The sequence below is a fragment of the Haliotis cracherodii genome, unplaced genomic scaffold (genome assembly GCF_022045235.1).
Source record: "Haliotis cracherodii isolate W230 unplaced genomic scaffold, xgHalCrac1.p SCAF_16, whole genome shotgun sequence".
Classification (NCBI taxonomy): Eukaryota; Metazoa; Mollusca; class Gastropoda; order Lepetellida; family Haliotidae; genus Haliotis; species Haliotis cracherodii.
In genome coordinates, this window is record NW_027266271.1 from 22923812 (window position 1) to 23057217 (window position 133406).

Sequence of the window (133406 nt, forward strand, 5' to 3'; positions counted from 1 at the left end):
TACAGTGTTTACGGTGTTTACATTTTCTGTTGGTTTTATTCAGTTCCAATTTCACACAATTGAAGAATTGAGAGCTGGTTCCAAATTATAGTGCTTAATGCTACACGTCTATGAGCACTACTATCAATGGATTTTTACTTGTCAGCTCAATTAAATAACCATGGGCTAGCGTGAATTTCGAAGGCTGGCATGCACAAGTTACGACATCTCGACAGGTGTGAAATGACCTTCAGCATTGTATCCCTTTAGTACATAATGTTTATTGCTTATCAGATACAGTTGGAACTGCATACTTCCGGGAGATCACACCTGAATGTTTGTTGTTTAATGCCGCACTCTGCAATATTCCAGCTATATGACTGCGGTCTGTAAATAATCGAGTCTGGGCCAGACAATCCAGATCATGAGCATAGATCCACGCAATTGGGATATGATGACATGCATCAACCAAGTCAGCAGGCTGTCCACCCGATCCCGTTGGTCGCCTCTTACGGCAAGCATGGGTTTCTGTCACACATTCATTATGAATAATAACTATAGGTATACTACTCCTTTTGATAGGGAGATTTTTTTTATCTTTCCAAGAGACACAGAACAACATCTGATTTAGGGATTTCCCTATCGAAAGTTTAAGTTGTGTATATTAGCAAACGGTGAACTTAAGATTTTCATATATTCAAATGACCAAAAGATAATGTTTACATAGTTTGCCTTGGGGAGAGTGGGGCTCTTTGCAAATGTTTTCCATGTGTATGGCAATAATTATGACATTGCAATAAAAATTTGCAGGAAAGATAAGGTTTACAATGTCCAATTGGTATTTGCATTAATTCCTTTTGGTTAGAACATTAATGATATGTAAAGTTATATTCATCCATGGGACATGTGGAAAAATCATAACGACCAGTACCATAAATGTTTGGGAAATCAAAGGTTTTGTCCATAAAGTTGATGTTGGAACAAAAACGTTTCTCCATGATGAAAATTGGAATTACCGTTTGATACATATGAAACTATCCTTGCGGCATTTATTTCTGAGAGAAACAAAAGTGGAAGTATTGAATTTATCGGTTCACGTAATTCACAAACTTTGAACATGTTGAAGCTATTGAAGTGTATTACCTCATTCCTCTATACATGTGTCCTGATTACAGTTGATTTGTCATCTCGACAAGATACCCATGCTGATGGGTGACGCCAAAGGGATAAACATCCAAGACCTGCATCTAAAAAAATGCACAAAATGTTCATAATACTAGTCTCTGATCATTACTGAATCAATCAGTTTGTTTTTGGTCAATGAGTTCAGTTTTACTTTTATTTAATTCACAGAATGTTAGGTTGTTCTAATGATAGTAATAATCATGTTAAATTAGCATTGTTGCAAAATATCCATTAAAAATCATTGTTTGACAGTCCAATGTCTCCATGATGAAAATTGAAATTACCATTTGATACCAATGAAACTGTCCTAGCTGCATTTATTTCTGAGAGAAATTTATTCAAATGGAAGAATTAACACTTATCAGATGGTACACAAAGTACATGATCCAGACTACCAGTTGTCCCACCTTCATTTTTTGTGGAAGATTCGGTGGCTGAGTGGGTCAGATTGCTGACTGTGTCAGATGGGACTCAACCAATAGAAAAAGTACTAGAATTTTGTACTTGCAGTCCGAAACTTATATAACTGACTAATGATTTAATGAATAATTAATGAGGGAAACAAATGTGAAAGATTGTCTTTCAATTTAACATTGCCTTGTGTATGGAGGATTGGACTGACAATGTTTTAGTAATGAGTAGCTTAATGACAGCAAAGTTGTAAAAGATCAAAATTTGGTTTTCATTTGAAGCTTGGGTTTTTGATACATTAAGCTATAGGATGCGGGTTGAACATTCATTCTTGATAATATTGTAAGAAACATGATGATGATGCAACAACTTATGTCATTAGCCATGATGGCTTATACAAAATGGTTAAAACGATCCTTTGTCAGTGAATAATCAATGTCATTCAATTTCAATATGCAAAGTTCACCTCGTATACATAATTAACATTCTTACATGGCCATTAGGCCATTCTCCTAAATTCCTTATTAAAAAGAATGTGAAGTTTCTCTGTGATGAAAATTGGAATTACCGTTTGATAATGCATGAAACTACCCTAGCGGCATTTATTTCTGAGAGAAATGGAATATAAAAGATTTTATTTCCACCATTGTTTCCATTTACCGTGACAGTGAACAAGTTGCCATTTCAACAATGTATGAGCTGTGAACAGCTTTATAACAACCAAAGTAGTAACCATTTAATATCTAGTTATATTAATTATATAATGACACCCGTGAAGATCTGGGGTAGAATAGGTCTTCAGCAACCCATGCTTGCCGTAAAAGGTGACAATGCTTGTCTTAAGAGGCGACTAACAGGGTCGGTTGGTAAGGCTCGCTGACTTAGTTGATGCATGTCATCGTATCCCAATTGAGTAGATCGATGCTCATGATATCAATCAATGGTTTTTTCGGTCCAGATATGATTATTTACAGACTGCCATCATATGGGTGGAATAGTGCTGAGTGCGGGGTTAAACAACAAACAAAACAAAATTATACAATGAAAACCATGTCCGACATAAGTCAAGGCAACTGGTATTGATTCAAGCTGAAATATATATTGGAAAACTTAAGGATTCATCATGATCCTTGATTATGAACAACTTGCTTCTGGCTACAATGAGCTCTGTTCATCCTCAGAGAAAATGTTCATTGAGAATACTATCCGTGCAGTGTGAGGAAAGAGTCTCGTTCGAATTAAGTAGACTCTAAGCATAGTGTAGACTCAGCAGATTTCAAATGATGTATTCTGACAGCTTTTCTGTACACTTGTCAAAACTAATAAGTTTCTCCATGATGAAAATTGGAATTACCGTTTGATATTTATGAAACAATCCTAGCGGCAAAACTTTCTGAGAGAAACTTGGCTATTGAATTTTGGGTTGTATTTTTTTGAAAGAATTCACTTAAGCAGAAGAACGAACACATTATCAGTGATCATGTCCAACTACATTTCCCACAAATAAAACCTTCCCTTGATTCAATGTTGGGAGTAAAGTAACAGTGTGGCCAGCCACCGTGACTGTGTTTACACTCAGCAATATTCTGGCAGCTACATGACGGCAGTCTGTAAATAATAGTCTGGACCAGACAATCCAGTGATTGACGTAATGAGCATCGATCCATGCAATTGGGATATGATGACATGCATCAACCAAGTCAGCAAGCCTGACCATCCAATCCTGTTAGTCGCCTCTTACAACAAGCATTGTCACTTTTTACGACAATCATGGGTTGGTGAAGACCTATTCTAACGCGGATCTTCACGGGTCCTGTGACTGTACCGAACTTGGGGGATTGTGCGAGTTGACGAGTAGCTTTAAGTTTCCCTGCATTATAAAACACGTCGAGTTATAACTTATTCGCTGCGGTTTCTTACAGCCCTAAGGTTACTTTACCTTTAATTGTTTCTCTGTGATGAAAATGGAATTACCGTTTGATATTGCATGAAACTACCCTAGCGGCATTTATTTCTGAGAGAAACTAAGTCTGACGCATCAAAATGATGTCATCCTTTTCGTGGTAATAAACTGGTAGCAAATGTATGAAATGTGTATGATTGAAAGAGAAACGTTTTGCTTACATACTTGTGCTGCAAGGTTTAAATTATCATCTTTGTTGTCTGGTAAATACATCCTTCCCTGATCATGCTGACCGATAAATCAACTTTTGAAGAGATAAGTATGCATATTGAGAATATTCAGTTGACTGGGCAAGAACTTTTGTGAAAGTCTGGTAGCCTGAGTAATGGAACCGGTACAAAAAACACTAAGTTTGTAATCTTGCTGTCCCCATTTCTATGATCTTAAATGTTTACTAAGAAACATGGACACATTTAAGAAGTCTGTTATTCAGACGGTGGTTTTCATGATCATGTCAATCTCTTTTTGTATTTTCAGATATGAAGGAACAGAATGTGATTGAGACCCTAACTGCCAAGAAGCAGCAGCTGCTATTAGCCACACAACTGGTTAGGATGATCCTCAAGATCGACGACATCAGAGCACCAAATGAAATGTGATCATATCAGGACTGTGTAGGACTCCAATCTATTTATTTCACTTGACATCGCTTACCACTACTCGTGGAGACAGTCTCAGGCATTTATAGCCAAGTCTCTAAATTCCTGCCTGCCGAATTTGGAAATGCAACACCCTGAATGTTGAAATGCCAACACCAGCCAGTTGGTCATTAATATTGAGAATAATGTTATGCCTAGGGACCTGTCAAGTGACAGCTGCATCATCAGTGCTATTCCTTCTGTTTCATATTGTTTTGCAAACATTGTGTGATTTCTTTTTTGTACATACATGTCTTTTTGTACAACATTCACAGCAAATATACAGATTAAAAGAAAAACAGGAACTAGTGTGTTGGTGATCTTTACGACTTGTAACAAAAATATTAATTTACATGTTCATTTATACACAACTCTTGGTACCCTTTGTCTGCTTGATACCTGGGGGTCTTGTTAGCAGTGTTCTGGGTGACAAGAGACCATTGTGTGTTGGGGACAATTTATGGGGTTATCGCCACGGCTTTGCCATGATACATATTTATTCATACACTGTTTGGGGTAGCCTGTGTAATCCTCTGCGATTTGCTCTGCAGCGTGACATCTCTTAGGCTTGCCAGAAATCTATGATCGGGGTCAGAATTCAAGATACACCTGGCTGTTTCTAGGTTTGTTGGCACTGCCAGTGTTTAGGGGTTTCACTGAACTAATATCTTCAGACCTGCATCACTTCAGTATTACCTCCTACATCAAGGGCTGCCTCTGTGGTCTAGTTGTAGAGCGTCCGGCGCTCGGCAAGAAGGGACTAAAACAAGTTCTTGTTGGCTTGTAGTCAGTATTCTGTGTCTGAGTGGGGTGTTTGATACTGTTTGTTATACGTAGTTTCTCAATGGGCTAGAAGTATAAAAAGCGGCATTAGCCTGGACTAGTTGAAGCCCACACATCAGGCTGCAGGCACATTGCTATAGTAGGTGCAATAATATTGGATGCAAGTTAAACCTCACCTCTCACATCAAGGTGACCAATGTTTAGTCCGGAAGTGAAGTTATCATATTTAAGAACACAAAAAATGCGTATCTACAAACTAAAGAGTAAAATTCCAAATGGAGCCCAGAACAATGCTGAATTTCAGCCAATAGGTGAGGCAATCTTGACTTACCAAGGCTTTCTGGACTTCTGGATTTTAGTAACTGCAGCCATGACGCCCCATTCACTCGTCAGATAATTCATCCTTTATGTGGGTATCTGTTTATCCCCACTACTCTTGGTGAAACTTGTTCAGTTAACCGGTGTAATGTCTCTATTGCAGTGGTAGAAACTAACATTTTTGGTCCACTAGTCCTTATAATGATAATATATAGCAATACCCTTAAAAATGGCAAATTTCTACTAGTCCTTATGATACCTTAACTATTGGGCAGTTTGGCATGGACTATAGAACTAGTGCCAATTTCTAACCCTGCGTTGTGGTATGATAGCAGGCAGTTGTGATATACCGTATTCGACGTAATAAGCGGCCAGGGCGCTCTCAAAAATAGAAATAGGGGTCTCTTATTGTAATATTATTTTGGTGGAAAAAAAACAGTTGAAAGATACAATTCGTGGTTTATGCTGACGACCGGAACTGTTTATATACGACATATATTTTTCCAGAATTTAGTTGCCTATAGTTAAGGGTGCATATCACACGAGTGTGTATTATACACTAATAAATAAGTCTTGTGTACATTGATCAATCGGAAGGAGTGCTAATTGGGATTGTTCACTTGCCAATATATTAGCAAATATCGTCGTGGGCGCTCATTACGTCGAATACGGTAAGTGAAATACTGTCCAACAGGTGTTAAATCAACTCGCTCTCCTAGGCTGCCTTGTAAGCTCTAAGTGGGCGGGCTGTTGAGGTGGCAGATGTATGATGGTACTAGACAGTTGGACATACAATCCCATTCCTGATAGACAGGAAAGAGGCAGTGGATGTTGTCTGTGATAGTCTTTTCCCCCGCACACCCACCCACTGGTGCCAGCGAAATTTGTCATGGTGGTTATCATGACTTGCAGGACAACGACCCCTTCAGCGTTCTCACACTTAATGAAGCACTTGTAAAATTTCCAGACATTACAAGTCATTTTCAAACCTCTGCCATGCTTCTCCGGTCCGTAGATGTAGAACAATGGTGGAATGGTGCATTAATCCTTCTTTATGTTCTCGTGATTCGATATCCCCTGTAGCCAATGATTGGAAGATTCGATTTGTTTGCTTGCGTCATCGTACACCGACGTTGATAATCGTTGCTCATACTATCAACACTGGTTTGTCTAGTCCCGACTCGATTATTTATAGGACGCCGTGATGTAAGTGGACAAAAAGTGTTAGCTTTTTTATAATACTGTAATACGTAGCGACGTGTCGGTGTATAAAAAAATATAGGTACTTGTACCGTTTACAAGGAAGACTTGTCCGCCCAGACCTTCAATACAGTTTCACAATACCAGCTCATTCTGAGGTTACCTGTTCTTTTCCTGGGTGGTACGGTACAGTGCAGTGTTGGTTTCTTATATCGCTGTTCACTAATAGACGTTTGTGGTGAAATAATGTCCGTAAAGGTAGACCGCCTTCGTGGTCTGGATATAGCAACGACTGTCGGGAGAATGGAGGTCGGTGGTTCGATCGATTGACCGCGTCATGCCAAACGACATTAAAATAAAATATGGTACTTGTTACGGTGCGTGGCGCCCGCAATTAAAGGTTTACAAAAAGGACTGTTTGGATCGGAGTGATTATGATGTATGCTCACCGCCAATAGAAACGCGAACTGGAGACTTGTATAGAGAAGCATGTACGTTAAGAAGAAATGTTTCCAATGTGTACCACTTAATGACAAAACGGAAAATCAATCAAGTGTTACCACAGTTTCGTTTTTCTTATAACGCTGCAGGTGATTTCCAAACTTTAAACTCAAATCCGGCACAAGACGAATGGTGTTTCTCCAGTCATGGATCTATGACGTCGCATGTGATGCGTTCATAAGCGTCGGTTTACACATAACAGTGTGTTCGTTTGTGCATCGAACCAATCTAATATCTCTTGAATGTGCGTATTTCTTCATATATTAAACCCACGTGTATGGTATTCGCGTTTCTTTTGTCGGTGAGTATATATGCATGTCGTTATTAAGTGCACTAATTTTGAAGGCGACGTTAAAGCTTTTTTACATCACCTCAAAGCAACATTACGCATTACCATAGCCGACATAAAGAAGGTCACGTTAAAATTTGTCATGGTTGGTTGAACACAAACCTAATTATGGGCATTGCCGACAACATCGTTTCTAATGGTAACGCGTTCTGTTCAAATAAAGTATAGAGGTCTCAAATCAACGACACAAACCTTAAAATTCAAAACAATATATGAATTTCATAAGGGATGGTTGGTCCTAATACATTCACCACGGGTAAATAGAACCGCTTTGAACCGCATGTACATATATGGCTTCCAACACCTGTATATAGGCGGTTCCACCTTGATATTGCTGGTGTCCATTGTCCATCACGTCCATTGTAATACAAATGTAACTAAGGGCCGACGGCCTACACTTACGAAAATATACCGAATTGAATATTGCTAAAAGCGGCGTAAAACGATATTCACTGAACCCCATACAGGCGTTCATAATGTAAAACAGGCAATGCAATGCGTAAAGTTTATTATTATTTTTCAGTGGAGAGTATTGTATTCATTCATACGGAATGTATTCATTCACATAATTCAATAATGTATAGCTCCGTTTGCCGTATAGTTAGCCTGTTAGCTGCAGTCGACCACAGCCATAAACATGCTATTGCTGACAATATTAATTGTCTTGTATAAGTAGCTATGAGTCTGAACACGCTGTTTGTTTTCGCATTGTAAAATACATAGACTTGGCCACTGACGGACGCTAAATATGGGGTACGATGACTGCAGTCAACCAAGTCACCAAGTCTGTCCACCCGTTCCATTAAGTCGACTCTTGCGACCAGTATATGGGTTGCTAAAGGCCGTCATATTGGTGGAATATTGCTGAGTGCGGCGGTAAACAACATTGAAACAAAGAGTGAATGAGTGAGTTGGGTTTAACGCCACTTTTAACAGTATATCACGGGGTGTCAGCTGAATGTGGGAGGAAAGCCCGAAGTGATGCAGGTCTCAGACGTTTACCGCTTCGGTGAATCCCACGAGCAGGGATATGGTGCTGTCAAACCTAGAAACATAATCGGGGCGACCGGGATTCGAACCCACAATCACAGGTTTCTGGCGTGCCCAAGGGGCACAACTCTGCACAGCGAATCGCGGCGCCTTTAGACGACTGGGCCATCCGTGCCCACACAAATAAGGTGATGTGGGCCTATTATTGCAAGGTGTTTTGACGTAAACAAGTATTAATATTCATGTAACATGCACATGTAAAGTAAACATCGCTGTGAAACCCACGAACACGGGTATTATGATCACAAACCAAGCATCACCGTGAAACCCAGGTACGGTGTTGACACCAATCAGCGCGAACTCCGGGATTCGAACCTACTATCAGGGGATCTGATACACCTAAGGGACAGAACTCTGCATAGCTATAATTGCAGAGACTTAGGCCCGTTTCGTATGCACCTGATTGTATACCCATGCCAAAATACATAGTGTGTAAAATATGCACACATGTGTAATTATGCCATGCAATGAAATTGCAAATTTTCACCAAGGGTAAATTTAAATCAAGTCGAGAGGTTGTGGAAATGTAAAGTTACACGTGTGTAGCTTACACAATAAGTTATTCTCACCCCTGTAAAATATTTCAGAGTTGGTAAAAACTCTGGCATCGTGGACACATATCTGATATTTGTGTTTCTAAAATATACCGATGATCGGAAGGATCCGCCATTATCAATGTATACCAGGCCTGGCGAATTAGAATCTCTGCGTGTGTCTCTCTTTGTTCTATTTTAGGGATATGAGATCCGTCGATTGCACCTGGCACAGTTGATGGCCCCAGCCAAACCTAGCTCACATAGCAGGGAGACGCAGTCGTCCATTCATGCATGAGACATTCACTAAAAACTCACAAACATGGATACTGTAGTTTTGCCAATACCCATAAGGTTTCTTATATAGTTCTGTGTTCCGCTGTAGATGCTAACCTTTTCCTCTACATGCATGGCGACCCATGAAGATTCCGGGGTAGATTAGATCTTCAGCAACCCATGCTTGCTGTAAAAGGCGGCTATGCTTGTCGTAAAAGGCGACTAACGGGATCGGGTGGTCAGGCTCGCTGACTTGGTTGATGCATGTCATCGATCCCAATTGCGTGGATCGATGCTCATGATATTAATCACTGGATTGTCTGGTCCAGACTCGATTATTTACAGACCGCCGTCATATAGCTGGAATATTGCTGACTGCGGCGTTAAACAACAAACCAAACCAAAAATACATGCATGGCATTGGTTCTCGTACCCAGCTCGGTTCTTCAGGCTCGCTGACTTGGTTGATGCATGTCATCGTATCTCATTTGCGCGGATGATGCCCACGATATCAGTCACTGGATTGTCTGGTCCCGAGTTTTTACTGACCGTCGCCATATAGGTGGACTTTTGCTGGGTGCGGCGTTAAACAACAAATAAACAAACAAACAAATCTAATGACATCGATGTTGATTTTTTAATTCAGACAAGATGTCAAAATTAAATCCCTCTTGTCATTTGTTACTCGACTGCTCCCTTTTTATATGCATGTGCTACCCATAAGTCTAGAGTGACCGTGTGTAACAACTGTCCGATATTTGCGACCCTCAACGCTTATTGGTCAGTTGAATCTATAATACGTGTATATTACACTATACATGGTGTAGAGCAAACATTATTTCTTAAATAATCTCTACTTCATTGTTGAGCAAAATACGATATGACGACATCCATTTTCATGACGTCACACATTGATTATATGACGTCAACTGAACAATAGGTTACGTTCAGCGGTGTTTATCTGTAGGGATATTTCATACGTTTTTCATCATCTCCTCTCTTAAAATGTCAATGAGTAATATACAGAAGAGCCTATTCGATATCCTGACTTACGGATTATTTCGCTAAAGGCTCGGGACTTCCACCATTTACGCAAGTATTCCGTATCCTAGAAGCTGATTGGTTATTCTCTAAAATAGTGTTGGCTATAACAACAGTCATGCATGGACGAATATAGACACTGCGTTCAGTCGAAACGTAACAGTTAACACGCTCCCGTTTGTCAAACTCCAGGCATGTGATATATAATCTAATTCGAGTCCACAATTAATGTTTGGAGGACAAATCTTTCATAATGCCCATGGAAAACTGTTTCCGATGTAACAATTTCCTGTAATTTAGATATGGTTTACAAATGCAATAGTTAGCGGTTCATATTATTGTGACGATACTGTCAATCATCAAAGGGTGATTACCTTGCATAAAATCATCACAAATCAACATTAGCCCTTCGTAATCGTGCGTCAGCGACCATTTTAATATAGCCCACTCTTCGCTATCATATGCTAACAAGCCTTTTCACTCCTGTAATGACCCACTGTTTACTATCCAACGAGCGTTTCCACAACCCAGAATAACATTGCCCAATACATAATTCAACATCTGAACAAGTCGTTATAGTTGCAACCGGCGCAATGTATTGCAACCTATGTTTAAATTGTACTAAATTAGTTTTTTACTTAATGACCCTTTATCGATTTTGATATTTTCTCAACAGTTAAGATCATATTTCGTTTCGACACAAATGCTTCATCGAACGTGTGTCGCGGGTTGGCGGATCCGTCGCTGAAAGGGCTCTCACACTTCATTGATTCGGTCCATAGCAACGCATATAAACACCCCTTGGATATGGCAAGGACTTACATGACGGCTTGGACATCGGAGGGATAACATCGGGGTTTGTGAGTCTCGGATATGTATATGACAGTTTTGAAGGGTTAATTTACAGTGAACAAGCACTAGATCCACCATGCCGGAAGAAAACGTGAAAGTCGCCGTTCGCGTGAGGCCATTCATATCCTTATCAGTGCATACCGTACTATTCCTCCATAGCCGAACTGTCACTTCAAAGCCTATGTAGAGGTTAACGAGGTAGGCAAAAAATGCGCTCCGTCACTAATGAGCGTTTATTTGTTTGTATGATTCTGTTTGTGTTATTTTGTAAACTAGTGAATGTAAACTCTTTCATGTCGTGTACATGCTATTGGCTTTTTAAAAAATCATAATTTGTATTACCTGACGTCATAATTATTTTAAAGAACTACATATTGTTTGAATTGTTCGCATAGTTAACCAGGACTATAGAACTAATGTAGTATTTCCCTGGCACATTTAGAAACGTTCAGTTTGCATATTAGTATTAATTTCCGATTTTACACATATGTAATGTTGCCGTGTATACTAGTGGTATGTGTTATAAATTATCCAGCAGGTGTATTATGTATCTGTGAGCAGAATGTATTTCCACTGAAAGAGGAATATTGATTTTCTGAGACTGAACAATCAGGTACAAATTGTCATGGTGCTCGTGAAGACTTGCATTGCCAACAGCAGTGCTTATTTCATTTAGACCATGAGTGATGAGTGCCACTGTACAAAACAAAAAATACATCAGGGACTGACATTGATTTTCTTCTGGAGCACTTTTTTTTAAAATAATTTGTTTCAGAAAATCCTGGGAAAAAGTAATTTTAACAAAATATTTGTTTGTTGGACATGCTTGAGGTCTTTGTGAAAAGATAAAAAGAATTAATGTCCTCAAGAAGTGACCGAAAAAATATTCTCTCCTGACAAAAATCCCATTACATGGATGGTCCATTACCAACAGCATTTTTTAATATTTTTATTCTTTTTTTGCATTTATCAACATTTACAGAAAAAACCAAAATAACAGTGACCTCCAGATGATATAAAAATAACACCAATCTCCATATATATTGAACAGCACCAGAGTGGAGATGTTTATACAGACACTAACCAAACAGATGACATGACGACCAGAACTTAAAAAAAAAAAAGAATCTATGTTACGTTCTATTAAAGAGGAACATTTAGAGATCTTATAGTACTGTTATACTTCATTCAGGATTCAGGAAACTATAGAATGGTGGCATTGTTTTGTGAAACTTACTTGTAAAAATCAAAGTTTTATAAAGTATAACAATAATGTTGATTGGATCATTGTTGCTACTTGGACAACCCTGTTGTACTTGTCTTGTAATTTCAAGTTTGATTTATATTTATTGTAAAGCCATATTTCAAGACATTTCCAGGTAAAGTTTACCCTACTAACACCATAAATGCATGGCACTTACTTATATATGACATTGTATAAGTCAAATTCACCCAAATTCACAAACTGGTTAGGGTATATGGTAAATAAAGTCCTGATATATTCTAAATATCATCCCTGGTGCATGTTTTAAATGTCTTGTTTTGTTTTTAAAATATGTATTTTCATGAATGGTCAGTGAGATTGGGCAAAAGTTATACAACTTAGGTGCCCCTCTCTCTAATACATATATACTAGGGGTGTCACGATAATTGAGATATCGATATATTGCTATTGGTAAGCACTTAAAGTCAATAAATCGATTGTTAAATCAGTTTCCGATCAATAGTATCAATTTCAGTTAGGAATATCGATAGTTTCAATTGTATTTACCATATCAATAAAATACATGCAATGCTGCTTTTCTTTTTATCATGAGTGGTAATAATTTACACATGGTAATGTGTAAGTTTCTATTTCTTAAATCATTAGGTTAAGAAAAAACAAATCAGTCATATCTCAAACTTTACTTTTTATTTGTTGTTATGGTTATCACATTCAAAGGAAACTTCAGTTCCAAGGTTTAATTCAACCCTAAAATCCATCTAAAATGATACACTGAAAACTATCAATATGTATCGCAATAGTTGCTTACAATATCAATAGTTATCGCAATAGTGATTTCCAGACCAATAGTCACCCCTAATATATACACACATTTTTTTTTATATATATATATATATACATGACATTACAAAGTAACAAACGAATGTATTTACATGAAAAGCATAAATATTTTCTAAACATGTTTTGGAAGAAGACCCTATACATACATAAAATGCACATATGAATTATGAACACATTACACTTGTACAAACACATAAATACACATATACATAAACACACATACACATGCAAACCTACATACTTAATCACACATATATGCCTTCAATGAAGTATCCAGTGTGGGCTTGGCAATCAGAGAAAATAACTGAACTAAACTAAACTCAGCCACTATCAGCGGCATCACAGGTACAAAATTATTACAACAACATAATACATATACATATAAATATAGAATAAATACAAAAACATCTTGGCCGAGCATGCATGCATATTTATACAGATTCACTAGGGTAGCAATATATGTGCAATTCAAAAAGAGGGGGTGTTACTTGATAGGTTTAAACAATGACTTGATGTTTTTACAGAATTTGGACAGGTTTCTCAATGTTCCTAATCGTGAATTATCATTATACTTAATCACACATATATGCCTTCAATGAAGCATCCAGCGCAGGCTTGGCAATCAGAGAAAATAACCAATCTCATTAAAATCAGATCTTAGTTCTCGCTATTGCTAAATAAAGCTTAGCGGCAGCGAGAACTTAGATCTGATTTTAATGAGATTGAGAAAATAACCATTATTTTGATGGGACCAGATGTTAAATTGTTCAAAATGTGTGAAATATGCACTTGACAATAAAATGGATATCAAAGTGAATTATTTAAGTGTTACTTTCAAATTGTATTGTCCTTGTCCGCTATGAAGTGTCTTTTTGTAAAAACCACATGAGCAGTTTCATGAGGTGGAAATATTTTTTATAGTTCAGAGGCATTATCAGTCAAATGGATTGAATTTCCTGAACACAGTGTGATCTGATTGTCAGATCTAACGAAACTGCTGGGCCAGAAAAAGTTCACACTTGAAAATTCAAACTTCACACTCATTAGTGTATTTAATTTTTAGCCTGTGTATATAATGTGTATAATGTCTTTTGCCTGTCAGTTTTTTTGGTTTATGGGAATCATTTTCTGTTTAAGCAGGTTCTATAAAGACACAACATTCACAATGTCTTGCATGTACATATTTAACTTTATGAAATTAAGTACATTAGTATTCTTAAGCACTGTTATACTTTCAAGATTATTTGTAATGCTCAGTTGTCACAAAAGAATTAAGTAATGATATTATTTTACCCATTTTTCTGTGAAATATACCAACAGTGTGAACTGTAAGCAAAGTTACAAAATACAGTCTGATTCCTGTCTCACCAGCATCTGTAAAGGTAAAGGTTGAACTGACAGTAGTATTAGCCATGACAGCTGAAGTATGTACTATGTAGCTATGGATATTCATGTTAACCTTCTCATTTCCCTTTCATTTCTAATTCATACATGTACGTGAAAATATCTCCTTGAAGCAGGATAGCTTCCATCATGGTATTGTAATCTGTACAGTTAATTGTCTGGCTGGTACATTACCCTTAGTCTGTCTCAAAGTCCCTGAACCATATTATTTTTCAATCCGGGAAGCAAGTCTAGATTTCCCATAGGTTCAAAAACAACAAAATGTAGTATGTTGTAAACAACATCCCACCACCACCTGCCCCCACCGACATACCTACTGAGAGAGAATTTTGTTAATGGACCCCTTCTTTTAACAAATGCTAGATCTGCCCTTGCATTTCACTGAGGCTACTTTTCAGCTAAAAGTACTTGTTTCTATCAAAATTATATCTTTTCAGAGACTTAACCTCAGTCTACAGTACCATCACTCCAACTAACTTGGTCCTTTGAAATGAAAATAAATTTCATTATCATTATTTATAAAAGTATTTTATTTATCACATTCATATCGTTTGAAATCAGCTGTTATTTTTTTAACAACCTCAGTTGACCAACATGTTTTACATATTCCTTAGTTGACCAACATGTTTAACATATTCCTCACTTGACCAACATGTTTAACATATTCCTCTGTTGACCAACATGTTTTACATATTCCTCTGTTGACCAACATGTTTTACATATTCCTTAGTTGACCAACATGTTTAACATATTCCTCAGTTGACCAACATGTTTTACATATTCCTCTGTTGACCAACATGTTTTACATATTCCTTAGTTGACCAACATGTTTAACATATTCCTCAGTTGACCAACATGTTTTACATATTCCTTAGTTGACCAACATGTTTTACATATTCCTTAACTGACCAACATGTTTTACATATTCCTCAGTTGACCAACATGTTTTACATATTCCTTAGTTGACCAACATGTTTTACATATTCCTTAACTGACCAACATGTTTTACATATTCCTCAGTTGACCAACATGTTTTACATATTTTTGAGACCCATGAAGATTCCAGGGTAGAATAGGTCCTCAGCAACCCATGTTTGCCGTAAAAGGAGACTAACGGGATCAGGTGGTCAGGTTCCCTGACTTGGTTGATGCATGTCATCGATCCCAGTAGCGTGGATCAATGCTCATGATATTAATCACTGGATTGTCTGGTCCAGACTCGTTTATTTACAGACCGCCGTCATACAGCTTACATATTTTCGAAATGGTTTCCTTAACACTGTTCACAATAAACGTGAGCGTGAGCGCAATGCCACATGCATTGTTGCCATGAATGGCCCGGCAACAATCATCACAGATCCCAGCAATAACGAAGAAAAGAAATTCAACTTCGACTACAGCTACTGGTCACATGACGGCTCCAAGGAAGATGCGACTGGCTATTATGGCGCAGACCCCAGCCATCCTAATGGCAAGAAGTTTGCAGACCAGGTAGGACAAATGAGATATTTTGTTACATGTACTGGCCATATCAGAATCTCTTCACTTGCAAACAGACATGTTGGTGTGGCACCAGGAAACAGTTTGCCAGCAGAGTGGGAGTGTCTGTTATTGTTAATGGAGATTGTGGTGTTCGAGATAGAAAGGGCATCAGGGTTTTGTTAATAATAATAGGACATGTCGGAAGTTTGCTGAGCAGGTGAGATATATAAGACCTATTACAGGAAGAAAGCTGCTGATGGCCCTTAATTAGATGTGCAGTTGGTCAGATAAGAGATAGGGAGTTTGTTATTGTTGGAAAGCTCAAATCTCTCTCACTTTGAAAAAATGCATCTTGGTGAGATTAATTTGTTTAATTTTAGGAAGTCAAATAGCAAAGGCAAGTAGTTCTTGCTGCAGGATTATGTATTTTTAGCTATACATGGATACATTTTGAGTGAATTTGGTGCATTTGAAAGAATTAATAAAAATATATTTGAAAATGTTTTGGAAAAGTTTTGAATTTGCATATGCTAGTTATAAGAAGTGTTTCTGATTTCAAAATGTACCTTTTTGGAAAATCAAACAGCTCAAGGAGAGTATTTGATTTCAATAGCACTCAAGACATTTCTTCAACTAAAGTTAAAAAGACATTTACCAAAAAATTGATGAAAAATTTCAAATTGACTTTGGCGGAAGTACCTGTAATCATTCTGAAAGAGAACATCAGCATTTGTGTTGTCCTTTGTTTTTCAGAAACGAGTATTTGAGGACTTGGGTCTTGGCGTGTTGAAGAATGCATGGGAAGGTTATAATTCCACACTGTTTGCCTATGGACAGACTGGCTCAGGGAAGAGTTGGTCCATTGTTGGCTATGGCATCAATAAAGGTAAATAAAACTGACGAAATTTTTTCATGATCATAAGAAATATCTGGTAATCGCAAAGTCCATTGGACATGTCCATATATATCATAATCATGTTTTTATCAATCACTATCAAATACAGTAGAACATGGATATAACAAACACAAATAGAGCGAACAAACGGATACAACAAACTGCTTAAAAATCCCCGATTTATCTCCTATATATTGTCGTATAAAGTTTACGTACATTACAAACTCTCTTCACCGAACTAACGGATATAGCGAACTGATATTTGATCACCGACAAGCCCATCTACCACTAATTAGTGATGTGTATAGCGATATTAGAAATCTCACTCAGGCTGTTATCAATCAGACAATCACGGCGAATCAACACAATTGTGGCGAATCAACACAATTACTGGTGAAGATTCAACCTTGTTAAACTTGCATTATGTTAATCTTACCTGTCCATGTAATTGGACTAATCTATTCTGTAAAACAAACAAATTTCATTCAATAATGTTTACATTAATTTCGGTGATATTGGAATATATTATTCTGATAAAATAATAATATCAGATACAATTTCTTCCGACCATTGCATTATTCTGTTTTGAAGTTGTATCATTTGGTACTTTTAAACTGAATCATCGGTAGATGCGGGAGGAAACGTTTATAAAAGGGCATGTGTATTGTGTTTTGTTTTAGCCAAGATGGCGGACATTTCCGAGTGAAAATGTATATAACGAACAACGTATATAACAAACTGATTTCTCCGGTCCCTTGTAGTTTGTTATATCCATGTTCTACTGTAGTGATGATAGCAGATGTTTGCAATATGGTGAGTCTATCGGTGAGCACCCAGACATACACAAGCATGTGCAACACATGTCATTTGATGAATATAAGGCCCAACCGATATCATCTCTAGGTTTACAGATGCTTACCCTTTTCACTTGTACCTGGAGTCATCAGAGATTTTCAGTGATCCATTCATATAAGTTTTACATCTATTTTGCCTTTCATACCTAATACAACCACCTCCATGGTCCAGTGGTAGAGCGTCCGCCCGGAGAGCGGAAGGTCCAGGGTTCAATCCCCGGCCGTGTCATACCAAAAGACATAAAAAGGTGGTAACTGTTGTTACCCTGTCTGGCGCTCGGCATTAAGGGGCTAAAACAAGGATTGGTTGGCTCGGAGTCAGTATACTGTGTCTGAGTGGGGTATTCATGTTAAACTGCGGCGTGGTATCTCAGTGAGCTAGCACTATAAATCGGCATTAGTCGGGACTAGTACAAGCAGCCACACACACACACACACACACGTACATGCACATCGCTATATAAGTGCAATAATCTTGGATGCGAAGTTACACCCAATTTCACCTCACCTCACCTTCATACCTAATGGAAACTGTTTCATTTGATAATCGAATTCTCTGGCATTGATGTAACATATTAATGACCCACAATGAGTTAAGGGACCATAAGGGAAATATCACATTTTGACTTCATTATTTTTAAAACAACATAATCTGAAGAACACAAAAATACAATTTGCAAGCTTGAATTCATATTTATTACAGAGATACATCAAACTGTTGGACTCATTTTCCAACTTATAACTGTTTATGTAATTATTGCACTTTTTAGACCTGAAGTCTGATGAATTGAAAGAAGAATTACATTACAAACTAACAAAGGAAAAATAAGATATTTAGCATAGTCTGCAGACAGGGCGATCTTCAGTGAAGAATGTTGACGTCAAATGTCAAGACGTCACGGCACAATTGTATTCAAGCACCCTTAAGGTTCCTTTTCTCCTGGTGGGTAACATTTATGTACTTAATCAAGAGTCAGAAATGCTATTTGTTGCTGTTAGATTGAACTTTTGTAAAATTACAAACTTACAGATGTGAAAGAAAAACATATTTGAATCAAACACAGCAATTTTCCTTATTTTATTTTTTTCACTTTTGCTAAATTTAGGGTTGCAAAGAGGAAACAAACTGATCTAACTAAACATAAGGCAGTCATAGATGTTATTCTTAAACATAGAATCAAGTGCATTTCGAAGACAAGAAAATAATCAATTCCTTCCTGAACCTGCTGGTCATGAATCAAGGCAGGAAGCTTTGTGTTCACTGTGTAGGGGTTACCAATTGTTACACTGGATTCAGCAGTGCTGAGTGCTGAAGTACAAAGTGCAGGGCGGTACCAATTGTTACACTGGATTCAGCAGTGCTGAGTGCTGAAGTACAAAGTGCAGGGCGGCACCTATTGTTACACTGGATTCAGCAGTGCTCAGTGCTGAAGTACAAAGTGTAGGGCGGTACCTATTGTTACACTGGATTCAGCAGTGCTGAGTGCTGAAGTACAAAGTGTAGGATGGCACCTATTGTTACACTGGATTCAGCAGTGCTGAGTGCTGAAGTACAAAGTGTAGGATGGCACCTATTGTTACACTGGATTCAGCAGTGCTGAGTGCTGAAGTACAAAGTGTAGGTGGTACCTATTGTTACACTGGATTCAGCAGTGCTGAGTGCTGAAGTACAAAGTGCAGGGCGGTACCTATTGTTACACTGGATTCAGCAGTGTTAAGTGCTGTAGGGTGGTACCTATTGTTACACTGGATTCAGCAGTGCTGAGTGCTGAAGTACAAAGTGTAGGGTGGTACCTATTGTTACATTGGATTCAGCAGTGCTGAGTGCTGAAGTACAAAGTGTAGGTGGTACCTATTGTTACACTGGATTCAGCAGTGCTGAGTGCTGAAGTACAAAGTGCAGGGCGGTACCTATTGTTACACTGGATTCAGCAGTGTTAAGTGCTGTAGGGTGGTACCTATTGTTACACTGGATTCAGCAGTGCTGAGTGCTGAAGTACAAAGTGTAGGGTGGTACCTATTGTTACACTGGATTCAGCAGTGCTGAGTGCTGAAGTACAAAGTGCAGGGCTGCACCTATTGTTACACTGGATTCAGCAGTTCTGAGTGCTGAAGTACAAAGTGTAGGTTGGTACCTATTGTTACACTGGATTCAGCAGTGCTGAGTGCTGAAGTACAAAGTGTAGGATGGCACCTATTGTTGCACTGGATTCAGCAGTGCTGAGTGCTGAAGTACAAAGTGTAGGGTGGTACCTATTGTTGCACTGGATTCAGCAGTGCTGAGTGCTGAAGTACAAAGTGTAGGATGGCACCTATTGTTACACTGGATTCAGCAGTGCTGAGTGCTGAAGTACAAAGTGTAGGGTGGTACCTATTGTTACACTGGATTCAGCAGTGTTAAGTGCTGTAGGGTGGCACCAATTGTTACACTGGATTCAGCAGTGCTGAGTGCTGAAGTACAAAGTGTAGGGTGGTACCTATTGTTACACTGGATTCAGCAGTGTTGAGTGCTGAAGTACAAAGTGCAGGGTGGTACCTATTGTTACACTGGATTCAACAGTGCTGAGTGCTGAAGTACAAAGTGTAGGGTGGTACCTATTGTTACACTGGATTCAGCAGTGTTGAGTGCTGAAGTACAAAGTGTAGGGTGGTACCTATTGTTACACTAGATTCAGCAGTGCTGAGTGCTGAAGTACAAAGTGTAGGTGGTACCTATTGTTACACTGGATTCAGCAGTGCTGAGTGCTGAAGTACAAAGTGTAGGGTGGTACCTATTGTTACACTGGATTCAGCAGTGTTGAGTGCTGAAGTACAAAGTGCAGGGTGGTACCTATTGTTACACTGGATTCAGCAGTGCTGAGTGCTGAAGAACAAAGTGTAGGGTGGTACCTATTGTTACACTGGATTCAGCAGTGTTGAGTGCTGAAGTACAAAGTGCAGGGTGGTACCTATTGTTACACTGGATTCAGCAGTGCTGAGTGCTGAAGTACAATGTGCAGGGCGGTACCTATTGTTACACTGGATTCAGCAGTGTTAAGTGCTGTAGGGTGGTACCTATTGTTACACTGGATTCAGCAGTGCTGAGTGCTGAATTACAAAGTGCAGGGCGGTACCTATTGTTACACTAGATTCAGCAGTGCTGAGTGCTGAAGTACAAAGTGTAGGGCGGTACCTATTGTTACACTGGATTCAGCAGTGCTGAGTGCTGAAGTACAAAGTGCAGGGCGGCACCTATTGTTACACTGGATTCAGCAGTGCTGAGTGCTGAAGTACAAAGTGTAGGGTGGCACCAATTGTTACACTGGATTCAGCAGTGCTGAGTGCTGAAGTACAAAGTGTAGGATGGCACCTATTGTTACACTGGATTCAGCAGTGCTGAGTGCTGAAGTACAAAGTGCAGGGCGGTACCTATTGTTACACTGGATTCAGCAGTGTTAAGTGCTGTAGGGTGGTACCTATTGTTACACTGGATTCAGCAGTGCTGAGTGCTGAAGTACAAAGTGCAGGGTGGTACCTATTTTACACTGGATTCAGCAGTGCTGAGTGCTGAAGTACAAAGTGCAGGGCGGTACCTATTGTTACACTGGATTCAGCAGTGTTAAGTGCTGTAGTACAAAGTGCAGGGCGGTACCTATTGTTACACTGGATTCAGCAGTGTTAAGTGCTGTAGTACAAAGTGCAGGGTGGTACCTATTGTTACACTGGATTCAGCAGTGTTAAGTGCTGTAGTACAAAGTGCAGGGTGGTACCTATTGTTACACTGGATTCAGCAGTGCTGAGTGCTGAAGTACAAAGTGCATGGTGGTACCTATTGTTACACTGGATTCAGCAGTGTTAAGTGCTGTAGGGTGGTACCAATTGTTACACTGGATTCAGCAGTGCTGAGTGCTGAAGTACAAAGTGTAGGGGGTACCAATTGTTACACTGGATTCAGCAGTGTTAAGTGCTGTAGGGTGGTACCAATTGTTACACTGGATTCAGCAGTGCTGAGTGCTGAAGTACAAAATGCAGGGTGGCACCTATTGTTACACTGGATTCAGCAGTGCTGAGTGCTGAAGTACAATGTGCAGGTCGGTACCTATTGTTACACTGGATTCAGCAGTGTTAAGTGCTGTAGGGTGGCACCTATTGTTGCACTGGATTCAGCATTGCTGAGTGCTGAAGTACAAAGTGTAGGGTGGCACCTATTGTTACACTGGATTCAGCAGTGCTGTAGTACAGATCACTACCCATCTCTTGACTTCAGGCGTGGTGCCACTGTTCTGTGAGAGGATGTTCCAGGGTATTGATGAGAAGAAAGCTGCGGGAGAGAAAACTGAATATGAGGTGAGACATTACAGGAAAAATGTATAAATGCAGAAATAGTTATTTAAATACTCAAAGATATGGATGTAATTTACATAGAGATTCACGCCTTACTGAAAACCATTTTTCATTCATTTTGCATCGCACAAACAACAAGCCATGAACCATCTGATGACAACATTGAGAATATATAGCTGAAATGGGAATCCTAACCATAGGCCTTGTACTAGCACTGACAGGTAGCTTTCAAGTGATGATATCATTTATTAATGGTTTGGGGCAGTCAGGTAGCCTAGTGGTTAAAGCGTTCGCTCGTCACGCCGAAGACCCTGGTTCGATTCCCGACATGGGTACAATGTGTGAAGCCCATTTCTGGTGTCCCCCGCCGTGATATTGCTGGAATATTGCTAAAAGCGGCGTAAAACCATACTCACTCACTCACTCACTATTAATGGTTTGCTTCAGGTGAACTTCAGCATGTTAGAGATCTACAACGAGCAAGTGCGAGACTTGCTGGACTCAAGATCTAAGAAAACTGGATTGCGTGTCCGACAGCATCCCAAGAGCGGGTTCTATGGTTAGTATAGTATTGAATTTCAAGTCCAGATTGTTTTCACATGCATGGTCCACCATCAGCATTAATCATAGTCTCTTGGCTATTGTGTCAGTATTCTGATCCAGGTGGATCTATATCATCTCCTTCTTTCATAAATTCTAAGAGGTTTGTTTTCATGTTAAACTCTGACAACAAGTTTTTCTTAAAACAATTGTACAAATTCAAATTGAATAAACTTCTAATACTACAGTTGTACAGTAAGTACCATCCAAACTATCGAATATTGGCATCATGAAATAAGGGGTCCCCATTTCTCAACAAACACAGATGGTTTATATTTACATGCATGTATTTCTCCATGCTCCAGAATAATAGAGTGACAGATACCCAAGATGACATACAATGTATATATCTATATAGATAAACAATTCTAAGGTGAGTTTGTAATTTTACCAGAATCAAAATATAGCATGTTTCCCAAAATATAGTGACACAAGTTGTCTCAGAAAGCAAATGGACTTAAAAATATTCCGAGAGATAGACTAATAAATGATTCAATGTACGCTTCCTGTTCTTAGCTGATGGCCTGAGGGTTGTGCCAGTCAACAGCTATGCCGAGATCGAACAGAGGATGGAGGATGGTACGACCAACAGGACTGTTGCAGCCACCAACATGAACGCCACAAGCAGGTAGAGGATACTTCTCTCACTTAACTTATTCACAGTTTGTAAATAAGATGTCAAAGGCCTAGCATTTTACAGTTCCACCCGTGAAGATCCAGGGATATATCTTCAGCAACCCATGTATGCCATAAAAGGCGACTATGCTTGTTGTAAGAGGCGACCAACGGGATGGTCAGGTTTGCTGACTTGGTTGATGCATGTCATTGTATCCCAGTCGCATGGGTCGATGCTCTTGATGTCAATCACTGGTTTGTTCGGTCCAGATTTGATTATTTTCAGACTGCCACCATATAGGTGGAATATTGCTGAGTGCGGCGTTAAACAACAAACAAACAAACGTTATAGTTGAAATGAACACAAACAGATTTCAAACAAGGGACAAGTTCATTGACAATAACATCTAGAGTGACACTAAGTGTGAAACTGGTCAGTGTGTCCCCTGTGGTTTTACTTGCTTCACGTGGAGGAAGAGGTCAATAAACAGTTTTCCCTAGAATTATATTTTATGAGTCACTAGGAGAGCAACATTTTCAAAGTGTGAATGGGAAGGAGTCAGTTTTAACTGTACATGTACAGAGTTCTTAAGAACAACAGAACTTTGGACATGGGCGGACCCAGCATTTTTTTAAAGGTAGGGGTCCAAAATATTAAAATCAACTCTCAGAAAGTTTTGCTGCCTAGAACATATTACATTTGGTTTTAAAAGTGTGTGTATGTGTGTGGGCTGGACCCCCTGGACCCCCTCTGGATCTGCCTATGTTAGAAATAGCACTGGGACCCTGTTGGTACCAAGGAAGGCAACAGACAATGCCATGAGGGGAAATTGCCACTCTACATGACCATGAGAGTAGGTGATCAATCTACATGTTCAAAGGGGATGTCTTGAAGTGTAGATAGTCACACTGTATGTCCTTAAGAGTAGATGGTCACTCTGCAGGCCAGCCAAGTAGAGCGTCACCCTACATACCCACAGAGAAATTGGATAAAACTGTCAAAGAGGCATAGACATTTGGTAACCCACCTTATTTCATGTTATGTAGCTCCTTTGAAGCAAATTGAGTACAAAGATGTAAAAATTGTGTTAAATCACTCACTCACTCACTCACTCACTCACTCACTCTGACAAAACACTGACATCCATTCCAGTGATTGCATTAATGAATCTCATCACCAGTACCAGCAATTAGAAATGAATGTTTTAAAGAGTCCATGCAAAAAAAGAGACACAAGAGACACCACACCCAAGTCACACGAATCCATCTGAATGACCAAGCACTGTCAAGCTCATACACATGCAGTGTGGTGACATCAAATATTTACACCCACATTGTGGTATGTCTGGGTATGTCTCTTTAGTCATGCACAAGGATATGTTACCAATGTATCGCCCTTGTAGTTGCTATACATTATAAAACAGGACTTTGTTTTATCAGAATAAGCATCGAATGCTTTGAATTACGTAGCTTGAATTTGATCATGGCATGCATAGAACAAGCAGGGCAGAAGGAAGATAAAAGATACAATTCTGAACAATTGGTTTGATTTTGTGTTTAGAATTGCAATATGTTTCATGACTGTGTGTATTCTGGGTTATTTCAACTCCTGGCAATCCAAAAGTATTGTGACAATTACCAATACCGGTATTAGTGTAACCATGTGAGCAGTTTGTCCACTGATACACAGTAATGCTAATCAAGTGGTATGATGCTGACATGTATCATTACATTGTAACACTATTAGTTGTGGATACAAGCAGGCTACCAGTAATAACTAGTGTCCTTTTTCTATTTATGGATGTCAATTTCTGACATATAGATGTCAATTTCTGATATAGAGATGTCTTACAGTTTTTTTGACAATGAGTGAGTGAGTGAATGAGTGAGTATGGTCTTATGCCGCCTTTAGCAATATTCCAGCAATATCACAGTGTTGGACACCAGAAATGGGCTTTACACATTGTACCCATGTCAGGAATCGAACCCAATTTATGCTTTAACCACCATACCCCACTGCCCACTTAGACAATGAAGTGATATAAAGCCACTCATTTGTAATTTTACTGTTTAAGGGTCAATGATTGGAGCTGTACACACAAACTGACCAAAGGCAAGGTATACTTTCTGACCATTGAAAATACCATAACTATTAAAGAGAGAAAACACTTTTTCTGAAAGACATGACTCCTTGTTACTCTTGGAGAGTAAGCATGGTTTTTTTAACAGATCTAGCTTTTATTCTTTTCCACACAAAGAGGATTTATCTGTATGGTTTTATGAAAGTACAAGTTTGTATTCAGTTATGCAACTTCATATTAGAACTTCATAATAATTTTATCCATAAAATGGAACAGAGTAAAATATGACTACTACTAATATAAAGTACATTTGCTATGCGCTTAACTCCATACACTAGATGAATGCTCACAGCACTACATAGGATAGAGAAAACTCTGCTGATACAAGGCCATAGATACAAGACAACTAGATGTGGCAGGTGGTGTTGATTTGAAATTAATAAAAGAATCTGAACAGGAATGTCTTGAGACATGGCTGGAAGATTCCCATGTAAAAAGAACTGCAGTATTGTATGCCAATGACCTCTGCCCAAACCTTGTCAGTTTTGTCTTTGATATACAAAGGAAATGTTTCTCAACAGATCTAGATGCTTTATACATTCCTGCAGAATTGTCAGAGATCCATAACTGAGAGTTTTAAGGGTGTGTACTATAAAATATTTAAAGAAAATATAACCTGTGACAAATATCTTTATCTGCCTAAAAACGTTTATCACCCAGTCTTAAAATTTAGAACCACAAACCATACCTTACCAACTGAAACTGGACGCTGGTCTGATATCCCAAGAGTGGAACGTTTGTGTAATCTATGTAGTTCTCCCGCGATTGGTGATGAGTTTCATTACCAATTCAGACGTGAAGATCTTCCAGTGGTGGTCTATGTACATACCTAAAGATCTCTCGGAATGGCCTAATATGCATAAACTGAATTTTTTCTATCAAGCATTAGACTAAAAGATATGAAAAACTTGTACAAATTCATCAATACCATCTTTAGAAATGTTGAATTTGTTAAAAACGTGTTTGAGATTCTTGTAACTCTCATTTGGTCATATGTCATCTTAACTTTTAAACTCTGTATGTATTTTGCACAATACCCCTGTCATCTTGATATTATTATGATATATGAATTTATATTATACATTTTTCTCATGTATCACCGTTGGTGGGTCTTTCTGAGAATAAACTGAACTTGCACTTGATAGTCTGTGTGAGCAGTATCATCTTGTCATTGTAATTAATACATATTATCCTTAAAAAAACATATTAAGATATCTGTTTACATCGTTAGATATGTAACTTAAGAGGGACTTGCACTATATGCCATATGACTAACAGATCATTTACCACCAGATAGAAAAACAATTATTGGATTTAATGTAGCGTCTTTCCAGGTCAACACTGAACCATTACTACTTTGATCAGATGACAGGTCTTCTTGTGTGGCCTTGCTAAATGAGAATAGTAATTAGCGGATCTAAGAGAAATTAATTAGACGATGTGGCATTGTCTGTCAAGCGTACGTCAATTTACTATTGACATTTCTACAATAAAGCTTTCAGCTGGCCAATCTTTCCTTTGACTATACTCAGCGAGCCAAACCAGAATGATCAATAGATGTCTATTCTTATTTATGAGAATGAAGCTTCCATATCGATTAATCCGATCAGGTATTCGATGCTTCGGATTTTTACAGACCATCCTTGAAGATATTTTGGTTTGCTGTATACTCAAATTTTAGTTGGTAAGCATATTATTCAATAATTGTAAGACAATTGGGATTGTATGCTGAAATCTTTTGCTTCAAAGTCTGGACATCCTCTAGACTGTATGTGTAAGAATACTTTCCTTGACAAGAACCATCATTTTTAAAACATAAAACTAAATAAAAGTGACAAAACCTGTTCTATAATTATAAGAAATCTCTGCTGAAAGCATAGTCCAACTATATCAGAAGCATGTGTTTATGAATCTATATCAAATAGTGATGACATGAGGTGTTTGTGAAAAGGTGAATGTATCCTACCCACCGGTGATGCCCATCACAAACACATGTAAAGGCAAGTCAATCATTTACCTGAAAAACACAGGAACAAAGGAAAAGATGCTTCAAATTTGGAAATATCCTCATGTTACCATAAAACATTTTGAAAGCTTTACTGAGGCCCAGAATGTTGTAGCCTTGATCAAACAACTTTTGAGCAAGAGTAATAGGACGATCTTTGAAATCTTTGTAGAAACAGCTGTCGATTGTACCAAAAAAGCTGTGAAATGTAGAAACCAAAACCTGGAAATGCTGGAATATTGCTCGGCATCAAAGGAAAGTTGACTGTTGGAAAGTTGAAGTCATCCTTCTTGACATACAGTGTTGTGGAGAGTGTTTTGTCACTCTGAATCTTTATGCATAGATCCAAATATGAAACAGATGAGAACACTGCACCCTGGGGATCGTCTCAAAAGGATTTGGTTATGATGTACTAATAAGCAATGTTATCATTAACACATATTAGGGAACTGATACTTTATATAACACCCCCTGGAGGGCTGTAACAAATAGACAGACGTTTTGTAATGTGTCATTGATTTTTCGAGGGATATTGTGTTGCCCCATCTGTGTCTGGTAAAAATCTTTTCTTTACTGCCTTTATAATCAATGTCCTGGCTTCCAATTACAGGCATAATCAGCAAGGATGAGATTCCAGTCTGGATTAATGGCATGCTGAGTTTAGTGTTACTTTTTCTAAGTATAAAGAGGGGAAAATTATATGATAATGTTTTGAATACAGTGATAGGTCAGATATGCTTTCAAGAGAATACTAATTCAGATGTTCCTCTAAGAGAACACTAAATCAGATGTTCCTCTTAGACAGCACTTAATCAGATTTCCTCTGAGATAACTCTAATTCAGATGTTCCTCTGAGACAACACTAATTCAGATGTTCCTTTGAGAGAACACTTATTCAGATGTTCTTCTGAGACAGCACTTAATCAGATGTTCCTCTGAGAGAACTCTAATTCAGATGTTCCTCTGAGACAACACTAATTCAGATGTTCCTTTGAGAGAACACTTATTCAGATGTTCCTCTGAGACAACACTTATTCAGATGTTCATCTGAGAGAACTGTAATTCAGATGTACCTTTGAAAGAACACTTATTCAGATGTACCTTTGTGAGAACACTAATTCAGATGTTCCTCTGAGACAACACTAAATCAGATGTTCCTCTGATACAACACTAATTCAGATGTTCCTCTGGGAGAACACTAATTCAGATGTTCCTCTGAGAGAACACTAATTCAGATGTTCCTCTGAGAGAACACTTATTCAGATGTTCTTCTGAGACAACACTAATTCAGATGTTCCTCTGAGATAACACTAATTCAGATGTTCCTCTGAGACAACACTAATTCAGATGTTCCTCTGAGAGAACACTTATTCAGATGTTCCTCTGAGACAACACTAATTCAGATGTTCCTCTGAGAGAACACTAATTCAGATGTTCCTCTGAGACAACACTAATTCAGATGTTCCTCTGAGACAACACTAATTCAGATGTTCCTCTGAGATAACTCTTATTCAGATGCACCATAGCTGGAACTCTATTTCAATAGTATTGCAGTGTTTTTTTCATCTATTCCAATGGTACAACTGGTTCCAATAATCCCCCTACAGTTATATCTCATACACATGCCAAACGACCAGATCATGTAAGACACTAATAAATTATGATTTTGCATTTGACAACCCTATGTTTGTCAAAGACGGCTGTCAATTTCAGTGTATGGAACTTGCGTCATCTACCATTGATTTGTGCCTGTTGGTCGGCGCGATGTTTCTCAGACCAACCATGGGAACCACTTGTTATTGTTTGTTTTGCTTGGAAGGCATGTATGCTTGTATTGAGTAAGTACTCTTGCCACATCGCTGTACAAGCCGGAGTTCACCCAGTCTGCAGCGTTCACAGTGCAGGTGTATTTAAGGCAGCAGCAGTAGGTACAAACTGACCTGAAATAACACCTCTGAAATCAATGGTATGATTTATTAATTATGGCTTAGTTCTGGAAGAACGTTAAATACGCTGACAATTGACAATGGCTTCCAGGCGGTTCACGCTCTACTGGCTACTGGGTGGCATGATGTATTGATGCATGAAGTGAGGATTGTTATGGTCTTCTTAACCTTTGACCCGAAAGTGTGCAGGTATTGACCAATGGGTTGCTGTTAGGAGCACTGACTGTCCTCTTCCCACACCTACATAAAGATATTGTTGTTGATAATCTTGTTGGGCTGATAATTCTATATACTGATTGGTTGATGAAAATAAAAATAATCGATTTCTGATAGTTTTACTTAAGAGTTAACGTATGGAGGTAGAAATTCTGTGCATACTGTGTAGTAAGTGAGTGAGTTTGGTTTAATTCCAGGGATATCACGTCGTATCAGCTTTGGATCAAAAGCCTGAAGTAGTTTACCACTTTGTGAAGCCCACGAGCACAGGCTTGGTGCTGACAAACAAAAAATATAATCTGGGCAAATTGGGTTTGAAACCTACACTCATGGGTTCCTGGTGTGCCCAAGGGATATAACTCTTTACAGCAAATTGCAGAACATTAGACAACTGGGCCATCCATGCCCCCACATAGTGTAAATCTGTTACGCTAATAAGATTATACGCAAAGTCTACATACCCATTTTTACATTTATGCCTCCATAAATACACAAAATTGTAAACAACTATACAAAATCATGATCAGTGTCGGGGGCACGGGTGGCCCAGTCGTCTAAGGTGCCGCGATTCGCTGTGCAGAGTTGCGTCCCTTCGGCACACCAGAAACCTATGATTGTGGGTTTGAATCACGGTTCGCCCCGATTATGTTTCTAGGTTTGTCAGCACCATACCCGTGCTCGTGGGTTTCACCGAAGTGGTAAACGTCTGAAACCTGCATCACTTCGTGCTTACCTCCCACATTAAGCTTACACGCCGTGATATGACTGGAACACTGTTAAAAGCGGCGTTAAACCCAACTCAGCCACCATGATCAGTGTCCATTTTTCTGGGTGGGGGTGGGTATGGAAACATGCTCACAGTGAAATCTTCCTCTTTTGTTGTTTGTTGTTTTACGCGACACTCTACAATATTTCAACTACCTGCATATAATGTCAGCCTATGTCAACCCTGGACCAGACAAACCAGTGATTGATATACTAACAACATCCCACACAATAGGGGTGCGATGACCTGCAATCAACCAAGTCACCTAGCTGACCACCTGATACGTTAGTCACTTCTTGTGTATGACGATCATAGGTTGATTGGAATCCGTTCTGTCGTGGAATGTCCACGAATCAGCATCTTAATATAACACCCATGTTGGAATGAAGTAATTTCCAACTTGACTCTTAAACAAGAGCTCCAAGTTTATCTGATATCTCTTTCATTGTGGCCACCAATATTCAACCTTGAAGTGAATTGTTTAGATATCTTTTGATTTACTATAACTTCTGGCAAACTTTGGACACATTCTTTTGTAAAACAAGTCAAAACTAAATCGCGGGACCTAAACTGTGAAACTATTGTCGTTGCATCTGACACTTATTTCAATTCCCATGTTTGCCAAGAGCCCATACAGGGAAGGCAAACTGTAACTGGAGCTACTGTATCGTACTGTAATCACAAGGTTCATACCTTTTGAAAGGCCTTGATTTTTTTGTGTCAACATTGAAAAACTTTCATATTATCCATATTTCGATTCTGGAGCATAACTTGAAAACTGTGAAAGATGTTTCATCCAAACCTGGTTCGTGTATTGACCAGGGGATGAAGTGGCGCCTTTTGCTATTGCGGGCCGGGGGATTTGTCGTTTACTGATGACCCTTGTTTAATGTTGCACATATATCCCAAAAAGTGGGAGGTGCTTTATTTATGCTCATTTGTATACCGTATTCAATGTAATAAGCACCCAAGGCACTCTCAAAAATAGAAAAAGGGGGCTCTTATTAGAATATAGTTTTGGTAAGAAAAAAAGATAGAGTTGAAAGATTGTTAATGTTGTGGTTTATGCTGACAGCCCAATATGATACAACAACAAAATGTCTGTGCGTATTATACACGACAGATATATTTTCCAGAATTTATATGTCCATGATTAATGGTGCATTTAACACATGAGTGCGTATTATGCAAGAATAAATAAGTCATGTGTACACTGATCAATCGGAAGATGTGCTAATTGGGATTGTTCACTAGCCAATATATTAGCACTGTGGGCGCTTATTAGATCGGGCGCTTATTACGTCAAATACAGTATTTATTTATATACCATCATAAAGCCCTGTAAACAAAATCATAATCGACAGAACAACATCCTTCAGTGACGTGTTTACTTCTTCGGAACAGTACAGGCGTGGGGGTGGTGAATTATGGCTGTATAGACACTGGCTACATGGGGAGAGAATAAAGAAGTGTGACCCCCAGCGCATGTGTAATGCAGAACTTAGCATTCATGCCTAGTTGCCTTAACACTGTACATAAAGACTGTATACAGATTAGCTGATAGCGAACCAACTGTCTTGAAAGGTCATGCGTATTGTACAATAGCTGATACCATGCAACCATATAAATATTTGGATCAATCAAGGCCAGGTTGGTATTGTGGATGGCTTGCACACTACAGCATTACAGAGGGTCCTCGTTCTGAATGTTGACTGAAGGACAAGGTACACTGCTGGGTGAAAGCCTGGGCTTTGATGGAGTTAATACACTTCTTTCAGGATGGCTTGAACATGTTGACTGGTCCCTTTTTACTGTTAGGGTTCATGAGAATCTGTGACATAAACCGATTTATTCTTAGCCACGATAAACATTGAGTTATAGTGGCAGGGCATTTTATACACTGTTTAACTATGAAGTGTACATTATCGTAAGTGTAGTTTGATGTCATTTTATGTGTATAAGAAGTATGGGTTTTCTTTGCTCTTGAGAAATTTTTTGGTGATAGATTTTTGGATAATGGCTTTTTTGAGATGAAGATAAAATCTTTTTAATATATATGTAATGGAGAAACCCTAAGGGGCTCTTTGATTCTACATCGGGAATCAGCAGATTCTAGTGATTTTTCTGGCTCAAATCATGCTGATATACAATTTCTCTGTAACTTTGCATGATGATTTATAGCAGTGTCAGTTTTACTTCTTAAATTGCAAATTCAGAATGTCTTGGAATCTACTGCAACAACAATAGTGTGATGTCATCATAATGGTTTTAAGTCGAGTTCACAGTTTTCCATTACAAGCCCTTGCACTTGTTCTGGTATCTTCTGTTTGGGGTGATAAAACAGCATGAAGTCGGCAGGTGATGTTTTTTATGTGCTATTACACTTTAATGTATATAGATATGAAGCTCCATTCCCAGACTGGGTTGTAGACACTTTAAATGCATTATTCATGATTTGAAAAATCAATTCTATTCAAAGCATACATGTTCTGTAGTATTTGATAAGGCAGTTTGATAAGGCATTCTCGGCTGTCTCAACCTCTTTGTGTGTGGGGCTGTGTGGGTGTGGGTGTGGGTGTGTGGTGTGTGTGGGGCTGTGGTGATGTGGGTGGGTGTGGGTGGGTGTGCTGGGTGTGGGTGGGTGTGCTGGGTGTGGGTGGATGTGCTGGGTGTGGGTGGATGTGGGTATGGGTGGGTGTGGTGGGTGTGGTGGGTGTGGGTGGGTGTTCTGGGTGTGGGTGGGTGTGGGGCTGTGTGGATGTGGGTGGGTGTGGGTGGGTGTGGGGCTGTGTGGATGTGGGTGGGTGTGGGGCTGTGTGGATGTGGGTGGGTGTGGGGCTGTGTGGATGTGGGTGGGTGTGGGTGGGTGTGGGTGGATGTGGGGCTGTGTGGATGTGGGTGGGTGTGGGTGGGTGTGGGTGGGTGGGTGTGGGGCTGTGTGGATGTGGGTGGATGTGGCTGGGTGTGGGTGGGTGTGGGTGGATGTGGGGCTGTGTGGATGTGGGTGGGTGTGGGACTGTGTTGGTGTGGGTGGGTGTGCTGGGTGTGGGTGTAGGTGTGTGTGGGTGGGTGTGGGTGTGCTGGGTGTGGGTGGGTGTGCTGGGTGTGGGGCTGTGTTGGTGTGGGGCTGTGTGGGTGTGGGTGGGTGCGGGGCTGTGTGGGTGTGGGGCTGTGTGGGTGTGGGTGGGTGCGGGGCTGTGTGGGTGTGCTGGGTGTGGGGCTGTGTGGGTATGGGTGGGTGTGCTGGATGTGGGAGGGTGTGGGGCTGGGTGGGTGTGGGTGGGTGTGGTATTCAGTGTCTGAAATAACTGCCTGCCCACCTGCCCATGGCTGGTAACTTTTAGGTCGGGCTGCGTATGGTTTTCTCAATCTGCCCGACTGTTTGGCAGATAATTTTAAGCCAACTTACTTATTCATTTTTTTTATAACTCTTCGTAGATTCTCAAGTAATTGTTAGCATTATTTCAACTGAATGAAGACGCGATTTGTCTCTCTCGTTTTTCAATCTTTCAATATTTTTGGAACAATATTTTCTGGAACTGTCTCACAATGAAACATTTTAAGTCAATAAATTAACAGCTTAGCACCAATCTCAATAACAATTAAGGCATGGCATTTTGTGATGTATCATGTTGTTGAGGAATTGTCCAGTTCTAAATGAATTAACCATGGCAGAACAGCCCGGACATTTGCACTGAATGTCAATACTGTCTCACCTTTTACTGAGTCACCGGTGCACCAGGTCAACCTGGCCATCAGGTGGAGTTACTGAATGCAGCCCTTCACTTAATGTGTGATGACAGTTAGGTAATGTTAACTCGGCAGACAACAGCTAAAGGACACACGTGACGTGCATGTCTGTTAAGTGTTTGTTCCCAGTATCCAGGGGAGGGACGTGGTTGTGGAGGAAAACATTCACCATACAAGATACAAAGACATAGCAAACAGAATACCCAGTTATCATCTGCGTAAATGTTTTGTTTTGACTTCTGAACATATTCATGTGGAGTCATTATTCTCTAATATTTACATGGATAGACTGCTAACAGTTCAATAAATGTGTTTTTATTTTTGGACATTCCTAAACATTTATAGATCTCCATGAAACCTTCTTATAAACCTTCTTATAAATCCTTTTACTTCAACTCTGATTTTCATTGAGATCCTTACTGTCAAAACACATTTTCATAGAAATCCTTATCAATACTGACTGTGATAGATATCCTTATCATCAATACAGTCTGTCATTGTTATCCTTACCATCAATACAGTCTGTCATAGAGATCCTTATCATCAATACAGTCTGTCATAGTTATCCTTATCATCAATACAGTCTGTCATAGAGATCCTTATAATCATCAATACAGTCTGTCATAGAGATCCTTATCATCAATACAGTCTGTCATAGAGATCCTTATCATCAATACAGTCTGTCATAGAGATCCTTATCATCAATACAGTCTGTCATGAAGATCCTTATCATCAATACAGTCTGTCATAGGGGTCCTTATAATCATCAATACAGTCTGTCATAGAGATCCTTATCATCAATACAGTATATCATAGAGATCGTTATCATCAATACAGTATATCATAGAGATCCTTATCATCAATATACTCTGTCATGGAGATCCTTTTCATCAATACAGTATATCATAGAGATCCTTATCATCAATACAGTCTGTCATGGAGATCCTTATATTCTGTATATATTGCCACACATCCTTTGAATATTGTAGTAACCACAGGTTTGCATTTTGTAACCTGTAATTGCAGATATAATTATTTAAATATGCCTACCGACAATGACTGAAAAAAGTACTATTATATGAATATTAGCTTCCGCGGTGATACGGTCATCAAACCAGATGTTTCAGTCAGAGGGGGTTTATTGTGATTTAATAGCCTCTGGCTGACCAATCAGAATCGAGTAATTTCCAAGTTCAATGTTGTATATCGGAATGTTTCATCTGTGTTTCAGTCGGGCCCACACCATCGTTGGCATCACCCTGCTGCAGAAGTTCACCAACGCCGCTGGGGAGGACACCACCAAGTCTGCCGTCATCAACCTGGTCGATCTCGCTGGCAGGTCAGTCTGTGTTCCACATAGTTGGAGGCCATGTATCTCAAAGTGGATGGGTGTCATGCATGGGGTATTGTAATTTAAACAAAAAATGTATCTTGTTTTGGAAAAACTTAAACAGTTTGGTCATTTATTTAAAAAAAAAGATTGTTAGGCGACACTCCCAGAGCTTTCTTGTGTTTCAGGGACACAGAAGCATATTTCAGCCATTTCAGCCAATTAAATATATTTATATCTCACAGTATTCCAGGAACTAATGCCAAAGATTTTAGACCATTAAAAGTATATGTGCATGAGTGGACAAGATGGAACAGCGTGTGACCGGACAGTGACCGATGATGCAAGGGCTTGTGATAACACTGGCCCCTGGGTAATATATGGTACCTAGTGTAGATTTAGAGAAGTGGGCATCGGGTCAAGATGGGGATTATATTGGGACTTTTGGAGTTTAACAAGACCCATGAGATAGCTGGATTTCAAACAAGTATGAATATTTATAGTCAAATTTTACTGAATGTTGATTGGCAGGTTAAGTTTTATGGAATATCCTCGTCTCAAATTGGCCCCATTTTATCAAGCAACCGCAAACATGGCTAAGTATGCCTCTGTTCTCTGTATTAGCTATTACATTCTTGCAGGGAGATCAAAGACAGTGCTGACCCTTCCTATGTCAGGCTAAGCAATGTATTCAACAAACAGGAAATAGTAATTGCTTGCTGCCCAGATTGTTTCTTATGGGGACCATTAGTCCTGCACCATGACCGTTGAATGTATTTATTTGATGGAAAATAAATAATCTAGAAAGGCAACAAAAGTAAGTCTAGCCAGCTCAAGCTAGCTCAATTCTGAAATCAGCATTGGGAATTTTTTTATTTTTAGAGTCAAGAAGGATATTGTGTAATATAAGATTTCAGAGACTAAATGTTAGTCTAGAGGACCATCTGTCAACCAAATTAACGTCATCATTAGAATAGTGTAATTTGGTCTAATTATTTTTGAAAATGTTTAACGTAACACGTTTAATGTCCAAATAACATTTTAAAACCATGTGAACTGATTTTAGTATGTTAAGTTATTGCTGCCACCCAACTGAGGTCCTAAACTGTTACCACCTCTGTTACCGCCTGTACTGACAACTACACCCTCCATCTCATTGAGCAGGTCCCACTCTGATCCATGGCCCCCAAAATAACCATTCTGCAGTCAAATTTTGCAACACAATTTTGATAATTCTGCACATCATTCTGCAGACTTTTAAGCTTATTTTTCATGAATTTTGTATTTTTGCACCTGAATGACTTGTGACAGGCATTTTTATGATAAACTTAAAATTAGCTTATTGAAGTGAATCATCAGGTGAATATGCAAACCTGCACTTTCAATATGCAATAATACATGTTTACACGTTTAAAACCTGCTTGGAATTATATGTTAATATTCTGCAGTGTTTTTGACGAAAATTCTGCAGCAGATAAATGCAAATATTTCACGAAATGTGCAGAAAATGTGACTTTCTGTGAGATAGGTGCAATTCTGCATTGTATGGGTATTTCTGCAAAATATTCCGCGACCACTGATGGAGTGATATTTATGAATACTCCAGGATGTCAGAGGTAGTCCAGAACGTGCATTGTGGGTAAAACTGTCTCATTAATGTATGTTTTCAAATGCCTGTTCTTTAACATAAATTACGAAACTTTTTTAGGAATTTCAATTATTCAACCAGTTGGGTACAATGAATGAAGTTCACTTTGGTAATATGATAGGAATATGGCTAAAAGTGATGTAAAACCTCACATGCTATTAAATTAGCTGAGGTCAAATGCTATAGGTTCCACATACAGTTATGGATACTTAGCTTATATTACTTTAACAACAAATAAAAAAGATAACTATAAAGTGAGTTTGTTAGCAGGTGGAGATACATCCTTATTTCAAAATTATTAGAAAATAAAAAAATATTTAATGTTTCAGCTGGTTAGCTTCCCTTACTTGGCAATACCAGTACTTAGAGCAACAATATTGATTATTTTTAGACCATAGCCTATTAGACCTGTATTTTTGTAACACTCAAGATGCCACAAATGTTTTATTTAAACAAAGTTCTTCTGTTCTTCATGTTATGTTTTCTCTTCCAGCGAGAGGGCAGAGAGCACTGGCGCCACAGGTGACCGACTCAAAGAGGGTGCCGCCATCAACCAGTCTCTGTCATGTCTGGGAAACTGTATTGCTGCTCTTGCAGACAAGAGCTCTGGGAAAAATATAAGAGGTATGATTTGTCTCCAAAGTTGGAATGAGTGAGTGAGTGAGTTGGGTTTAACACCACTTTGTACAGTGTTCCAGTTATATCCCGGCGTGTCAGCTTAATGTGGGAGGAAAGCCCGAAGTGATGCAGGCCTCAGACGTTTACCACTTCGGTAAAACCCACAAGCACGGGTATGATGCTGCCAAACCTAGAAACATAATTGGGGCGAACTGGGATCATAGGTTTCTGGCATGCCCAAGGGACGCAACTTTGCACAGCGAATCTCAGCGCCTTAGACGACAGGGCCACCCGAGCCCCCAAGATGGAATGGAAACTTTAGTGTACAGAGTGACAATAGCACAAGATGTCGAACTGACCAATTTCATATTACATTTAAGTTACGGTTTAGAATATGTTTAACAACACACTGGGGACATTATTCTAACATTAACATAGGTGGATCCAGAGGAGTTGTCAGCGAGTCTGCCCCCCCCCCCCCCCAAATCCCCTATTGAAAACCAAATGTGGTATGTTGTCGGCAGTACAATTATTTAGAAAGGATTTTGATATTTTGGACCCCTCCCTTATTAAAACACTGGAACCACACTTGATTAACATGCCTGTGTAAAAACAGAAAATAGAAATTCTGTCAACCAACTAATTCAGTGATCGAGATGATGTTCAGAGTTATGTCCCCTAGTTGCAAGATCTGCTTGTTGCATTTTACCCTCATGCTGGCCAGGATTACACTGTGCATCACTTAGGTCCTTCTTTTAATGTTTAGTGGACACACCATGTTTAGACTGAATATTGTTCAAAGTGGATTAAAACCCTCACTCACTCTCACACTGCACCCTCAAGGGCAGATAACCCTTACTCACAGGAACATGCATGAGTGAGTGAGTCGTTATACCCTTTTACCCACTTTCAATAATATATGTTTATGTCATGGTGTGTCAACTTAAATGTAAATCAATCCTAAAGTGACTCAGGTTGTAGAGAGTTGGTAACAAATTTGAGAAACACACAAGCAAGGATATGGAGATGACAAACCAGTCTGCAGTCTGCAGCTACCCTATCTGGTGTGTGAGAGATGGGACTTTGAACTGTGAATTATAGTTTCTTTGACAATTCAGCACAATGTGAAGCTATTGCTAGATCAGGATAGAAATATCACAATGAAGATCAGATCTCAGTTCTCGCTACCGCAAAACAAAGATCTGAGGACATTACAGGTCACATCAGATTGACCTTTTGCGAACTTTGACCTACCAATGAAATTACTAACAAGAAGTCTGCAATCAGAAAGTAGCTTTCTTGAGCAATATTGCACTAGTTTCAAACTGGCAACTTCCATTCCAGACTATGCTTTGAAATACATTGATATAAGCCTGTAAATGTTGAATACTCTTGTGTTGACATTTTTATTGTTGCATGATTAGAAAACACATTCCGACTGTCACTTTCCTGATCTGGTATGCAAAGCTCTGATTGGTCGGATCAAAGGTCGTTTTGACGTGACCCATAATGCAATGTCCTCAGATCTTTGTTTTAGCGGTAGTGAGAACTGACAAATGATTTTAAGAGATTAGTGATATCACAACAGTTCTAAGTGTGACAATTCTGGATTGTAACCATACATCATGTTGCTGCTGCAGTTCCCTACAGAGACTCTGTGTTGACGAAGCTGCTGAAGAATGCCTTGGGAGGAAACAGCAAAACCATCATGGTACGTATCTCCAGAACTTGTTACCCTGTTACCCTTGTCTGTCATACAGACCCTGAAACAAATATATAGCCAATAAAGCCTTTGCAAGTCTGTAATATTTGTGCAAGTCTAGATTACTGCAGTGTCAGGTCTGAAAATGAAGAAGGTCTCTTGGCTCCTTTTGATTATATTTTATTACTATAATTTAACTTTTTTGTGTGTGTAAAATATATTCATTTCAGAGACTAGATGTTAGATACTCTGTTAGAGCATTCAACTGATGTTTTAACTCCTATTATACTTGATATATAAATATGTTTTTAGATATCAGTAATATGTGATTATGTAATATCATTTTTTCTTGAAGTAATTTTTTTTAGAAAAAGCAAGGACATTTAATAAATTAGTTTACTGAATTGTCTACCTTGAAAAAATGAACAGTGGTAAAAAAGATCTGAAAAGTATTATGATTTTCATTTCCCCAAATGCAAACCTAAATGTGCATATATGCACCAAATTGTGCATACAGTACTCTAAACTGCAACACTGATGAGACGAATGTTCTGCATTATGGCATGGCAACATGTTTAAATAACTCAAAATCATCTAAAACAATCTAAAATATTTTTTTTATTTTCTGCCCCCACACGCTTGCTGACAAAGATTTATGTACAAGAGTTCTGTAATCCAAGAAAAAACTTTTGTGGTTTAATCATTAATTGAACACTTCAGTAAAGTGTGTAATAAGAAACCAAATTATCAAATATTCTTGTACTGAAATTAAAATGGTATTAAAAGAATGGTTTATCCAGAGTAATAAGCCAAGTAGGCATTTAAATTTCTTTCTATAGTGACAGAAAGGTTTAAGGTTTCAAACCCGATATGAGGACAGATTATATGTTATGTTCATAGCTTGTGATTGTCTATATTCCTCCCTGTCTAGATTGCTGCTGTGAGCCCAGCTGACATCAACTTTGACGAGTCCCTTTCTACTCTCCGATATGGTAAGATGCTTTACTGAATGACTCGTTTTTTAAACGACGAAGTATAAGGACCACATTTTGTCCAAATGATGTACATCATATAAGAAATGGGTAAAGCTTTTAGAAGTCGTTGGGAAAGTCATCAGATGTGTTCACATGAATGAAAAATTGACTTTGTTTATGTCAGAACTCACATGTTTGTGTTGTAGAGGCAAGACTAAAACATGAGACTAAAATGCTGATTTGCATCCTATGAGGAATTGAATTGTTTGATAGGCATATCTTAGAAGTAGACGGATGACAAAGTAGACTATTCATGGATAACAACTTTATTACACTTGATATATACTATTATAAAGAAGTTGTTATCCTTAAATTTTCTACTTTGTCATCTGTCAACTTCTAAGATATGGGGGCGGTCGGGTAGCCTAGTGGTTAAAGCGTTCGCTCGTCACGCCGAAGACCCGGGTTCGATTCCCGACATGGGTACAATGTGTGAAGCCCATTTCTGGTGTCCCCCGCCGTGATATTGCTGGAATATTGCTAAAAGCGGCGTAAAACCATACTCACTCACTCACTCACTCACTCTAAGATATGCCTATCAACAATTCAATTCCTCATAGCATGCAAATCAGCCTTTTGGTCTCATGTTTTAGTCTTGCCTCTCAACCCTTTGAAGAAGTTCAAAATCAATATTTTAAAGTTTTCTGTGATTTAAACAATTGATATTTCCAGTTGGCCAAAGAGGGTCCTTAATTACCCCGTCTCGTCCTTTCCATGTAATTATTAACATGATAATTGTTCTGAGGAATTAATTGTTAAACACCAGTCATTCATACCAGAGTTGTACTTAATTTTGTTCATCCTTGAATGTACTAAAGCATTACGACTCTCCCTAAACATGCATGATAGATGTCATTAGTTTTAGCATCCCTCGAATAGCCTGTCTATGTTAACATGACCTGTGTGTAATTGCCAAAGTAAATTTGTATGAAAATCATGTAAATGGCTATATCTGTATTTAAAAAGCCAACATAAATTATGGTTCCTTGAAAACCATATTCAGTTTCCATCAATCCATTAATACATATATCGTAATTGGGAATATATCTCATATGTGCTGCAGGAAATTTTGATGAATGTATTTGAGTATGGCAAGATGTTAAAGTTTAACTCACTAGAAATGTGTTAACCCTTCTATATGACCCTGTCTGTAGACTAGTCAAGGGTAGTTACAGCATTTGTAAAAGAGAGTGGTCCAAAATAACGAAATCCTCTCACAGATAGTTTTACTGCCTACAGGGTGGGGGGGGGGTGCATTTTTTATCTAACTATATATCCTTCATTCAACTGGGAAATATTTCTTACAAGGTGCCACCTGTGACTTAAGGTTGTGCAATATGCTGTGCAGAGTCCCTTGACTGTGGCAGGATCCACTGGTCATGGGTTTGAATCCCAGATTTTCCCTAACTTTGATACTTGGTTATCACCATATGTATGCTCATGGGTTTCACCAAAGGGATAATGTTTACAACCAGCATCACTAAAGGCTTTCCTGCCTCATCACATGCATTTAAAAGTCACCAACCCCCCCCTTTTTAAATTACGCCGAAGTCCCAGGTATGATTCCCTACATGGGTACAATGTGTGAAGCCCATTTCTGGTGTCCCTAGCTGTGATATTGCAGGAATATTGCTAAAAGTGGCCAAAAACCATACTCATATACAGAAAAAATTATTACATGTACTTATGTATACATAAACAGCTTTGTCTCCATGTATTATTAGCTGACCGAGCCAAGCAGATCAAAACAACTGCATCAGTCAATGAAGACCCGACAGAGAAGCTGATCCGCGAACTGCAGGAGGAGAATGAGAAGCTAAAGGCTGCACTGGCTGGCAATCCCAATGCCTTTGCCAAACTTAGCAGCGGCGGTGATGATGATGACGATGATGATGATGGTCTGACAGAGGAAGGTAGGCATCTTTTCTACGATCATGAAGAAACTTGACAAAGTGGAAACACTGACATCAGTTGAATGTAGTACTGGCTATCTATCATACACTAGCTCTGCTCAAAGAGCAGAAGGCTGATGGTTTGATCCCATGGCCTCGTCATATCAAAAGATGTTTAAGGATGGTGCTTGTTGTTACCCTGCCTGGTGGTTGGCATTAAAGGGGATAAAAGAGGTACTGATCAGTTCAGAAGTAATATTCTGTGTCTGAGTTGTATATCCATGTTAAAAATGAGGCATGGTGTCTCAGTGAGGCATGACCCTCACAAAACCTGTAGACAATACGTACTCAATGCAACACAAGCCCGGCCCATTCAATTATCAGCCAATCAGGAATCAACAGTCCATGAGTAGGCATGGCCTATTTTTGGTGTGTGTGGTATATGAAACAATATTATTTGGTAAGCCAATCAAATGCCATGGAATCACTTGCAATGTAATTATATAATACTGTAATTTGTCTTTCAAATAACAGGCAAAGAAATAAGCAGATTGTATTGATATAGAAGTGTAAGAAAAAAATGTTATTTGATATTTTGGCAAATTATGCAATGTTTCCTTACTTTTTGCCCAGAGAGGAAGAAGGAGTATGAGAGTATAATGGAAGAGAATGCCCGTCAAATGGAAGAGATGAAGAAGAGTTTTGAGGAAAAACTAGCTTCTGCTAGAGAGCAATCTGGGGTAGGTGTGCAGAAGGTAGAACTTGCTAGAGTGACATCTGGAGTAGGTGCACAGAAGGTAGCTTTTGCTGCAGTGGATACAGGAATAGATAGGTGTACAGAAACTAGCACAAGATAGAGAGGAATCTGGTGTACAGTGTACAGAATGCATGACAGAGATCAGTTTGATACATGAGAACTTATACTTGATGGAGAGCAGTCTGGGGTAGGTGTACAGAAACTAGTACTAGCTCAAGAGCACTATGGGGAAGTGTACAGAAACTAGTACTAGTTCAAGAGCAGTATGGGGTAGGTGAACAGAAACTAGTACTAGTTTAAGAGCAGTCTGGGGTAGGTTTACAGAAAATAGTACTAGTTTAAGAGCACTCTGGGGTAGGTTTACAGAAAATAGTACTAGTTCAAGAGCAGTATGGGAGTAATATAATATATTCATTATTTCAGACGGGCCAAGGTAACATAGCTGAAATCATGGAGAAGAAGAAGACAACTCCCCATCTGTCCAACTTGAACCCTGACCCCCAACTGACAGGACACATTGTGGCATTCCTTGACGGCGCAAGGAAAACGATCGGGAAGAAGGACTGCGACTTGATCGTCATGGGTCCAAGGTGAAGACTTTACACAGCAAAATATTTGGATAGATGGATTAAAAATGATCAGTGAAGTACTGCAGTCGGCAGTATTGCAGCTAAACTAAGGCAATCAGCAGCTAATCACTCTGGACTAAGGCAGTAGTTGAAAATATGAGCAATCATCCACACACTGTTATGATTGTTGCTAGACAGCACTTCTGAGGAGCACAGGATACATGGGTCCTATTGAATCCCAGAATCCTCACAGGGATAACACATGATGTGTGTGCTTGGATGGCACCCTAGGGATTCACAAATTCATATACGGAGTTGTGTCTCTTTGTTGTCCAGGATACACAGTCATTGGTTTGAATCCAATATTCACTAAACCAATAATCATAGGTCTCTCAGCTTTGTAACTAATTTTGGGTGTTCTCCCATATTATGTAGATACGTTGTTTCAGCAGACATTTAATACTGCTTGGGGGCACAGGTGGCCCAGTCGTCAAAGGCACAGCAGTTCGCTGTGCTGAGTTGCTTCCCTTCGACATGCAATAAACCTATCCAAAATCCATCCTTCAAACAGAATTTTCATATGACATACATCACTTAGCAATTAGGTTCAAAGTTCTTCATATTAGTGGGCTAATTGTCTTGAACTATAAAGGAAGCTGTGCACATCTGACTAGCCATGATTTTGTGTTACTATTCTGACATATTGTGTTTGTTTGTTTCGTTGTTTGATGCCACACTCAGCACTATTCAAGTTATATGACAGTGATCTGTTAATAATCGAGTCTGGACAAGACTATCCAGTGATTGACATGAATCCACGCAGTTGTGATATAATGACATGCATCAACCAAGTCAGCGAGTCTGACCACCTGATCCCTGTTGCTGAAAACCTATTCTAGCCCAGATCTTCTCGGATCAGACATAGTGACACTGTTACTATTCTGAGAGTGTGACACTGTTACTATTCTGATATACTATACCTTGCGTGACAATGTTACTAGCCTGACAGAGAGCGACACTGTTACTATTCTAACATAAGGAGCTACAATGTTGTTGTTCTGACAGTGACAATATTACTGTTTCAACCTTGCATGACAATGTTACTAGCAGGACAGAGAGCGACACTGTTACTATTCTAATATTTATGTTACTGTGATGCAGAATTGGTGACCAGCATGCAGTCATCACTGAAGAAGGGGGAGTGTTCCACATAGAGCCGGCCAGCATAGACTTCAAGACTGTCAGGAATGGCAACATCATCAGCAACAAGCTGGCGCTCAAACACAATGACAGGTATGATATTAATGGTGTTATACTCTAGCTCCGACAACACTTGTTTCTTTGTAACCATCGTGAAATGACATTGAGAAGTGTCCGAAATACATTGACAAAGACATGGAGTGAGTGAGTGAGTGAGTAAGGTTTTACGCCGCTTTTAGCAATATTCCAGCAATATCACGGCGGGGGACACCAGAAATGGGCTTCACACATTGTACCCATGTCGGGAATCGAACCCGGGTCTTCGGCGTGACGAGCGAACGCTTTAACCACTAGGCTACCCGACCGCCCCGACAAAGACATGGAACCAGATGAATACGATACAGTACAGTTATGACTGAATTTCACAAAATGTTTATGAAATGAAAACACTAATGACTGATAATTACAAATATATTTGTGAAAGAATCAATGTTAATGTTTACACTAATAATGATGTGTCTATTTAGCTCTGCATGAAGTTGTATTTGAACAATTCTTATTGATTCTTTTGTTATTTGTAATACATTTCAAGAATAGGCAGACACTAATGTCTTAATTTCATTAATAGTATTGTGTTTGCACAGTGTTAGAGATTCATGTGCACTCGTTCTATCATAATATCATTCTTTGCTTCATGGAGTGTAAGTCACAAGACCAGAAGGGTTGAATCTGGAGTGAGACTCTTGTTTATAGGGGAATAAAGTGGTGCGCAATCTCTGAAATTATATAGTTTTGATAGAAACAAGCAACAACATTTATTTTGAAACAGCGCCCCAGTGAGATGGGAGATTCAGAACCTGTAGAAAATCTAGACTTGCTTCATTTAGGATATAGCATTACAGTAAGGGCTGGGTGAAAGGGAAAATAATATGGTTAAGGACTGTGAAACAGAGTAAAAGGGTACCTACACTCCATGATCTGAAGCCCATTTCAAGTCTAGGCCTAGGTGGTGTAATTACCTCTCACGTTTGATACTTTGTCGCATGTGTAATTTTGGTAATCATCAATTTATGTTTAGGCTAAAACATTTGAATGTACAGAGAAACAGAGAGTTTTGAACAAATTGAATCAAACTTGCTAGGACAGACATTTTCGCACTGATGTTGCTGCTACCCTGTCAGTGTAATGTTAGTTTTTCCTGTGCCTGTCCCCAGACTGAGGTTCGGCAGCACCATGTATTTTGTGTACATCAACCCCAAGGAAAGGGATGCAGCCAAGGACAAGTTCCCCGAGGTGACCTACGAGTCGGCCCAGGAGGAGGCGGCATCCAAATGGGGCTTCGACATGGACTCTTCCAACAAAACTAGAGGTGAGTGCCTGTAGATGAAGAATTAATACGTTAATCAGGGATGTAACGATAAACGATAAATAATACTTGATATTTGTCCATCATGAAAATAGCCTTCAAAAAGTTTGTAAATTTGAATCTTAATATGAATAATGAAAATAATTAGATGTTCCTGATAGTAATCGTTGGAAAGGCAGGCTTTCTGGATTGACAGGGCTGGGATTGACACAGTTAGACTGAGATTTAAACTTTATAAAGTCAGTGAGTGAATGAGTTGGGTTTAACGCCGCTTTTAACAGTATTCCAGTTATATCATGGCATGTCAGCTTAATGTTGGAAGAAAGCTCAAAGTGATGCAGGCCACTGACGTTTGCCACTTCGGTGAAACCCACAAGCATGGGTATGGTGCTGACAAACCTAGAAACATTATTGGGGCAAACCAGGATTCAAACCCACAATTTGGTGTGGCCAAGGGATGCAACTCTGCACCACACTGTAGAAATGAGATGTAGTATGTGATCATTTGTCTCCATCACCTGCAGATGAAGCCTTGTTGAAGGAAGACATGATAGAGCTGATGCCGAGTGTGGAGGAATGTAACTCCATCAGTGAAGAACTTGACAAGAAGATGAAGTTTGAACTCATGATTGTCTCCCCTGAAGCGAGGGGTCAACTCAAAGGTCGTACAGAGGTAGGTATCCACTTGCCATTTATACATATGTATAACAGAGACAAGATCAATGATAATAGGATGATGATTAATTAATCCCAAAATTATTATAGCGATGTTGAAGATGTGTTAAATCGGTACTTTGACTCTGTGTGAAGGTGATGATTAAAGTGGTGAATCTGGAGACCAAGCATGAGTGGATCTGGCCGCGGGAGAAGTTCCTCAACAGGAAGTTCCTCATGCAGGAGATGTACGAGAACTTCCAGGATGGAGAAGAGAACTGGGATGTTCCTCAGGTGAGTTGTGGTCTTTGTTAAATAGGGTGTTGTGGGAGGGTACTGAGGGTGGTGTTGTGGGAGGGTATTGAGGGTGGTGTTGTGGGTGGGTACTGAGGGTGGTGTTGTGGATGAGTACTGAGGGTTGTGTTGTGGGTGGATTCTGTGGATGGGTACTGAGGGTGGTGTTGTGGGTGGGTATTGAGGGTGGTATTGTGGGTTGGTACTGAGGGTGGTGTTGTGGGTGGATTCTGTGGATGGGTACTGAGGGTGGTGTTGTGGGTGGATTCTGTGGATGGGTACTGAGGGTGGTGTTGTGGGTGGGTACTGAGGGTGGTGTTGTGGGTGGATTCTGTGGATGGGTACTGAGGGTGGTATTGTGGGTTGGTACTGAGGGTGGTGTTGTGGGTGGATTCTGTGGATGGGTACTGAAGGTGGTGTTGTGGGTGGATTCTGTGGATGGGTACTGAGGGTGGTGTTGTGGGTGGGTACTGAGGGTGGTGTTGTGGGTAGGTACTGAGGGTGTTGTTGTGGGAGGGTACTGAGGATGGTGTTGTGGATGGGTACTGAGGGTGGTGTTGTGGGTGGGTACTGAGGGTGGTGTTGTGGGTAGGTACTGAGGGTGGCGTTGGTGGAAAAACATCAAAACTCATTGTCGGTGTGTATTATACATACTCCCCTCTACACAGCTGTAATTGTTTCACAAATTCCGTTTAATTTATTGCTTAGACCAGAGGTTTGTCATAAGGGGCAGTGGCCTGGTGAAATGAAAAATATTTTTTTCTGTCTTAATGAATTTCTGTACAGGAATTTTCATGTGAAATATGCGAGGTGGGTGTTGGAAAGTCCAAGACAGCTGTTACTAATGGTATACGGTTTCATATTAGGTCAGTAACAACCACCTTGGATTTTACTGATGGTATACAGACTCTCATGGGGTTAGTAGTTCTGCTCTGATTGGTCAATCTCACTTGGAGGTGTGATAATGAGGGTGGTATTGTTGGTGGGTACCCAGGTGGTGTGCTGCTGATGTGGATATTGTTGGTACTGAAGGTACTTGAGCTAGGTTTGAATGTTAGGGTATCATATGTTTTTGTGGCAGGCTGATCATTAGGTAGGGCATGTCCAATTCAAGCACTCATTTTGTGAGAAAAAATATCATTGAGATAATCTACCGTGGGTGTTTTTTTTATGTAATGAATATTTAGTTTATTTTGTTTCTCTTACAGGATCAAAAGGTATTTCTTGAAGCTGAGAGTATAACAGAAATCCTTTATTTGTCATTTCGTCATTTACTATTTGGTAGTGAATTAGTAATCTAACTATATATCTAACAAATTTCTTCTCCTCATATCTTCTAGTGTTTTATGTTTTTGTGAGTATTATTTTTACACAAGGACTTATTCAAATTCAGTGTTCAAATATTTTGAAATATATCTACCATCTATTTTTTGACAGGAGTAACCTTGATATGTTTATTTTATTCATATTTGTTTACTAAAGTGGGCTTTTTATGGAAAAAAACATTGTTCACATAATACCTTGCAATGTATGTGTCTTTTGCATGCAGTATATGGTGTACATTGATAAATATTTTGCTCTCTAACTTGCTTAATGTTATGTGGCAACCTAATATCATGTCTCACTATTGTTTTTTATTCTCTTCCTCAAAAAGAAATTGAGAAAAGAAATGTATTCTCACATATTTTGGGAAAAATCTCTACTTTTTTCAGATACCATGGATATTGTTAAATGTTTGCTTCTAGTCATGTGTCATCTTGCATACTGTCATGTTTTGTTTGTTTATTTGTGGAGGGTCATATTAATAACAAGTATGTGTCATTCAAATCTCTCAGAAAGATATTTATCCCAGACTCTAAAAACAACAACCAATGACGTCCCCCAATCTCACATTCACCCCATCCAATTACAATCACGACCCCATCCCCATCCCTGAATCCCTGAATCCCTAACCAGAATGACAATGCCCAATCAACTCCCCAATCCCCAGTCAACTCCCCAATCCAGAATCAACTCCCCAATCCCTATCAACTCCCCAATCTCTATCAACTCCACAATCCCAATCAACTCCCCAATCCAGAATCAACTCCCCAATCCCTATCAACTCCCACATCCCCTTCAACTATCAACTCCCCAACCTCTATCAACTCCCCAATCCCTACCAACTCCCCAATCCCAATCACCTCCCCAATCCCTATCAACTCCCCAATCCCAATCAACTCCCCAATCTCTATCAACTCCACAATCCCAATCAACTCCCCAATCCCTATCAACTCCCCAATCCCAATCAACTCCCCAATTCCTATCAACTCCCCAATCCCTATCAACTATCAACTCCCCATTCCCAATCAACTCCCCAATCCCTATCAACTATCAACTCCCCAATCTCTATCAACTCCCCAATCCCTACCAACTCCCCAATCCCAATTGACTCCCCAATCCCAATCAAATCCCCAATCCCTATCAACTATCAACTCCCCAATCTCTATCAACTCCCCAATCCCTATCAACTCCACAATCCCAATTGACTCCCCAATCCCTATCAACTCCCCAAACTCTATCAACTCCCCAAATCCCAATAAACTCCCAAATCCCTATCAACTCCCCAATGCCTATCAACTATCAACTCCCCAATCCCTATCAACTCCACAATCCATATCAACTCCACAATCCCTATCAACTATCAACTCCACAATCCCTATCAACTATCAACTCCCCAATCCCTATCAACTTTCAACGCCCCAATCCCTACCAACTCCCCAATCTCTATCAACTATCAACTCCCCAATCCCTATCAACTCCCCAATCTCTATCAACTCCCCAATCCCCACCAACTCCCCAATCCCTATCAACTTTCAACGCCCCAATCCCTATCAACTCCCCAATCTCTATCAACTATCAACTCCCCAATCCCTATCAACTCCCCAATCTCTATCAACTCCCCAATCCCTATCAACTATCAACTCCCCAATCCCCACCAACTCCCCAATCCCTATCAACTCCCCAACCCCAACGTCAAATAACTCCCCAATCACTATCAACTCCACAATCCCAATCAACTCCCCAATCCAGAATCAACTCCCCAATGCCTATCAACTCCCCAATCCCTATCAACCCCCCAGTATCTATCAACTCCCCAATCCCAACCATGATCCCAACGTCAAATTACTCCCCAATCACTATCAACTCCCCAATCCCAATCAACTCACCAATCCCAATCAACTCCACAATCCTTATCAACTCCCAAATCTCTACCAACTCACCAATCCCAACCATGATCCCAACGTCAAATCAACTCCACAATCCAGAATCAACTCTCAAATTCCGATCAACTAATTACAAAATACACAAGTGTCATTCAATTAAATCTAACTATCACACAACAAAAAATCTTTACTTCTTGAATAGCATAGTCTAATCTCTGATGCCTAACAAGCACAGCCAGGCTTTTAGTCTTTCATATGCCTATAGATTAACAGTTTTTTAGTTCATCACAGACTTGAACTGGAAAGTATGACAAGGATTCCTATTTTTTAAATGTTTTAGATAGATATTAATATTTATCATTTGAATGGAATCATTTAAAAACGTTTTGAATAAATGAATCACCTACAAGATTTCAAATAAACACTGTTTCATTTTATTTCCTTTTAAAATTGTTCACTGAAGAAATATCATTTGACTTTATTTTGACATTTTGATTAGAATATGTTTGATTTTGACATTTTGTATTATTTCCTAGGAAAGGGATCCATTTGAAGACGATTATGAGGCAGAGTTCCACATTGGCAGTGTCAAGCTTTGGCTGCAATCACTAGGATACTTGGTGAGTTAAACACCCTCTACTTTTTCAAACAGTAGCCATCACTGAGCACAAACATAACTCTTTATAAAGTCTAAGGCGCCACGATTCGCTCTGCAGAGTTGCGTCCCTTCGGCACACCAGAAACCTATGATTGTGGGTTCGAATCCCGGTACGCCCCGATTATGTTTCTAGGTTTGTCAGCACCATACCCATGCTCGTGGGTTTCACCGAAGTGGTAAACGTCTGAGACCTGCATCACTTCGGGCTTTCCTCCCACATTTAGCTGACACGCCGCATTATAACTGGAATAATGTTAAAAGCGGCGTTAAACCCAACTCATTCACTCACTGACTTTATAAAGTTTAAATCTCAATTGGCAGTTGTGATTTGTCTTACTATTATGATTTTCAGACATGTTATTGAAATGTGGCTTGAACTATGCGGCATATAGAGTATGCAAATAATAAAGAAATTGTTTATAAGTACATTCCATGGGGATTACGAGGAAGAACTCAGCGGTCTATGTTTGCACTAAGAAGTGACTAGGGTGTTGCCGATACAATGTGTCACCTGGTGGCTTGAGACCAGTTCTATACCATCAAAATAATGAATCCTTGGTTTCAGATCGATATAGAAGAACAGCTGGAGATCACTGACTTCAAGGGACAGGAAGTCGGACTACTTAATGTAAGCTGATATCTATTTTGCGTAGTCTGTCACACAGACCCTGAAAAGCTAATTTCCCTAATTCAAATCAATCTTCATTTCTTGAGAAGAAAATCATTTGAGAGACTAATGTTAGTCTAGTGTTTGCTGTCCATGTTTTTGTTTGAATGTTGAAGGTAATGAATGTTCTTTTCAACTGTTCAAAACATACTTTGTTTTTACCTGTTGGCATCATTTGCTGTTTGCCTGCAAGAGTTGTCTTTCTTGTGCTTTATAGATTTGAATTGCTAATACCCTTTCTTGATAATACCCTTTCTAATAAATGTTCTTTGTCAGAATGAATTCCATACCAGAATATAAATATCTATTAGATATCAAATATGCTTTTGTTTGTCATCATGATCAGACCCCCATGGGGATTCCTGGTTAGAATTGGTCCCTAGTCACCCCTGCTTGTTGTATGAGTTGACCTTGTGGATCAGGAGGTCAATCTGGGTGACTTAATAAGCCCATAACATGTCATCATGTCCCAATGGTATGCTCATAATATCAACCACTGGTTTGTCTGGTCCTGACTCAAATATTTATAGGTTGCCTTCATTTTGCTGGAATATTGTGTAATGCAAAAAAATAAATCCTGCCAAGATGGTTTGAATTGTAGATCACACTATAAACCACAGGTTTACCATCAGTGCCAGGCTGACATGTTGCTGACTAATAGCTTTGAACTCCATCATAAGGTTATCTGTAAGTGTTTGTTTGGTTTGTTGTTTAATGCCACAATCAGCAATATTCCAACTATATGATGGCGTTCTGTAAATAATCGAGTCTGGACCAGACAATCCAGTGATTGATATCATGAGCATTGATCCACGCAATTGGGATCGATGACATGCATCAACCAAGTCAGCGAGCCTTACCACCCGATCCCGTTAGTTGCCTTTTACGGCAAGCATTGGTTGCTGAAGACCCTTTTCTACCCCGGATGTTCACAGGTCTTATCTTTAAGTGAGAGAGTGAGTATGGTTTTACGTAACTTTTAGCAATATTCCAGCAATATCACAGCAGAGGACATCAGAATTGTGCTTCACACATTGTACCCATGATGAGCGAACACTTTAACCACTAGGCTACCCCTACCACTGGTTATCTTAAAAGAACCAAGTATCAAGTATCTGGCATCAAGTGTAGCTGCTTCTCTGTACTGCTAGAGTAGTAGAGTGCAACATTAACAACACCATCAACCATTAAAGGATATTCTTAACCATCCCCATCACCCCACAATACAACTAGCGGCAGTGTGGTACCCTAGTGGTTAAAGCGTCCCTTGTCATGCCAAAGACCCAGGTTCGATTCCCGTTTCTAGTGCCCCCACTGTGATATTGCTGGAATATTGCTAAAAGTAGCATAAAACCATACTCACTCACTCACTCACTACAAGAAAACTCTTGAAGAAAGACAATCTGTATCTTAATTTTCTTAATTTAATGCTGGTTGTTGAGAAGCACTGTTAACGAGATACACCTTCCTTCGACTCAAGGAACCAGTGTTTGACACTTATTGACACTCTCACTAACTCACTCATTTACTCACTCACTCTGTCAATCAACAGGTGGTTGTATCTCCATGTGACAAGAAAGGCAAAGCCTTGAAAGACGACACCTATGTGGACAATCCCCTGGAACTAAAGGGCAAAGATGTCTCCTTCAGTCTCCAGATCAACAGTGCCCGAGGTCTCCCGAACAAGTTCACTGTGAGTCGCAGCAGTCATTAGATAGAACATGATACTGGCGGTAAAAGTACCCAAGGCTCTGATCTAATCAGTTGTATTTTAACATGACCAAAACCATGCTGCAATTATATTTTATCATCCAAAACTGGCTCCCACTGGAGATAAGGCTTGGATGAGATCAAGCGATATCTACACTGTAGATATCGCTGCAATGAAATTGCATCACAATGCTTTGCAGACCATTGTGACGTCACTGGTTACCATGACGTCACAATCAAATGACATCACTAATGGCTCTGCTTCTGAAGCTGTTAGCAGTACTTTTTACACTTAGACACTGCTAATTACTGTCTACAAACAGAAAAAGTTGGAAGAATGATGTTGGATGATAAATAAAATCTCATTCATTGGTAAAAGTGGCAAATATCCTCGGCAAGCCTTTGAATTTTTCCACTTTTATCAACTCGTGTTGATATATTTGATATCAAAAGACACTCGGGTCAGATTCTCTATGTACAATTGATGCAAAGAGTGATATTTTCAGCTAAAGGATAATTTGTGATAAGGTCCATTATTTGGTTCACTAATTGTGCCTTATTTAAAAAATGGGGAAAACAGTAGAATTCATCATGAAAAAACAGATGACTATTAATGGATGGAAATTAGATTTATATACTTTATATATATTACATATTTTTTACTTAAAATGACTCTATATGTAGCGGTAAGGCTAACTGTGAAAATAAATCTGTTAGAAGTTAACACAGGATTCCTAACTATACTATAGATAGTATTGAAACATATAATAAATTGATAAAGGCTGTTGCTAATTTACTTTTCCATTACTTTTGAAACTAAATACACCTAAGTTGAAGAAACTCATGGGTAGCCATTCTTTAAAGGTTAATAAACACAGATCAGACAATAACTGTCGGTACCACCCTGACAAATGAAAGCGGCACAACCCTTTCCACAATCATAAGAAATCTCTGTCACAAGCAGAGACGATTTTACATTTCCAACCTTATTATCAGCATGTGCTTATGAATCACTATCAAATAGTGTTGATGCTAGATGTTTGCAAAAAAATGAGCGTATGCTGCCCCACTGGTGGCACATCACAAACACATGCAAAGGCAAGTCAATTGTATTCCGAAAGAACTCCGGAACATGTAATACAAGTCAAAATAAGGAACTGCATCAGAGATATTTTCGCCATCATCTGAATCTACAACTTGGCAGACATTATATACTTTGTCACCTACACTGCAGGACGATTGAGTTACTGATCAACCTATCAGAATACTGCAACAGTATCGCAATTGTGTTTTTATATATAGCAAAATCCCTAGACTAACATATAGTCTCTGAAAAGAACATATCGTTACAGAAAAAAACAGTTGTTCAGTTATCTTAATAAAAATATAATAAAAAGGGAGCCTAGTAATTCTCTTCATTTTCAGATACTGCAGTAATCTAGACTTGCCAAACATAGACTTGCATGGGCTGTAGTTGATATATTTGTATCAGGGTCTGTAAGACAGACTACAAAATCCCCTGGATTGTCATTCCTACTGAGTATCAAGTTTCTTGGAGGAAATGTTGGTTGTTATTGCAAAGGTGGATCCTGTAGATTAAAAAGGGCAGTGGGGGGTCCAAAATATCAAAATCCCCTCTGCATACAACAAACTACTGCCTACAACATACTACTTAATTTGGTTTTCGAAAAGGGGAGGGGGTTCATGAAGATCCGGGGTAGAATAGGTCTACAGCAACCCATGCTTGCCACAAGAGGCAACTATGCTTGTCGTAAGAGGCGACTAACAAGATCGGGTGATAAGGCTCGCTGACTTGGTTGATGCATGTCATCCCAATTGCGTGGGTTGATGTCAGTCACTGGATTGTCCTGTCCAGACTTGATTATTTACAGACTGTCGTCATATAGCTGGAATATTAGCTGAGTGCAGTGTTAAACAACAAACAAAAGGTAGGGTGAAGGGGGATGGGGCGATCTGGATCCCCCTGGACATCCTGTGGATCCACCATGTTACTGAGTGATGTTGTGTTGCAGGAGGTGTATGCTAAGTACACAGTGTACCTCGATGAGGAGTACACCAGCACCAAGAAGGTGTCCAGCACCTCCAACCCTGACTGGAAACACCAGAAACAGTTCAACTTCTCAGCCGTCGATGAAGCTGTAAGTTGTCTCATATATGTCACTGTTTAGCTCACTTGAACTGAATTCAGCTCCGTCGAAAATCATCCCGGCAATAGTACAAACAGATCTGACTTAAAACTCGGCAACCATGGCAGCCATATTGAAAATTTTAATTTTCGTTCATTATTCAGCCATTTCATTGTACACATAAACCTGTGAGACATCATGCCATGCAGTAAGTATCGTATTTGATGTAATAAGTGACCAGGCGCTCTCAAAATTGGAAATAGGGGGCCCTTATTAGAATATTATTTGGGTGAAAAAAACAGGGTTGGAAGATATATTTTGGGGTTTATACTGACAGACTGAAATAGTTATGTACGACTGATATATTTTTCCAGAATTTAATTGCCCATAATTAAGGGTGCATATAACACACCAGTGTGTATTATACGCAAATAAATAAGTCTTGTGTACATTGATCAATCGGAAGGGTTGCTAATTGGGATTGTTCACTAACCAATATATTAGCAAATATCGCTGTGGGCGCTTATTAGAGCGGGGTGCTTATTACGTCGAATACAGTATGTGGTATGCCAAATAACATGTTACATTATGTACATGGACCTTCATGTATTGCTGTGGGTGCAATTATGTGCAAAAAAAAGTGCAATTATGGCTGTCTACACAGCCAGTTTTTATGAATCAATGCGTAAATTATTTACTGGCAGTGTGGACGTCCGTTATGTAGAAAACTTCAAAGATATTTTTTACAGAACCTTTGTCTTCATTTATAATACATATGACATCTATACAAAAGATACTAATATATTTACACTATTTACCTTCATAAGTGATGCTCTACTGTATGTAGTAGAACCGTGATATAGTCTGCTCATGTCATGTATGTAAATATTTCCAGTTCATCAACTACCTGAACACCAGCGCCATCATGGTGCAGATCTGGGGAAAACAGAAGCCGCCCAAGACCAAGAAGTCTGTGAATACAGCCCAGGCTATGATGGCCCAGAGTATGCGTAAGGGGCAGGTGGCGGCGGCCAACACCAACGCCAAGGTAAGGGCTGTCTGCTGGGTCTGTCTAACTTGGATACCTGTGGTTTGGAGTAAGAGAATACTTGTTAAAGCCATAGTCAGCAATAAGTCATATCAAATGGGTTGTATACTCCCCAGGGAGCTGAGAATGATTCTTGAGTGCACACTGATCCAGTGACCGGGGTAATAATAGTGCTTTGAGCTTGCCCCTCAGTGGTGTGGAAAAATGCACAATATAAATTGCCTATTATTATTATCAAATGAGTGTGTGTTATGAAGTGTCTTTCTGCTTTAGTTGTGAGTGAGTGAGTGGGTGGGTGGGTGGGTGATCGAGTATGTATTTTTGTCGCTTTAGCAATATTCTAACAATATCACATCAGGGGGATGCTACAAATGGGGAATCGATCAGAGTGTTCGTCATGATGATGATTCAAGACTTTAACCACTAGACTTACCCAATACATTGATTTAATTAACTATAGATCAACATTTTTATGATTTGTTTCTGGCGGAATACAAACTTGTATGTTGTCTCTTTCCAGAGGTTTGATCCGGAGAAGGTCAAATATATGATGGAGGTCGCCATGTTGAAGAAGAGGCAAGAAATGATGGAACTCAAAATGGTAAGTTGTTTTTTGGCTTAACACAGGGACTTTATTCTTTATGCTGGGACTGTTTTCCCTGTCTTAGGAATTCAAGACATCAATATATTCCTCATAATCTCACTATTATGACTTTCATGAAGAACTTGGTCTGAATACTCTATTCCTTTCTAAATGCAAAAGTGGGAATTGGATGGACAAAACTGTTTGATGTGAATAGTGAGTGAGTGTTATGGATTGCAATGCTTTTTAAAGAGTATTGGCTTCACATGATCGTTTATAGGAGTTGGTAGTTGAATATTGATTTCCATGCTCGCCTTAGGATCAGACTAATGATTGGGTGGTTACGTGTGGGATAAAACATGTCAGAGGGGTTTTATGAAATTTAAAACCTGAATTAAAGGGATAAAACTGGGAAGTTTCAGCCCCATGGTTTAAATTATATAAAAACATGAGGGTAAGCATTTTATCTAACTTATAAACCGAAAAAAGAAACTTAAAACAACATTTATCAACATTTTTATGTTTCAAACATACTTTCCATGAACCTTAGGAAAAGGGTGTAAAATATCTGTTGCTGGTACATGTACTTGAAAAAGACATTCTTAGTAGAATTGTGATTTATCAGTGCATCTGGAGCCAAGTGGTACATTCACTGGGCTACAGATACGAGGGTTGCATTTTCAATCAGCGGGAATATAAAGAAAACATTTGTCATTTGATTTTACATTTCATTACATTGTGTTCAAATGCAAAATGAATTTCTAGCAAGAAACATAGATTTGCTACAATATAAACTAAATTTGTATTGATAAAATGCCTTGGATATTATAACATCCCTATTTGTGAGATTAAACCCGACTGAAGAACAATAGGATGACGTCACTGGAGGTTTATCAAATGTGATAACTACTGGTTTGTATGGTCGGTTATATACTGGTTGTCCTGGAATAATGTTGACTGCTGTAGAAGGACATTGAAAATGACATGACCAACTTGTGTTACAGAAATCTATGAAGCGGATGTTGGAGCTAGCGGAGGAGCACAAGAAGAAGAAGCTGTCTACCAAGCTGATCAAGGACATCTACCATGCCCAGACGTCTGATGCTGCGGAGAAATGTCTCAAGCTGGTGCCCCAGGAGAAAGGTAAATAGGGGTACGTGTACCGACATTCATAGGACGTTAACAAGTCTTCATTGTCACATTGACTCGTGAAGTGAGGTGTTCTCCATTGAATGTACAGTCGAGGTGTTATATTTCTGTATGAAACAGGTGTCAAGGGATTTATTCGGTGATGGAGTACTGGTATTTTGTGAACATCTTATGGTGATGGAACTGTTATGATGAAAGGTGTTAATTCATTGACAAAACAAAGTACAGTAAACTACGTTTATAATGAACACACTTATAACAAACTGACCGATATAACTAACTTATTTTTTAGTCCCAGCCATTTGTTGTATATATATGCTGTATATATGCTTATAACAAACTATGGTTATTACGAACTAAAATAAGTGGTCCCTTTGAGTTCGTTATTTCCATGGTTTACTGTAATTTAGAGTAATGACAGCTCTATTAACGACACAAGTGATAATGACATTCAAAATAGGTTGACCTATGTATAAATTTAACAAATCAAAGCAAATCATCTTCAGATTCTGTTTGACTGTACAAGAGTTTGCACTCATGTGATTAACTACAGAAATAATACTCGGAAGATACTGAAATCAAACTATTTTACCCACACTTTTATTTTTAACATTCAAAGACGATGATGTCCTCGACATTGAAACTGTAGAGGTCATGGACGGCCCAAGGTCACAAAGGTTTTGTTGTTGGAAGTCGGGTGTATTTTGGGTCTCGTAAGTCAAATTCGAATTTCCTGTGGTCCAAGTGCACTCTGAGTGCAGTGGCTGCAGCACATTTTTGGTGTAGGAAGCATATTCTAACATTTACTTTCCTAACCAGTTCATTTGGCTATAATCACATGATGTTTATGCATACTGACTGCATGTACATATAGCAGTGCTTCTGTCATCTTCGACTCCACCAATAACACCTGGTCTATGTGCAACACAGTATATTCACATCTGTTAGTGTTAGTCACTGTAGACCACATGGGAGACAAGGTGTGATTGCATGGCATAATGTCTAGTTTCTTTCTGGAATTATTTTGTGATAAACTTTAAATATTTCTGACCTTTGTTCTTGTACATTTCCTGAATCCTATAACTCTCTATGGTAATATACAGGTATTCAAATTATGACATATCATATCATATCATATCATATCATATCATATCATATCATATCTCATATCATATCATATCATATCATATCATATATCATATCATATCATATCATATCATATCATATCATATCATATCATATCATATCATATATCATATCATATCATATCATATTGATAACAACTCCTTTATTATGCATACAAAACATTTCAGGACTCCTTTTTTTCCAAGTATCAGTTCAATTCACAAGACTCTTCTTACCCTTTCCATAGAAGCACTGACTAAAAAAATGTCCTGTCTCGAAAAAAGAAATAATCCTAGGCCCCTTGCCTCCAACAGAATAATAATGGTCAGTACCCATCCAGCCCAGAATTCAACAACAACCTTGTCCCCCATTGACAAAGCTTGTCTACTAGTTGCCCAAGGACAGATATCAGTTAAAATACCGTAACAAAAGGACCCTGAAATGACCTGCCAGCCTCCTTTGTGGCAGCCATCAAGCGCCTATACCAAGCTCTACTTATTACAAAAACAAGACCAACATTATTACTGTACTGGTTTTTTTAGGTTTTCATTGTTTTGAGTGCATGGACCCCTGTAATTCTGTTTTGTGCAAGCAATGTTCCTGATGTTGCAGTGCTTGTACATGTGTGCTGCAGGACGTGTCTGGATATTATACTTGTAAATGACTCACACTTCAGTTTTTGTTGTTAAATAGAAGACTGGGGAATCAAATCAGCCCTTGTCCTATTACATGGTAAAGGAGCATGGGTGGCCCAGTCGTCTTAGGCGCCGCAATTCGCTGTGCAGAGTTGTGTCCCTTGAGGACGCCAGAAACCTATGATTGTGGGTTCGCTTCGATTATGTTTCTAGGTTTGTCAGCACCATATCCGTGATCGTGGGTTTTACCGAAGTGGTAAACGTCCGAGACCTGCATCACTTCGGGCTTTCCTCCCACATTAAGCTGACACACTGGTATAATGTTAAAAGCGCCGTTAAACCCAACTCACTCACTCACTATTACATGGTAATGAAGTTCACTAAGTCTTATCAATAGACTTGAAACTGTATGACTGGGTTGAAGGAGCTTTAAGACTGGATCAGGTGTGAGTGAATATATGTACAGTCAGCAATTTTCAAACTTGTCACAGCAGCCTCTATACATCAGTAGTCTTAGAGCAAGGTTTCATCCTAAGTACAATCCTACATCACTATTTAGGATACCACCAGTGGTACTTGATATTCTATTTAATTCTATATAATTTACCTGATAGTTCAAAAGTCTGCATAGTTTCTTAGATGTGTATCATAATGAGCACAACTTCTTTCCCATACTTACACATATATCCCATATTCAGTTATATGTACTATCAATTCCATATCATTGACATTACATATTGATAACCATTTGATCCATGTACAGCTTCTATATCTATATCAATTGTGTCAGCTTCTGCCAAAGTTCTGCAAATGTCATAGAATGTAATTTTCATTTGGGTTCGTAGACATTCTTACAGACAGAAATGCCCCATGCATTAGCTGTTTGATTGTTGTGGAACTCCAAGCATGATTACAATATAAAATGTTTCTTCTGTTTTTCTGAAGTATTGTCTAATTCTTTTGTAACATATCAGAGCTCCAGATAAGCTGCGTATCTGCGTGAAATACGCATCAGAAATGCAGAAATATACAGTAAAATATAATCCAAGCGTATCAAATACGCGACGAACATTACAGATACGCTACAAAAATAAAACTTGTGCGTATCATCAAAATATTGTGAAGTAACCCTGCGTATTCGATTGGCAAATCAGCAACTTATTTTGAAATCATAAACGGGCATTCCGTCAACCTTGCAAAACTCCACGATGACAGTTACATCATGATCATTTGCCATCACACTTTCTTGTGGAAGTATCGTTGTATTTTTGAGTCCTATAAAGCTCTCGAACCCACACGACACCAGTTTGCAGGGACTAGATGAATAGTGTTTTTAAATATTTAACTTAAATACCCACATGTGTAAAAACTAGTGGGTAACAGAAATTTGAATACGCAGGTGGAATTACTGATACCCAATGATTCTAAAATGCATGGGTAAAATACCCACAACACCAAAAGCTTATCTGGAGCTCTGCATATTGTGTTTTAGTTTGAGTAACCTCAGTATCTAAAGCCCTAAAGTGTAAGAGTTTGTTTTTGTTAACAAAAACATTTGTATTCATGCATAGCTAAGATCACTTGAAAAGAAAAATGTAATATTTTTTTTTTCAAAATACTGGAAAAAACAGCCTTAAACTTTTAGTATCTTTTGTTGACAAAACATGTCATTAATTATGTCAGGGATCACCTTTGTTTGCTTATGTTGATATTATTACTAAATTATAACTTACAACCAAACATTTTCCTGAGTTTTTATTATCTTTAATTAATCCCTTCATAATTCACATCACTAACGAATCTGTTTTCCTCACCATAGACGATGATGAGAGTGACAGTGACAGTGACAGCGACAGCAGTGATGATGAAAAAGAGAAAAAATCCCCAAAGAAGAAAGAACCTGTGAAGAAAACTCCCGAGACTCCAAGAAAAGATCGACCTGACAGTGTTGCAAAGAAATCTTCAACCTGTATTTTGTTGTAAAAAATACTTTTACCAGAAATATTCTGTACATATCAACCAAGTTAGACGTGTACAAAGTCATATATGTTTTCAACAACCTTTAAGTGTCTTTAGATTAACCAATGTACAAAATATATATTTGCTAGTGCAAAGTTGATTATTTTACATATAAAATGGCCGATCAAACTATTGTTGATTTACATTTTCATTCCAATCAAAGTTGAGTTGAAGACAAAAACAAAAACAAATTCTACGGTTTTCAGGGTAATGTTTATTTGTGAAATATAAAACATGTGCTCCAGGTGATAATTGTTTTCCAACATTGTTGATAATTGTTACAGTGTACAGGAACAATGGTTCATGATGCTTTCCTGAATATGGTACATGTGTCAAAAACTGTTTTAAGATTTTAGACGTCCCATTTATATCAATGACAGGCTTCCTCTTGAATTATCTTGCAGCAGCCATTGAGATCTCATCATTGCTTTACGTCATCAAGAAACAGTTTCCTTATGTTTGCAAAATGGCCATTTATTTGCCTTTTTCATCATTCTTCAAGAATGTCCAATAATAATTCAGTCAAATTGAAGGGTGTTACAGTTTAAACATAACATGCATCTCCCAACTTGGATACAATTATCATTGTTAATTTATTGTGGCCAGATTATATACTCTACTTGTTAATGATGGTTTGAGATGAACTGGCTGTATTACCAATAAAAAACAATGATGAATATCTGTGATATTAAAAAGAAGGACATTTTATACTTTCTGTTGATGCCAATGTCATTTTACATGAACATGAGATCTCATTTTCCAGGGGTTACTTAATGACAAGGGGGATAACTCATACTCATGGCATAATCTGTTTTCTTCCTCTGTGACATGTTGTATGAGGAGAAATAGTTTATATCGACTCCGAAGAACCCAAAGATATTAAACTCATAACCCTAAATGTGTCAGTCACACCTACTGTATCAATACTTGACACTCCCGTGCAATAACATTCCAGCAATGTGACCATGATCTTATTGAGTGTCTCATTTTCACCAGGCCTTACTGCTTTGTCTTGTTGTAGCAACCATTCTGCTATTAGTTTACTTTAACTTTTTCATTTCAGCACCAGTGTTATTGATTGAAAACTATCATATTTATCACCAAAAATAACTATGATGCTATACAATTATGGACTATATGAAGTCAATACCTGTTTTATGGACCAAAAAAGCAATATTGTCTAAGGATGAAAATCTTTTCAGTATGCTTGTATAACAATGTTATTTATGGCAGAGATTATTACAGAATTTAGGTAAGCAATACCCACAGCTCAGATGTCTAAAGACCAGGTCAATGAATTGTTGTATGATAATAATTGGATATAAACTTCCCCCCAAATGACCACATTTTATCTTATGAACTCTCCCGAAATAAAGTCCTGATTTTGCAGTTTTGTTTGGCTGTTTCATATGCTCTGACGGACAATTCTATCGTCAGATGAAAGAAAATAGAATAGAATATATATTATACAGAATGTGAAAAGATGGAAATTATATCAATTCATAATTTAGGTATTAATTGTTGCTGAGGAATATTTGAATACAACATTCATTAAAGTTGTTTGTTATTTTTGTTTGTTTTTTACCGATCATCATTCCGAGCTTGAATGGGTAATTTTGAAATTAAAAATCAAACAATGTGCTACTCCATAACCAAAAACAAACTAATATATCAGAATATATTGTTAGTAAATGATCATAACACAAACTGGTGTTCATATCTGATGTCACATTCATTGGTTCATTAATATTTGGATATGTATTGTTTTTATAGTTTATATTAGAATATGTACTGTTTGATATAGTTTATTGACATTTTTTAGCAATTTATGTTTATATTTTTATTTAACTGAGCCGATACAGTAATCAAAGCGCTTCCACAATGTCTCTATAAGTTGATCTAAAAACCAACAATGGATTATTTTTGTATGTCAATTTTGATATTAAAAAAAATCACATTTTCCATTGACAATTTGTTATTTCCATTTGCAATAAAATTATGAAAAGATTATTGTCTGGAAAAAAAGATTTTGAAACTATGGAAATATATCCATTCTTTTATGATATGGAATCGTTTTTCTTTTATAGAGACATACCCTATGATTTTAGGACAAGCACTTTTGTGCGCGTTCAAATCATTTTGCTGTTTCAGTCAAACTCGTACTAATCCGTTTACCAGTTTTCAAGAAGTATCTATAGTGAAGATTTCTTTAGGTTAGAAAATGATTAGTTGACTAAAACAAGACAAAATCAATATTTTGCGATCAGATCTGCAATATGACCAATCATCTGTAGCCACTAGATTTGTTTCTTTCGGTTATATATCCCAACTGGTTAAACGTAACTATTACAAGTTTGTTTGAGAAAAGCTGTGGCTCACTAGTGGTTTGTGTGAATTATTAGTTAGTTATGTGTCAAATATTAATTATCAACTTTTCTTTATTATGGGGAGTATGGTTTCAGAGATGTTTCTCCAAACTCAGCATCTATAAATGTCTGTTTGTGAAAATGTGTTGCATTTCACCTTTCATTCAAGAAACATCTATAATGACAAATGTAATTTGAACATTAAAATGAATCGATAATATTACTTTTAGGTGGTTTTACATGTTCATTCATGTGATGGTAAGTCAATGAAATCTTGGCTATATGATTCAACCCTATCACAACAGAAACAGGTCAAATTAACAATAAAAGGACCAATCTGAAAAATGTGAAATGATTTTTAATTTTGTTAACTTTGCTTCGAATGAATGAAACATCTCTGAAATCGTTAATAGTGACTAGTACTAACAAAAGTACAAATGCTTCTGATAATGTCCCTACACACTTCACCAACATCACCAACCGTTGGCTATGTTTGGTAATCTATCATAGAAAGGCTTATTGTTATTACTTCAGTATGAAACATGTTCAGTTTACAAAGAGGGTTTAGAATATCACAGTTGTGCAGTACCAAGAGGGGGCCATGATACACTATATGGAGGGTGTGTTCACCAACATGCTATAACAAACAGTTAACTTATAAACCATTTTGGAACCGACAGATTAGTGTTGTTACCCTTACTAGTAAAGACCTGGAACCAAATTATTTTTTTATTTATTTTTTTTTATGATAAATTTGGAAGAGTTATTGAAATTGACAGTGTTGTGTATATCTTCCCAAGGCAAGGGAGTTAACTAGGCTGGAATCTCTAGGCTTGATCGTAGCACCACCAGTGGCTATTATGAGTTATGTCCCTTCTATGTCCCTCCTATTGACCAATCTGATCCACACTCATTTAACTTGCATTTGCTTCAAAACGGTGGCACCAACCAAGATGATCTGATCGATAGTGAAAATCTACATTCGCGAAGTGCATCAAATGACATGAGCAAGATGAAACATTTGGAGAAATATCTGTTGACTGCCGAGTTGGCAGTACACATGCTTTGAAAATCCTGCAATCGACTGACATCTGCACAACAGACTATGGACCAGATGTTGATTTCGTTACACGATTTGATTGGCCTATCCATAGACTCATTAGTCCAGCCAAAACATAATTCCAGGCTATTTCGGCAAGAATGGAAACTGGACTTTCATAGTCAGTTAACTCCCTTGCTTTGTGTTGTGTACAGCATGTTGTAGAAGTACATTGTAGAGAGACCTTAGATTAAACCTCCTTACTGAGTTGGGTCCAGCATTTTGGAAAAGAAGGGGTGCACGTAATACCGCAAACACGAAGTTGATGTAGCCAAAGGTGTCTGAAAAAGGTGCACACACTGCGACACCCTGCAACACCCTGCAACATCCTCCTTCACCCCTCTGCTGGTACTTATACATATTACAGCTGATGTTGCTGGCACCCCCTCCCCTCTTGGTTCTCACACGGCCCTGTAACATGTATATGTGAGAACAGATGTATTAGAATTGCCTTGCTGGGTTGACATGTTAGGCAGGAAGTGCTTTAGAGTGTTATATCTAGATGTGTGATATTATGAGTGTTGAGAAGAAAATTCTAAAAGGGTTAACTGACGCATGTCAAGTTGTCAAAATTTGACATGAAAAATCTTACCAATAAAGTATGGTAACAGTTTTCAAGATTTGAAGGAATGTGTTGAACATGTCAACCAGTCTACCCCTTTAGGATTTTCAATATGAGGTTGTCACTTTACTCCAAGAATAATTAATGAGAAATGATCCCAAATACATATAGATTACCTTCGATGATTGATCTTGTGAAAAAAAACAAAAAAACTTGACAAACACCTTCCTATAATCATTAGAAATCTCTGCTGAAAGCAAAGTTTCTAGTTTGATGTTTCTTTCAAACCATGAGTATGGTGTGTGGCCCAATGGATCATGTGTTATCTACCCATACAGACAGTCTGGGTTTGATTCCAAAGATTCTGTTTATTGTCATGATATGTTCATGTAGTGGCAGGTCAGACAATTACACATGCAAGTTTAGAGGGAACATGGTTTAACTTCAGATGGTGTATATCAAGTACTTGAAACAATTTAGAAAAAAACAAAAACATGTTTTGTCTATTTCGCCATCATTTCTCTCTTCCAACATCCCATTCATGACAACAACAAAAATGAATTTGTTACTTTCCATGTTTTGTTTTTGCTTTACCTAAGAGAATAGAATAGAATTATCAAACAATTTGGTGTAGTTCTGAACCAAATGTTTATAACCAAAAAGACTGATCAAGTCTTTGAAAGGCATTTAGAACTGATACACCTTAGGAAGAGAATTTATGGATGTCAACTTCTTTATTATGAGGATCACAACGTTTCGGAGTATATGCTTACTCCTTCATCAGGTGAATGAAGATGACATCCATAAATGTACTCTCTGATAGAAATTTACTGAAAAAATTTCAAATGATGGTTGTAAAATCTAGAACTGTACTCAAAGATAAAATCGGTAGAAGTCCATATTCGCGAAAAAATAGATTTATACAAGATAAAACAATCATTTCAGGATTCCGAAAACTAATTGTTACCAATCATCTAATGACAGCACTTCATTGGCTGTAGTGAACCCTCTTCAAATTCAGCCAGACTGAGGATTAAGCGAACTAGAACTTTGACTGATCCCTTGTTAAGGTTTTCTCCATTTAAACGTAGATTTCTTGGAGTATTGTGGTAACATGATGCAATGAACACTGCCACAACCTACGTCATGTGATCGTGATGGGAGGTGACTCAACTGCTTGTCAAAGCAAGGCTGTGATACAGATGTATATATTTTACACTTTCACCTTCATTTCAAAAATCATACTACTCCTCTACTTAGACTGAATATGCCTAAGACTTTGTCCAACATACAAAATAGAACAGAAGAATGTATTTTTTTCGAGTAGGGTTTCACTGGTAAAGGCCATACACTCACCAGTGTGTTTACACATTTTGATGGTTTTATTTATATATTATATAATATTATATCATGAAATAGACGTTATTGTTTTGCAGAAGTGTTGCTTTAGACTGAATGTTATAAACTAGATTTAAGATGAAAACATAATGTTATTGACCAGTTAAAACTAATTTTGAGTGAATATTGTTGTTGGTATTTTGTTAGATATATTATCTATTAGACATGTTTTTCTGTTAGATTCTTTATTTCTCTGGTGTGACTGACCTTTATTGTTTATGGGGGGCCTTAAGTACATACTTGGCACTGGCATTGTTCCCTTTACTGTATATGGCTATTGTTTAACCGTTTTGCTAATGACACCAAAACCAATCCTCATCATTTTATTTCAGAATATTTTAAAGGATTCAAAGTACCATTTTCCAGCCAAATGCTGAACTTTGTCATGAGAATCGTGAAGTCATTATATTGTCCATGTTTATACCTATTGTTATACTATATGTCAAAACTACGTTTCTATTAGGCTTTAAGCAATTTCCTTTTAAGGAGTGAATAATACAGTTATTTTCATATATAAAACATAATATACAAACATGTAATTGTTTATAAATTGTTTGAAGAGATCCATGGTAAATGCTCGCACACCGCAGTTGTGATTTTATATTCAAATCATCAAGCAACACTGTGTTGAGACAGATTGTTGCTTTGTTTCAGAATGCTGATCGTCTTCAAAGCTTAATTCACTCAGGATAGTCAATTTGTTACTTGTCATAATTTGCTGTACATATAAGATTATATGTTTTACATGTGTTTAATTATCAAAAAGATGAATAATTTTTCATGAACAAATATCCAAATGAAGTGTGTTAGTATTTTTAGGTATATTTACAGAAGTACCTTTTTTGTACCTTACACATATTTCCCTCTTGGTCAAAGTGGCACTTGTTAATAATCAACAATTATTTATTTAAGATCAACTCCGGTACCAAAAACATGCACTACTTCCCGCTAAATTGCATTTAAGTAAGAATCTACTTTCTACTGAAAAGTAAATCTATTCTAAGATGAAAATTAGAAGATGTCGTACACCAAGTGTAGTATTTAAGGGACTTTGGAGTAAGAAATACACAAATTGATGCAATGGACAAAGTGTGAGCTATTTTATTGTTGAAATATAAATCAAATACTTGTCTTAGTTACAGAAAAACAATCAATTTGGTCACACAGGGATGGTTGTTAAAAGTTGGGGGTTAATTTGGGAAAGAAAGTCTGTAATCAATGGACGTAGCCATGGATATGATTGTACATAAACTTGCATGTAAATAGCTTCCCACTGTATGAATTGAATAACTTGTTGAACTGTTTTCCTGTTTTCCGTCCATAGAGATTAAACAACTTATGTGTTTAATAGCAAGATGTTATTTTGGTTGAGAATTTACAGAATTGTTGAAATTGTTTCATAGTCAAATTGTCGAGGAGACCTACGTGGAGAGAAGATGTGCTGGATTATTCAAGAGATGGGTAGGAGTTGCTATGGCAACCGTTAAGTTGTTGTTTCCAGTGGTGATTGCATCTTGTATGGTAGGTTTTCAAGATCAAATTCGGTGAAATAAGGAGACAACATGAAAAATGTTTGAAGTGGTTCAATAAATCTCTAGCACATGAAATAAAATCTTGTTTGACATAATAATAAGCTTCTGTTTTTTCTGTGTTCCAGTAAAGTTTCAAATGTTAATGTGTTAAGCAGGTCTATGAGTAATACTCCTTCAGGCGGCAGCATGTCAACGTCAACTATCTAGTGTATCTTTATGATAAATAACCTGCACCCACTTGTGCTATAGCTTTGTTTTCAGTCTGATTAGATAGCTGTCCAGGGTTCTTTTCATAGTGGGGGCACGGATGGCCCAGTCGTCTAAGGCACCGCAACTCGCTGTGCAGAGTTCCGTCCCTTGGGCACGTCAGAAACCTATGATTATGGGTTCAAATCCCGGTTCGCCCTGATTATGTTTCTAGGTTTGGCAGCATCATACCCATGTTCCTGGTTTTCACCGAAGTGGTAAACGTCACTCACTCTTTTAATTCCAGATATAGAATACCAAACAACCTCCTGTGTAATACCAATTTTATATAACAAGTGAATAGTTCTGGTATCTGATGAGCGAAAGCTTGTCAGATACCAGAACTATTTACAAGTTTAATGAAATCGGTACTACAGGGGAGTGAGTTTAGTATTTTATTTAGTACTTGCCGTTTATGATTTAAAAAAAATAAAATTCACTGTCATGTGTGAATAGGCAGACATCTACGCAATGCACAGCTTACTCCAATTGAGTTTAACAGAATCATACTTCAAACACATGAAAAGTTGATACTTATTAACTTAATCCCATACAACGGCCCACCTTTAGAATTCAGGGGTCCATTCCACGAAGTTATAATCGTAGCACTGCAGTTATCGTAACTCCAGTACTTTAACATAGACTTACAACTGTCATTGTGCTATGATTGCCTTGTGGAACGGGGCCCTGCACCACAAAGATTACAATCACATCACAATGTCCTATGAGTAATATGTGGAATTTTGTTACAAATTCCACTGGCGAAATAATGCCATGTGACGTCAGCCTAGCAACAGGGTTGCTGGGGTCATCGAGTGTGCATAAGCTCCTCTCAGTGACCTATAATCTCTACACGCAATGTCACTGAAAAAGCCCAAACAAAGTTGAGAGTTTTCAATATTTGTCAGTAAAACTAGTTCCAACAGTACAGTGTACATAAGCATGCACTTTGGTATTACACAATGTTTAATATAGCTATATGTTTATTAAACGGGGCATCTCTTCACGGGCGAATAATAAAATGAAGATACAGTGCACTGGTTAATTGAGGATGCTTCCCTACCAAGTCATACCATGTTTGTGAGTGGAGGGAAAACCCAACACATTTACAATCTGGCGCATTACAAATGGACTTATCATTTATTAATATTAGAAAACCTGAGATTGATAATTTGAGTAATATTCCATGCCATCCACATCAATCAACCAAGTCACCAAGCCTGACCAAAAAAATCCAAATCAATCACCTCTAACAACCAGCAGCAATGGTGGGGCCCTTTTCTAAGTGTGCATGGGGCAGCTTCTTGGTAGAGGGGAACAGTGAATATGGTCTATTATCATGCTGTAAAAAGAGCTCTTGTGGCCAATGTTTTGTAGGATAAAGGCGTCATGGTTATGTTTGACAGTACATATACTACCCAAAAGAAGTTACAGAACACACAATGGCATGACAGATTAACTAGAGTAATATGAAAGAATTGGGTTTTCTTTAACATCTTTTGAGCAGAATACTTCAATATAACCTAGCTATGCGATAAATCACAAAGAACAATAAAGAACAAAATGTATATTTCACAGACAGAACATTGTTCTATCATGAAGTCATTTCTGGAGATTCGAAACATGCGCTCGCAAGTTGAAGACGTCGTAATTTGGACAACATTATTTTTGAGAGAGAAGTGTCTAATGAGTTGTTCCCCATAGATGTGGCTGGGCAATGCAGATAAATGCAATGGCCGAAAGATCGCTTCTGAAAGCAGGAGAGATATGACAATCGGTATTGGGAGAAAAGGTACAGATAATCGACATGAAAATTGTGAGAATATGCAGGAAAAAACAAACTTAACCCACTGTTCATAAAATTGACTTGACTATTCAGGAAGTCATCCTTATTCAAGTATGGGTAAATATTTTGAAAGCGTGTACTTTTAAATAACATTCTTATGATTTATTCTCCCTGCAGTGTTTTATTGTACAATAAACACAACATTTCTTACATATGTATAAATATGTAACAGATAGCTCACCAGTAATGGCAGTGAAGTATTCACTCACACAGACCGAGGCAGACAATTCAGTGTATCCCCTGGTGTATATCCACCGATATATCACTCAACACAGCTTCATGCTTAAATACTTTCCACATTTTATTACAAAGTATAAACATGACCTTTTGTGTCCAATAAAATATACGAGATATTCATATAAACATATAATATCATACAGATGGTAAATAATTCAACAAAAATTCCTGTTTTATCAAGGTTAGCAGGTACTTCAAAGACCTCACTTCCAGACTTCAATGACAGTGGGACAACTCACAGTTATCACACTAATTTCAAACATAGTACCAGCATCATGACATACCTTTATGCAATGTTTTTTCTAGTTACAGAATCAAGAACACTTTCAATGAGGTTCACTCAGTGTCTGAAATCACTGCCTACCCGCCTGCCTGCAGCTGGTAACCTTTCTGTCGGCTGTCTGAAACTTTCCCCCACCTGCCCACCTGTCTGGCATATAATTTTAAGACTACTTACATATTCAATGTGATCATAACTTCTCCTAGATTTTCATTTTTGCGATATTTCAACGGAATCTAGAAGATTTGATTTGTCTCTTATATTTTTGCGATTTTTCAATATTTATAATGTTTGAATACGGGTAAGCAACACTTTGGGTCACCTGCCCAACTGTCTTGTTGGGTTTTAAAATTATTTCAAACCCTGGGTTCATTGTTCACTGATACAGCTTGATCAGTTAATATGATTTGGAGGTACTCAAAATGTCATTACAGTAATTGAACAGATCATTACAAATGTCCCTGATCATGTACACCCTGAACAAACCAAGGAGCATATACAAATGTGAAGCCTTAAACCCGAAAGTTAAATGTTTAACCTCACAGTGTCTTCTTGGGTGTCACGATACGCCTCCCACGTATCGATACCTATCGTAATAAGTCACAATTCCATTCATATCACCATAATACCATAGGCGGATCCAGGGGATTTTGAGGATTTTGTTATTGGACCCCTTCCTTTTTAAAAATGCTGGATCCACCCTAGAACACTTTTACCGATATATGAAAGTTTCCATGATCCATGATCCTGAGTAACAAGAGGTTGCTGCTTCCAGCCAGATTGTGTCACATGACTCACATAGTACATGCAATCAGATGTAGCAACAAGTAATGGTTGTCAGGCAGAGTAAACTTTGTAAATATTTCTTTTTGAAAGTCAACACAGAAATAAAAACATAACCTGATATAAGAGTTGGCGCACCATATATCACATTGTCTGGTGTAAATTCATGATGCATCATTACGTCTGTGAATTATGACACCCCTACTGCCAACACCTCAGGAGTGACGAAGGGTGTCCCTCTGCCGAACACATTGTTTGACAGAAGTAGCATGGTAAGTGAAACTGCAATATTCCAGCTACATTTATATCACAATGACTGACAATAATCCAGTCTGGACCAAGCAAATGAGCAATGTACTACAATATACCACTGGCCCCAGAAACTTTTTCTACGCTCAAATGAATTATTGTTTGTTTGTTTGATGTTTAAGGCCGCACTCAGCAATATTCCAGCCATATGACGGCGGTCTATAAAAAGTCCAGTCTGTACCAGACAATCCAGTGATTGTCATCACGAGCATCGATCTATGCAATTAGGATACGATGACATGTATCAACCAAGTCAGCGGGCCTGACCACCCGATCCCGTTACTTGCCTCTTACGACAAGCATAGGCGCCTTTCACTGCAAACGTGGGCTGCTGAAGACCTATTCTACCCCGGATCTGTTAAGTGGTGGATCGTTGCTGACAAATGAATTATTGTACACAAATTGATGGGATGGCTATATACCAGAACAGGCAAAGCAGAAGTGACACACTTATCCAATTATATTTACCAGTAATATTGAACCTGTAAATATAGGGTTCTTGAAGACATAGTCATATTCTGCTGTCAATCAGTCATGTGAAGGTCATATGAACAAAATCGGAAAATATCTAGATCTCAGTCTTGAAACAGTGTTTATTTCATTTCCTAGCAATCTGGTCTACTGACCCAGGTGACATTTTATTGCCATGTTCTATGAGTCTAAAAATTCATAGTGATAAATGGCTTCTCACAAGAATAGATTTTCACTTTTATTAATGGGTGATAAGGTTATGTCTTTCAATTTAACATTGTAAGCATGGAATAAACGGGCAAGGCTGCTGAAATAAATAATTGACAGAACTTGTTAGTTGTCTGACATTGTTTCGTGCGACACTCTCACGCCGTGTAATTTCAAATGATTCCTGAGTAGTATCCCTTGTTACATGAGGGAATAGTGAGGGAGTGATTATTGCTTAACGCCACATCAGCAATCCTGCAGCTATTTGTGGCAATCAGGGAACAGTAAACAGAGGTGAAATATTACACGAATAAATAGGAGCATTATCACCCATTCTCCACATACAAACTTCCATTTAACTCAAAGACTGAGGAATCTACAATCCAGCCATAGAAACGAACATTTTTAGTCAACTCATCCGAATAATGATAAGATAGCAAAATCCTTTAAACGGCAATTTTCTACTAGTCCCTATGATACTAACTATAGGGCAGTTTGGCGAGGACAATAGAACAAGTGCCAGTTTCTATCACTGAAACAAGTGCCATAGATCATGTGTCAAGCCATCAGTTCTGCATTATTGAAATAACCCTCATGTAGGCAACATGGGTACCAGTCATTCCATATTTACAGACACAATTTGAACAGAGCCAATGTAGAGAATATTCTCCTGATATTCTACAGCTGGAATGACTATCTAAACAATACCATCCTCAATTGTTTATCCTAATTTGATTCTCAGGTGCATTCTGCAATAACAAGTTAACTCTATAAATACCAGTGTCACATTTCACACGACACAGCCTCCCCAGTCTCTGGACTTGACTCTAACTCAACACAGACGGTCCAGATGTGGCCTGGAGATCTCCGTCGACTACTGTATCACATATTATCACAGCTAACTTGGTTATTTTTTCTTTTTCATTTCTTCTTTCACTTCATTCATTCCTTCTTTCAACTCTTTGGTAAACGTGTTTCGAAAGTTTTCAAACTTCTGCCCAGAGTTTTTGGCTTCCTGCTGCAGTTTATTCACGACGTCTGCTTCTTGCATCTTCTCAAGACTCTGCAGACCTGACAACATCATAAAATAACTATGCTCAGCTGAACCATACAAAATGTACTAGATTAAGGCATGGACTAGTTGCTGAAGTCACAAACTGTACTTGGGACAACTCAAGAATGGTAAAGAATACTAAAGATTTTTTTGTTTGGTTTTGTTGTTTAAAGCCGCACTCAGCAATATTCCAGCAATATGACGGCGGTCTGTAAATAATCAAGTCTGGACCAGACAATCTAGTGATTGACATCAAGTGCATCGATCCACGCAATTGTGATCGATTACATGTATCAACCAAGTCAGCCTGACCACCCGATCCCGGGGCAAGCATGCATTGCTGAACACCTATTCTACCCCGGATCTTCACAGGTCGAATACTAATGACAATAATGTCACTTACTGAATGAGTGGGTCAGCAAATAGTTACAGTTGCTATGACCTATAAACAAAGCTGAATTCCATCACATTTTCAGAACATGTTTCCTTTCCTCAATGTAAATGTCATGGACAGCACATGAACAGAAGGTTTGGCAGGAATAAGAATGGTTCCAGGAACACCTTAAATTTTCAGGAAAATACTACATGAGTTTTTCAGTTGGATAATTAACATGAAATGTCCATATTTTGCATGGTTGGAAGACTTTCTCTCTGTACTCACCAGCTTCCTTCCCTCTGTGTAGTACATATGCTGTTAACTGTGCAGCTCTTCGTATAGGGTAGCTCTCTGCAAGCTGAACATAAAGAGAGACAGTCAGTGTTTAGAACTGTATGCTGTTTTCATATTGTTGTTACGTCAGTAAGTATACATCCACAATTATCCTGAGTATTATCATAATTATATCTCCATTCTATCTATCTTCTATATGAATATATATATATGCATCTTCCCAAGGCTAGAGTCCAGTTTCCAACCTTGCTAAACGAGGCTTGAATTTCCAGGCACCACCAGCGCTTATGTGCCTCTTATTGACCAATAAAATTCCACATCTCATATCACTTGCATTTGCTTCAAGCAAAAAGGCGTGCCCTTTTAAGATGATCTGATCGATAATCAAGATCTATATTGTAACAAAACAGGTCTTACACAAACTTGAGCACCTTGTTAAAAAAACTGAGAAGATTTGCAAAATATCTGTTGACACCAAGTTGGTGGTACACATGTTTTGCAAATCCTGCAATTGACCAAAATCTGCACGGCATTGGCCATGTTCCTTATGATCCGAATGTTGATTTTGTTCTGCGATTTTGATAGTACTATGCACAGACTTGTTAGTCCAGACAAAATATAACTCAGAAATTCGGCAAGGGTGGAAACTGGACTTTTATAGTCAGTTAACTCCCTTGCCTCAGGAAGATGTATTCTAATACAGTAGAACACGGATATAACGAACTGATTTCTCTGGTCCCTTGTAGTTCGTTATATCCGTGTTCTACTGTATGACAAATATCCTGGAGTCATTTGCCTTACAGCCTCGTTTTGAGCCTGATTCGACTTTAGCTGAGCCGAAAATAGCTGTTCAATCAAGTTACAGCCATGAGTGCGGGAAATCCTGTGGTAATAACGCTGGTTATAACTCATATGAGAGCTGGAGATTGTAACTTGCTTCCAAAATGAAGATAAGGTGGCGAATGGTTCCAGGATATTTAACAAAATAGAATGGAGACATAACATACTGGACAGTGGAGGATATGGAGCATAGGAAGCTTACACATTATACCAGAGCTGGATAGATCCTGAAAGTAAATACATATTTGTTTTAAGTAGAGAATAACATAACAAGCTATGGATATTCATGGATTCTGGACACACTGCTTGGCACCTGACAGCTGAAGTTCACTTGATATACTTTCAGCTGTCCCATAGAAAGTGTTCATAGTCATCCATCTATACTATGTTTGAATATCTGACTTGGAGGAGAAATAATAACGATGCAAGGCAGATTTGTTTTTGCTCTTAGTAAGTTTACAAACCTTTTGCACCACTTGCTCATTTTGCATCAGATATCTGAAACAAGAAAAGAAGTCATGATATCAAATAAAACTTGGGAGTCTTGTCTGTGAATGATATGAACTTAAGTGAGGGACTGCTTGAGTGACTGTTTCTTCTGTAGCAGGGATACAATGTGACATAATCTGCCAGGTCTAACATTGTTTCAATTTCATTAAAATCAGATGCTACAATGTGTAAGTTATATACAACAAGCATGATCTGCATCAACATGGGGGAAAGGGTAGTAAGAGAGCTGTATTTGTACATATTGATTGTAACATGAACACAAGGCCACCTTCCTGTAATAAAGTCCAGAGATTGATTGTCTCATCTCTCCACTGATAATTAGTATAACGAAACATAGGGGGAGCTCATGATCACTGGGTACTATGACTAAAGGGGTCATTGTTGGCATGGGTGCCACAGATATATATCCCCGATACATTTCTGTATACAGAACCGGTATACAGAAATGTACCCTAGCCTAAATCAGAATACCGTATTCGACATAATAAGCGCCCCGCTCTAATAAGCGCATACGGCGATATTTGCTGATATATTGGCTAGTGAACAATCCCAATTAGCACCCCTTCCGATTGATCAATGTACACAAGACGTAATTATTCGTGTATAATACGCACTTGTTGGTTATATGCACCCTTAATTATGGGCAATTAAATTCTGGAAAATATATCTGTCTTGTATGATACGCACATACTTTTCTTTTGTATCATTTCAGGTTGTCAGCACAAACTATGAAATTTACAATCTTTCAACTCACCAAAATTATATTAAAATAAAAGCCCCTTATTTCTAATTTTGAAAGTGTCCCGTCGAATACGTTACTAAACGATACCCTAAACAGCCAAATTCCTCAACCCACAACTGATAACGGTTCATGTTGTAGTTCTGGTTTGCCTGATGACGAGTGAGTGAGTGAGTGAGTTGGGTTTAACGCCGCTTTTAACATTATTCCAGTCATATCACGGCGTGTCAGCTTAATGTGGGAGGAAAGCCCGAAGTGATGCAGGTCTCAGACGTTTACCACTTCGGTGAAACCCACGAGCACGGGTATGGTGCTGACAAACCTAGAAACATAATCGGGGCGAACCGGGATTCGAACCCACAATCATAGGTTTCCGGCGTGCCCAAGGGACGCAACTCTGCACAGCGAATCGCGGCGCCTTAGACGACTGGGCCACCCGTGCCCCCTGCCTGATGACGAGTGCATGATCATGATGATGGATAATGCTGTCTTCAAATCTTCGAATATTTGAAATATGTACGTACGTCACGGTGTTTGCTCGTTTTTTATATATAGCAGACTGAAAAGTATCTAATACAACAGAATGACAGTTCCAATCCATTTATGGTAAGGAAACACAAAGAGAGAAAAATCTACAATGTGTACTGCCATATGCACGATATGTTGAATTTTAACATGGTTTGGCATCCAGGATGCGTTGCATCGTCAGATCATAGGTTTTCGGATGGCCATGTTTATCGTGATTACTCGCGCTTGACAGGGGGTGTAGCATCACAGACATTGTAAATACTCAGATAATAGCTTGTTTTTAAGTGAAAGTTGTCTTATAAAAGTGAATGAAGTGTTTTACAGTTGTTCATGTGATTAGAGAGAAAAATAAAAATGTTTCGTAAGCATCCCAAAACCCAAAACATATGTACGCGTTCAAGGAACCGGTTCAGCACATTGCGTAATACGGCCTGTGGCGGAATGGACTCATAGGTTACCTTTCTGTAATTGGATTTTGGCTAGGGTTCATTTCTGTATACAGAAACGTAACTGGGGTGCATCTCTATAGTACCTGTGCCAACAACGACCCCTTCAGCGGTACAATGGCCACCACAAACTTATATAACAGGCACCACAAACTTATAACAGGCACAACATCGTTATTGTGACTTCATATTTTCTTAATTCGTCAAGACCTTCACAACATCTAGGACTGACCCAACTTGATCCAGTACTCCCTAAAGCTTAGTCAAAACACTTAATCAACAAATTAATTATTACACCTTATGATTAGGCCTATAAAACAGCTGGCAAATCCAGTCATATCACAACAAACAGCTAGCCAAGCGAATTAAACAAATTAAAAGAAACCTTAATAGAGCTCTGAGAGGCATCCTGGTGCTGGGATTACGTAATGATGAAAAGCGTTCCCGAATATAAGTTTACATAATGTGTCACGTCTTCCTTTTCACTCTCAAGTCGGTTCGGGTCGACCCGAGTTGCTTGAAACACTAAAACGGTAGTGGACACTTTCGAGCTCGACCTTGACATTTACGTATGCTGCTCCAGTACAGCGCGTATGACACTTTAGAGTGTTTAAAAGGAGACGGCAAAACGCTGTTAGGAACTAAACAATGTTATGCTCCAAAGCAGTGCGTGCTAGCCTTTGGAATACTGCATACGGAATGAACATGTCGTGGCAAAGAGCTTACTCACAATAGTCGCCTGCACGATTTGCAAGTTTTCATCATTTTTACATCATGATACAATGATAAATTTCTAATAAGCCCGATATTGATTAATGTCATTTCCACAAAATGCACAAAGCAAGTATTTTAAGTTGGTTGAATTTTGACCTGTCATGTCACCTCGGGATGTCACTGAAGTCTGAATCTGAGAAAAGTTCACAAAACTAGTAGGCCCAAGGGTCCAAGTCTAACAGGCAATCTGGTAACAATTTAAGAAGCCTTCATGGTACAATAAGTAGAATCAGAGTAATTGTTGTAATGTTTGACAATTAGCATGTTCAGCAACTCATGATCTGGTGCGAGTGTCAGCGATGATCAGTTCCACAAGGAATTATATATATAGTTTCATCCGGTACAAATATTGGCAGTGTAAATCTATCCAGGAAAGTGTTTCTTACAAAATATGGTAATATATAGCCAACACTGAATACTGTGTCTGATGAGTTAATATGGTTAACCTAATGGTAAAGTAATTGTCCTGTTGCACTGGACATCATGCAGGTTCAACATGCAGGATATGTGTGCTATGTGTGAAGCCCGTTTATGGTTTTACCTGACTTGAAGATGCAAACGAGGACAAAAAAACATGCCCACTCGCTTACTGTTATGTTTCTGTTGAAAGCAACAAAGTGTATTTTGATGAAAGTGATGTTTAATTAAACAAAATATCTTAACTTGAAAGTCACAGAATATATTCGTTTTCATGTACCTACTGTTAAGTTTGAACAAAATATAAGCAACTTTCCAGACAGGTATTCATTTAGTATGTACAGTAATATGACCCTGTCTTTGATTTTATGATTGTATTGTTTCAGATACAAATGGCTTGCTCAATGACACAGAGACTGGGTTGTCGTTTCGCCTACATAAAAAAGCACATGGTCTTCCGTAGGCAGAAGCTTTCCCCTGCGGTGTGTTCATCATGTTTCTCCACCGACAACTCATCAGAGCAACAGGCTGCATCAAATCATCCTGTCAGTGTGTCTATGCGTCTCTTGTATGATGAATTTAATAATCAGAAATTACCTTTTCGGAATCACCTCCAAGACAGTAAAATTTATTCCATGAATCATGGACGTCACAGTGCATCAACTACTGAAAAGGAAAAAGTCAGAATTTCCTTAAAGCAGTGCCGGTCTGTTACTGATGTTTTTCACAAACTGGACATTCCCACAGATGGTCATGATGATAAATTAGGGGGTTTGGCGTCACAAGCTCTGCTGAGAATATGTAGTTTACAAGAAGATGAGGAAGCAAGAAGCAGTCTTAGTGAGTCAGAACCATTTCTTAGTAACACTTTAATGGATGAATTATATGACATGGCTGGAAGAGACCTGACATCTTTGCCCAATAGTACATTACTCTCTCTAGGTAAAACTTTTCTGCAGTTTGAAAATACCAAACACCAGTTTTCTGAATCTCTAATAGATGATATGAAAAGACGTATAGTAGAACTACAGTTCTCCATGACTGATTTGCTTACTCTGGGTTATGTGCTGAAAAGGAATGAAAAGTATCAGGAATTGGTCAGCTTGATTTGGTTCCATATTGGGAAAAGTTGCAGCAACATCGATGTCTCTCCCATCCTTGGGACACCTTCTCAGTCTAATGTCTGTATCATGGAACTGATGATACTGTGGATCACATTAAACACCAGCAGTACCAGTGAAGAAATGGTGTTCATCCTCAATTCATTGGTTCGATTAAATGTTTCTAATAGAAGAATCCTGGAGAGTTTTAGCAGGTTTATTAGCAAAACATTCGTCAACACCAAGGACACGGATATTATGCAGATTGTACATGCCTACAACCATTTCCATCATAGCGATCGTATTATTATGGAGGCTTTGGAGAACTATGTTGTCTCACATGGCTCCTGCCTGACTACAAGTCTCCTTGCTCTTGTAATGGAGCATTGTTATGTCAGCAGAACCTTATCACCTTTGATATTTGATAAAGCTGCCACACATTTCTCAGAAAATGGACATACGTACAATCCACTTCAGATTTACTTGATCTTGCGACCTTTCGGACATCTGAATTACTTCCCCCAACCACGGCACAAGTTTGTCAGTGAAGCTGAAACTGTTATCTTGAAACAGTTTTTCAATTTTGAGGCCCACCATGTGATCGAACTTGTGTGTACTTTTGCCTTTCAGGCAAATTTCTCACGTAACTTTGCATTGAAAGTATTCACTCCATATTTCTTCGGAAAGCTAGCACGTGAGTATTACTGTATAGTTTAAGTAACTTTTTGCAATATTATATTCAAAGATGAAACCCACAAAAGCTTTATTCTGGTGTCGATATGTGTCAGTTTATCTTTTCTCACATCAGGGGTCTTAAAATGCAACTCATATCTGTTCCGTGTTTTAGCTTGTTTGTGTGAAATCCATTATTCAGTCTGATCATTAATTGGTTATGTCTTAAAATAACATAAATGGCTGACGTGAAAAGGGGATTTAAACAATTCAGCTTGTTAATTTCTGTTTGTTGTATCATTTTTTTATTAAGTTATTAAGACAGACCCTTTATTATTTTTCACAAACACACTGTTTTTCGATCTTTCCTCAATACAGAAATGTTTGTTTTAGAATTGGACTCTGAGCAGAGGAGACAAGCGAGTGAATATCTGCTGATGTTTAAAACAGCTGTAATCACGGAGACGAATATCTGGAAGGAGGTGATGTCTCAACCTCACGGCAGCATGATGGCTGGTAGGTCAAGGTCACGGGGAACATATCTGAACCCTCCATATCCAATGTCATCATGAAAATCTGACAGAAGACAAGAAAATAGTTAAAATGCCCACGTTGTGCCCAGTTGTCTTAGGAGCCACACTTTCTTGTACAGAGTCTGTCAGCACCATACCTGTGATGGTGGGTTTCACCAAAGTGGTCGCATCACTTTGGTCTTTCCTCCAACATCAAGCAGAAATGCCGTGAGATAACTGAAATACTGTTGAAAGTGGTGTAAGTCAAACAATAAAAGTCCAGTTTCCACCCTTGCCAAACTAGGATGGAATTTCTGGGCTTGATCGTAGCACCATCAGTGACTATTAAAAGTTATGTCCCCCCTATTAACTAATCAGATTCAACCTCTCATATCACTTGCATTTACTTCAAAATGGTACCTGTGAAGATTCGGGTTAGAAGAGGTCTTCAGCAACCCATGCTTGCCGTAACAGGTGACTATGCTTGTCGTAAGAGGCGGCTGACAGGATCGGGTGGTCAGACTCGTTAACGTGGTTGATGCATGTCATTGTATCCCAATTGTGTAGATCGTTGCTCATATCAGTCACTGGATTGTCTGGTCCAGACTCGATTATTTACAGATCGCAGAGTGCACAACAGAGTGCAGCGTTACACAACAAACAAACAAACACACTGCCTGGCGATCCTAACTAATACTTCTACGATACACATGACGTGAACTGTGGTATCTGTTACAGGTACAGTCTCAGAACTACAACACTCCTGGGGTGAGTGTTTCCTTTTGTTTTATCTTTGAATTAATTTGAATTAATAATGTGGGCACAATTGTCCCAGTCGTCTAAGGCACTGCAAGTTGCTGTGGGAAGCCTATGATCGTGGACAAGTATCTCAAATTTGAGCAAAATAAGTCTCAGTACCCTACTATGCAACCCAGGATGTGCCTTCTGTTTATGGGGGAGTATGTAGCAGGGCGTGGAGTCGTCTCACAGATGACATCCTTACCTTCACAGCTTGCTGTGAACAAGGCGTCCGACCTTGGATCAGAAGGCCAGAGGTTCGAATCCCATCATGGCCGCTACACGTGGATGACAGCACAGCAATATGGCCACTACACTGTCCAGTTCTCCTATGAAGGGCCCTGTCTCACAAGGCAGTCATAAAACTACACCATCTATTCAATTGCATGTACCCTCAGATCATAGGTTTTCGGTCATCATACGTTTTTTGACAGCCGTGTTTATCGCGATTATTCATGCTATAACAAGGGGTGTGGTGTCATACAGACATTGTAAATATTAAGATGATGGCCCAATTTTAAAATAAAGTCATCTTATTTACCGTATTTGACGTAATAAGCGCCCAGGGCGCTCTCAAAATTAGAAATAGGGGGCTCTTATTAGAATATTATTTTGGTTGAAAAAAACAGAGTTGAAAGATAACTTTCATGGATTATGCTGACAGCCTGAACTGTTTATATACAAGAGATATATTTTCCAGAATTTAATTGCCCATAATTAAGGGTGCATATAACACACGAGTGCGTATTATACACAAATAGATAAGTCTTGTGTGCATTGATCAATCTGAAGGGGCGCTAATGGGGATTGTTCACTTGCCAATATATTAGCAAATATCGCCGTGGGCGCTTATTAGAGCGGAGCGCTTATTACGTCAATTACGGTAAGTGAGATGCTTTACAGTTTTTCTAGTGATTAACAAGAAAATTACAAATGTTACTTAGTGTCCGAAAACCCATAACACAAGATATATATACCCCAATTCTCTCTCACAAAGGTTGTGGGAGACTTCTAACTGATGTGTTAACACTTCATTGACAAAATTAGAACAGATCATTTCCAATTTCAATTTTGCAAATTATTTTTCAGATACACCATTGGTAAACAAACAAAGTTCTGAAATGTGCCAAGCATTAGAGTCTCTACTTGGACAGAATGGATTCAGGATGAACTGGGCACCGAGGTCCTCAGCATTCATGATGGGTAGGTATTGGGTGGAGACTGGTGCAGGAAAGCTGGTGGCATGGCTTAGAGCATCGTTAATACTTCACAGGTTTGTATGCACTATGTTCCTCATCACCTGTGAATACCTATGTCTGCTTTGAGGTGTAGTCTATGCAGTGAATCAAGCAATGGTCTGGTTCAAAGGAGGGTGAAGCCAGCAGGTACTTCGACCAGTGAAAGCTCAGGTTACATCACACACAGTACTCAGACCAATGAAAGCTCAGGTTACATCACACACAGTACTCAGACCAATGAAAGCTCAGGTTACATCACACACAGTACTTACAAATTCAAATCCCACGTTATCAAGTTTGAAAGTTGAATAATCTTGTGAAACACTTGGCATCACTGACATTAAACAGTCATTTAGGCACCTGATTGTATCCATCTTCCCAAGACAAGGGAGTTAACTGACTATAAAAGTCCAGTTTCCACCCTTGCCAAACTACTACTACTACTACTATTTTGCTACAAGCAAAATGGCGTAAGATGATCTGATCGATAATCGAGATCTATATTGTAATAAAACGGGTCTTACCCCACGAACTTGAGCACCTCTCATTTCGCTTGTATTTGCGTTAAATGATGGTGCCCAGTCAAGGCGATCTGATAGATAATCAAGATCTATATTGTACTAAAAACGGGTCTTGTCCTGCAAAGTGCTTCAAATCGATGCCATGTTGGCAGTACATTGAAATCTGCATGTTGAAATCTGTGTTGTTTATGAACCGGATGTCTTGTTTCTTACACAGTTTTGATTGAACTATGCATAGACTGGTTAGTCCAGCCAAAATGTAACTCTGGAATTCCAGCCTAGTTTGGAAGGTTTGAATCTGAACTTTTATAGTCAGTTTACGCCATTGCCTCAGGAAGATGAATTGTACCTTGATTTTAAGAAAAGCTGGACTTAATTGATGTTGAAAAAAAAGTGGAATCTTCCAGACATCGTGGTTCATGTGAAGGATGGGAGGCCAGTAGAAATACAGGAGGAAGTGGACTGTGACAAGAGGTGAGTGGCAAGACCAGATGCAGTGTCTCGAAAGTGTTAGCAAAATAGAATGTTCATACCTCTTGAAACTTGGTTACTCTGGAACTTTGTTTCTAGTAATAACTGCTTCACAGAAACCAATGTTTACAGAGTCATTCTGTCACAGAACTCATTAACGACTTAGATGGTTTCCTGTCCAGACTAACGTCACAGCAAACTAATAATTGTTGACCTTACCAGCAGCAACACCTCCTGCTGTGTCAGCAGATCCTGTGAGAGGTCCTCCTGCTGGGTCAGCAGATCCTGTATGAGGTCCTGTGGGGTCAACAGATCCTGTGAGAGGTCCTTCTGCAGGGTCAGGAGATCCTGTGAGAGGTCCTCCTGCTGGGTCAGGAGATCCTGTGAGAGGACCTCCTGCTGGGTCAGCAGATCCTGTGAGAGGTCCTGCTGGATCAGCAGATCCTGTAGCTGCTCCTGCTGGGTCTGGAGATCCTGTGAGAGGTCCTCCTGCTGGGTCAGCAGATCCTTTGAGAGGTCCTGTGGGGTCAGGAGATCCTGTGATAGGTCCTCCTGCTGGGTAAGCAGATCCTGTGAGAGGTCCTCCTGTTGAGTCAGCAGATCCTGTGAGAGGTCCTCCTACTGGGTCAGCAGATCCTGTGAGAGATCCTCCTGCTGGGTCAGCAGATTCTTTGAGAGGTCCTCCTGCTGGGTCAGCAGATCCTGTGAGAGATCCTCCTGCTGGGTCAGCAGATCCTTGAGAGGTCCTTGGGGGTCAGCAAACCCTGTGAGAGGTCCTGCTGGGTCAGCAGATCCTGTGAGAGGTCCTCCTGCTGGGTCAGCAGATCCTATGAGAGGTCCTGCTGGGTCAGCAGATCCTGTGAGAGGTCCTCCTGCTGGGTCAGCAGTTCCTATGAGAGATCCTGCAGGGTCAGCAGATTCTGTGAGAGGTCCTCCTGCTGGGTCAGGAGATCCTGTGAGGTCCTCCTGTTGAGTCAGTAGATCCTGTGAGAGGTCCTCCTGCTGGGTCAGCAGATCCTGTGAGAGATCCTGGGGGGTCAGCAGACCCTGTGAGAGGTCCTCCTGCTGGGTCAGCAGATCCTGTGAGAGGTCCTCCTGTTGAGTTAGCAGATCCTGTGAGAGGTCCTCCTGCTGGGTCAGCAGATCATAGAGAGGTCCTCCTGCTGGGTCAGCAGTTCCTATGAGAGATCCTGCTGGGTCAGCAGATCCTGTGAGAGATCATCCTGCTGGGTCAGCAGATTCTGTGAGAGGTCCTCCTGCTGGGTCAGCAGATCCTGTAAGAGGTCCTCCTGCTGGGTCAGGAGATCCTGTGAGAGATCCTCCTGCTGGGTCAGCAGTTCCTATGAGAGATCCTGCGGGGTCAGCAGATCATAGAGAGGTCCTCCTGCTGGGTCAGCAGTTCCTATGAGAGATCCTGCTGGGTCAGCAGATCCTGTGAGAGGTCCTCCTGCTGGGTCAGCAGATCATAGAGAGGTCCTCCTGCTGGGTCAGCAGTTCCTATGAGAGATCCTGCTGGGTCAGCAGATCCTGTGAGAGGTCCTCCTGCTGGGTCAGCAGATCCTGTGAGAGGTCCTCCTGCTGGCTGGGTCCACATCTCCTGTATAGGCCAAGGTGGCCCAGTTGTCAAGAGGACGCCAGTGCCAGTCTTTGAAATTTATCATTATCTGCTACCCTGAGACTCCCAAATAGTGCTGACAAGTAATAATCAAATTATGGTTGTGCTCATTGACTAGTAGTATTTGAGGGCTATCACTTCTAAACCAGTTGTCAATGCTTAGATTTTACTCCAAATTGAAAATGAAGAGTCATTCATATATATGTATATGTAAGCTGACAGAAAATGTAAACATTGTGAACAGTAATTGTTGTGTCTTATTCAAGCAGGATTATGTAGGTAACTAGGGAAATAAGGTTTACATTAGTCCTCTAAAACAAATTGAATTTGAGTAGCGCTGAAGTCTGAGTAGCGCTGGTGATGGCTTTGAAGATATGTCTTGATGATGTTTACTGCTGTAATGTTGTATTTTTCATATCCCTTGTTGTAGACTGGGGTTGTTGATAAGGCGACCGGAGCACTACCGGATCAGACATAACTCTCATCCTCGTCTGCTGGGAAAGTATGTGATGATGAAGAGACATCTGTTAAGAAGTGGTTACACTGTGTTGGAGGTAGGAAGTAGAGCCAGTAGCAAGCAATGGAAAGCAACATCTTTACTGATATCATTGACCGGGTTAGAATAGGTAATCAGCAACCCAAGCTTGCTGTAACAGGCTATGCTTGTCGTAAGAGGCGACTAACGGGATCGGGTGGTCAGACTCGCTGACTTTGTTGATGCATGTCATCGTATCCCAATTGCGTGGATTGATGCTCAGGATATCAATCACTGAATTGTCTGGTCCAGACTCGATAATTTACAGATCGCCATCATATAGCTGGAATATTGCTGAGTGTGGTGTTAAACAACAAACAAACACACTTATATCATTGTGGTATTTTTTAATATTTGTGTGGAAGATGTGCGATGATTGTCATCAGAATTGACTTACTTTACACACACTTTACCACACAGTCATCATCAAAATGTTTCCCAATGATGTGGATTATTGCTCTTGCTATCAACCACTGGTTTACTTCGACAAAACTCTATCACCACTTGTTAGAGGCAGATGGGGAAGGGCTGGAATATTGCTGCAATGGATGTTAAACATACTTCACTCACGTACTTCATTAGAAGGGATAATTATTTATCTGAATATGATGAGCAAAATTGATTCTTGTCAGGAAATATAAAAAAACACCAGGTAAGAACCTTGCTCAAATATGACATTAGAAAAGACACACATTGGTGTCACGTCACTAATTCCTGAGTAAACAAACAACCAGCAACATAATGATGGAACTGAAATCCAGAACCCTATGATTAGGGTTCGAATCTTGGTTCTCCCGATTATGTTTCTAGGTTTGTCAGCACCATACCCATACTCGTGGGTTTCACCGAAGTGGTAAACATCTGAAACCTGTGTCACTTCGGGCTTTCCTCCTACATTAGGCTGACACACTGTGATATTACTAGAATATTGTTAAAAGTGGCATGAAACCCAAGTCACTCACTCACTCTTCCCCAAAATACAATTTTAGAACTTGTTAAAAGAATGCATAACCTGGAAAGAACCTATATCGTGAAGTCAATAATTCATAGTGTCATGAATAAAGTATATGTAAGTATAAGTAAAGTACATTAGTATATGTCTGTTCGCAGCAGATGACATTAAATGTAAGGAATAAAATATTTTAATGTAAAACCAGAGATAATAAAAAATGTAATTTGTGTAACGGAAAATAAGCATGCGATCATGTGTGCTCTTGTGTGATGGTACGGTTAGACAACAGGAAAGATCAATTTACACTTTTTTTATTCCCTCTCGATGCATTATAACAGATAAAGACAAAATTAAGCACATTTGGTAATAGTTTCACAAAAATCAAAGTTGTTTTAACACTTAACTGTATACACGGATATTTAATTAACCGTAAAAAGGATGATAAGTGGCCATCACAGATCACAAAAAAATATCTTGTGAGATAATCTATTTGACCATGACAAAGTGTGCAGCTGGTCAGATGTCTGTTTGTTTTCTCTGTATTAGGTGTCAGGTGAAGCTGTTGACAGGAACAGCAACTTGGTGGAGTACTTCCGGAGGCTGCTGCAGCCCTACCTCGTCTTCGGGGAGGAACAAGGGGAAGCAGGGACTACTGTGCTCAATGAATGAGAAGATTGAGGGACATTTGGGAACCATGCAGGCAAAATGATGGAACATAGTACACATTTTTTTGTTTCAATTTTTTACAAGGAATTAGTTTCTCATTACCTCAATGTTGATTATAGGGATGCCACTGTGTTAACCTTATCATTACTTTCTGTTTTATTTACATTTTTATCCCCCTCGAATATAGTCGACACCTTGTCTGTCTATCCATCCGTAATCATTTTGTTCAATTTTTTTCAACAAAACTTGGCAGATATATCAAACAGATCCTGAAGTGGTGCCTTTTGCTACTGTTTAGATTTTTTGTCATTTTTAGTTTTCTCGATTTCCCTGGAAACAATTTGGACTTAGTTTGAAAAGGGAGGGGAAGGTGTCATTTCCGGAGCACAACTTGAAAACTGTGAAAGACTTTTCATCCAAACCTGGTACATGTATTAACCAAGAGCAGAAGTGATGCCTTTCCCTATTTAGGAATTTTGTTATTGGAAGCAAGATAGACTTAGCTTAAGTGGAGGGAGGTGTTGTTTCCAGACTAGAACTAAAAATCTATTCAACATTTTTCATCCAAACTTGGTCCATGTCTTACTCAAGGGCTGAAGTGGTGCCTTTTGTCTATTTAGGAATTTAATTTTTTTAATTCTTTTCCCTGTTTCCATGGCAACAAGTTAACTTTGACTCTGTTCATAGTGGTGTGTTTGTCTGGATCATATATCTTTCTTGAAACTGTGCACACACAAAGACCAAGTTGTCATCTGGTGCCTTTTGCTATTCAGGGATTTTTAGAATTTAACAAGTTTGATTTTGACACAGAAATACAAAGTTCCAAATTCCAATTCCATGGTATTGTTTTGATAGCTCAATAACTACTCTTGTATACAGACAGACAGATTACATAAAAATTATCACATTACTGGTAAGTTGGATTCAAAGTAACAGTCAGGTGATGTGTTCTTTCGAATTTGTGGGGACCGTGGGGATTTGTCATCTTCTTGTTAAATATTAAAGATGGCTAACAGGGCATCAAAGAGAAGCAGAGGGGGTTAAAATCAGTTGTATATTGAACTAGATAGCAACCAGGACAGCTACCAGGTTTGAAAACAGGTGACTATCAAGATTGACAGCCAGAGGATAAATATTGTAAGTCATGTCTCAAGCAAGAGTCTCAAGTTAGTATTAAAAAAGTGCCAGTTTTGTCTGGACATGCAGTTTATAGTCTGGTTCGTTGCATGTTGAGTTCACTAAACCGTTTGTTTACATAGCTGATCAAGTAGTTGACATAAACCAACCGTGTATGACTTTGTGTGTATTATTACATATTGTATAAATAACCTGAATTATAGATAAATATTAAATTGAATAAAGATGTAACAACTAATGTGTTCATTTCACTGAATTGAACCAGTTTTTAGGGGAAGCCTGTTGTGATACAGGCACAATTTGGATCTGGATAAAGTGTAAAACCCATTTTTAGTAGGGGTATGATATGTATCGTGATACACATATTTACGTTGAATCGCATAGAAAGTTCTTGATTATAAATATTCAAGAGCAAGTTCAAAAGGAAAAACTATCTGAAGACACATGTTCCTAGCGGCTGTTTGTAGTAGTGAACTTCGAACGCTAATTACAACACATTTTGCAATATTTGACTAACAAAAGTCTGGGGGTGGGTATTAAATGAGAAGTATGTAATAAATTTTAGCATGTGTATCGTCCTTTATCATCCAAAACTGGCTCCCATAGGAGATATCGCTTGGGTGAGATCAAGCGATATCTAGATTGGAGATATCGCTGCAATGAATTTGCATAACCATACTTTGGTTACCATGATGTCACAATCAAATGACATCACTAATGGCGCTGCTACTGAGGCTGTTAGCAGTACTTTTTACACTTATGGCAATGCTTATTACTGTCTACAATCTGAAAAAGTTGAAAGAATGATGTTGGATGATAAATAAAATTTCACCCTTGTGTCGGCAAGCCTCGTAGTTTTTCCACTTTTATCTACTCGTGTTTATATATTTGATATCAAAAGACACATGTGAGATTCTCTTTGTATGGACACAGAAAAGAACATAACATGTATTGTATCTTTGCATGAAAACTTATGATGCACCTGTACACTGATGTATCATTTCACCCCTATATTTTAGATAATAGTTTACACGATATGACTGTCCGGTTACAAAGTTACAAACAGAACTTGCACATCTACATCTACACGTTTAACTATATACTCAAAAAAAGGTTAAGGACTACCTTAGTCTTTCTTACACAATGACAGGTCTTAACTTCTGTTGGAGTTGTTAATTGTGCACATCATCAGGCAGACATAGTTTGCACATTGGTTGATGTAGTTTGCACGTTACCAGATCTCCCTCCATGCATTGGTGACACTTCCTCGACCTTGCAACACGGCAGCATTCTAGTCAAGCTCCTCCTGAATTGCTTTGAGAAGAAGGCATAGACATAGGGGTTGATACAGCTGTTTGCATAGGCCATACAACGACACACAAGATCCAGTTCTGGCATCCTCTGGAGCACAGAAACACCTCCAAGAATTAAGATGTTCTTCAGGTGTACGGGTAGCAGTAGACCCCCAAACAGCAGCAGAACCACAACAACCATCGACGACAACTGGTGCGTGTAGGAACGCGACACCTCACGAGACATTCTTGTGACTCTGTATACTTTTGTCACATGAAGCACGGTTATCATAAGCAGAGGTATGAAATAAGAAAACACAGCATACAGAGAGGAGTATATGAGAGATGCACGCAGTGGTTCTGTTGTTTCCACGGCGCAATACACATATACACGCCCATTAAAATCCTGCTCCACAATACCGCTTGTAAACAGCACTGGGGAGATGCAAATGAATACACTGACCCATAGGACACCACACATGATGCAGGATCTGCGTACAGTCAGGTGCTGGAGAGCCTGGAACGGATACACCAGGGAATAGAACCGGATTGCAGACAGAAGAACGAGATGGTAGGCTGCGGAATAGCTGGTCAGCTGGTAGAAAAGGAAGGACATTTTACACACTGTAGTACCAGAGATCCAGTTCTTGCTGAGGATGTGAAGAATCTCCATCGGGATCCTCCAACAGAGGAACAGAAAGTCGGCCACAGCGAGACTTGCAACGGCTGCAAACGTGGGATTGTGCAACACCTTGTTCAGTGCAACACAGATCACAACAAGGCCGTTACCAACTGTTCCAATAAGCAACAGAATGAAGTATGCTGAAAATGTTGCCTTCTGAAGGTGGGTGGTGTACCATGGAGATGAGACAGTTGTGTTCATGGTCAAAGTAGTAACCTCCATTATACAAGTTCTATTTGTCCAAATTTCAAATATGACAAAATAAGTATCTGGGCTCTTCTTTTGAGCGTAATCAGAAAATTATTATATTCAGAGATTTCGAATATACACTATAATGCTGTGAATCGGGGTATCAGATTCGTGGTTGACCCTTGCTGAGAAAATGTTGCTCTGCAGCCACACTCACTCTGAGCACATCACAGTGTAGATTGGTTGCAACCAAGGCAGTTCACAAAGCCATGATCAGATGAATAAAATATGAAATGCCACTATTACAGTCACGTAACCCCAGCTGGTAATGGGTATTAATGGAAGTTTTCACATGGGATGCATAGAAAGTGATGCTTTATCTTCGTGGGACACTAATGGTTCTGTTGTTACAGATATTAACTACCATTCCAATTACGCAATACTGATTGGTCAATTAAAGGTATCAAATCACAATAACATCCTCAGATTAAAACAAGATGGTTTGACCTCCGCATCACCACAGAGTCTAATGTTTATTGGTGAGTACTTTCTGTCATTGTTGGAATGCATTTGAAAATAGTTTGATGTACAATTATAGGTCATCAAATGCTGATTTGCCATTACATTATTAAAAGCAATGCATTTTATGCAAAAAAACATGATATACATCGACAAAGAGTGTATTACAAGATTGAGTGATCAGAGACACCTTGAAATATAGTGCGTTTCTGCAGTGGAGTGTGACATCATATACTTTGCTTCTCAATAAGTGGCGCGACATAATAGTGACAGGCGGTGTAGAAATAAACCTTACATGGCTTGCTCTATTACCTTTAGTAATGCCTACTTTACATTGGCTTAAAAAGTTGCTCTGCCACACTTTCAATGACTAATATATCCGAGAAGGGTATAATGAGCATATACAGCGCCATACTTTGTTTTTACGGCTAGTATTGGTGTTTCCCTAATTCAGATAGAAAACTCACTCAAAATCCTCACAAACCCCACACATTTCGCGTTTGACCTTGTCATGGTAGAATGGGGATAAACATACTGTTTTTAATGTAGAGCTAGGTTACCTGTAGATTTAACCGTGCCAAATTAAATAATTGAAAGCTCCGCTCACGCTGTGTGTTCGGTGCCAACTTCAAATCAATTTATAGGTTTATATCTACAGATATCAAAGACCATTGACAACATTTCCATTGTATAATGTTTTGGTCCTCCGAAGAGTACAGGTTTCCTGGGCCCTCTGTTTTTTAGGGCATCTGTCTGAGAATTGTTATATATTTTCAAATTCAAAAGAACTAAAATCTTCATCAGGAACAAGATTATTGATGTTTTAAGACAGTGTGCAGCTTCATCTGTTAAAGCATTTCGAAGAAGTTGTAAGTTAATGAGAAGACAGTGGACAGCTCCTCCAACACTAGCCTCCCTTGGACCTCTTCCTTCTGAGTTGAAATAATAAAGAAAAGACATGATCAGCTTCAGTTGTTTTTTATTCACATATGTAACAAGTATGTCATGCACATATATTAACAGTTTTATTTGTCATTTTCAAACATGATCAGCATGTCATATCTGAACCATATTTGTTTTACTAATACACCACTCCAAAAGCAAGGCTAACCTGTAACTAATAAATATAAATAATTAAATGTAAGGCTAGTATAAAATTACACTGCATAACAGAAGTAAGAAATATATTCTTTTCTACAATAAACTTGTGATGGGAGTTATACCCCAACTGAAAGAACTTCTAAAAAGGAATTATGTTACCAAGGCAGGTGTGATTAGGTTTGAGAAACTAAGAATGCAACTTGGAAATTAAAAAAGCCTTACATTTAGCACTGGTAATTCAGAATTAGTTTGAAAGACAGGATGGATTGAAACAATGGTAAACCTACATTCCATGTCTACTGAAGAATGTATTCAAATTTACAGGTCTTCACAAACACTGTAGTAGTAAGACACTGTTTGATTCCAGCACTTATTGTTCAGCAAGCACTAAAATATATCTCCATCTCTCAACATTGTAAATGCATGACTCCTAACCTTCCTTGACATAATTATGTGTAAGAAAAATATTAGCATCCTCATAAACATGCTTTCAAAATAATTGATATTTCATGTATAATTTTGGTGTTTACTTAAAACTTACTCCAAGGTATTGGGTAATTTGTTAAATTCTTTAATCATTTCTAGGCACAGAACATAATCTGCTTCTTTGCATCACAGGTGACAAGAGTGTCAGTGATTGCTTTATCCTTACAAACAGATGACTTGTTCAATGGTCACAGAAGTGGGACATTGTTTCAAAGGCAGGTCACTGACAGCAGGTGAGGTTAGCCTCAAACACAATATGAAGCACCCAATGTTGGTTCACAGAGAAATTGCACAAGTTTGAGTTAAGCGAGTGAGATTTATCGGAGTGGGGTGGACATTCCTGCCAGCGTGGAGTCCTCTTCCCTCTCCTGAGCATGTTGTTTCAGTTCCTGGAGTGTTCGTACAAACCGCGACCATTCATCAGACTTGGGGTTGGCAATATGCTGTAAAAGGAGTGGGCATTGTCATACTTATGTTCCTAATAAAAACCTTATAACTAACCAGTGTTTTTATAAATGTTTCTTGAAAATTAGTTCATGTACAGGTCCGATCTGTATATTAAGACCACTGGATAAGATTCTGAAAACATTCATAACTCATCTGCAGGCATAGAGACGAAGAACTATTTTTGGCTTGTCTGCATATTTGTTTTGTTTCATTGCAATCTTCACATAATAATGATATTACAGCAGATAATCAAAATCCCAAAGCCTACAAATATTACATGTTCTCTTTTGCCCTTAATATCATGATAAGAGCCAAACTGTTTTCAAAAGTAAAGAAATCCCACAAATATTCAAGGTCATTAAATATTTGTCTAGTTGTCAAGACTTAAGACTTGTTGGCAGACTGTAGCAACATATTAAGAAAGTGTATAGTAATTTCTGTTATCCCAATATTCATAAATTACTTGGACAGGATAATGAGATCTTGTAATACTGCTACATACCTCTCCAACATCGAAAATGGATATTTTGCCGAGGTCATCCCCAACCCCGATATGGTGGCCGCTCTGATGCCACTTCAGCTGGTTCAGGGCCACGTTATCAACCACAACAGATGCTGTCGGCACCTGCATCACAGCAGACAATTAGCATACATCATAATGACAAATATACATTGATGGCAAATTTACACATAATTCCTTGGAATTGAACAGGTCCAAATTGGCTCGAAATAATGAAACGCTCTTGAAATAACTTAATGTTTTGTCCAAGATTAATGCTTTTTTATAGTGATTGCAGCTGCAGCTTTTACAAAATATATTTAAAATAATAATAATAAACCTAAGCAGAGCACTTCGGTGCAGCTAATTGCTATTGTCAGTTATTTTTTTTTCACAACAATTTGACCAGTCACCCAGGCTCCCGCGCACGTGATAGCGAGAACTACATGTTGACATAGAATAGTCAACCTACAACAAATATGACTGACTCCGAGCCGACCAGTCCTTGTTTAAGCCCCTTAATGCCGAGGCCGGATACTAACAAGTACCTTTTTATTGAATGACAAGGATGGGGATCAACCCCCCGACCTGTTCTACCACTAGACCACGGAGGTGGTCCCTTTTACATGGATGTATTGATGTATTGATTCAATACTTATGTCATGGTACAAGGTACTAAGATGCAATGAATTATTGATGAATCATTACATTAACATGATTTAAGTATAAGAGTGCTGTCAGAGCACTTTCCTATCACTTAATCCAGATGTCAATACCCATATTAGCGATGACAATGACTATATTATTTATGAAAGCAGGCCAACTAAAGGAATCCCAGGAGCAATGACAGTGATTTCAAATCTACAGAAAATTGTTTTCCTTTAACACAAGTGAGGGACTTACTTCAGTCTCATTATTGAGATGCCAGAGATCAAGTCTCCCCATTCCATCTACACTGGCGAAAAGAGCAGGGTGGATGGGAGACCACTGTACGCCGTACACGTAGTCGCTGTTGTCCTCAAAGGAGTGGATGAACTTCTGGTCCTGTACACCAAGGCAAGGGAAAATTAATACTGAGTGTAAATTGTTTAATGCAGCAGTCAAGCTATATCATGTAGGCATGGGACGAGTCCAAATTTACAAACCAGTACCCAACCCCCTATTATCTGAACCTACCCACGTACCCACTGTAGGTCTCAAGATTTGGGAACAAAATGTCTGATTGAATATTGTTTTACCAGATCCCTGGCAAAAACTATTTACATAATATACACATAAGTATAAAACGATCTGATCGTGTATACACTGTTGTTGACTGAAGCTGTGTCTTTACTCAAACATAAAAGTCAGAAGGATTTAGTTTGGTTTGGTTGGTTGTTTACCGCCACACTCAGCAATATTCCAGCTATATGGCGGCGGTCTTTAAATAATCAAGTCTGGACCAGACAATGCAATGATTGACAACATGAGCATCGATCCACATGCATGCACATTCAGAAAGAACTGCAGACATTAGTGACTTGTAGTGTAACTATGGACATTTATATTTCTGTCATTAAACAGTATATCACGAGTCTAACCACGGGTCCTAGGTAGCCCTGTGGATACCCAGGTCCTACTCGGACCCACCAGACCTCAGGACCTGGGTTAATCGACCCAGCCCCAGTATCATGCTGGCCTTTAGGTAATGAGCTGTGAACCAGGCAAACCAGTGACCGAAACCATGAGTAGCAATCCCATCTCACGGGGGCTAGGTGACACAAGATTAGCCACCTAGCCTGAACAACCAATCCAACTGAGACAACGTTTACAAGCAAATGTTACTGGGGACAAATTCTACCCTGGAAAGGATTATTTAATAGTCAGTGAGTAAATACTGCTTAATGCAATCTTGCGTCTATCTGTAGCAGTATCAATGTACACATTATTTCCTTCTGATATCATGAAAAGGATTTCAGATAAAAAATCATTAGCAACATTGATGAATCTGTAACTAAACTACTGACCTTTATACTCCATAACTTGATGGTCCAATCGAAAGATGATGTGATGAAGTATGGAGAGAAGTCAATCTGTCCTGGTACTGAGTGACAGTCAATGCTAGTGACAGGGCCCTGGTGGCCTTCAAATGCCTCATTGATCCCAGCTTTTCTGTAGAAAACCAAATAAGTAAAAAGTGTTTAACTTCAACACAAGAAATGAAGTGAAAATTGAGATTTATTTCCATGTACTCTATGACCTTCTACCTTCCCAAGTATACAAGAGTCATCAGAAGATGACAAATCCCCCCCGCCCCCCCACAATAGCAAAGGCACCACTTCAGCCCATGGTTAATTCATGTACTTAGTTAGGATAAAAAATCTTTCACAGTTTTCAGTTTATGTTCCGGAAACGAAACAAATGGATAGACAGACCAGATGATGACTATATGCCCCCGGATTTTATGTCAGGGGGTAAAAATGTTTACAAACCTCTATCACTCCCAGCACACATAACACAATACATAAAATGCCTTACTCTTAATTCCTGATGCAACATCCATCAAATATGTGAGCACTGCCTTATGTAAGAGCAAACTGGAATATCATAAATGAGGCTACATGAAGCAAAGACACAAGGTGACACCAACTAAGTAGTGTCACCAAGGGAGGTAACTCCATTGTGGCAGGGGGACTAATTACTTGACAATATTGAACATTACTCACTTGTTCACAAGTGTACACAGTTGCATCAATTGTTTTTTAGTTGTTTGTGCACAAAATCAGAATATTAGGATCTACACCTCCTACTTACGTTCCATGTCTACATGCTGTGTAAACTGTGCAATCTTCGGCTCCTACAACAAAGTTGTTGACGTCACATGACAGGAAGCAGAAGGAAGTAACGGCAACAGACTTGCTCTGTTTGTGCTGTAACTCCATGCTGTCCTGTAAAAAGATTGACTCTCCGTCAAACAAAGATCACACAGACAATTGACCTTGGGTAGATTAACAAAGAAATTAATCTGCTACAGTATGATTGAAAAACATGCATTTATCAGTGATAGGTATTGCTATACAGAAATAAAAACGGAAAACCTTGAGATAAATGAGGTGAGATGAAATGTGGTTTAAGATTATTATATAGCGACATACAAGCACTTGAGTTTGTGTGTGGCTGCTTGTACTAATCCAAACTAATGCTGGTTTATTAGTGATATCCCACTGACATGGATATCCCACTCAGGCCACGGAGAGTGTACCTGGGATATGTCACAGAGATAGAACGAAAGTGAGTCCTGTGTCTATGTTTTCAAAAGTACCCTGAACAAGGGATCAAGGATCTAAGTCTCTCGTGTTCATCATTATAGCTTTGATGCTGTTGTAGGATGGAATCATTGTGAACGTTTGGCAATAATCATCCACAGGACAAATAGTCCCTCTTCTACACAGACACTTAAGGATGAGGTCATCTGATCCCATTTAATTCACATTCCAATTTGGATAAGGTGGTTTCTGGTCAACTAGGGTTGATGGAAACCAATTTTGTAAGCAGAGAAGAAGCCTTCCCAAACCTTGTATATCAATCTCCAATTCACAGAACAGCATTAGAAATTGGCACTTGTCCTACAGGTCTTGCCAAAGTGCCCAAAAGTTAAGGTATCCCAAGGACTAGTAGAAATTTGCCCTTTTAGGGTTTTGCTATGATATCATTACAAGGACTCAGTTTCTATCGCTACAGAAGCTACTCTGAGGGCTTACGGCGACTTTACCTGTGGTTGTGAGAGCATGTCGAGACTCCAGGAGCACATCTTGCCATCAGTGGACACACTGATGAGATTGTGGGCATTCTGTGTGCCTACCACATTTACACAGTACACTGGGTGCTGCAATACAATAAACTTGTTTTAGTGCACTGAATCATAGTCTTCAACAGTAAATTGCATAAACACAAACATGACCAAACATGCTTAAAATGATGCAAATAAAATCCATTACAAACTATACGATTAAATTTCAAAATATTTAACACTTATAGTCAAAAACAATAGAGGATAAATGTTTCAATTAATTATCATCACGTCTATCAGTTAGATTCGAATTTGTTTTAACAATGTTTTAGTGGAAATGCCACCAAACACACAATCGACCCAGAACTGTCTTCTTTAATCTGTACACAATATCTAGCAGTTTACAGACAAAAGGCCACACCATGTGTGACATATCACTGGGGAAACTAAATAAGTCTGGACCAGAGAAGCCAGTGACTGAACATGAGCAGAGACCCCAGCCACTCACGGCATGGTGACATTTAATTACTGATCAGTCAAGTCACTAAGCCTGACCAGCCTATAGTTGACACAAACGGTGGGATAGTTCTTCTTATGCAGTGATCCTTCAGAGAGGACAGCATCTGTACTGGAATCTTCCTGTTGACTCGGTTGTCCCACAGGTGAAGGTGAGGTGAAATGGGGTTTAACGTTGCGTCCAAGATTACTGCACTTACATGGCGATGTGCATGTACGTGTGTGTGTTTGTGTGGCTGCTTGTACTAGTCTGGACTGATGCCGATTTATAGTGCTAGCTCACTGAGATACCATGCCGCAGTTTAACATGAATACCCCACTCAGACACAGTATACTAACTCCGAGCCGACCAGTCCTTGTTTTAGCCCCTTAATGCGGAACGCCAGACAGGGTAACAACAAGCACCATCTTTTAACGTCTTTTGGTATGAAGCCGCCGGGGATCGAACCCTGGACCTTCTGCTCTCCAGGCGGACGCTCTACCACAAGACCACGGAGGCGGTCCGTCCCACAGGACAATCTGACCACGATAAGTAACCCCTACAACTAGATTCACCTACCGTGTGGGCTGCAGCAGACAGGGGCGTCCTCTGTACTGGGGTTCTCTTGTTTACTCGGTTGTCCCACAGGACAATCTGACCAGAATATGTACCCCCTACAACTAGATTCACCTACCGTGTGGGCTGCAGCAGATAGGGGCGTCCTCTGTACTGGGGTTCTCTTGTTGACTCGGTTGTCCCACAGGACAATCTGACCAGAATATGTACCCCCTACAACTAGATTCGGGTGGAATTTGGCAAAACAGCTGGACATGACTGGAGACTGAAACAGCAAATATGTAGTGTTACCATCTGATTAAAAAATGATCTTCTAGGGGATCAAATTGCTAGATAATGGCATAGACATTATATACAAGACACATAAACAATTTAAATTTAATAAGTATCAGTGATAAACAGAAAGAGAGACAGGATCCTGTTATCTACCTGGCAATGGAAGACATATTCCGGAGTGTCCTTCTTAAACTTGATGTTCCAGATGAGAGCCACGCCATCGGGGTCGTGAGGTGAATCTTCATTTGTGTTGTAGGACGCCACCAGGAGTTCCGGGTGCTGAGTGGACCAGTCCAGGCTGGTGATAGTTCGATGCTTAGACCAGCGCTCATCATAGAAGGCCCGGTTCAGCTTTAACCTCTCTCCTGCTAGAGCATCACTACAGGAAGGAAACACAGACAGGCTTACTGAATCATTCTTTCTCAAAGACCAGGGCCCTGTTCCACAGGCGATCGTAGCACTAAGATGATCATAATTTCCATATTTTAACATAGACTTACGACAGTCGTAGCGCTATGATCGCTTTGTGGAACGAGTCCCTGGCCAGCATGAACTAACTAGTCTTAGATCATCATCAGGACAAGTATAAGATTCTGACCCTCATCCACTAACATCACATGAAGCGTTTACTTACAAACATACCTTCCTTCAGCCAAGGCAACACAAGCTGTTCTCATGAAATGTCAACAAAATTGTTTAAGACTTTGCACCAAACATAGAGTGACCCATGACTCAAAACAAGTTAAGGATCACACAATTATTTCATATTACTATAGTAAATCTATATAATCTATAATCTATGCCATGACAGATTAACTATAGTAATCAGGCGACCCTTAACTTTTTTAAGTAGTACATAGCTGTCCCTTAGACATAGCAATGACTGAACCTACTCATCATTGCCTTCCCTGTCGCCACCAGAATAGTCCATGAAGATGTCAGTATCTTCAGCCATTGCTCGCTCGATGACCCTAGCTGACTTGTAGAAGAATGTCTGGAAGTCGTCACTCAGCATGATGGATTTCTTTTCCTCTTCACTCATCTCGCGCACTGTGCGACATATAAATGTCTATTACTTCATGTACAATCAGTCTACACCCCTTTCTCTTGTGTGAGTAAAGTGAGGTGAGGTGAGGTGAAATTGGGTTTAACGTCGTATCCAAGATTATTGCACTTATATAGCGACATGCCTGCATGTGCCTGTGTGTGTGTGGCTGCTTGTACTAGTCTGGACTGATGCCGATTTATAGTGCTTGCCCACTGAGAAACCATGCCGCAGTTTAACATGAATACCCCACACAGTATACTGACACCGAGCCAACCAGTCCTTGTTTTAGCCCCTTAATGCTGAGCGCCAGACAGGGTAACAACAAGTACCATCTTTTAACGTCTTTTGGTACGACGCGGCCGGGGATCGAACCACGTACCTTCCACACTCCAATGTACCACGAGACCACGGAGGCGGTTGTGTGAGTAAAGGAAAGTGTACCTTTCAAACATTTTCTCAGCCAACCCCCTCCATAGGGTCATGAATAGTCTCTCTTACAGACCCAAGAGCATATATTTAATTGTTAAAGTCAAAAGTCGTGGTTATAGAAACTTGAAAAATATTTTTTTCAAAAATCCCAAACAATCAAAAGGCATCAGTTTACCACTAGACCTATCTATGTGCCAAGTTTGCTGAAGAAATATTGTATGATTTTCAAGATCTACTCAGAAAATGAGCACTACAGCCATTTTCAGACTAAGTCAAAGTTGTTGCTACGGAAACTAAAAAAATAACTTTTTAAGAAAAGATAAAAATTGTCTAAAGGCACCAGTTTACCACTAGACCTATCAATGTACCCGGTACCAAGTTTGGTGTAAAAATATTGCATGGTTTTCTTGAGCTGCTCTTGAAAGGAGCACTACCGCCATTTTCAGTCTAAGTCGTTGCCATGGAAACTCGAAAACTAAATTTTTGACTAAAAGAAAATGTCAAAAGGCACCAGTCCACCACAAGACCTATCTATGTGCCAAATTTGGTTAGGATATCTCTCATGGTTTTTTAGTTCTGCTCTGGAACAAAATGTGCCGGACAGACGCCGTACGGCAGACAGAAAGACGGGAGGACGGATAGCACCCATTCCTATGTAGCCCTTTAACTTCATAGCGGGGAATAATCATACCTGTCTACAGACAATTGAACAACAAACCTGTCCAACAATCTAACATACCAGGTCATGTGTGTTGAGCATGGTAAGTTCCACACCATGAACCTTTTCTCTCTATCAAACTAACCTGGAATCTTCTCTTCCTTCTTCTCTCCATCTTGCAGGGTTGGTGGCACCATCTCCACATGAGGCATCCGGTGAGCTGGGGTCGAGTCCACACCCACGTCCATGGAGTCAGTGTCCGCCTCATCATCTGATTTTTCAGGGTTGTCATAAACAAGAACTAAGTGTTAATAATTCCATGAGGCTGCTCTTAGAAATGGCAGATACAACATTGGCAAAACACAAGCATTAGCCACAGTTAGTGTAGTTAGCCTTAAGGTGGTTACACAAGAATGTCACATTTAGCATGACCTTGACTTTGTTATGAACAATCAACACATGGTATGAACATGCCACACATATTGAACATTACAACACAACTTCAATAATCAATAAAATAATCATAAATTAAAACATATTTAAAGTGTTTCAACAATTCCCATTATGAAACATTTCGGAGTCTTTTTCTTGGTACATGTATTACATGTTTGTAATATATACATACATATGAGGCATACATAGGAAAGGATATACATGACTTTTTAGACATGGTTACATGCAAGGACACAGACTCAATTAAATACACAAGGATGAACTCTCAAAGAAACATCCACAATGAGTAAATCCCTGCAAACACCCGATTCATGCAAAATATCACAAAACAAGCATCATCATCAGTTTCAGTAGACTAACCAACACTTGTAAACACAATTTACTATACACTGTACTTTACACTAAAATAAGGAATTATAATGTTTTCTCATATTCATTTTAAATTTAAAATTTCAATAAACATCCACTACTTGTACCACTGTAAACACCATTTGGCTCTGAAAAGCAACAAAATATTTCAATCTTACAATTCCTCCACACTGTGCATACAGCTGCAATGATTGTGATTGTCAACAAGCTGTTTAATATACTATCAAATGTCCATTGAAGCGAATGTTACTTCTTTGCTGACCCAGAAAGTATCTAACCCCTAAGAATGTCTTGTTCTATATTTTAACTTTATGTGGTCATACAGACACAATTAATAAAAACACATCTAAATCTGAATAAAAACATGCTACAACACGGCAGGAACAAGTTTCTTCTTCAGTCGATAAACTGAAATATCAAGCAATATTTGAAATGAAGCTTGGAAGTCAGCAGGTCTTTGTCATAACCCTAAAGTTCTAATATTTAAGATTCATGGGGTCCATAGATTCAAATACTATAAGGACCCAAGACCTCCATTATTTCGACCACTGACAAGATGTTACAATTAGTTACGAACCATCCCCAAGGCAAATACATATAATACGCTCTGCCAGTGACTTTTTAAAGTATTTTCTTCACAGACACTGCAAATGTCAAAAAGCTACAAGAATACTTTATTTTTCTTATAAACACTTTCACCTAAATAATCCAGCGGTTCAATGAACATTTCATAATACAAACCAAAGCCCCGACTAACATGCAAATGTGGCAGGCCGTCTGTATCGGCTCTTCAAACTACATGTGAACCATGCACCATGGCAAAGCAGTGCATGGCTGATCTGGTGACTACTGCCCAGCAAGGAGCGTAGCTGGATGAAATCTACGTCCCGATGCACAAGATGTCCCTCAGCTAGTGGCCCATGAGGAGGAAGGTCCATGCATGACATGATTGATAGGTTCGTGTTTCAGGGTAAGGTAGACGTGTATTACACAGATTGTGAAGATTTCAGAAATACACAACACTTTGAATATGAATACTGGACAGATACAGGACATCAATAAATGTCACAAACTCTATTGAAATATACAATGCTTGTTTAATAGGCCATGCATTGGTAACATATTCTGTATAATAATAAAAATAATAATCGTCCACCTGTCATGCGCTATTCCATCTACAAGGTAGTTGCTCACAGCGCTACACAAGAGTTTATTCAGTCCATTTTTCGAATGGATGTGTTTTGAGGTTTGATTTGGAGGCTTGGAAAGAAGAGCACAGTTTAATTTCTTGTGGTAAGAAGTTCCAAAGCATTGTGTACAGTAAGAAAAGGTTCTAGAGCCTAAACATTTCTGTTTGTAAAAGTGGTAGGACAAAATTGGAGTCTGTTTGATGATCTGAGGTTTCAGGCAGGTTGATACGTCTGTGTTAAGTCCATCAAATAGGTGTATTAGGTCATTGGATTCCATACAAAATATCTAATGGATAAGTAAATCAGTGAGTGAGTGAGTGAGTGAGTATGGTTTTACGCCGCTTTTAGCAATATTCCAGCTATATCACGGCTGGGGACAGAAATGGGCTTCACACATTGTACCCATGTCGGGAATCAAACCCGGGTCTTTGGCGTGACGAGCAAACGCTTTAACCACTAGGCTACCCGACCGCCCCGATTAAGGAAATCAACAATTCCCAGTCATTGTTTCCAGCCTCTTCAGTTGGGATCAAGGTGTGTATGTTTGGATTTGTCTGTACGAAACAATGTTTCCGAAACTTAACTGGTGTGAGTATGAGCAGTGATGAGAGTATTTTCTGTCTGTACATGACCATGAACCATTGCCCATCTTGAGGAGCATCAACTACAAGCCTCCCAGCATTCTTGAACCAAAGCAAGTGTGAAATAACATGAATCTGCATATAACATGAATAATCTCCACACTTTAATAAGGCTGTTTTTGTTTAAACACAACTGAAGAAAATGCATATGTAAATCCATGAGTATTTTCATGTCTGGACTAAAAAATACCATTCCCAATTTCTCAATGCCAACATAAATGGCATAGTACTTGACGACTTTTCTTAAATCATAAAAAAATAGTTATTCATAGTTTACAGTTGAGGAGAATATATGATCATGATAATATGTTTGCAAAGCTTGCAAAAATAAATTTAAATATTCATGAAGTAAATGACAATGTGATATTCTAACTACAGGACGAGTGAGAACACCTGTGAAAGTGAAACATATCAAAAAGACTACTTCTTATGATCACCAAAACAAGTTGAAACATTCATGATACGTCCAACAGTATGCCCTGAAAGATACTGCCGGCATACATTGTAACATTCTGCACATAAATGCACCTTCCAGTCTAAATATACTTCCACACTACAATTGGGCAGGGGATGATACTTGTGCAAGAAGCCACAAAATAAACTATATACAGAAATATCAAAACCAAAAACACATAGTACCTTTCCTGTAACCCCTCATGCTCATAATGGAACCAATCGCAACACTATTACACCATGTCTCGGATTGGTCCATTATAACAAACACAGGGGGACTGCTCATGCACAGATTGTTGATTGCAGCTGACATATGGTATAAGACACTAAGGATAAGCACATCTATCATGTCTTGCTCTAGAACCTATGTGGGTATTAGAAGCCAGAGACATAGGACAGTCACAGCAAATAGAGTGTAGGGCTAGCACAGCTTGTATGTGACACAAGGTCCAACTTCCCTCTCTCAGGACAGACAACATGCATGGACAGGACAGAGCCTTTTTTCAACACTTTCCTTTCAACAAAATCTTGATTACTTACAATGACGTACAATACTTTTTGAGTACCAACTCCAATACAGTTATTGAAAGTACAGATGTTTGTACATGTTTTATTCTCCCAGGACTGAGTGTTAATACTTGGTTATCACGATAAAAGATAAATTGTTTGATAGGGATTTCTTACAAATTGATGGACGACAAAGTAGACACAATTTATGGATAACATTTTTTTTAATGTAATTTTATTGAACCACATTAGTACAGATCCTTATACCGTAGTCAACTCAATAAACCATATAGTTCCTACCATCAATTCCTCACAATATCTTGTTCATATTACATATTGTTTCAATAAATTTTCCAATTAATTTTGTTCCCAAAGTCACCACCTCAAATAGTTTTGTTCCTACATTCACAGTCTGTGCCAAATTCTTTGAGGACATTAGATCTTGGCGCTTATCATTTTCAGTGGATTTATTATTATTATGTTGACAATTCTTTCTGTGCTTAAAATTGCAAAAGTTGTTGACTGCATTCAGCTTCAAAGGCGACTATGCTTGTCGTAAGAGGCGACTCTCAGGACCGGGGGGTCAGACTCGGTGACTTGGTTGATGCATGTCATTGATTCCAATTGTGTGGATCGATGCCCATGATATTAATAACTGGATTGTCTGGTCCAGACTCGATTATTTACAAAACTGCTGTCATATAGCTGGAATATTGCTGAGTGCGGCGTTAAACAACAAACAAACCAACCAACCAACCAACCTAGCAGCATTTATTTCCTAATGAGTGAGCAACATTTGTTTGACTGCACTTTTAGCAATATTCCAGAAAGATCAAGGCAAGGGACACCAGACATGGGCTTCACACATTGTATATTTCCTCGTGAAAACTGGTTGTACCATATGTATACTTGTGCAACAGCTACATGTGATCTTTAGATGCAAACTTGCAAGTTTGTCGATACCCAAAAGGAATCATTTATCTTTAACAATGATCTTTTTGCCTTCCACTTACTGCTTGAGACAACGCTCTAGTCATCAATGATTAACCACTAAACAATCTCAATCACTAGCATTTGTCTGTTTCTTTGACAAAGAGCCTCTTTGAGCTACGACTGTCTCTATCCAAATGACTCTCAAAGAGGCTCTGGAAGGCCTAGCAATGGACTCAACAGAGAGGGAGGGAAGTTGGACTGACAGAGAACAAGAGACAAAATGGAGCCTGCTGATGTAGTCACAGGCGTGTTGTCGTGCACAACGTTTACCTTCGTCCTCCTCACTTTCATCCTCATCATCCGTGAACTCGTCATCCCACTCCATATTTGGATACACGAACTTTGGGGACCCATACCGAGGGGAGGACCCTGAACACGTATGGAGGAAATGGCTACCATCACAAAACCCAGAGCTATGTCTGTCCTTCACGTGATTGCATGAGAATAACAAATCTGAAGACGTCACTACCAAGTCTATTCTTTAACCATTTTTACTTTGTTCATATTTTACAACTGAGTTTGAAGCTTATATATTTCTTCTAGTTTTACAAAAAATATTGTTTGCATGTACTATTGACAAGATATTACCATATAGTAACATTTACAAATAAAGTATTTTCTGCCATTTTGTACTCTGAAGTAATTTCTTTCGGATTACTGATATTGAAAAAAAATACTATGATCTTTCAAGTTCTTACATATGGCAGTTTGCTTACAAATATGGAAAAAAAACATGCAAAGTTCCGTCAAACTATGCATACATTTACAATAATACTGACACACAAAAACTTTAAATAAGAAATACACTTTCACAGAAACAACTGAAGTGTACAGGTCCACATTAGCATCTGGTTACTCAACTCAAACATACCCAGTTTAGGGCTGCATGTGCTTGAATCTGAATCTAGAAAAGGAAAGTAGCAAAAGAGTTTGAAATCAATGTGACTGGGTCCTGTGGAGGTCTAGGTTATTTTGGTGCTGTGACTAGTCAACTGTCTACTGGCGTGTTCTGCATGTACTGTTAGGAAGGTTAAGGGGGGAAGCTGCACCAGGGTAAAGTAAGGACCAAAACATTACGTTCTGGAACAAATTAGGAACAAAATTTATTGTCGCCAAGAATGAGTAATACGAGATTGAACCAAATTTATCATGTGTTTTCCTTGTTTCTAATAAAATAAAAAAAGTGAGAAATTTCTCATTACAATATAAAGGCACCAAATACTTAAAAGAATAAACTGAAAAAAAGGAAAGAAAAAATCTACACAATATCAAATTAATAAAACAAATCTGGAACAAAATGAAGAATGATCAGTAAAAGTTTATTTCAAAACATTAACAGTGACTTGGTGTCAGAAAGCATCAGTAAGAAGGTGGGCTAGGTAAATCTATCAGAATGAGGCATGATACGTAATGATGTCACACCTAGAGCTGTACTGCAAATAGAAACTGGGCAAAGATATTCTGGGAAAACAGGACGCTTGTGATCATTTTCATCTGATGAGGAAAGTCTGTCCATCACTACATATTAACCCTCCCCATCATGATCTGGGTCAGTGCACATGAGGATGTTCAGGGCTATGAACTGTACACAGTGTGACATACATCACTATATATTAACCCTCCCCATCATGATCCGGGTCAGTGCACATGAGGACGTTCAGGGCTATAAACTGTACACAGAGTGTGACATACATCAGAAAGAACTGAAAAGTCAACAACAGCTCGTATTGACACATAATATTCAAACATAAAATCAAAGCAAGGAAAAGAAGTACCCAATCTAAGGACTAAGTAAATTCAGAAGAAGGGGGAAACATATATCGGTAATGTTTCCAGAGAATTGTCGGAACCTTGTTGGTGATGTCATCAATGTTGGCTGGGGTTATCTCCCATTTCAAGAGATGTTCATGACAATGGAGGACGTAGTACCTCTGTGTGGAAGGTGCATTTATTTTTGCAGAAATGTTACAGTAACATACCAACCCTTAGAACTGCTAATTTAAAACAAACATGCAAATTTAGAATTTTTTAGACCAAAAAAACTACATAAAAACTTTCACCAAGATTCATAAGAAGCATCTTCCCCAAAATGAAAATCACTTACCGTAATAGTCCCACGGCCCACGTGCTAGCATTTGCAAATGAACATTGTCAAATATTAGCAGATCTCAGATCAACCAAATGGTTTCAAATCTGGTGTTATATTTTTTCCGGCATTTTTTAACCTCCCCATAAAAAAATCACTGTTAAAGGTCAGTCCTGTAAAACCTTAATGATTTCATGAGATGAAGTTTGCGTTGAGCAACTCAAGATTTAAAATTAAAAAGATCTTCACTGGCAAATGAAGATGGCAAAAATATGAAAATATCAACTGCTACTCACAGCAGCAAAATTATGAAAGTAAACTAGCACAAGTAATGTGAATCAGAAATCGCGGCAAAATGTGAAAATACATCTGACCAAAACTTGCGATTTTGCGACTTCAAATCCATGAACCCGTGCAAAGGGGATGTATTCAAAAACTCATATATTCATAAGGTCATTTATCAAATAACTCATATTACTTTTCCCATTTGGTTCTAAATCAACATTTTCTTAACAATATTGACAGTGAGTTGGTACTTAATTATTATTTTGACATATTCAGTAAAAATTGACATCTGTGAACTAATACACCAGACGTGTTTACAAAAAAAGTTCTTTGCTATCAACATAATCCATTTTGAAAATAAACGTGAATTCAAAACTTATACCTGTCTGTATAAAATACTTCTTATTACAAACCATTTTAAAACATCACAGTTATTCCAGTAGGTTTGAGCACAGTTTTGATCAGATAGACAAGTGAGCAACACAACAGACACAGGAAGTATGTCACACCATGTGACCTGTTTGCCCTACAACATGGCCGACATCAGGGAGGGTAGGGGAGACAGCAGCACACACTAGGCAGCAATACAATTTCTACAATGGAGTCCTTATGGGGAAGAATGCCATAAAGAATAATAACCCACAGTTTCATAAAGTAGTAGCAGAAAAACTGACTTTGGTACTGTACTTTCCGAATAATGTCCAACTTCATACAAGTTCTTCATAAATACCTACTTTCAGATTCCTCTGCCTCTGTATCATGGTGTGATCAGTCCAGTTAATCTACACCCTCTAACAGTTCGTGAATTCAGCTCTATGATAAAAATTGTACATCTACCAAATTAAGAACCACTATCTCAGACAAAAGTACTAAAGCCATGGTCGTCTTCATACAACACTTTTCCCCCGGTCAGCAACAAGTCCCCGCGTTCCATTACACTACATGGGATCCAATCTGTGGTCAAACCAGTTGATATCCAGTGAACATAGACACAACAAACACTCATGCTTGTGCCTGATGTACCAATACGTATCGATGTCAGATTTCAGATTTGGACATTGATCCTTACACCATCTAACTTCAGCCCAATTCCTTGGAAATAACATCCCTTCACCAAAACATGCTTCATTCATCTTCCAGGAACAGGACCACAATCGTCAGTTTTCTGTCCAATAAACTCCTAACAAATCCAATCCACTGTGACACTGCATAACATAACATAGACAGAGAACAGTTTATGAGTACACCAACCAGTAAGACTAAAGTAGACACAATTTGTGGACAACTTCTTTAATACTGTAAAAAGCAACGTTTCGGTATAGATTCTTATACCGTTGTCAAGCAAGACTTAAAGAAGTTATCCATAAATGTGTCAACTTTGTCATCCGTCAACATCTAAGTAATGCCTATGAAACAATTCAGCAAGGGTAAAGTCCAATGGTTACTCATCATGCTCGAGGAAGTTCATCCCCGGCATCTCCAGGGCTCTCGTTTCAGTAGATCTCAACTAACCCCTAGATCCATTCCGATGGCGCTTGTGATTTCAAATTACCTGCACTTGATTTCCTTTAGACAATTTGATTTGCTACGCTTCTCTCACATACCAATCAGGCTGCAAGTTAGAAACCATCCTCAATGTTGGCGATATCAACAATATGGTGGCCAGTACCATTTATTACGACAGAGTTTGAGAAAAATTCAACATTGAAAAACAGACTGCCATGCAAATGAAAGGCCCAAAATTCGTTTGGAAGGAAAAGATGCCTTCATGTCCATTAAAATTGTATGTGACTTCGGTTTCTAGACAATACAAGTTTCCTCCCTTACCCATTTCCTTTTTCCTTATCTCGATGTTTGATTGGTTGGGGTAAATGTTAATGAAAATCAAGGGCATGTAATTTGAGATTGTGGGAACCACGGAAATGGATCCAGGGGTTGGTGTAGGTTTACCGTGGGCCCTGGAGATACGGAGGATGGTGCAAGTTCCCAGGTGTGCAGTGGTGGGCGTGACAACTATAGGGTAGACACAACCAGATTGGATGTCCTAATCCAGGAAAACCCAAACTACACAAACTGATGGTTGGGAGAAGAACAAGATCTGAGATCAATGAAGTGTTGTTTGGACACTACCATGTTGTCTGCATAGACTAATTGCTGCCTACTGGGTTCTGCTGTCTACAACATCCATATGTGTACTCGTAATGATCGTAACACATCGTAATGATGCTTTCAAATATTGTTCAAGCATGTATTTTCTTAAAGACCCATCACACTGAGTTTCAGTACCTATGCATGAATTCCCACAATGAGTCAGTCAGTGAATTCAGGGTTAACACTGCTTTAACAGTATTCCAGTTATACCACAGCATGTCACCTTAAAGTGGGAGGAAAGTCTGAAGTGATGAAGGTCTCAGACTTTTACCACTTTCATGAAACCCATGGGCATGGTGCTGTCAAACCTAGAAACAATAGGGGCAAACCAGGATTCAAACCCACAATCATAGGGTGCTGGCGTGCCCAAGGAATGCAACTCTGCACAACGAATTGCGGCACCTTGGACAACTGGGCCACCTGTGACCCCATTCCCACAATCATATTATAACTTATGCACGTCTTCTTCAAACCATAATTTCAAATCTGAGTTGTTGTGAAGGCCTTAATATTTCTGATCATCTACAAAACACAAAACACTAGTTACTGTATTCAGACATTCTCCAATGAAAGATCAATGTATCTATAGGACATGCATGTATCTATCTTCCACCAGTGATAATGTTGTTGCCAAGGTAACAAATACCATGTCCACATACTGACATACAAAAACCAGGAGAATGTACATCATGATATCTCACAAGATATCTTGTTATGGATTAGTGTCAGTGTTTTAATGTAGTTAGTAAGTGTTATTCTGAAACCAAGATGAGTGTTTATGCATAAAATGAAGAGGATCAATTCAATGTTGAATCAGCATGCAGTCTGAGCACAAAATCATCCAACAGAGGAAAGTGCATCCACTCAGAAAATAATCTTGCATCATGACAAAGCAATTTCAATGAAAGCCAATACAAAATATATGAAAGCACACAGGACAACAACCTTATTTCCTGGAAACCCTACAGGGTTTTAGCTTGTCATTTTAAGAAACGTCAGAATGCATACAATAAGAGTTGATCAACTTGCCATCTCAAATATAGTGAAATAAACAAAAACAGTTAAGAATTTCAAACTGCCTCTTGATCAATCAGTTTTCTAATGTATGCTATCATCTATAATATATATCGGGTAAAGGCATAATTGTTATGAGTGATTATCATGAGTTTAACACTCATGAAAACACATGGTCGTTAGTATGGATATACATTGGTACATAAGAAACATTTACCAACAACCATCTTGTGAAATTTAGTAATTATATATCATGAATGAAACCAGTTCTAGACAGAAATATGGAAACTACTTCTGAGAATGATTAGCCTAGAAATGACTAACCCACTTATTCCAGTATTAACATGGCTATACTCCCTGGCTCTACTTCATATATATTCCATATGCAAGACATACTTTAGTAGGAAATACACCAACCCTAATAACCCAAAAAAACATTAAATTTAAAACATGCGCCAACTTCATTTCATCAAACTCAAACTCCAAAGTACTCAAAATCAATACCAATATTCATTGAGGTCTAGTTGATATATTTGATAGAAAAACCCACTCTATAATAAACTATATAATTTCTGATGATTATTCAAATACTTAAATGCTTTCTGACTGATAAATGAAATTTTAAATTTGTAAATTTTAATTCAAAACATTAAAGTCCAGAAATGACAACCATAAGTCAAAAGATTGAGTAAACTGTTGAAATGGCAAATTGTCGATTACAAAATCCATGTAAACAGAAAGAAAGATACTGGCACATGACAGATACAGCCGCTATGCAGTGATGATAGTCTACAATGACAACTAGCGCCCTCTGTGGGGACTCTAGCGAACTACTCACTGGCAGGACCTCGACCGCCTTTCAATCCTGACGTCAAATAAACAGGCGAGTATCAATTTCCAATCATCATAATTATAGTTATGATATAATATATTTGTTTATTGTTTAACGTCACACTCAGCAATATTCCAGCCATATCGCAGTGGTATCTCAATAATTGATTCTGGATCAAACACACCAGTGACTTACATCATGAGCATCAGTCTACACAATTGGGACACCATGACATGAATTAACCAAGTCATTGATCCTGACCACATGCTCCATTTAGTCGCCTCTTATGACAAGCATAACTTGCTGAGGACCTACATTCTAACCCAGAAATCCCCATGAAATAATGGTCATATTCCATATGATGTTTTCCTGAAGGAAATACATGTCAAAACTGATGCTAATGCTGCATAGGTCATATTACTCAGGGTAATATCACACCCTTAGTAATATAAAATCAAAGAAAATAATGGGGTAAATAAAACTGGTTATTCAATAAACATGATGATATATACAATTCAGTCAGAATCCACATTCTGTGTTTAAATAGCACATAAGGGGTGTGTACTGAACAAAATTTTAATTCTTTTCTGAAAGACATAACGTCAAGATAGCCCTTTGCACATCAGACCAATAGCAGTCCAAACAACCACAGACTACGGAACTGAAAATTAGAATAATTCCTTGTACCATTACAATGGCACAATCAAATACATGTCAGAATTTCTGAAACTGCACATGTGCACACCAAGGATAACACAAAAGACCTTGCATAAATTAACTTTGTGTCTTATTCAGGTTATTTCAGCCATTTCAATATCCCATCCCCGTTGTCTGATACAATCTGAAAAAACATCAGCTGAAATCAAGCAGAAGGTTCCATGCATGAATATCCAGAGGACTCCAAAACAGCTTTTGGAATCCCCCTGATCTTCTTACCCCTGCATCGGTGGGATTATTGTGCAAAATTAAATATGCAGTGGTTAAAACCATAATGATCTAACAAAAGTTCATACTTACAAATATCATCTTACTAATTGAAATTTTTCAGTTACTTTATATCAAGATATCATCCTAAGTATTGGCATCTTTGAAAGCAGGGATAATTCTAGGGTGGGGGCTTGTGCTTTTAGCCCCTGAATTTGAAAAAAGGCCCACATTTTCAAATACAACAGGGCATTTTAACATTGTACTGTATGGGCATGCCTCTGGACTATTTAACATTTTCACAAAAAGGGCTCATGTCAGAAAATTCCTTGTGTGAACCCTGTGAAAGCCTACATGCATCTCTGTTCCAGGGCAGGTTTCACACTGCTGTGTACACTGTAGCACTATGAGTCATTCATGTCTGCTAAATCACCAATAGCTGTGCACTTGGAGTGAGTGTTATACATGTAAGTATCAACTGAAATACCAACAGTTCCACACTTAATATTAACTTAATAAATAACCCAAACAGTGAAATATAGTGCATAAATACATCTTATCACAGCATAAACATCAGTGAATAAACAATAGCAAGTCCCCTTGTGACTACTGACAGCAAATCCTAACAAGAACCGTTCCTAGAAGATCTGTGATCTGAAAATATCCATGTATATAGTACCGCACAACTACTTTGTGACGTAAGTAGTGGACTTAGGAACGTAGCTCTTACTTCACGTTAAACAGTCACACACTTCTCTCAAATCTTAATGCAGCAGCTAAAGGTACCGGTTACTCCACTGTACCTGCAATAAACGTCTGACAAGAGAACTAGGTACAGGTATTAACAGGACATCGGCCATTGGCATACTGACCATCCTTATCCAGTGGTTCTGACGCCACGGTCTGCACCTCCTTGCTGTACGTCACATTTTCCTTAGGCGGGATGTTCGTCTCCGACACTTTACACATTGATAAATTCACCTTTCTCTTGGAACTGAAAATTAGGTTATGTCTAATAAACAAGATCCTAATACTCTTCATTTCTAGAAACTAAAAATCTAGGATAAATAGTTTACCAAAAAGAATGGGTGCAATGAACTTAATTGTTGAATTCTTCACATCAGTAAATAATTACAGTGGCCTGAATATAAGGTATACATGCATAAACACACTTAGACCAGACAAACCAGAATGAAGTACTAATTCAGCAATATTAGTTTGTTTGTTTGTTGTTTAACGCCGCACTCAGCAATATTCCAGCTATATGAAGACGGTCTGTAAATAATCGAGTCTGATCCAGACAATCCAGTGATTGATATCATGAGCATCGATCCAGGCAATTGGGATCGATGACATGCATCAACCAAGTCAGCGAGCCTGACCACCCGATCCCGTTAGTTGCCTTTTACGACAAGCATAGTCGTCTTTTACGACAAGCATAGGTTGCTGAAGACCTATACTACCCCGGAATCTTCACGGGTCCAGCAATATTAGGGTATAATGGGACAATCTGCTGGCTCTTGACTCAAGCATATATCCAGTTAGGCCAACCCTGTCCATGAGTTACCATTTGGTGTCTTAGAAAACCATGACATTAGATCCGTAACAATGCTTATGCTGTGCAAACAGAAAACCTGAATTTAGTTTACTTTTGCCCTAATTTATCGAACTAAAATCTGTTTACACAATAACTAGGGCTGGCTAAAAAGATTAATGATCGGAATTATCGTTCATAGGAAGAAATATTAAAGATTATCATTATGAAATTGTTGTCATCGATAATAACTTACATAAACTATTGTAATGAAAGAAAGTTCACATTTACTGAAACAGACTTGTTATTGTCAATCATGTCAACTGTCAAAGACGGTAAGCAACTGTTATATTTCAAATGTCCATATAGTAATCCATGCATAAATGTGTCACTGCTCACGAGTGGTATGAAATGTGTTGATTTCTTTCGGTACTTTCTAACATATTTGCTTAAAGTTACGTTTCCAATATTTATTGATAAATGATCGATATTTAGTAAGCAATTATTGATCCGTATTATCTATATTGATAGCCAGCCCTAACAATAACTGCTTCTAAGTCTCAAGCAACATCTCCCAGTCTTACCTTGATGGAGCAACTGTTTGAGTTATCTCCCCCTGTTTGCTAGGCTGGGCACCAGGGGGCACCCCTTTATCAGCAGTAGTATCTGGAGAGATAATTTCAGCTGTAATGAAAGAAAATCAAAGCACCCTTCACCATCTTGACTTACCCAAACACCGATCACTTACAATAGCAAACAAACATACTGAACAAGGTATCAAAACAACACTACATCACTACAGCATAGGCCTATACTGTATTCACCGAAATAAGTGCCCTGGGTACTTAGAAAATAATTGACTAAGTGGAGGTCCTTACCAAAAACACACATGAGTTAAAATTGTTTTGAGCGATTTAGCAGTTATGAACGAAGTTACTTCTAACATCGATCTAACTAAATATCCCCAATTGACAAGAAAACAGGAACTTACAGGTTACTTACAGATTGGCCTAACAGGTGGTCAGAGGGGGCTTACTGGATCTGGGTACTTAACAGGGGAAATACAGTATATATATATATATGTATATACCCCAGAAAATATTGCTACTGCAATAAAGTAGATTAGAAAATAGCTAAGACCTTGTCTGCTCTTGGGATTGAAAATGTGGCAGCTTTAGAAATTGGCACTAGTCCTGTAGTCCTTGCCAAACTGGCCAACAGCTAAGGTATCATAAGGACTGTATCATATGGACTAGTAGAAATGTGCCATTTTCAAAAGTTTTGCTATATGTTATCATTGTAAGGACTAGTGGTGTAAAAGTTAGTTTCTACCCCTGTGTGGTACTATGTCTAAAAATATATGTAACATGCACTGATTATACAAACACATTTGTCAAACAAAGTAATTTAATATCATGAATATTCTACCATGACTGACTCTTGGAAATACTGTAATCTGAAGTTTCACATTTCAACATGTTCATTCACAATGTATCACAAGCAATCTTGACTACTATACTATCACAACTACTTTACCCTAACAAATATCATAACAAAATAATTAACCTTGTGGACCAGATTCCAGATCCTTACATTAACTTGTGAAAGAGGTACCCAAAGTGTTTAAACAAGGATTGTTAAATTTAGATGTATGCTTCAGATGTCTTCACATAATATTCATACTTAATTCAAGTATATTATTTAATAATAACGTGTTTGGAGCTGCAAAGCAACTACCCATGTATATTGTAAAGTCATTTCCAAATTATTTTGTTTTGACAAGTCATCAACATTTCTGTTCAAAGGGAGATAAGTGTACCTGCAGGCGGGATGCCCAGATCTCGGAGCATCTTGTCAGTTTCTGTCCTGAGATCTGTTGGGGGCTTGGCCTTAGTATCTTCACTCTGAAAATACAGACACTGGTGTCACTTCTGGTCACAGCTCTAAACAGAAAACTGGTTGCCTTCACAACATTAAATGACAGCTTAAAGCGTACTCTCCATGATACTTTTGCAATTTACTCCAGGCTTAACTTGTTTAATATGTTCTACTTTCAAAGATTATTCTTATATACTGTATTTAGTGTCCAAAATTTGCTTATTACCATCACTGTTCATCTATATCAATCATCAGGGCTCAAAACCCAAGTTGTCCTGCAGGGCAAGTAGATATCATTTTGTACTCTTCTTGCAATAATTTCACTTGGCCTTTTACATTTGATAAAATTTTATGTTCTCAGTAAAAATTACCATATTCTGTAAGTAACCTTTGAGTTGAAAATACTTAAGACAGCCAGTACAACATAATTCAGTCACTGTCATCTACGTTCATCTCTGCCCCTTTGCTGAACTAAGGCCTCTTGCACCATTCGTTTTCTTTTTTTCAGTCATACTGTTTTTGAAAAAGATAACTTTTTTTCAGTCTGTTTGATGTCATGTCAAATCATGTTTTTTCTCGCCAACCCCAGCATCCAAACAATTAAAAACTTATATATAAGCCATTTGCCTCACTAAATCATTCACTTTCGTGTTGACATTTGAGTCGCAAGTAACGAGTCGATTACAACAAAAATAATGACTTCCCTTGTGTCAAGGTTTGCAGAGCGAACACAGTTTCTTTATTTTGTCAACAGAGGAATTGCCAAGTATTCTGTTTATTTATGATATGAGCGACATGTATTTCATTTTCATTACTGTTAGTGAGAACATAGTTCAAAATTATCCTGTACAGTTTCATAAAAACGATTAGAGATGAATTAATACAACTGAAATATGTACTCTCCCGGGAGGACAACTCGGTTCACTTCTTTCTTACCCTGCACATGCTACCACTTGTCAAAACAAGCAGACGGGTGGATTTTTCGAGCCCTGATCATACTTATGTTTTTGACATGGCCAATTTCAATTCAGCATTAAAATAGGAATATATATTTTCTACAGTAAACATGGTAAAATTTATGATTAATCTAAAGAATTCATGTATCTTCAAGGTATGGTTGCATGAAATAGGGAACAAACTCACATTTCAAATTCCATCTACCAAGACACATATTCCAAAAATAAGTAATAATTCAAAACTTACTTATCTAAAAATCACTCTTATGCATGATAAAGGCATCTAACTATTTGATCAGAATTAGAAATAAACCAAAGCCTCTTGGGCCATGGCTAGTAACATCACAGATGGACAATACCTGACTACTAAATTTAATTAACAAAAGCTGGACAGCCGGATCATGGAAAATTAAATTTTTGTTCAATTAATATTTTCCAAGCTAATTGTTTACAGTTATGTAATGTGGATCATGTGATTTCTCATGTTCATGCCACACCATTCCTAGTGAGTATTCCAACACAGGGAACTAGATGTACGCGGTTCCACTCAACAGAAACACAAATCTAAGGCTAAAACATTCTCCTTACGTCTAACATTATCTTGCTCATGTGGCTGAATCTCTTATGCTAATTTCTTAAAGTGTGGACCTATTTCAGAATAACAGTTATCATGGCTTTGTCCTTAATCTGTGTTAAAGAGTTTTTACACTACAGCCATCTGGTTTTCTAAAAGAATCTCAAGGACCTTTGGGGAATCTCATTTCTTAAGAAATTTAATTCTTGACATGTGGAAGAAATTGAATTCATGATTTATTCCATGAAACATGGAAAACAAGAAACTAAAAAGATCAGAAATGAAATGATGGTTGGTAAAACATTAATCTGAATCACTATTTATACATGTCAGGGATCAAATTCCAGAAGTGAGCAGATTATACATGTAGCATTGTCTTAATGTGGAAGTCTCTATATCAATGATTTTACTAAAGGGTAAATTGTAAAGTAACACAACTGCACTTTTCATGTCTACATCTTTAGTCATTATAATTTATGGTAAAGCTCTTGAGATATTCATGGAATATGGTACTTTTAAATCTTTGTGGGCTTATCAAAGTTTTTATCATAATATCACTAGAGAACAGTAGAAATAAATGAAGAAAAACTGAGCTAATAAAAGGTTCAAATTCATTTATCTGACCACCACCATATCTGCATGAACAAACTGGAAGATTTAAGGAGCGTGGATGGGGAAAGCAGGAAAATAACAAACAACATTCCATATAGCCATTTTCTCCTTCTTCCAATGGGTATTCTTCATTGTATAAAGAAACAATTATCATGTCTGGCGTAGCCACCAATGGTGAGGATGTACTTTTATAAAAGAAATCACAAATCCAGAAATGAAGAGCAACAAAGATCTCCCTCCAATAGTTTTAATTATGTATATATATTAGAACATTTTTATCATGTTCATGATTTTATCAACTCTTGACAGGACATTCTTCTCTCATGATATCATTTCCAAATTTGGAAGCGAGTAAGTCAATCAGTCTCCATGAAAAAGAACTGATCAGAAAAACTGAACAGGGACCTATTTCGACTTTTTGTCATGTTGATCCTAGTGGTATTTTTTTAGACAAATCACTGATGGTGTGCAACATTTTCATGATTTTATCAAGTTTTGATAGGTCACTCTTTTATATCATTAACAAATTTAGATAAAACAATTTGGACTGACAATGTCCAAGTCCTATAAAATGAGTAAATCTGAAACCCTGAATCCCCAGAGGGTATCTTCATCAATACATCTTCATGGTCTACGTGAACATGTTGAATCTGGAATGTTGTATATACCCCTGATTTGTGGCATTACTAGCAATAAGGAACCACTCGGCTACTGACTAAAACTTAAAAAGCACTGGTAGCAAGCAAACCGCATTAGTAACCTGTTGCCGCTGTATAGAATCATCTTTAGATAGAGACGTGCTTTTCTGAAAATAAGCACAACACACAACATGAAAAAATAAATTATGAGCATCACACTGTAGCATAACAACCACTGACAGTGACATCTACGAATAATGTCCAGTATATTCTCGTGATCGATTTATGTGCATAATTTATGATTTCTAATGCCCTCGTTGTCTGGATGTGCATCGGGTAGTACCCTTTGCAAACGGCAAGAAAAAAGGACACATTAAGTAGTTTACAATATGAAAGCGAAAACATCGCAATAAATGTACAAATGTTCCTTAAATCACTTAAATTGATCGTTGTTAAATAGTATGCATGACTCATTATGATAAAAGATGGATGCCCGAGAATGACACTTCACTCAGAGATATTCCTACCGGTTGACTTTTCTTAATGCGTTCCTTCTCAATTCTCTCCTTCCTCATCTGCTCGAGACGAGCCTTCTTTCTCTCTAATTCTGCCTTTCTGTCAGCCATGATGGCAGTGTTTCTGCAAAATCAACCTCTTAATAGGATATCCTGCTCAACTTTCGTCCTCCATCAAATTATTTTCTGCGGAACTACTGTTGACGTAATTCACGCGATGTTCCAAATAAAGATATAAATAGAATCATACATTCCACACGACTTATTATACTTAAGTAGTTTTAACATTGGACGTCTATTGATATAATGTCTATTGCGAGATAATTTGTTGATTGCTACAATGCCGTTGGTCAGTTATAAGCTCTATCTCAACAATCACTGCGTGCGATCTACTTTTTTTTATCGACTCCCATTCCCAGATGACATACTCACACCTATGTGTGTTCCGTAATTACATTTCTTGACAGTTCAATATCACCTGAAACAAAATGTATTACCCACAAGAAAAAGGATCTCTTCAAGTGCATGATTTTGGTCTTTATGTGTTTCGCGTCTCCTTATTGCATACAAAATGTAACACTCGATAATGTTATTAAGCATCCACATAGTTCATGAGACCCGTGAAATTCCGAGGTAGATCAGCAACCCATGCTGGCCGTAAAAGGCGACTTTGCTTGTCGTAAGTTTGTTGGTTGGTGTTGGTCTGTTGTTTTACGCCGTACTCAGCAATATTACAGCTATATGACGGCGGTCTGTAAATAATCGAGTCTGGACCATACTACCCAGTGATTATTATCATGAGCATCGAACCACGCAATTGGGATCGATGACATGCATCAACCAAGTCAGCGAGCCTGACCACCCGATCCCGTTAGTCGCCTCTTACGACAAGCATAGTCACCTTTTACGGCAAGCATGGGTTGCTGAAGGCCTATTTTATCCCGGAATCTTCACGGGTATGCTTGTCGTAAGTGAGATCGGATGGTCAGTCCTGCTGACTTGTTTGATGCATGTCATCGAAACCCATTTGCGTGGATCGATGCTCATGATATCAATTACTGGAATTCGGTAACCGCAGCTATCAAAGTCTATGTTATTGTTGTATCTAAACAAACATGAAACAAGGAGTAATTGTTTCTTCGTGTAATTTGTGTTTAATTACATCAATAAAATGAGTCTTGTAATCACACTTCTGTTACAGAAAAAAGGGGTATAGTAATATTTAGTATACACACTGGAACTGGCTTGTATATTCAACGACAAAGAAACTGCCCAATGAATTTGAGTGCCAGGCTTCAGGTTGGAACTATATCCTGCTGTCTAATATTGCCTGCTGGGGCTTAAACAAACATTTATACCCAGAAATAAAATTTACATTATTTAAAAGTTTATATCCACAAAATATAAAACAAAATCCAAATGGACCCCAGAAGAATGATTAATTTCAGGAGCTAGACTTGCCAAATCATTCCTGACTTGATTTGGAATCATTTCTTAATTTATTCGATCTCTAGAGTCTGGGAGACAGACCTGGACCCATTTGCACAAAGCGATCTTAGCGCTAAGATGATCGTAACTCCCATACTTTAACATTGGCTTACAATAGTCGTAGCGCTAAGATCGCTTTGTGCAAGTGGGCCCAGATGGGCCCGGGTGGATGACCATTAGTTGGTGATACACTCCTCTTGTCTTCTCGACTGACTTATTAGACAGACGAAACATGCCTTATATTGAATGGAACAATCTGATAAGTCGAAAGGTCGTCTCTTAGTAGTCACGTGGAACCGGTGACGTCACTCTTTTGCGACGTCACATTATTCATTCTTGCTGCCTTTGTTAGTCGTATGTCTTCCTGCATAATTATCTGATTAACTATACGTTGTACCTGTCACGGCGAAAGTTGGCGAGACATGGTAATAACATTTTGTAAATTGTATTATATATTGTATTCAACATGACGTATATTTGATGTAGTGAGTACATGTATATGCCAAATGTTTTGGAATAACTTTTGAAAAATAGTTTTGCTCTCAAGGTACATTAGATGTGTTTCTTTTGTGGTGGTATGAAAATGTGACACACGCCATGCATCCAGTGGCTGTGACCTTTATGGCATCTGAACAGGTAAGATATTTGTAGAAAAGGCACTGATGCTACACAGCTCTAATGCTTTTCTAAGACACTATTCAGATTGTTCTCCATTGATCACTATCCCGGTCACCACAACATCTACAGTGTCAAATATCATTTCCGGGTCATTGCTACAAGTAAGAACAGAAGCAAATAATGTTTGCAATTATAAAAAAAAAAATCGTTGTGTACGGACTGGCGTTTTTGTCAGCCAGCTGATTGGGTGCGAGTGGGTACGGGTTATCCAACATTTGTGTACGAGTTCGCCAAGATCTCCATGGTACGGAGTGTCCAGTTCCGCTATAAGTAGTTGTAGCACAAGCAGTAGATCCAAGGTCACCAATATATCCGTAGAGCATCGCGCGAAGTTAACCTCTAGCAGACAGCATGTATCGAGACAATAGGGAGAAGGTGGAAGTCATCAACACGTACATGACTGTCTGTCTTTAAACAGTTATACATTTTAGTTTTCAAAACGGTTTCATGTGTATATTTCTCACGTGTATCGTACAGAGAAAGTGCCTCGCACTTCGAGAGAACGTCGCGTAATACAGCGCGCACCTGCCAACTTCCATGAGAATGTTGTGTAACTTTTAGACTGGTCAGAATTGTTCTCATTTTGGATGAACAACTCGAAGTGTTAACGATAATGGCGTCTAACATCAATCATTTATCTAGGGTACGAGCTTTGTATAAAGGCATCTTAAAGCTCCACAGAGGCCTCCCTCTAGAAATGAAAGCGATTGGGGACCAGTATGTGAAATCGGAATTCAGACTACACAAGAATAGCCCGGATCAAGAGGCAAAGGTCTTCATGTCAGAGTGGACAGTAAGAATTGATTTTCCTTTGTATTTGTTTATTTTTAGACTGTTTCATTTGATCAGTTACACACAGTCAACAACCAAAAGTCTAAATTGATAAGACATACATTACAGCACAGACTCATGCTTTTGACATACATATAAAATTATCCCTCCAAAAGATGCCTTTTACTCCAAGTCCTAATGATTAAAGTTAGAATCAAAAATAAAAATCGTAAAATGATCATTCATGGGAATTTTCAATATTGCTAGATCTCTATATTAATGATAAAAAAAATATGGTCAATCTACTATTGTACTAATAGGACTACTGCAATAGTTTTGTCTAGTGTGGCAGAATAATTAATTACCCAGATTTCCTTATCTTTCTCAGTACATTGAAAAAGCCAGACATATGCTGCTTTTCTACCATTTCATAAGTTCAATAGGTTTTTAAGAGTTAACTAACTTCAAACTTTTAATACTTGTTATAAGAACAAATGTTTAAGTACTTTTAGGTAATTTAAGAAAAACAACATCACTATCAGTAGTTCAATGCCAATGCCATCAAGTGTTATTTTTAACTTATCATCAATGTGTCATAGAGAGGGTGACTGATTTGGGTTTTACACCGCATGTTGCAGTATTCCAGCAATATCCAGGCGGGGAACGCCAGAAATGGGTTTCACATATTGTACCCATGTGGGGAATCGAACCTAGGCCTTTGGCATGACGAGTGAACACTCAACCACTAGGCTAACCCACCGCTCAAGTGTGATAGAGACTCAGATCTGGCATTACAGTGTTATTCATGTGTAATTAGACTCTAGTCAGAGCTTTAGATTGATTGACATCTTTTCATGATTTTTGATCAATCAAACTATAATCTAGGAAAAGCTTGTTGGGTTGTCACGATATACCTGATATTATGCATCGATACATATCGCAATACTTGAGTTAGTGACTTCAAATTTAACATTACATTGGCATTATTCCGCCATATGGCGACAGCAATACTTGTGTCACAATACGACACAAGATTATCTTTAATTTCTCCATGTTGCTGTCAACCAGTTTGTGTTTCTGATGGCATTATGCAATCAAAGTTGGCATTTTCCTTTGTGAGAGGAGTGAGTGAGTTTGGTTTAATGCTGCTTTTAACAGTATTCCAGTTATATGTGGGAGGAAAGTCAGAAGTGATGCAGGTCTCAGATGTTTACCACTTCGGTGAAACCCACGAGCACGAGAATGGTGCTGACAAACCTAGAAACACAGTCGGGGCAAACCAGGATTCAAACCCACAATCATAGGTTTCTGGCATGCCTAAGGCATCTCTGCACAGTGAATCGCGGCACCTTAGACAACTGGGCCACCCATGCCCCCTTTTGTGATAGGAAGTAAGGTTATTTGAATATTTTTATTCTCTATAACAATTTTCCATTTTATATGTTTTAGAAATACTACATGACATTGGCAAAGCAGCTTAGTCAACGGAAACAGAAACAGACGATTGGTGATGAACTATCCCCGGAACTGCTAGAAAACTTTCGAGAGGAACAAGTTGGACAGTTGGTGGAATTACTGAAAGAATCTTGTAAACCAAAGGAAGAAGAAAGCTAGCAGTGACCTGAATTTGTGTGTGCCTGTGAATGGTTGAATATTAGTGTGGATATGAAAACTCAACTGAACTGTAATAAATTTGTATAACACCTTTTGCTATCTGAAGTTTGCTTATTTCAGTTGCTATTGGTACCAAGGTTCAAGTTGGGTGAATGCCAGAAATGAAAAGCAGCCCAGCCTCTCTAGAATGAGTGCATGAAGTTTTTACCCTGTAGAAAGATATAAACCACCAAAAGAAACACGAAACATAGAAACATATAGAGAAGTACCCCCCGGTATGTACGTTAAGAAGAGCTGTTTCCAATATGTAACAAAACTAACAATCGGTCAAGCGTTCCGCAGAGTGCTTTTATTCTTATCACCATATGCTGCACGTGATTTCCAAACTTTAAATGCTAATCCTGCACAAGTCTAATGGTGCATATCAAGTCATGGATCTATGATGTCACATATGTGATGCGGTCATGAGTGTCGGTTCACACACCACAACAGTATGTTCGTTTGTGCATCGAACCAATCTAACATCTCTTGAATATGAGTAAGTCTTTATATATTAACCATCATGTATGGTATTCAGGTTTCTTTTGGGAGCGAGTATGTATTCCAGTTGCATCATGACAGCCCAAAGGCAGGTCAGGGGTGTGCACCTCTCTTTTTTAAGGCTTCTAATGCTGACTTTTAAGAACCATGTAACTAAATATTTTGGTGATATGATTTCAACATAAATAATAATTACTTGACTACATTTTGGCAACCAAAAACAAAATGATGACACAACCTTGGCATGGTGGTACAATCTGAATAAATTTTCAGCTACAGATGCAAACCCAGATATTTTTGAATTACAATCACCCCACCCCCAATGCACTCGCACACGCATGCACACACACATGCTGAATATCAAATGGTCTGTTCCTAAGAGCTTGTACAACCCAAATATGCATCACGGTTGTTGACATGTGACGGAGGATGAAGGTTGGTGTGTTAAACTTTAAAAATTAAATACATCTTGCAGCTTGTAAAGGTCTTGAAACCATGACATCAGGCATTTTAAGTTATATTCATATTTGACAGCTTAAAAGTAACACAGGTTTTGTGAAACCAATGGGTGTGGTATTGTGCTTACAGACTTGGGAATCATAACAGGTTTACCCACATAAAATAACAACCTTCGTTCACTCTCCTATTTGCTGTGATGTATCTTCAAATATTTTTAAATATAAATCAAAATCCTTGGATTACTTAGACATTTCTGTTTCTTTTGTAAATTGGTTTTAGTTGAGTTGGTTGGTTTGTTGTTTAATGCCACACTCAGCAATATAACAGCTATATGATGGAGGTCTGTAACTAATTGAGTCTGGACCAGACAATCCAGTGATTGATATCATGAGCATCGATCCACGCAATTTGGATCGATAACATGCATCAACCAAGTCAGACCGCCTCCGTGGTCTAGTGGTAGAGCGTCCGCCCGGAGAGCGGAAGGTCCGGGGTTCGATCCCCGGCCGCGTCATACCAAAAGACGTTAAAAGATGGTACTTGTTGTTACCCAGTCTGGCGCTCGGCATCAAGGGGCTAAGAGAAGGACTGGTCGGCTCGGAGTCAGTATATTCATGTTAATCATGGGGTATTCATGTTAAACTGCGGCATGGTATCTCAGTGTGCTAGCACTATACATCGGCATCAGTCCGGACAAGTACAAGCAGCCGCACAAACACACACACGTACATGCACGTCGCTATATAAGTGCAATAATCTTGGACGCGACGTTAAACCCCATTTCACCTCACCTCTACCAAGTCAGCGAGCCTGACCACCCGATCCCGTTAGTCGCCTTTTACGACAAGCATAATCACCTGTTACGGCAAGCATGGGTTGCTGAAGACCTATTCTATCCCGGAATCTTCACAGGTCTTGTGAATTGGTTTTAACATCCACAAACTGTAAATACAAAGTACAGATCTAACGAGTTCATCTAAAATACAAAGTTTTGTAAGTAGGATATGGAGTTATGTCCCTTTGTATATACACTGCCCAATAAGGCTTGACTGGTAAATTAGGTTTATGTTTAGGTTAGCTGAGAAATATCAAGACCTCCCCATACTTAGACAATAATATGGATGCCATTGACACTTAGATTAAAACATCTTGTTATTTTCATAACTTCACATATTATGATGCTATCTTTAGCAGGGCCCTCCATTTCCTTCAAGTTAAAGTAATCAGAGGTGGATATAATTTATACATATTGCCATCATGGGATGTCTACACATCGTGCAAGATACATGTCCTCCTGCAGTAATGCCAGGGACAGATTTGGTCATATCATAACAGATACACTGTTTGGGATTTTAAAAACTCAGAAACACTGCTTTGGACTTTGTTATAACTGACATCACAAGTTAATTTTAAATACAACATGTTGTAAGAATCTCGAAAATCACTATCAAGCATTTTCATTAAGCTGAATGTTACCCAAATTATACATGTTCATAACTCCGATTCATTAATCCTCACCAGAATCAATAAGACTACTGATTATCGGTATAAGGATCTATACTGAAAGGTCGCCTTTGCAGTAAATAAAGAAGTTGTTATCCATAAATTGTGTCATCCAGCTTCTAAGTAATGCCTATCCAACAATTCAGGACAAGTGATTATCTCCGCCATGTAGGGGTATATGGCTTGGCGTTGTCCGCCTCGCGCGAGCTCATGTCAAGATGAAAGGGAAACCTGTTAAGAAGAGTTCAATTATTAGAATGATCAAATCATAATTAACACAAGTGTTATGACTTTACTACTGTGAAACCAGTACTTTCACATTATACCTTGTTATCAGAGGGGTAAAAAGGGGTCCAATCGTACTCTAAGTGTTGTTAAGTATACATTAAGTCCTTAAGAAATTGGATTGATCTGATAATAACATGGAAATTATAGCCCTTTTTCTGAAATCTGAAGTTAAACGTCGTCATTAGCAAATACTTAACTGGTGACACAGTAATATTGTAATGAAACGCTGTATGGTGTCCGAATACTGTTACATGCACATCAAAATCGGATCGTAATTAACAAATGTAATTTTGCACAAAATGCCTGTCGTTATCGCAGAGAAAAAGCATAACTATTAAGACTAAATCATTCAATTGGGCCCCAATGCTGTTCCATTCACGTGCAGTTGACCTGTTTTTAAAGATACCGAATCCATGTTAGACCTATATTTTGCTCATGGCTGCATTATCGCGTAAGAATATATTTACTTCTGAAACCCGACCAATAGGCAATTTCAAATACATGTATTGATTTTATGGTAAACGTTGCGACCTATTGTAGCTAGAAAACCCGACGAATTATATGTATTAGTCGAGCCGTGAAGATCAGGGGTAGAATAGGTCTTCAGCAACCCATGCTTGCCGTAAAAGGCGACTATGCTTGTGGTAAGAGGCAACCAACGGCATCGGGTGGTCAGGCTCGCTAACTTGGTTGATTGCGTGAATCGACGCTCATGATGTCAATCACTGGATTGTCTGGTCCAGACTCCATTATTTACAGACCGCGGTAATATAGCTGGAATGTTGCTGAGTGCGTCGTTAAAGAACAAACAAACAAACATGCATTAGTCATGTCGACCGCGTCTCACAGCTAACAATGTTTGGACTTTATACAAGGACTATATCACACATGTACCTGTCTTTTCTTTGTTGGGGGTGATCGTCTGAAGAATACCTACAGGATATCTGCGCTAGATGAACGAATTGTCAGATGTTGAAGTGATATATGTATCATTGTGACAATAGTGATTTGCGTATATAACAAACCTACGCGGATAAAACTGATCGTTGTTGATCCCTGAATTTGCCCCAAATCATTTGACTCAAACGATGCCGCGTCGCTCATCACGTCGCTATTTCGAAAGATTACGCATTTATTTTGTCATGCTGTCATTGGATGGAGAAACCAACTCTTTTCAGATTCAATTTAATACCTGTATATTTCTCAAATTCGAGTGAGTGAGTTGGGTTTAACGCCGCTTTTAACAGTATTCCAGTTATATCACGGCGTGTCAGCTTAATGTGGGAGGAAAGCCCGAAGTGATGCAGGTCACAGACGTTTACCACTTTGGTGAAACCCACGAGCACGGGTATGGTGCTGACAAACCTAGAAACATAATCGGGGCGAACCGGGATTCGAACCCACAATCATAGGTTTCTTGCGTGCCCAAGGGACGCAACTCTGTACAGCGAATCGCGGCGCCTTAGACGACTGGGCCACCCGTGCCCCCCTCAAATTCGAGAACTCACGCAAACACGTTTGGCTTAAAATGACAATTTTGACACCTATAGCTTGAAAATAAACACAGTACCTCAGTTGCGATTCCGGATTCGAAAAGGTCCTAAATAAACTACGCTTGTCGAACGATACTCTGATGGTCAGGCTCGTTGACTTGCGTGACATCGTACCCGACGGCGGTCTGTAAATTATCGAGTCTGAACCAGACAATCCAGTGATTGACGTGATGAGTATCGATATAATTAATTAGGATACTATGACATGCTTAAACCAATTCAGAGTGCCTGACCACCCGATCCCGTTAGTTGCCTCTTACGGTAAGCATAGTCGCCTTTTACAGTAAGAATAGTGGTCTCTCACGGCAACCATAGTCGCCTCTCAGGGCAAGCACAGTTGCCTCTTTCGGAAAGCATGGATTGCTGAAGATCTACTCTCTACCCGGATCGCTGGTCTAAGGGTTGAAAGATCGTGTATTATTTTTTTCCGATATCTGCACACGTATGTTTAAGGATTCTCAATGCTGATTGGTCAGTGAAAGCTTAATTTTTGCGATATTTCATCCACTGCTCATTGCTCATAGCGTCGAAAAATGATAACATGACGTCATCATATAGCTGTACAGATTCTCTGGAGGGTTGATGTTGCATGCAGTTTTTTCTTCTGACAATGAGTAATGCACACAGAATAAGCCCCCATCCCTTCACTCCTGACAGAATCTGTAATTCCTTGAATTTCGTTGTGTTTTCTCTCATTAACATGTAATCTTTTAAAAATGTCTATTGGCGATTTCATGCCTAGATGCATTGTAATGCATTTGAACAAGAACATATGGATAACCAGCTCCCACTCTGGCATGCCCATGTTTCAACCAATGAATCGATCCCTTCATGAAAAACAACAACTTTCTTTAGATTCAATTTGACAGCTGGAAAAAAATAGGTTTGATGAAAGAAAAGAGAAATGTTGGTATTTCCACCAGAATACAAGGGAAACAACACTGCAACTTTCAATCGTCAAGCCGGCGCTATTTTAATTAGCCCGCGCACACCAGACGCCTATTGGCGCCAGCGACCCAACAAACTGGGCTCCTGACCAGCGAGGGGCCGACTGGAAAACCTCGTTGACGGGGAGAGTTAATCCCCTTGATTCTTCTCCTTTGGGTGGATAATGCTTTCTCCTTGCAAATTCATCTGTGTGTGTAAATGTATATGTACAATTATGTACTTTGTATAGAAAATACGTGTACGTATATATTTGTAACAATAAAATTTCAGTTCATATACAGTAAACTACGGTTATAACGAACACGCTTATAACGAACTAACGGATATAACGAACTAACTTTTTAGTCCCGACTACTTGCTGTAGTTATACTGTATATATGCTTATAACGAATTACGGTTATAACGAACTAAAATTAGTAATCCCTTTGAGTTCGTTATAACCGTAGTTTACTGTATACTCAACAGCATCTACCCTTATGTTTCAGGCGAACTGCATGTAATACAACAATACCCCTCCCTTTTAGTTATCCCTGTTTCATTGTATAACCCTCTACCTGTGTATTTGTCGTCATTCACTCGATGCTAATTTAATGAATCTAATTACAGATATAATTAGTGGTATTACTACTTAGATTACCTGGAGTCTGTACATTATCTCAATAACGTTTACCTCTGCCTATGAGGGTGTCAGGGTAATAAAGCACTCAGTGGTTCGCATTTTATCTGGTGTAATAAATTGATTGAGAAGAAGATTATTTTATTACGGTGTCACACAAAGTACATACGTACAACATAATACGAAACATTCATCACTGTACATTGTCCGACCAAAGATCTACGAGACACCAGCGTACAAACATCTTCATAATAAAAGCACGTACTCGTAAGTGCTAAAATATGTAATTCAATAATTATACAATCTGCAAAATATTCTATTGCGCAGTGAATTGTCTGTGATTAAACATTTAAGTAGCAGCAGCGGGGAGGGGAGAAACAAGCAGATCATTCTACATTATAGATATGGTCTGGTCAATTGGTGACATATTAGGGAATAACGGGTCAAGTTGAGAGGCATGTGCCCACAATGAAAATCTTGTCAGAATAGAATGGACATTCAGTTAAGAATTAAACTTCATCCTCCACTTGTTGGTGGTCACAGTATTTGCAAATTAATTAATTTGCAATTACGATGAAGTGAGTGAGTTTTTGGACGTGAAAAGCGACCGAGTTCTATTTCTAGAGGGAGTGTACCTCATCTCAACTTTGCAAGATTATTACGATGCTACCTATATGTTATAAATGTGAGGTGAAGTGGGGTTTAATGTCGCGTCCAGGATTATTGCACTTATATAGTGACGTGTGTGTGTGTGTGTGTGTGTGTGTGTGTGTGTGTGTGTGTCTGCTTGTACTAGTCCGGACTGATGCCGATTTATAGTGCTAGCACACTAGGATACCATGCCGTAGTTTAACATGAATACCCCACCCAGACACAGTATATTGACTCCGAGCCGACCAGTCCTTGTTTTAGCCCCTTAATGCCTAGCGCCAGACAGGGTGACAACAAGTACCATCTTTTAAGGTCTTTTGGTATGACGCGGCAGGCCAGGGCGGACGCTCTACCACTAGACCACGGAGGCGGTCTATTAGTTTTAGATCGTACATAAGTTGAATCTTCTACTGTAGTTTTAAATAATCTAAACGTTCTATGTTTATTTCCATTTATTTGGCCAGTGTCATTCCACAGACCTCGAAGCCCGATGTGGTGATCAATAGCAATCGGACTATTTTAAATATCTTTAAAATCTCTAAGTGCAAAGCGGAACACGTTAATCGACGGCAATTCAATGTATGGATTAAATCAATAACTGTATTTTACGGAATTTAAAAGACCAAAATTTTACTACATTTACAATTTGTGATGGGTCTGCCATATTCAGTCTTCTCCCAAAACGGATTACCTACATTTTCTGTTTTGGTGTACAAGACAACCAACCTGTCTCGCCGCGGATGGCCAGTTTGGGAGATTTATTACCTCACCCTAGAAATAAACAACAGGCTCTATTTGGAATAGCATTTATACAACTCGATTATTTACTCTACGATTGGGTTATATATCCAGTGCTCACGTGGTGAATGTACTACATGTTATGTAATTTGCACGTGGAAGCGCAGCATGAGAGGAATGATCAGTCGAGTTGAAAAAACATCGATCAATGGATTAGCCGATTATATTTGTTTGTTTGTTTGCTGTTTAACGCCGCACTCACCAATATTCCAGCTATATGACGGCGGTCTGTAAGTAATCGAGTCTGAATCAGACAATCCAGTGATTGACATCATCAACATCGAACCACGCATCGAACCTGACAGCGATCCTGACCACCCGATCCCGTTAGTCGCCTTTTACGACAAGCAGAGTCACCTTTTACGGCAAGCATGGGTTGCTGAAGACCTGGACCCACTTGCACAAAGCGTTCTTAGGGCGAAGATGATCGTAACTCCCATACTTTAACATAGGCTTACAGTACTTGCAGCGTTAAGATCGCTTTGTGCAAGTGGGCCCTGTTCTACCCCGGAACTTCACGGGCCTAGCCGATTATGTGTTGTATGATTGCTCATCGTTATCTAACTCTAGATTTTTAAAGAACCGTGGACATCATGAACATAGTTGTCACGTGTGCTACCTCAGCTGACCAATGAGACTTGGCACCTATGTGAAACATCTGAAACAAACTTGCGTGGTCAGTTGAGGAACGAACACGGGTCATAATATCCCGAAAGGCGACATATACTTTAAAATATTAGATTG

The 133406-nt window shown here is 38.8% G+C and overlaps 7 protein-coding genes across 8 annotated transcripts in view; 4 read left to right on the forward strand and 3 right to left on the reverse strand.

Moving 5' to 3' along the window:
* Positions 1 to 4481, forward strand: part of LOC139463944 (T-complex protein 1 subunit epsilon-like) — a 17952-nt gene extending 13471 nt beyond the window's left edge. Inside the window, exon 10 of the mRNA XM_071245408.1 lies at positions 4016 to 4481. Coding sequence (XP_071101509.1) covers positions 4016 to 4137 — 122 coding nt within the window. The 3' untranslated portion in view covers positions 4138 to 4481. The remainder of the gene's footprint in view (positions 1 to 4015) is intronic.
* Positions 4482 to 15840: 11359 nt separating this feature from the next.
* On the forward strand, positions 15841 to 69195 carry LOC139463945 (kinesin-like protein KIF28P). Of its 2 annotated transcripts, none has more exons than XM_071245409.1 (24): positions 15841 to 16039; positions 16784 to 16916; positions 22026 to 22105; positions 22550 to 22661; positions 23219 to 23330; positions 35373 to 35480; positions 37613 to 37743; positions 39378 to 39448; positions 40371 to 40431; positions 42198 to 42386; positions 42999 to 43105; positions 43546 to 43712; positions 44853 to 44984; positions 46106 to 46260; positions 46782 to 46930; positions 47068 to 47205; positions 50948 to 51031; positions 51635 to 51697; positions 53289 to 53429; positions 55480 to 55605; positions 56489 to 56641; positions 57162 to 57242; positions 58229 to 58367; positions 61953 to 69195. In XM_071245409.1, exons 1-24 carry the CDS (start codon positions 15878 to 15880, stop codon positions 62114 to 62116), a joined length of 2958 nt encoding a protein of 985 aa, XP_071101510.1. In that variant the 5' UTR covers positions 15841 to 15877; the 3' UTR covers positions 62117 to 69195. The 2 variants fall into 2 exon arrangements, with proteins under 2 accessions (XP_071101510.1, XP_071101511.1); XM_071245410.1 differs by having other exon boundaries at positions 58229 to 58377; positions 61953 to 62039.
* A 4188-nt stretch (positions 69196 to 73383) lies between these two features.
* Positions 73384 to 78825, reverse strand: LOC139463488 (protein NCBP2AS2 homolog). Its single transcript, XM_071244760.1, has 4 exons — positions 78661 to 78825; positions 76517 to 76550; positions 75204 to 75276; positions 73384 to 74559 (listed from the first exon to the last, which is right to left on the reverse strand). Exons 1-4 carry the CDS (start codon positions 78681 to 78683, stop codon positions 74396 to 74398), a joined length of 294 nt encoding a protein of 97 aa, XP_071100861.1. The 5' UTR covers positions 78684 to 78825; the 3' UTR covers positions 73384 to 74395.
* Positions 78826 to 79858: 1033 nt separating this feature from the next.
* On the forward strand, positions 79859 to 89595 carry LOC139463489 (FAST kinase domain-containing protein 3, mitochondrial-like). The gene is made up of 7 exons (XM_071244761.1): positions 79859 to 81260; positions 81632 to 81754; positions 82489 to 82518; positions 83638 to 83751; positions 84715 to 84781; positions 86824 to 86947; positions 88427 to 89595. The coding sequence occupies exons 1-7, from the start codon at positions 79859 to 79861 to the stop codon at positions 88547 to 88549; spliced, it is 1983 nt and encodes a 660-aa protein (XP_071100862.1). The 3' UTR covers positions 88550 to 89595.
* A 1276-nt stretch (positions 89596 to 90871) lies between these two features.
* On the reverse strand, positions 90872 to 91879 carry LOC139463625 (allatostatin-A receptor-like). The gene has a single exon (XM_071244897.1). It carries the CDS (start codon positions 91877 to 91879, stop codon positions 90872 to 90874), a length of 1008 nt encoding a protein of 335 aa, XP_071100998.1.
* Positions 91880 to 93327: 1448 nt separating this feature from the next.
* LOC139463946 (cytoplasmic dynein 1 intermediate chain 2-like) lies at positions 93328 to 120950 on the reverse strand. Its single transcript, XM_071245411.1, has 19 exons — positions 120768 to 120950; positions 120363 to 120407; positions 117402 to 117486; positions 116167 to 116266; positions 114921 to 115042; positions 113131 to 113157; positions 108861 to 108884; positions 107628 to 107660; positions 107027 to 107125; positions 102296 to 102451; positions 100909 to 101065; positions 100169 to 100394; positions 99858 to 100004; positions 98650 to 98763; positions 97692 to 97825; positions 96905 to 97049; positions 95802 to 95942; positions 94902 to 95024; positions 93328 to 94395 (listed from the first exon to the last, which is right to left on the reverse strand). The coding sequence occupies exons 1-19, from the start codon at positions 120864 to 120866 to the stop codon at positions 94270 to 94272; spliced, it is 2103 nt and encodes a 700-aa protein (XP_071101512.1). The 5' UTR covers positions 120867 to 120950; the 3' UTR covers positions 93328 to 94269.
* A 2302-nt stretch (positions 120951 to 123252) lies between these two features.
* LOC139463491 (succinate dehydrogenase assembly factor 3, mitochondrial-like) lies at positions 123253 to 125385 on the forward strand. The gene is made up of 2 exons (XM_071244762.1): positions 123253 to 123714; positions 125142 to 125385. Exons 1-2 carry the CDS (start codon positions 123535 to 123537, stop codon positions 125304 to 125306), a joined length of 345 nt encoding a protein of 114 aa, XP_071100863.1. The 5' UTR covers positions 123253 to 123534; the 3' UTR covers positions 125307 to 125385.
* The last annotated feature ends 8021 nt before the right edge of the window (positions 125386 to 133406 follow it).

What these genes read in the sequence shown, in the direction of transcription:
- LOC139463945 (XM_071245409.1), top strand. Translation starts at nt 15,878, where the DNA reads ATGAATGGCCCGGCAACAATCATCACAGATCCCAGCAATAACGAAGAA. An exon ending in GAAACAGCAAAACCATCATG is followed by an intron (nt 39,449 to 40,370) that starts GTACGTATCTCC and finishes CTCCCTGTCTAG; the next exon opens with ATTGCTGCTGTGAGCCCAGC. An exon ending in CTCTTCCAACAAAACTAGAG is followed by an intron (nt 46,261 to 46,781) that starts GTGAGTGCCTGT and finishes CATCACCTGCAG; the next exon opens with ATGAAGCCTTGTTGAAGGAA.
- LOC139463488 (XM_071244760.1), bottom strand. Translation starts at nt 78,683, where the DNA reads ATGCCTCTCAGAGCTCTATTAAG. An exon ending in CCTCTCAGAGCTCTATTAAG is followed by an intron (nt 76,551 to 78,660) that starts GTTTCTTTTAAT and finishes TTCTTGTTTCAG; the next exon opens with ATATCTGATGCAAAATGAGC. An exon ending in ACACAGAGGGAAGGAAGCTG is followed by an intron (nt 74,560 to 75,203) that starts GTGAGTACAGAG and finishes TGATGTTGTCAG; the next exon opens with GTCTGCAGAGTCTTGAGAAG.
- LOC139463489 (XM_071244761.1), top strand. Translation starts at nt 79,859, where the DNA reads ATGGCTTGCTCAATGACACAGAGACTGGGTTGTCGTTTCGCCTACATA. An exon ending in TCACGGCAGCATGATGGCTG is followed by an intron (nt 81,755 to 82,488) that starts GTAGGTCAAGGT and finishes TATCTGTTACAG; the next exon opens with GTACAGTCTCAGAACTACAA. An exon ending in GTCCTCAGCATTCATGATGG is followed by an intron (nt 83,752 to 84,714) that starts GTAGGTATTGGG and finishes GGAATCTTCCAG; the next exon opens with ACATCGTGGTTCATGTGAAG.
- LOC139463625 (XM_071244897.1), bottom strand. Translation starts at nt 91,879, where the DNA reads ATGGAGGTTACTACTTTGACCATGAACACAACTGTCTCATCTCCATGG.
- LOC139463946 (XM_071245411.1), bottom strand. Translation starts at nt 120,866, where the DNA reads ATGGCTGACAGAAAGGCAGAATTAGAGAGAAAGAAGGCTCGTCTCGAG. An exon ending in GCATTAAGAAAAGTCAACCG is followed by an intron (nt 120,408 to 120,767) that starts GTAGGAATATCT and finishes GCTTATTTTCAG; the next exon opens with AAAAGCACGTCTCTATCTAA. An exon ending in ACAGCATGTAGACATGGAAC is followed by an intron (nt 97,050 to 97,691) that starts GTAAGTAGGAGG and finishes GGTTTTCTACAG; the next exon opens with AAAAGCTGGGATCAATGAGG.
- LOC139463491 (XM_071244762.1), top strand. Translation starts at nt 123,535, where the DNA reads ATGGCGTCTAACATCAATCATTTATCTAGGGTACGAGCTTTGTATAAA. An exon ending in TCTTCATGTCAGAGTGGACA is followed by an intron (nt 123,715 to 125,141) that starts GTAAGAATTGAT and finishes TATATGTTTTAG; the next exon opens with AAATACTACATGACATTGGC.